This window comes from Anopheles coluzzii, chromosome 3 (genome assembly GCF_943734685.1).
Source record: "Anopheles coluzzii chromosome 3, AcolN3, whole genome shotgun sequence".
Taxonomy (NCBI): domain Eukaryota; kingdom Metazoa; phylum Arthropoda; class Insecta; order Diptera; family Culicidae; genus Anopheles; species Anopheles coluzzii.
Genome location: NC_064671.1, coordinates 24,786,969 through 24,931,147, shown reverse-complemented (window position 1 = coordinate 24,931,147; position 144,179 = coordinate 24,786,969). Strand labels below are relative to the sequence as shown.

Here is a 144,179-nt window from a genome sequence, read left to right as displayed (position 1 = left end):
TCTTGAAATCACTTCTACATGCTACAGCAAAGATAACACTGTGATGTGAATAAGCGTGATAAGCTTCGATCACGTATTGAAAGTTTTTCAGACATAGAACAACCGGTGAACTATATTTTCTAGCAGTATTGCCTGAAAGATAAAAAAAAATCACCAAAGGTTATAGCGTACAAGGACTGACAGCGCGGACCCAAAAAGGTCCACAAAGGGCCGGGAGAATAGCAGTATTCACCATCCAAAGTATTGTGACAATTTTAAGCAAGCTGTATAAAACATCGTCACGCCAAAATCTACTTCCAGGAACATCTCTGAACTTGTCTCTTCCTGTATCGGTTCCTGTAGTTTATCCAAATCGACGTTTGATGGAGAATGTTGTCGAGAGAAAAAGCACGTTCATTCCATTACGTTCAACTTTACAACATCTGCAATTCTTTGATGAACTTATAGGAAAGCTCACCCTCAAGATCAAGCTCACTGTCAAAGCAGATGTTGCACGTTGTACGGAGGGAATATAAATGGTTTCTAATACGAAACATCGTTGTCATCAGGATGGCTTTGACTGAAGTAACTTGAATCACAACATTAGTATTGGTAAATTGCAAACTTTTGTTTCGAAAATAGCATATAAGAATATGAATATTATAACGGTTTCAAAGTACAACATCAAAAGTCATTTTAAATATTTGTACAAAAGTACCTTTAATCCTAAAAATGCAATCATTTGAATAAAGTCAATAGTCCACAGGTGAAAACTTAAGCCTTATTTATCCATTATGCATAAACTCTAACACACATACCTGGCAAATCAAGATTCTACCCCGCTGTCTCACACAACCTGCAAACATTGCCACATCACATAATAGCCGGATAAATATTCCCCTGGCGAGTGATAAGTGCGGTTATTATGATTTTCCGCAATCAGAAGAGGCTGCACTGTTGTGCCTCGTTCGCACTACGCGAAACGAAACAGAACCATAACCAGAAGAAAGAGAGAGATAGAGATGAATGATTATGTTTATTGTGAGTGCCTTTCAATACGAAAAAGTGTCCGCAGTACTCCTGACATGACTGATGCCATTGCACCATAATACTGAAAAGGTACTTGGAACACTACTAAAACTCTATCCGGGGCAACAAAGGATATGCCGCAAGCCGGGACGTTCTTTCAGAATGTTTTTCCCTAGTGAATATGCAATGGCTCAGATTGGTTTCATTCATGACCGGTGATTGCGGTTCGCTGAATGGAGCTGTAGTCGATGGGAAGCTAAGCATGGGATTTTTTTCATCGTTTTGCTTGTTAACAGTAATGCCGTCCGTTGCTTAGTCTTTGCAAACTTCTAAGTTTGAAATATGATAGATGATACGGGTTAAAGTATATTTTTTAACAAAAATTGAAAATATCATGGTACACTCATATCAGTTTGAACGCAATTTACTTAAAATTTGTAATATACATACTGTACTCTATATAATTTTTATTAACAATTTCAGCAAAGAAATAGATGTACGTCTACGGGTGAGTGTGGGTGTCTTTTTTTGTACTCACCACCTATTCAACACATGATGGTTAAAATATCTTTCCATTTACATTTCTCGTCAACTCCCTTCAGCACGACTGGAAACGGTTGATAAAGCATCACAAGAACCTTATCGTAATGGTCCATATTATGCTAGACAAATTCGTATCCTTGATTGCATGCACTTGTTAAGGCACGAGAACCAACGGTGGGCTCCAAACGTAAGCATCACAGATTAACACGATTCCAGCTTACAAGTAGAAAATAGTCTACAATCAATTTACGTCTCTGAAATTCTATTCATTCTTTATCTTTTACTTGCTCGGAAAACCTTATGTGCATTCGGAAACACCTCGTTCTTTTTTAATCAACACCTGCATAAAAGAGCTCAACAATGGATTCGAAAGGAAACTAATTTTTTCGACACGAATCTCCATACAATGAATGCCTTTGATAGCACAATACTACACCGTTTCCATCCCTTAGACAACTTTCGAAGATGCCACTACCCTCAACACTCGATGCAAATTCCAAACGTGAATCGTGTCCTTTGCATGGATTGGAGCATAAACTTCGGAATTTCGATCAAACCACAAGCAAGGTGCGGACAACATAACGAAGTCACACGAGCGCAACGCTACACAAATTTGGAAATGGTTCAACCAGAAGGTTCCATGAAAGTATTTGTAAAAGGATTGTTAATAAGACAGCTGTTAAAGAGGATCAGAGTCTTGGACGCTCAGGAATGTCTATTGGTTTTCAGACCTAGTTGAGAGTTCAAATTGTTAAGAAATGCTTAATGCTTGAAATGCTTAATTTTAAGAATAAATAAAGGAAATCCAAAGAAACAAATGAAGTAAACACCATGAAATTATGTGTCTCGAACTTAGCAAATAATTCATTCACACATGTGTAACGCTTTGTTCTTTCTTCTTTCGAACGCATTAAAGTCAGCAGAATCTTGTGCATACTACATTTTGCTGTAAAAAAGCGATCAAAACTGTAGACATCTAACAACTTGATTCGTCTCATTAAAACACACATAATAAAATTGAATTTCAACATCACATCAGCCACCCAGAGTAAAAAAAAACTACCGCTCCATTAATGAATCAACACCGTCGGAAGTGCATGGCGTCAAGCGAAACAACGAGACGTTTGTTCCCGAGTTCCGTGACTTCCGTCGACATAACCTACAGGAAAGGTGAACTGCTCTTAGCACGAACAACGCACCAGCAACGAACGCAGCCATGGTTTCGTGTTTGTTTAGAATTAGGCCCAAGACAGACCCTCATTTGTTGCCCTTCTTATGGTGTCACATCTTTCTTTAACTGTTTTTCGGTCTCCATCTGGTTCTTTCTACGCATGCCGGATATGATTTATGACCCTTGGCGACAGTGAAGCGCATATGGGCTTGAATAGCTTCATCCTATCGAGTTGGTTTGCTTTTATAATTAAGCAGTTGAGATGTGGTGGTTTGTCGGACCCCCTATGCTACCCGAGCGTTGCAGTTCATCGGCAAGTTTTAAGAACATGTTAGATTGAGGAGCTCGTTATGCCCCAACATTCAATTTGAGGAATTTTTATTTCCAATTTGTTGAACCATGTGAAGGTGATTTAACACACAAGCCGAACTGAACAACCCAAAAAGAGCTACAAACCAAGAAACACATGAAAACATAAACAGGAAACAAATGCTCAGAAAAATACGATTTATTTTTCGAATTTTTTATGTGTCTGAATTCAATTTATTAGATTTATTTTTAATTATATCATCACAAGATCAGTGCAGGAAGCAACGGTTTAATTGTGGCTGCGTTTATATTTGTATCATCTATTCTTTTTTGTATAGTTCAGTGCAATTTTTGCAGGCAAATGTACCAAAAAGTAAAATCCACAACCACTACGATTGACCATTTGCATCCAGCTGATAAAATGTATGGGTACATCGTTTACGCTGAATAAATCATTAACTTTTCCAACAATGGCCCAGGGTGGACACGTTGTAATGGATAAAGATTTTTTAAATTCGCTTCTAGAATAACGTTTCTTCACATGTTTCCTCAGATATTTCTTATTCAAATAAGAAGAGAGATGCTAACCTGCAGACAAGCTTTCCTGTGGCCTATTCTTTTGCTACAGTTGTAGTTGAAGTCACTTCGTTCAGTACACACAGCGTCATGATTAAATATTAATGATACTAAAGATCAACTTTATAACCCATATGAATAAAAATCAAACCGAAAACTTGTACCTATTATACCTATTAAATCTACAAAAATTCCGTTTTAAAAAATCAAATTTATATATAATTATATTTGTTAAGAAAAAAAAACTCACCTACAACTGCATTTTGATGCTTATGTGCAGTAAACAAATCATTAAAACATAAATTACTTTTCATGGAAACGTTCACCAACATATTTTCTCAAAAACGTACTCGATGATAGCGATCTGCCTTGGCATATTTATTGGCTGTTGTACAATAAACTATACCATTAGAGAGTTTTCCAAAAGAAAAAAAACCAAAAGTCCTACTACAACACTCCTGAAAGGTACTGCAAGCTTGTGACTAACTTCTTCGGTCGTTTTTGGAAACCTGCATGAGCAAAGCACAACTTTTTGTGAACATCAGTTACGTCGATCTTTCGCTCAACGTCAACAGTGCAACAGCAATGTAGAGAAAATGTGAAAAATATGTTGCTAATTTTTCCGTTGTGGTTTCCAACAGTTTATTTTTGAATGGTTGCCATACTGGAAGGGTTTTGCTGACAAGCGCTGAAAAAAAGAAGTAAATATTTTTGTTGCCATCTTCCGGACCGGGCAAAGCTTTTGATTTTGGCCCGAACTCTTTTTTTGTGCCGGGAATTTTACCGAGTAACTGCGTCAAACGTGGTATTATCATTTTCCGTTAAGTAGCGGTGGATTAAGATTTTAGCTTTTCGGCAATATACATTATGCAAATAACTTATTATTAGTTGCTCGCGAAACCTTTATATTTTCTCGATTTTCCATTAATGTGTGCAGTTTGTGCAGTTTATTTTCATTACATTTATATGTTGCTATGACGAATCATCTCATCCATTTACGTTTGGTTTTACATACAACTTTTCTGTTTTACTTTCATTATTGGTTTAAACTATCATATTATTTGTTTGCTTTTCTGCTTCTGTAAACTTCAATCGTTGTAGTATGGTAATAAGTATGGCAAAGGATCACAACTTCAGTACGAGAGTAATCAGCATAGTAATTCGTATTAATAAAAAACATAGATGTAAAGACAAAACCTTCATATATTATTAATTAAATTAACCCTGCAACAAATATTTCACCGATATTCCATCCTATGCGAGTAAATTTCTGCTTGTCTTGAAATTCATCAAAGAATATTACTCAACTACTACCCTGCAAGTTCTCATTTACGATACACCAATCGGTAGATAGAGAAAGAGCTCCACCTAATGGTAAGGAATTTGAAATTTTGCATGTAGCTTCGATCGATAGCACTTGCCTGAAGTACTCGTGGAAGAAATCGACTGTCGAAAGCTGGTTCACGTGCCAGCTGTCAGACCACGATACGTTCGCCTCGCGTGTCTGGGCAAGTTGATAGCTTGAGAACAGTCAAGAAGAGAAGAAACAAAACCACATTCCTAAATGAAACAATCCAATCGATGAAAGTTTGACTCACTCGGGAAGATTGCGAGCGCTGGTTTACTGTCGGGTCAAAATTTATCTTCAATACGTTTAATCAGATTTCTCTCATCGATCAGAGTATTTATCCGTCCTTTTGCATCCGCCCTTTTGCAAAATTTATGTTTTTTACTGTTGGCTCAAATAATGATAAAAAGAAAAACAGGTAGAATTTATTGAATTGAATAGTATTTCAATGAATTAATAAAATAAAATCAAATCACTTTTCAGTAAAACTTCTTACAAAATTGGGATACACACGTAACATTCACGGACGGATCAAACTTCTTGCTGACAATTTCGTCTGGATTGATTGTCTCTTACGTAGGACCAAACCATTAGCGGAGTGACATGTCTAGATAAATTATGGTTGTTGCGCCTTTATTGGCAGACAGAAACAAAGAATGTGAAGCGAAAAATTCCACGCTACTGGACAGGAGTATGGTTTTCAACACAAAAAAATGTATAAAAGAAAAGTAAGTAATAAGACATCATAAAGAATCCAACCTGGTCTTGGTCTATCATCTATCAGGCAAATAATATATGGAATTGCATTACGAAAATGTTACGAAAATTTGAATTATTACTGTAAGTGTTTTAATTTATTAATTTAGTTAGGTTAGAAAAATAAACTCTACTTAAATTTCCAAATTATTAGATGCTCAACAGATACTATTTTAAATTGAACCTAATGACACGAAACCCGAAATGTTCCTCCTATTCCATGTAGCCTGCAAATCATTTTAATGACGACAATGTTCTTGATAATCTCATTACTTGGACAGAAAAACCAATGATGGAGAACATTTGCAAGATCGTCGTAATGAAGGGAAGAGGTGTTGAGGGGGTCCTTTGGAGTGCCTTTGTCGCTCCGGGCATCCTGGTAGCATCCTGGCGACTTGTCCAGCGATTAACGATGAGCACGTGCAAATTTAAATAATTCTAATGTGAAGCGAATCACTTGAGGGTACGAAATATTTTGAAAATTGTGCTTCCTGAGCTGGTTTGATGGTGCTAACGAATATTCCGTAATGAATAAAAGACCACTTCAAAGGTGTTAAATAATACTATACATAAATGCATGGATATTTTTTCGATTTGTTTGTCTTAAACAAGTTTAAATGGTTACAAGCATCTCAGCATCCTTGTAGATTTGTAAAAATAATCAGTTTTTCATTTTATACCGAGTCAAAACAGTAAGAACCGAATATTAATCTTAAAGATATAACACAAAGTTCTTCTTGCAGTTTAGCCTTTGAATCACTACTCATGACTTCTTTCAGCTTTTCTTTTGTTAAAACTCTTTGGCAATTAACTCACAGACGATAAATTTCTCTTTCCTAGATAAGACACGCTTGCTGGTACGGTGCAATGGCCAATAACCTAACTGCACCGACGACAATGTGCCCGTAATCTTATAAATTTCACACATTGACTGTAACACTGCGCTCTGGCACATGGTACGTTGTCAGTTACTTTAACGTTACAACCGATAAAACCGACTTTGTACCGACATATGAGTGCGAAAATTCACTCCGAACGAGCTGGCGTACAGTGCACAAAAGAGAACTGATGCTTATTGAATTGCTACGTCGCGGTCATTTCCGGTAAGGATAGGAAAGTCTGTTTAAGATTGGTACCCAACTTTTGATTTCAGACCACATTGTAGTGAGTAGCTAACGTTGGTGCGACATTTTACAGAAGAAATTAATGGAAGTGTTCAATATACTGCACGAAGTTCAATTTCAATTGATTTAAGTTACACACCTGTTCAGCAGATACTAACTGTTCCAGGATAAAATTTATGTTTATTCTACAATGATTCCAAAATAAAGAAAGTAAATTCAAATAAAAATATATAGTTTCCTTTTATTAATCTTTCCACTTTTAGATACATTTCATACATTTAAAGCAACCTTCAATATTGTAGAGAAAAAGCACTTGTTTTTACCCAAATTGTAGGGTAAGGATGTTAGACAAAACGGACACAAGATGTCTAGAGATCTTCGTATGCATGCAGATCTTCTTGTGGCTATAATGGTCCAAGTTTCAGCATTCCATTGTATCCAATGGTGCTTCACATCTGTTGCGGCTTTTATCAGTATTATTTAGGAGAGTTTTTTTATTGCACTTTTCATCTCGCGCATAAATGTTAACATTTACCCACCGACCACATTGTTGTGTTCAAGAATTCAGTTTAAGAGCAGGAAATTTTAGGTTATTCTTGTGCTTTCCGTTTCGTCTGTGAACGAACACAAAAAAAGATTAGAGCTTCAGGAATTCTTTGTAACAGCGCGCATCTATCGTGAAAACTTTTGGAAAAAAATTTCCAATACAAAAAACGGGTTCTTCCTCATGGATTGAGCCGAATAAGAAATAGTAAAAAAATCTGTTGTAAATTCAATTGTAACTTTCATCTTTTGGAAATCATTTCAGTCCTGTTTTAATTTTAAATACAATATTTAATAAAATAGCATAAAAAACAAAACCATCAACTCAAAACAGATGAATATTATCCTATAAAAACAAGAGTAAAATTTATAGAGAAGTGATTTAGAAACTGGCTTTTATTATATTTGCCGACTCACGGCTGACAATAGAGTGATTCACATACGTGATACGCACTTAAAAATCGTTTACATTCCATTCTGATAGGCTCTGGAATTTAGTTTTTTTAATCCAAGATTAATTTTCCCGCATGACTTTACAGCTATTAGGATGTAAGGGTCAATTGTGCAAATCCTGCCATAAGCACATATCAAGAATGATAAATGTACCAAAGATGATGCCGTATCTTGGACATTTCTAAACGAAATGTGGTCGATTCAGATGAAAAATGAATTACGTTCTTATAAAAAAAAGATCTAGTAAAATTTGAACTGCCTACAAGAAAACGTTACAATTACTGAAGAAACTGTAAACTGCTAGTCTAATGGTTAAACGCAACAGCGTTACATAGACATAACATTATTTAATTGGCATCGGAACCGCATGGTTTATATAAACTCTTCAGCTTCTGAGACACTCTACAGGAACATCTTCTGTAACTCTTTTCATGTTACAATTCTTGGATGAAATCTGAAAGTTTTGCTGAAAAGTATAAGTTTATTCACTTATATACTAAGCTCCATAAAACTAAGCTTAATTATTCTCCTCATCGTATGGTTCAACACAGTTCCTTAACTTTGTGTAGTTACAAACTTTCCCAGCATGTGTAGATATGTGAAAACGATGAATTATTTCAAACCGTGACGAAAACTTTATCATTCATCTACCGGGCGCATCCTTTGCGTTGCAAAATCGGATGAGAAGCTTATGGAAGCATTTTATTCGAAATGGCACCTGCCTTAATACATTGAGTCAAAATTGAGGCAAAATGTGGGTGAAAAGATGTAGCCCTTTACTCAATCAGAAAGTAATCCCTGTAGCAGGAATGATAGTTCAGTTGCAATTCAACCGAGTAAAGATTCTTTGAGACACTTCGTCGTACAAGAATGTTGTTTTCTTGGATTTCACTAAGCGAACTATTTACGTACTTTTATCCATAGTTGTATCGTTCTAGTTCTATTTTATCTTAACGTTGAAATAATAGTTATAACTTAGTCGTCTGTTTTTCGATTCTTGTATGGAACTATATGTAAATTCAACAAGCTTGTATAAGGCCAGCACGATCGCATATCTCTTTACTCTTTATGGTTTAGCACGTTTTTTTTGTCGTGCCAATTTTCGGCAGTACGTGAAATTGATGAATATGAAGCAACTATTGACTGTTTTAAAAGAGGCGTGTCATTAATTAAACCATGCACACGTAATTCATCGTTAGAAGTATTCAATTTTCAAGCCAACTCTCTTTCACTAGCACAAAGCAAATTTTGGATGTGAGTGTACAGTTCTTCAAACATGTGATTAAAAATTAACGCCAACTGACTGACGCTTTTGATGCTTGACGGTAAAATCCGGTACATGACAACCGCTATTTATATTGACTGTTCGGAACTAAAATGTAGAGACAGATAATTACAAGGCAGTGTGGTGTACAGCGTGTTTCCTTTTAATTATGCATGCACTGCAAAATTTAACTTCGATTAAACCAAAAGCATTTTGTTGATTGCAGACAGTTCAATCATTTTCGAATAATTTAACAGAAATACTTACCAATGAAAAATAAAATGTTTCATTTGTATTTACAACTACTAAACATAATAACATTTAAAATTTATACAGACCATTTTTAACATTGAACATAAATGCTTGTATTTTTTTTACTGAATAGGGCACAAGGTTCTAATACTCATGCATGCTAGACAATTTTAATTCTCATCACTAGGAATCTGTAGCTAATACGATTAACTTTAAAGAACAAAACGTTGAGACAGTTCACATCATTTATATAATATACAAGCTAATCGAATCCCCACTGTACCGACAAGTTCAGAATTGATGCAACCCTGTCAGCCGCGATACAGAAGATAAAACATACGTTTACCTAGCAATGCGCTGCAAACAGAGATTATGGAGTGAGAGTATGCTATTTAGCAACCGCTGTGAAAGACACCAACCCAAGTCGGAGAGGTTGCCAAAGGTCAGCTATGTTTTTATGCTTGTACGCAGCGCCCCTATGCTGCGATCTTGGTGCTCTGAAAAGCCAGGAGCAAATGTTTTGAATCCATTTCAACCAACCATCGCAACCATTGGGATGGCTAAAAATAAAAGCATTTAAGGTCGACCGACTGGATGAACTAACGCAGCCCTAGACCGAAGAACGAATGTTGAAGGAATTATGTTTACAAACGAGTTTATGAGTGCTAGTTTCTCACATGGAACTGTGCACAAACTATTTCAGTCCGTTTGGCTTGCGGTGCACATTAACCATGGGGACAGTTTCTAGTCCATGGAGAATGCGTCTCATTTGAGACAGGTTTTCTCGTGAAATGTTCAATATTTAGACCTCTACACATCCGCTCCTATCAAAACATCCTACGCTGATCGGCTCCGAATATAGTTGCGTTCTAGCATATTCAGCATGCAACAGGAGCAGCAGTATCATGTTAAGGCGATGTAAATCACATTCTTTTGGACCTGTTTCCACATAACTGCAGCGAGTTGTGATTTGTCCATTTCATTCTGACAAAATTTATTACATTACAAACCACATCCAATAAAGAACACGTGATAGTTCTGGTGACCCTTTCTAGTTTTGAAGAAATGGTGAAGCATTTCAGGAGCGTGGAAGGATGCCGCTCCAGAGACGAAAATATTTGCTTACGAAATATTGATGCTAGCTAATAATTTATGAACATTCATTATCATTGCTGAATCTATTCTTTACAATTTATGGGGTACGATTTACATCTCCCAGTTACGATTTATGTCACAACAACTTTTAGAAATAGGTTATAGAATCATTTATTTTTGTGTAAAGCCTACATTCGCACTAATTGCTAGCTTTATAATTTTTTTTTTTAATGTTTAGTCGTCAACTCGTACGACGTAACAACATGCCCGTCATGGATTCAAGTCCCGAATAGACCGTGCCCCCATACGTAGGATTGACTATTCTGCTATGGTAACAATAAGTTACTGAAAGCCAAGTTCACTTCACTAAGTGGGTACAGGCAGGCCTTGACCGATAGCGGTTGTTGTGCCAAAGAAGAAGAAGAAGAAGAAGAAGAAGAAGAAGAAGAAGAAAGAATGGTCCTTGCCTAATTGTGCTAACCGCCTGAAAGTATGCAAAATTATTTAAGGTTGGTTCAGGTATTTTCATTCATGGGAAACACGTCTTATATATATTCCCAGCGAAAGTATATTTATAAATCATATTCAGTAACACATAAATTTGTTTGAGATGTTTTTCTGACTTGCATACGACCAGAAAATCTCGAGAATCTAAAAAAACTTAAAACTGCATTAATGAATAAAAAGAATGAAAGGAGTTAGTACTCAGACAATTCCTTACCAGTTAGCGTTAAACAATAACTTTGTAGAAGCCTTCAAATAAAATGACTTTTGTCATACAAAATATAGTTGCATGTGCTCTTCTACTTAGTTTAACAACCGTCATGGTAAAACTGACATTCTGTTAGCTTACTCACTCATACTTCTTCTGTTCTGTTCGTACAATACGTATTCCACATATCTCCGTTTTATTATTGTTGACGATGTGTTTTTATGATTTGACTTCCCGAGCTATTGTGTGACGTATAGCAATATGCAAATGGCTATGATAATCAATATTTTTCTGAATAATACGAAAACCAGAGCAACTGACATCGACACCAATACATTGCGATGAGGTCCATAACCGGCATCACTTGCAAAGTGCCATTACTCCACAAACCCAACAAACCAATTCGTTCAGGCCACGCGTGACACCATTCACCACAGACAAAACAATAGCCCTGGAATATGTAAAAACAATGACGAAAATAAGTGCGAAGTACAACGTCAATAGCTAATCCATGAACTATAAAGCCGCAAATATCTTAGCAATATTGTCGTTTTTATCAGTAAAAATAGCTCCTCAAATAATAAACAAACGTTAAGCTGGGCAACTTGCTCTAAGAAAAAAAAGAAAAAAAAGGAATATAAAGTAAAGATAGACATACTATTTACAATAGAACAACGTGCACTGTGATACATTTTCACGCTGTTAAAGACTCCATGAAGATAAATCAATTCAACAACCAAACAAAGTTTCATAGCAATGCTGCATCACAAAGCAAAAAAAAAATTATAAACCAAACTTTGTTGTGTTTTTTATCTTCTTTATTGACCAAAATCTTCAATTCATTGCAATCAAAACAAATCCGTACTATTCACTCAGCTCAATCAACTTAAAACGTTAATAAATAATGCACATGCAGACTACACCGAGCTGGAGTGAAATCAACATTCAGCACACATTCAGTTCCCATCCAAAATGCAGCTGAAGCGCTTGCACTTCGGGTTTATGGTTAGATTTTTCATGCACCTCAGAGCGGGAGAAAGCAATCAACAGCTGCTTGATTTTGTTGTTCAAATAAAAGCGTCACACCTTAACCAGTGCCGAGAGATAGTGGCAGTGTTTGTGGAACCACTTCCCATAGCATCAACAGTGATTCGTCTCAACACAGCTATGGTCCCGGTGCTCACAGTCGATGGAAATTGGGATACCGTTTTGCTGGAAGCATCTTGTGGGATTGTTTTCACATCTCTCTTTAAGGAGTTGGTATGTGTAGCAAACAACGGTTGTATAAAATTGATTTACCAAATTCTCGCATCTACTTTCCAGCGTCAGCTTCAAAACGTCTTCTCGAGCAAAGCCAAACTGTTGTTCATCGTGGATGTGAAGCAACGATCAGCTCACAGTTTGGTATCAGCCAAGCTCTTTTTGACTACAAAGCTAGCAACATGGCTCTCGAACACAGTGCTAGTCTCATTCAATGAGTCTGCGGCGGCTGGTTATTATTTTGAACCAATATCTAGAAAAATTAAAGAGCTCAACAACTCTTCTCATACAATTTATCCCACAGTGCAGGCTTTGAATGACCTGCAAAAATATGAGCTTCATTTTGTATTTATCCCGAGTGTATCTGACCAAGCTGTTATAGAAACAATGGTAAGACCTTTGTCGATCGATCGAAATGGAACGCTGAAAAAACCGATAGGCTTGGAGCCGGCCGTGCTGCTCAACTTATCTACAACATACAAGTGGCATTTTACGATGCTTACCATCGGTCCACTGGAGTACGCAACATGTTTCATCGTACCACGTGCAGGTCTCGTGCCGATCTGGTACATTCTAGTGGCACCATTCGATACTGCTACATGGCTAGGCATCCTGACGACTGGGATGGTGATAGTGATTCTGTTGAAATTATATGGGAAATCATCATTACTTGGTTCTGCTATTATGTTGCTTCAAAGTGTGTTCACGTCTCCGAATCGAATCGCAAGAACGCACTTTGAACGTCGCATTTTAACGGCATGTATGCTTGGTTGTCTCGTGTTGGTTTCTTCCTATCAATCAATAATCTATTCTCTCATATCCAACCCAATCTTTTATGCTGAACTAGACACAGAGCAGCTAATAAATAGCTCCTGTGCAATCTACATGCTCAACGAACTGGAAGGAATTAACACTTTTCGGGACATGTTTGTCGATCGAGCCAAATTCAAGACCGGTGTATCGTGTCTATGCGCTTCCTGCCAGATGAAATATATAATGCGCAATCACACGGACCTATTTTGGCAGTATCGCATTTCGCGACATCGTACACACCCGTTTCCGATGTTGATAGCACTTGTTGACCGTGACTATCAGCCGCTAAATGAGCTTGTACGCTTTTACGTAAGCAGTTTCCTTGAGGCAGGGCTTACCACGAAGATGCTACGGGACGGACAGGCGAAGGATGATAAACAAGGATATACCAGCTCCAAACTGTCTCAAGAATATACAAGCCTACAGTTGCAGGTATCGGATCTGCAAATAGTGTGGCTAGTGCTAGAACTTGGATTGGCCTCTGCTTCCCTGTGCTTTATTGGTGAGCTTATTTGGAACTGTACGACAAAAACACAGAAAATGCTGTGGAAAAGAAGGACTCTGAAAGAAAATGCTCACAAAAAGTTGCGGAGAAAAAAGAGAAGCAAAAAACTAGTATTCAAATAATATACTATCCCATAGAATTTTTAGCACTACATCTATTTCTATTATTTGCCACAATGATTATTGTCAAAAATTCACTCAAAGAAATGTAGTAAACGTCAACATGCCCGCATTAAAAGCCTGTAATCCATTTTGCCATCCAAATTACCTACCTTGAATTGGTAGTGTCTGTGAGTGTGTGTAAAATGCCAATTTGCGATTGGTTGTTGCATTGCTAATCGGTTTTCAGGACATTGTTGAAGCTGGTATTATTTTAGGACAACCATAGCAACAGAAAGTATCGCAAAATAAACTTCCATTAACGGATTTGCACATTCAAACTGTAAAATTGCAGACAAAAGGGACTGACATCTGAAACGGATTTGCCGAAATTCGTGGGAATCAAAACAGCATGCCACCACCGTGCACAGTATTGAATGTTTATGGAAAAGAGAAAATTGTAAATTTTTATCCTTACCTGGAAATTCGACAATCTATCACATTTTGTGTGGAAAATAGAGAATGAAGCTTTGCTATTGAATATTGCTCTGCAATACAATTAACTTAAATTGCAATCCTATCAGTATTCACATTTCAAAACCATGGTTTAAAGTACTCTGTTTAGTAGACTTTCTTTTCACAAAACCCGTTTGCAGACTAGACAGACACAATTTAAATTTACGGTTGAGAACACTTGACATTTTGAGTGATATTTTGTAAATGTCAGTAACAATATCATTCTGTGATAGGTCAGGTATATCATTTGGGTATTAAAAAAAATCAATAAAAATTAGCTCGCTGAAGAGATTTTTAGAACCGACAGGCACAATCACTGCAATATTGTTCAATGATTTGTTTATTCCTAGTAGACATTGATGATTCTCACAATTAAAATTTTCACTTCAACAAATTTTGCGATAACAATATTTTCAAAGAAGCACAAAGAATACATGAAGAATATGGATGAATTTGGTCAAATCTCGATAAGCAAGCGAAATGATTGAAAAATCATTAAAAGCAATGGCAAAAGATTCATCCAACTACTCGTTACAGGTCAATGCTGCTGAACAAATGAGTGCCTTGCCTCTGTAGAAAATTTAAACGAAAAAAAAACACGGACAAGCGGCCAACAAAACAAAACATTTCTGGAACATAGAGCACAAAATAAAGCATAAAAAGTCATTGAAACGTAAATAAAAGAAAAATGAATTGACCAACAATGCTGAAAGCTAAACCAAACCAAATGATAAAAGTTCACCTCTCATCACTGACATGGACAAGACAGAAAACAGATAAGAACGCCAAACTTATTTCACAACAGCAAGAGCAACAACCAAACAAAAAACACCTCCACCCATTCTTTCAAAGTTTTTTGCTTGCTTCAACAAACTGTGAGATTGAAACAGTAAGGCCAATGGAAAGAGTATTGATTTTTTAATGGTTGCACAATATCATGTTTCCTTCATCGGGATTTCCTTGTCCCAAATCGTTAGTACTAGCTCATTAAGGATACCATCGTATTATTTTATCAATTACCCGATTTTATGGGTTTATGCATTAACAGTAAAGCGTTGTCAGGGATCATCGTGGCGTATCGTGTGAAGCGCTTGCAAGGGAAAAGGTTGTCATTTATGGCCAGCGTTGGCAATAATCCCTTTATCTTTCCAGTCTCCATGAACAATAAACGCGCTAGGAAAGCGTTTACGACTTTTCATGATGATAACATGTAAACCACAAAATCTCATTTCAGCTGTGCTTGCCGTGTTGTCACCATGATGTGTTGAGAATTTACTGTTGTTTCACACGATTCTCACACAATATTTTTTTTATGAAAAGGCTTTACATACTCGATACGACGCATAAAACTCCTCCTTTTGCATATTAAATCAGTCCGAAATCTACCCTTCATAAGAACAAAATGGTCTTATTGCTCTATTAATCGATCCATCAGCAATGGTTGCCGGGATGCTTATTTAAATGCTTACACGGAATAGATTTATTATGTTTACAGTATCTTATAAAACACAATAACGAACAACAATAACTAACAACTTTGCAGTGTGGTCTAAGCTTTGTATATTTTCATTAGCATTCAGGGTAATTAGTGTATTAAGTGATTTGTTCATCAGAAAATCAGAAATTCGCTAGGGACTCGGTCTATAGATGATACATCACCATTCTGTTTTGCAATAAGAGTGTTTTTTCCCGATCCCCAATGGTGATCTCTTCGCTATATCAAATGTTTTGCTATGGTTTACGCTTCGATGATTGTGCTTCAGACATGGGAAAACGTACTCACCATGATGAGGGTGACTAAAACATTGGTCGTGGGTGTCATCGTATAATCCTATTCCAAACAACGCTTTCATAAACCCACCCTTTGAATTCACGAACATTTTGGCAAGCAAATGTGGTTATTGGCATAGAATGTTATCGGTAACAGTTATACGGTAACTGTTCAGGGTAACGGATTTAGGGTAACTATAAGCTAATAAAGGACCAACTTTGAACTTCGAAGGCTCCTGTAATTAGCTTTTAAAATTGTACGTGTACTCCTATAATGATTTGGATAGCTGCAACAAACCGAATCCCACAATGTTTACGAATTCCACCATTCTAACTATTTGAAGAGAATATTTGGCATAACTTTTTTAGCGTAACAGTCTCGAACCGCGGTCATGGCGGTCTATACTGCCTTTTGAGTCTTATTTGACACCACGCAACCGGAAAGTCCGTACGAGGCTTGAACCCTCGACAGATCATGTAAAGGCGATATAACTATGTATTATTCTCCAATAGTTCTCATGTTTGTCCCCGAATGACAATAAGGCATGACTTTCATCCAAAGGTACCAATCAGTAACCAATATTTATCAACGTTTTGAACTAGCTTTGACAGGCTACGATTGATGTACAAAAAAGATGTAGTTATGCAGATATTGGTTTTGTTTCGAATATTTCGTTCGTTTTTTTTAATATGTCTTTGGGCACTGTATTCATAATCAATAATCAAAGAACCTGAACAGTGTTGGATGCTTTTTTTATTAACATTCATCACTACTTTAAATGTTGCCTTTATAGTTAACGAAATACATACGGATGATTGAAATACAATTAGTTTGATCCCGTTATGCAGCAGTCTAAATAAAATTACATCTCTCACTGCGATGCCTTTAGCCCGGGCTTATTTCCTAAACCACAAAAGTGAGGTTATGCAAAGGCAAACTACACGTGACGTATCACTTCCCTATCTTCCGATCTTTCCGGTGTCACGTGCACTAGCGATTGCATTCACTTAGTGCACTCGATTAACTTTGTCTTTCTGCTCCACTGGCAATGCCGGGTGGCATCGCTTCTTCGCTCTCTACCGAGCGAACTAAAGATGCAGTCGTTGATGTTTATCGAGTCATGCTACCGCAAAAACTCCATCCTACCGGCTTCAATAAAACGTAACCGGGATGGAAAGGGCGGGCGTTGAATCGAAAACGGAACGGAGTAGTGATGCAGAAGATATCATCTGTGTGCATCTTTCTTCCGCAAAAGTTCTCCCACTGATGGCAAAAGTTACAGAAATGCTGCTGATGTTGCAATGCACTTTATCAAAGGTAAACCGGTGCACGTAGAACTGTACAACTTACTTGGCTCGTTAGGACTCGTTCCTTTTAAGACTGATTATCTTGTATCCGTGCGAGACATGTCGCATTACGGAAAGATGTGAAGCAATTTTGCGGTCACTTACGTTGCGCCGGTGGTGTGTGTGTGTGTGCTATGTTTCTCCTTTTGTTATGTTTGTACGTTTTCAGAAGCATTGCAGGTAAAGTCAAATCTGATGGGAAACTTGTTTCCATATAAGGAAGGAATTTTTGCAATAAAAATAGAAAAAATTTAAATTAATAACATATATTTTTTTTAATCCATTCCCAAAATACTTGCTTTTCTACGCTAAACTATTTCTTCTGGAAGTAGACTCTCGGGAGGACATACCTTACTGAAACAATTTAGCTGTTGGGTTGTTGGTGAGTGGTAAAAAACTAGAATAATTCATTTCTCAAAACAAGGACAATTTGAGATTAAGAGGCCATTCTATCGAACGGAATCGTGAAACTCGTACAAAAAATAGTTTCAAAGCAATTGAAATAGAATGTAGTTCCACTGTTTGTTACTAATTATTGATTTCCCTAATGAATTTGCAATGCTTTGACCTTCCCAAAGTTTCCTATTTATATGCCATCAATCACAAAGTAAAATAGAAGTATCAATATCGTATACAAGATTGACGCCACCTTTCTCTGACCGCTCAAATCATTTTAACGATCGGCCGTAAGTAAACAGCTTTACGTGCCCTCGATAAACACTCAACGCAATCTACCAGTTCATAACGTTTCATTACTCACTGGTATAAAAGAGGGGGCAGAGAAGGGGAAGAGAAATCTTGAACCATATCGAAATGGGTTCTTAATGGACGTGTGCGGCAAATGTGCGAACATAACCCCGAAAGCGACCAGCCAATATAGCTCAATGTATTTCTATACACTCTATCAACTCGTTGTTTATTTCAAATAATACCAATCAACGCGATGCCCTCATTTTCACACTGATCAATCGATGTCATTCTTCGGGCTTATTAAAGTATCTGCTGATGATCTTCAAAAACCATCAAGAAAACACCTGATCCAGGCCTCGTCAACTCAATCATGCTAAAGTATGGGCATAGAAAGGCAAAACCAAGAATGGTTATTCAAAAAAAACATCAACAACTCCACAAATGAACGCTTCGTCACGCTCGTGAAGTTTTTGATGAGTTTTGGATGTGTGTGGGGCAAACTTTTGCTTCTTTTCGTTGGGCCCTTTGGTTCAAGAAACCTGCTCGGCGGGGGCTGTCCGAATTCTCTGACATTGATTGTCAAAACGTTGTTGCTGCTCACTTCAAACTGGTTTGCTCCATTCCGACACAGTTTTCCCTTCTGCCTACCGAAACTGTCAATTGTTGTCCAAATGGCAGTCCATCACAGACCTAGAGTTTACACTGGCATAACGGTTATCATTATGCTCAATTAAGTTAATTTAAATAAATGAATAAATTATCCGCCAGCTTTTAATAACTTCCTTTTACAGTGTGCGGCGTTAAAGAGAGCGAACGGGCATGGTACTGTGCTTTGGCAGCAGCTTTCATTCGATTGATTTGGAAGGGCGAAACAGCTTCTTCATTATTCTTGCAGGATTCGTCGCACGGGACCCACCGCAAACTACGCTCGCAATTTTGCATATTCTCTGGCACCGCTTGTATTTTATGTGTGTGTGTATCTTTGTTGGAAACGTTCTGTTTTGCTTTACGTGTCTTCGGTCTTTTTGTTGGACCATCACATTCCTGTCGAACCCGTATCTGCGAGCCGGCGTGTATGTTAATCGGCTGTTTTGGCATAATTGAAATCACCGCCAAAAGAACAAGCGCTGTTGTGTTCTGGAAGCATTTCATTCGCGATCATTCTTTCGCTTCGTCGTTCTTTGTCGGAGAAGATGATGTTTGCCGCGGGACTTAAATGAAATTGAATGGTTTATTAAGTCATTATCCAGGACGGTTGATGAATTCATGCTTCATAGTGCTTGTAAAATTATAATAATTAGGAGCAACTATCTTATGAGTGTATAGAATAAGTTATCCTTAAGGATCCACCCAAATAATAATAATTAACAACTTTATAATAACTTAACTTTTGAAGTGAAAAAATAAAAGAAGGACATATTTTCATCTGTGACGGGGACAAGTGACTAGTCGCAGAAAATACCAATACCATAATAATTTGTTAAGCCGATGCCAATAGATCTTCACAATACAAATGTTATGGATTTACACATAATATTCAAACTATGTAACTCATTTGAAGCATTATGTTATAAATTTAAAAAATACAGCATATTTGAACTAATGACATTGCCATTATTTGAGTATTGCTGTTATCCACTGGTTTGACCGATATGTTTTGCTGAGTAATGAAACTAACAGTACCACATAGCACAGTAGAGTACTCCGCATACAGCACTAAGCACTTCCAGATGATAAAAAAGTCAAACAAACAAGATATTGACCCCATTTCCAGGATCAGAAAAATGTGCAAAACACAATTAAATCTAATCTTTGGAACGTGCCATTACTTTGTTCATCGAACTTTAGCTACGATGGTCAGTTGGAAGTGCATGAAAAAGAGAAATTTTTAAAATGTTTTGCCTAAGCCCTAAGATACATCAATAAATTGAAATTATTATTTTCAACTCTGATTGCAAAATCAGTCAAACGCATTCCAACAAATTGAAGTCAACTAAAAATCCAAGAAGTTTACAACCATAGGAATATCACATTGAATGAAACATGTTTTGAATACGCTTCGTCGAATCAGTGTGTCCAGCTTAGCTTGATGATACGAATTTTATGATACTTTCTTATGGCTCTTTCCTTTTAGCTTTGCCATGTGTTTCCTGCTGAGCTTACGTTTTATTGCGAATTGTAGTAACCGCATGGATTAAACCCCATCTGTGCAGCGACACTCCTTTTCAATTTGTTTTCATCCAGCTTAAGCTCAATCTTTATCTCGTTCCTTGGTATTCTCCCGCAAAGAGTGTTCACATGTTTCAGTCGAAATAGTGCATAAATTAGCGAATCAAGCAGCGGAATCGGAATCGAAAGTCACTTACATATTCATTCAGGAGCGCGAAACATGTTTTAATGGAATCTTTCCATATAAGAAAGGCGCACTTGAAGTTGAAACGAATGTTTTAATTTCGCTGTCTGGCTTGTTGCTTGATTAAAAAAAAGAGAGAAGCAATTGGAAAACAAAATTGATAACATGCATTAAAACACAACCAATGCATTACAGGTGTATATCCAAGCAAACTCGTGAAAAAAAGGTACAATGAAAGTAGTTAATGGTACGTTACTTGCTTCGAACCATACTTAAGATATATTCATCACCCAAAGAAAATTCGACTAACAAATGTATAAGTACATTGTTAGGAAACATTCCCAACAATACCTTACAACCATCGAAAACATTACAGGAATGCTTCAGTTAAGCAAACCTTTGCAAAAAAGATCAAAATGCTCTAATAGGACACAACACTCTTCACAAAAAAACGTGTTTCTATTCAACTAAAACTGGAATAACTTGACTGTATTTGAACAAGGTCTTGATGTTTGAATCACCGCACAGTCGAATGACAGCTCTCGCGGCCTATTGATGACAGCCATAATCCTATTATCTCGATATATCTTGATTAGCATTTCAACAAGGTGCAGAAATGGATTATTTTGTCGGCGGGTTGCGAAGCTGTCTAGCTCGCGTGAACCGTCGAATGGAACTACTAGCTTGTTCCTTCTTCTTACCAAAGAGTGTAAAATAGTGACAGCAGTGACAACCAACTTCGCGAAAGCTTGATTTAAGCTACACATCGTGACCAATACTCGTAGAACATGGCTTGCTGAAAAGAAATTACCTAGGAACCCGTTGAATCAAACCTGTCTTAATCTTTCTTTGATTTCTTTGTCACTTGTGTAATTTTCCTACTAAACGCCCTTTGAGTTTTATAACAAAAAACACTGTGTTGTTATTGGATCGTGACCATTCGAGTGATCAGAAAAAAGTAACGGAAGGTGACACTGAGCATTCATCGTTTTTCGTTGCATGTTTCATTAGACACACTTATACAACAACAGTACACATCATACAGCATTTTTTGGGGATTTCAATAGCGAACATTGGCCTGAATGTTTCAAATATTTAATAACTATCACATTTTATTTGATTTTGTAGTATTCACTGTAGTATTCACAACCTAAAAACTTCACCGCTCAGTTATTTCCGTTTCTATATTTCCTTCATATACAGGTCACTCTCACCATCATTGCCAGTAACCGGTTTGCGTGAGCTGGTTGAATCTTTCCTTGACAACCATGAAGAAGCAGATTACCGTCTCATCAAAGATCATGTGCAGCCGTGCGGGTGGTCGAGCTGGGCTTAATTGCTTGGTTAATGCAAATCAGTGACAATCGTCAAAATTGTTGAGTAAAAAAATATGCATGAATTTCGATCGTTTCTCTATAATAAAATCAGATGGGTAATTATTTCACATAACTTTCATAGACAAGGAAAATTGTAAACTTCGCCTAGATCATACAATATTCGATTTCCGTCCGGAACATTCTTAAGAAACCTGGACTGATAGACGACTAACAAAGTTTCTACAAATGTTCAACTCATCAATCTGTACCAGAAAAGTAATGAAACACTTATCAGTTTTTTTTGTTTTTTTTTTGTATTTCAGACCATTAAACAAAACATTGAATGATAAAACATAACAAAAATGCAACCCCACACAGATACTTCCATAAACAGATGAAGCTAGCACTATCTTCACAATCATTAAAAAGGTTTTAATGGCCATGAAACCTTTCCATAAAGCGTCGTTTTCGAAACATGCAGGGCTTCATCGACCGTATTCATTGCAGTAAAGATTCGTTCTGAGTGCTGTACCGATGCACATCAATATGTGCTGCATTCGTATCAAGTTTGGTGTTAAGATTACACCGCCCGATCTGTGCCTATTCCCGCTCATCGCGTCGCATAGCTCTGCTTAATAGCCTTGAAATGTGAACTGTTTTCTTATATTCCGGTTTAAAACTCACACTGTCGCCTTTTCGAAGCGTCCTGCGCAGGGAAAAGGTTGTAAAGAGTTGAAATAAAATGCTGCTGCAGCACATCAAATTATCAATATAATGGCGCCGTAATCTGTAAATTGTTTTCCGACCTCAGCGTGTAGCAAGCGGATCGGGCAATGTTATGCTTGGGTCTTCAACTTTGAACGACCCAAACTGACGGAACATAAATTAAAGGATTAGACACCAGTCGTATTTGTATATGCCGTTAGGCACCAGGAAATAGAACTAGGTGAACGCTCGTTGAGTGTTTAAGTTTTACTCATGTTTTATGACCGACTCGTGTTTGTGTTTTTAGAATAAGTCCTAGGACGATCAAAGACTAACTATTAGACTTACTTATTTCGATACTATTAAAAACACAGAAGACCAACACAATTTTTGATTATCATGTTAGTTGTCATCACATTTTACACATCAAATAGCTCACAACTATAATAATACGCAAAAAGTAATCCAAAGCTGAAACTTTGCGGCCTTAGAGCTCTCAAGGAACTTTGGTAAAATTTTACAATCATTCTAATAATCTTAAATCTTTGTAGTTACCCCTTCCCTGCATAAGATTATCTTCTACGATGCGTATTTGCCTTATTGCCTTTTCCACCTAGATCACCCTTGAAGAGTGAGCATCTCCACATGATAAATCTGGTCGTCTGGTAACGTAATTATACGCACGTTTGCCACGCCTGACTTACGCTGTGCACGTGCCGCTTAGATGTCACGTCTCTTGAACGTTTGACGGCTACGTTTGAGTTGTTCTTTTGGATCACTGTGGATCGTAGTTTTCCTTTCTTTTGTTTCAAAACGATACAAATTAACTCTAAATGTTGTGGTATTGTGATAATTTATGTATTTTTTCAAATAAAACTTTATATTTCTGGTGTCACTGTCCAGCCCATTGCCACCCTCCCGTTGAATTATTTGATCTGGTTTACAAACAACAATTTCAACGCCTTTTTAAATCCAGTTCTCGTTCGTTGGCCATGCACATGCTAAGCTGAATTGTAAAAGCAATAACAAATTGATTTAACTTGTAGCCTGCAGAGAAAGACTATGAACACTAGTTAAGACAAAACGCGAAAAAACGCTCGCTAAGTTGTTTGTGCAGCACGCTAGTGGTCAACATGATAGAACAATCATAAATCAGCACCAGACGAGTAAACATTGAATAAGAACGACGCTGGGGTACTGTCTACCTTGTGCACTTCGGGGAACGTACCAAAATCGTACTGATCGGTGTTGGTCTGGTCCGCCGTCGACTTCCAACAGCGCCTTTAATGTGCGCAAAATAACCAATGGTTATTGCTTCCATTTCTCACACATGACTCCATTTAACATGTTCTAGTAATGGTATACAAGGTGACATAAATCAGGCTCCTGCTGTTAAAGTATTTTATTTCGAACGAAAGTGTTACCGGTCATGCGGAGCCATCGTCCAGTTGCTACAGAAACAGACATGCAGAGTTGAATGGAAAGCATCACAACCAAAGGCTATCTGTCAGGTTGACTGCAGTGTCTTTTTGCAAAATGAGTTACTTTTCATTCAGCGATATATAAAGCATCAGATCTTACGCGGGTAGCTTACTTATCCGGGTAGCGGGTAGCATTGTGTTGTATTTTTCATGTATTCATTCATTTTCAGCATTCTCCAAAATCTCCAAAGATTGTAAAACCACACAGGAATTATTGTAATTATTTTTATTTGGGACGTTTTTTTGGACTGATCAGTTTCCGAAAATTTGTAAAAATCACAAGTTGTGTTTATCATTATACATAGAATGACAGTTCCTGCATTAATCCACACTTCATCTTTTCTGTATGAGTAACATTTCATAGGTTAACAACTTCACGCCGCTGTAGCGCCTACCTTATTGCCTAGAAGCGCATGTTGGAAATCTTTCGAAATCAATTTTCCTTCCATTGCTACCTCCCAGTCAACCGGTATGGTGGGCAATAATAATGCGTTGGGTGGTCGATCAACCAGCTCTGAAGCCTGCAATAACGGCCGAGTAATAACAGAGCGTACTTTCAAGCCCATCTCGTTGAGAAGCGTCAACGAACCGCGGATTCCTCGGGGAGTTTTGGTGCAGCGGGAATCAATAACAGGATAAGCAGGTAACGATAGCCAAAAGACACCAATTTGCATATCATGTCTTGAGGTGTCGAAATCGCAGTGTGATCGCGAAATAATCTATCGACTGCAGCTGCCTTCCTTCAAGCTATGTTCCGTTAATAATGGTGAAGATCATAGATTGATCGAAAGCTGTGATCCGATGTAACCTAAAGCCACTTTATGATTATCTAGACATGGCACAGAGTACCTAATAGGTATGTAAGATTGTTACTGGTATATACTGACATTAAACGAGATAAGTTGTGAGACCAGTTTTGCTCTCTTGGTGCAATCTGTTCAATGAGAACATATCACGTTTTATAAATACTTTAAGCAGGGTTTTTTGTTCATTGGTGATAATCATAAGTGATTTTCAAAATTGATACATGATTTTGTTCTTACACAATTTTCATACAAAATATATTTACATAGTCATCTGTTTGCAAAACATTTAACTGTCTTTAAGAGAGATACATCGATTATACCTCTACAAACATACCTACATATGAGCAATCATATTGCTCCCTGCTGAGTCTAAGTAGTTTTATGTTATTAGCTCAATTGCAGCCTGAACTTTCTAGAATTATTATTGTTTACATGTCACGGTGTCATCGAATCAATTTGTCATAAGGCACATGCGTGTACCAGCAGAACTTCGGCATAGAATGCGGGTTGGCAATATGAGCATCAATTAAAGATAACGTCAGTAATGACGACATTCCCTGCAATCAAATTTATGATTAAATCAAATGAACTCTTTTGGTCTGATACATTTCTTACAACCTTTGGGCATATGTTGTGAATTTGTTCGATTTTACGAGCGAGCTGGCTGACTTCTAAATGATATGATAAGCCTGAAGTACCATTTGCTAGCTAGACTTTGAATTGAACCACAAAAAGACAAACATCTTCTTTTTCATAAATATTTATCCACAGGCGCACATACATTGAAAAATTGCAATCTAGGTAGTTATTTCTAAAACAATATTATACATTTTATCATTTAATTACTTACACAATATGTGAATTTTATCAAAAAGATTTCATTCAAGATTCTAACAAAAAGAAAACTACGTCCTACAAATTGCATTCGGCTACAGAACAAAAGAAAAGCATGTAGAAAAAATACCTCCAATGCAAACCCACCCCGGCGAGTTTTATGGAATCCCACCCCGGAAGGTCAGAAAGGGCATGCCTTTGGTGCAAAGTATAAATTAACCTTCCCGATGTGATGTGGATCCTTGCCGTACCGGTTCGCATTGGTGGATGCGTTCGATTCTCACGACCCATGACCGACGCTCTGGCCATTTTCATCGCAATCATTTATCTTTCTTCTCCACCGGTACACGAATGAAAGTACTCGCCGCACCTTACGATGTGAATTATGCACGCAATCGTGGTTTTATTTGCGTGAAATACCGCCCGATTTTCTGGTCAGGATAGGTTGGCCGATACCGTACCGTACCGTGGAATAACAAATGAATCAGTGGAAAAGATTATCTGTAAAGCATAAGCAGCGATAAAAGGGAGTATTGCACGGTATCCACACCACCTGTCGTGTATTTGAAATGAAATGTAAGCCGAATTATTATTATCCGAGTTTTAGCCAATTTCTCAACTTTCTCTTATATTATTGTAGATGTGTTAAGAGTAGTTATAATGATATGCCTGACAAAACAATCACTTTAATTACCTCAGAAATTTTTTTACAAATCTCACTTTTGATTAACTATATCTTTAAATGAAGTATAATATTATTGTGTTGCAAGTGTATATGAGCCAAACCAAAGATATCACATTATATTGATAAAATGAATGTTGAAAGTTTTATGATTTATACGTATCAACCTAGCCTTAATTTCAATAAATGGTTTAAATAAGACCCCACAGCCAAAAGCACATTTTAAAATCATTGCCCAAACTTCGACAGCATCTGACAAATTAAGATAAGTAGCTTTTGAAATTTGAAAACCCAGAACGGGCATCAACTTTCTCCTTGGTGATGGACGTCATGGAAAGCTGGACGCAGTTCGAATGTCCTGCCCTAAAGCGAAAAGGTGTTGAGGATGGCTAGATAAACAACCAATTAGTCAATTCTTTGAATTTCCTAATCAAACGGACTCGGTATCCTAATTAAACCTAGGGTCGATTAGGGGGTTACTTTGCATCCAGCCGTTAAACTAACAAGATAAACACATTAAAACAAATCCCGGTCTGACAGAGCTCCCTTTTCAAATTGATTTGTTTGTCAGCAAAAAGAGAATTCTAGAGGATATTCGAACAAAAGATAGCCTGCCTTCTGAAGGCACAGGTTTGACCCAAATTCATTTTATAAGAATTGCAAACGTCAGATTGGTATGAAACAACTCAAACATACAAAGTAACAGGTAGTAGGTTTTCATTTTCAATTTTTCTGTGCCAAACAAATATTTTGAATTATGTATCAAACAAGCAAATATTATTTGCATCGATGTCTACAAAGCCTCATTGGTATCATTTGTCGTCCAAACGAAACACCTGAATCTGTAAAGTTGGTTAACAATTGTTATGTGTTTTACGTACATGACTTCATTTTGTTAGCATGCGCAAGGGGGGTTGGGTGACATTTAATTCTGGCATCAATGTTCTACATTGTTTTAAAAATATATATAATCCCTTACATGTTTCATGATTCGTTTCTTTTCCTAGTAATTGCCATGTTCTAACGGATTCTTAGATTTGCGTTACACAAGGCATATTTATGTTATGCGATTGTGATGGTCTGATGCGTCTTGTATAATACGCGGGTCTCTCGTTTCTACTTCTATAATAAAGAACGACCAAATGACAACCATAGCAATGACCATCATAACAGTAGTGATGAAACGGACAACTGCCTTACGATCATTTTCTCACCCAACTCAACCGTAACGTAAATATTTTTCCGTTACTAGAATCATCATACAAACACATCATGCTGTTTGCGAGATGGTCACAATACTTCATCGCACCCTTTTGTTAAGTTTTACGATTGATTTATAGACTCTATTCTGCGATCTGCTGAACAATTTACTTTTTCCACACCTCTTGTGGGAAATAGAGCAAAGGTAATAGTCCTGCAGAGCACATTCACCAACAGAAGGTTACTCCTAATCACTTGGTCAAGATCGAGAGCCAAACTGCAAATGGTAATAAGAAAGCATGAAAAGCTTAAGCTTTTATTACTTTTTCGGCATGGTTAATTTTATGTTTACAACCTAGCAATGCACAGAAAAGATCATTATGGTGTGCTCGTAAATCTTTTAAGCGACGCTCAGCACGTGCTCCAGTACAAAACCGCAAAAGGCACACTTTTCTTATTGCGGTTAATATTCAATCTCCGTCTCAGTCTTGTGTCGAATAACATTCATATGTTTACAAATCTACGCCATTCAATAACGGTGTGATGGATGGATTGTTATTATCAATAACCTATGCATAAAAATCAAATAAATATAACAGAAAAAACAGAAAATATATGTACAGTAAATATAAAAAATGGATATTTAACAAGCACTATGGATGAGCCCTTCTTTCCAAATAATGAAAATGATTTTTGCGCCTTTGTTTATTTTAATAGATTTATGTATTTGTTAATAAAACTATTTACACAATATTGCCCCTATCAAAATCTCCTTCACAAGCTAGGTTTAAACATCACACTCAAGAATCCCTTGTCCTAAACTCTGTTAGGCAATCAAACCTAATTCTACTGCCCTGGCAAACATGACCAGAGTTGTGGAAAGTTTGTTAAACGGATTACGTAAAAAGTAGTAATCCTAGGTCGTAAATCAGTTTCAATTATCCAAATACGCTTCAAACGTTCTTATCATCGGAAATTGTTGCCTATTATTTGCATATTTATTGCATCTAATGCATCAACGTAGGAGCCGTTCGAAGACGTATAAGTAAAAGCAATACATCCTTTAAAACCTTATTTCATGAACACAGAATCGGACATAGCATTCATACAACCATACACAAGTGTTTCTTGAGAGTCTCTTACGAAACTCCTTGAATTTCTAGGGCTCTTTGGTATAAGATTGTCTCATCGATATACAACACTAAAGATAGACTAATGTATGAATGCCATGAAAGCTCCTCCATGCAATCATAAATACGATTTTTCACATCAAGTATAAACCTTGTTTTTTATATGAAGTTAATAAAAAAATGAATCAAATTTCACTACAAATAAATCAATGAGCTGAGCCATTTGTACAATACAAAATTATTAAATCATTTTTTTAAATTATTGTAACCCACACGACAAATTGTGATTTTTAATGTGAGTAATAAAAAAATTATCTTGTACCTCCAATGGCTAAAACACGCTACTAAAAGGAAGTAGTAATGACACCCATCAAAAATGTGTAAAATACACATATATTGACCGAATCAATGTATTTCTCACATCCAGAGAAGATTCATGTAAAGATAAGGATTCAAAATCATGCAATCAATGGTTCAAAGCTGGTCTACCGTTCGCTTCTCATTCAAGGTGCAACGCCAGGACAAATGGCACTTACTAATTAAGACATTTGCTGAATCAAACGTAGCATCTTCTCAGCGTTTATCTCTGCCTTTGTGTTTTGCACATGCACCTCTACACTTAGATATCGAAGACAGTTGGCAGGAATAGCTATACGGATGCGTATTCAATCGATGGTTCGAAAATTGCATTCCGATGCAAGCCAATTTGCATGTCAATCATCGTTCCGAGTGTATTTGCATACTATGAGGCCTGATAGTTTATTTCATTTGCTACAGTCCATTAGTCTTAAGGTTTCTTAATGTCTAAATGTGGGAGCATTTCGACTCAATCATGTATTATATTTAATGTAATGTTGGATACACATGAGAACAATTCGTCTTAAACTTAATTATAAAGTATGCTCCAGGAAAGACATTCCATGCTACTTTGACGGACTCAGCAAAGATCATCTTACCATCTATTCGCTTAGTAGAATGTTAATAAGCCATGAACGCATATTGCGACAACATCATTCAGCAAACAACGCATGAGTGCTAAAAATACGCAACTCTTCTGGGCATGATCAGTGCAACATAAAATAATATTTCCATGGTTTGTGTCACGAATGATTCATCTTTTCTAATTTGCATTTTTGTCCAACGTTCGTTCGAGACTGCAAATCCCATTAGCAACATCAAGATCAAATGAAATTTATAGAAAATTACAACTATTGAAAGAAATAATTTGAATTCGGGCCATATTATAATAAATTTACATGTTCTATAATGCTGCGTTTCATTTCACTTTTAATGATGGCATTTCAAAAGCCTCACTCCTATACGCAATGTGCGTGAGTTCTTCCGCGCATATGCTTTCTCACATCGTCCTCACTATGGAAAGATTCACTTTCTCATTCAATGCTCTCTTTCTTTCGGTTGCTCTCACGCATCCATCCTAAACTCTCATTCTTCGAATCGCTTCTCTCCAGAATCCACCCAACGCTCCGCTCATTTCCATGCTACAAGCGAGCAGCCCGTAGCATAAACTGTTTCCTTCCCTCTCTCGCTCAGTCTCATCGAAAACATTCGCCGGGTAGGACGTGTTTTCGTCGTCGCGACCATTCAACGACTTTCGTGCGCATTTGGTGTGAGTGTTGAGCTGTTGTATGGAAGGGTAAACGTATCGAGAGGAAGAGGGTTCAGTTGTTGTTTTCGTCCGTGCATCGTTCGTTCCTTGACAACCCAGTGCTGCGCCATGATGTGGAAGCCTCTTCTAGCACTGTCTCCTATGTGTCAAGGGTTGTTGTGATCCCAAAGCATAACTGAAAATCAACCTGCCGGTAGCACAGTCTAGAAGTGTGCATAGTTTCCATAAGAATTTAAAATTCATTCTTACGTACGTTGGTGTAAAAAGTTGAAGTGTCCTTTCAAGGACGCATGTCAACGTTCGTTAAAAATACATAAAATGAAAAAATAGTGCAACGGCATGGGCATGAGCGAATATTGAAAATAAAACCCCACCACGACTGCTCTTCAAGTGACCGTGAAACTAATGATAGTGCCCGACCGGTAGTGAGAAAGTGTGAGAAAACGCCTCTGGGAAGATGCATCCGATACTGCTGTCACAATCTGCATGATCAACGAACTCTTCTGTGGCGGCAATACAATAAAAAGTACATAAAGATGAACAATAATCTCTTTTATCGCGTATCTCAAGCTCACCAAACGACGCATTACTTCTTATTTTCATCACAAAAGCAAACACAAGAAGTATTATCAAAGGTGTTTTCTAGTGAATCATTAACTCCTGTATCAGAAACACAACACAGTGCAATTATATACGAGCTGGATTACAAATGACGTCTGATAAATCGAATTTGGATTAACAACGAATGATTTATCACCTTTGAACGTCTAAAACGTAGATAACATAATCGCATCGACCAACGCAACCATCGGAGATAGTTCCTACACGGTAAGTATACGATGTTTTTACACATCACTTCACCCGTGTATCTCTTACATCATGATGTAATGTGCGCTCGGTAAACTTCTGAAACAAAAGGCCCCCGTTCTCCATGCGTCTTCTGTCTGCGCCACGCTTCGTGCGCTATAATGAACATACTCTTCTGGACAATTGCGTGCTTTGCACAGTCCTTTGGTTCACAAATTGGATTTAGATGAGGTGGAGCCTGCCATCCAATAATTCCGAAAACACTTCACCGATATCCCTGTGGGACTTTGGAGGAAATTGTATTGCTTTCTTTCTTTCCTTTATGTCAATTCAATCACGGTTTGATTACATTCATTTTGTCAACCTTGACCGCAATACCGGCCGGCTCTCATGAACCAGACGCAAAGATTTTGCTCCAGCAATCTAACATAAACTCGTGATCTACGAACCTCTATCAAGAATGCAGGAAGCTGTGGTTACTTTTACAACAAAAATAACAGGCCAAGTGTTCCCTGAAATTCTTCCATTCCGAACAACGCTCACGAACGTCTTTCTAGCAGACGCTTTATCTGTATGGTACGAGGGTAATATTCTACTACATAAACCAGCCCAACAACCGGCAGAGGAAGGAGGACCCTTTTATGTCTGCCATATGATACGGCGTTTTGCCTCATTCGAAGGAATGCCAGAGATGGTTGGTCTTGTGCGACCGATAAGATGAGCGAAGGATGGGATCAATAACATAAATGATTATTTTCGGCCTAATTCGCTTCTGTTTCGTTTTCCGTGGTGAAGGAAAATGTATGGGAAAATATTCCCTTTCCCGTTTTGTTTATAATCTGAAGCTGACAGGTCTTACACCAGAGGTCGATAAACTTTTTCGAAATAGATGCCAAATAGATAACCTAAGAGTAAAAATGTTTAAACGTTCTATGGAATATACGTACGGCAAAGAGGCCATCTAGACAGTAAATGACATGAAAACATGAAGACTTTATGTATGTGTTTATGTTTATGTTTTAAATATAATTATAAATGTAGTATCAGAATGAGAAAATACTGATTTCAAGTAGAAAATACAGCATTACTCTAAGCTTATGAGTCACATCGAATACAATCTTTAATGTAGCAATGTTACGTTCGTTATTTTTTAGTTCAGTGAATTAAATAAACTGAAAATTATATGTTACGGTGACTAATCACTATTTTTCCTAAGGTTCAATAGAACATTGCTCTACTCAGCTTAACAATGTTTTGCGTTACTCGGCTCAATAATGTTTATACATACATCATTGCACCAATTAGTCGCAGATTGAAAAGTAAACGTATCTTTCTTTACTTGGGTCGATATCGTTTTACATTTTGATAATAGAGCAAAAATAAATTGCTGACCTATTGAATTTCTCCCATTCCAACATCAACTGAATATGATGATGCAAATCTACCCTGGGGGTATCAAGTAGATAGATTTTATGGTTAATATCACATCATTGTTAAATTTTAAAACCATATTTAAATGCTGCTTGACTGTTTATAATCTCAAAACATTGAAATCTCGTTTTTCTATCCAAAAATCAAAACAGCCTGCAAAATATTCTTAAATATTGGCAAAATATTCAACATCATAGAAAGCTTTAACACAATCAAAATGACACAAAGTTGTCATACTTGAACTGGATGTTTACATGCAGACATACATGCAGGAACAAGGAACGCAAACACAGGAATGCCCCAATTTCATTTCTCTTTTTTTAACACAGTCAATTAATGCATTGGCCTCGATTTCACCCTGATCGAGTCATGCATCTAGTTTATTGAAGTACTCCGATGTAGCCAATCGAGGAAAAAGTCATTCAAACATTTCCTCACTTCATTCCATATAAAATCAGACACAAACATTGTATCAAAAAGGCGTTGAGAAAGTTGAACAAATCGAAAAACTCCGCAAATTATCGTCACGCTCGTGAAGTTTTTGATGAGTTTTGATGTGTGGTAGCATCTCCTTCTCCCTTTCTGGGTCCATTCATTTCGAGGAGTCTTCATTCACGATGCTTTCTACGTTCTGCGCTCTGTCTGTCATAATGCAGCCGCTCATCTCAATTGCCTGCCATTTCCTCAGCTCAATCTTTACCGCGCACATCCAATTCAGTAACTGCCTATTGAAGACCGAAACGTCGTCAATCATTCACTTCAACTTTATATTGGCATAACGATTATAATTATGCTTAATTTGCTTCATTTAAATAAATGAATAAATTATTGCCGCACTTGCCATGGTTTTGCTGTAAGGCGAGATGCAAAGCAGTGCGTAAAGAAGGGATATAAACATGCTTATAAAGACTGTTCTAATTTGATGAAAGCCTTGGGATAAATACACTTTTTGATTGTTTCATTTTTTATTGAAGGCTCAGGTCATCTTGATTATAAATAATAACCTTTATTACACTTTTTCCTTTCATTATTCCATCTTCGGTTGACAGTGTTTGAATGTACACAACAACTTTTAATATGTTCGTTGACATTGAATATTAAATGTCCAAAAACTGCTAAAAATAATGCTCCCAAAGAGCGAACATAATCAGAATCAGAGTACAAGGAACGAATCCATTTACAAAAACACTCCAAGCACTGAAGTGTCTGTAGAAGTTTTACGCCATTACTACAACCCTCTGTAATAGCCGGACAACTTAAAAGAAGCCAGTTTCTATATGAAGTCATTAAGATGTCTGTGTGCTCTGTTTCTTGTCTTACTATTACCTTACGCTCGTAGGATGGTTTTTTAAATGTAGGTTTTTGTTATGGTCGCTCAAAACCTTCAACAACTAATGTGCTGCTTCCAAACGAGTATGAACGAGATAAAGATTCAGAAATTGATAATTAATGTTCTCCGTGACAAGGGCACAAAGTATCTGAAGATTTGCCCTTTAATGCGGTGCTTTTTGCTGTTGCATTGCAAGCTGATGGGCTCGACGATTTAACATATATTGCTCGATGTCATCAAAGTGAAAGCATATTATCCAATGCTGCTTTGAGTCATGTTATCTTCGTTTTGTGAATCCTGCCTCTTTTCTTTCAGATGGATGCCACGATACTGACCCTCCAAAATTGTGGCAAGTGATTTATCACCGTCACTGTCCATGATAACAACCAAAGGGTTTTTGGGATGCTTTTTCCGCAGTATTTCCTTTGTGTTCATGTTCGAGTGAGACATTGTCCCCGCAGTATCGTTTTATTTGCATAGATAGTATAAAAACCATTTTGCCCCATTCCATCCTGAATCGCTATATGTGACCTGTTTTATTCCACCTTTGGGGCTTACAGGTGATTCTCAATCAAAACTTTACCCATTGTCGAATCTTTCAAGGGAGCTTGTAAATAAATCATGGCTCTCAACGACTGAGGCTAGCGCCTTATTAAAGTTATCGTGCACACACAACATCATTTGAATTGGTTAGGCACGAAGGTTCAGATAATTTAACCTTAATTACGGGCGAAACCGGAAGGGATTTAGCTGCAAGGAAGGATTAAAATGCGTAGTCAAATTTACATTCTCTTTCTAAACTTTGTTTGGGTTTGAGATGGAAAGATAAACAAAACCTCTGAGGCTCCCAAAGCTAACCCAAAACTTGTCAACATTAATGTGTTGAACTGGTATTCAGGGCTGGGTCAAGAAGGAAACTGCAAATAATTCTATCACGGACGCACCATTAACTCAAAATAACTCACTTGATATGGACCATTTTTGAGGCGTTCTTGGGTGTTCTAATGTTGTTGTTTTTCAATAGAGGGAACAACATTAAAAAATTAGTCTCAATTATTAACAATTAAACACATTTAATATCAACCATTTTTCGAACAAATAAGATGGATACGAAATTTTACAAAGTATAAGTATTATTTATTTAACTTAAGATAATAATAAGATAATAATAAGATTTTTTTCATTTCAATCCCTTTATCCAACGACTTTAAACTTATTACCTATAACATACTTCATTCATTCTTTCATTTCCAGTTGCAATCGAGTAAGGACTTCCCCATAAAGAACATAGGTGGCTGCATTCAACAAAACAAATAAACGTCAAAAGCATAATCTTAACAAACTATATCCTAAGGACTCTAACTAGAGTAACCGAAACTTTTGGAAAATTACAATTATTCTTATGCAAAAATGATGCAAAACGGGATTTCCTTAATTCAAGACGAATGTCTTCAGCAGCTTGTCTGCTTTCATTTTGACACTCAACAACATGAAATAGAATTTTGGAATCGAGGAAACAAACGACGAGGATGGATAACAAGGTGACGTTAAGTAATTGGAAAACTTCGTTGCATAAAGTCGAGCTGCAGAAAATTGCGATCGTTTGAACATCGTTCAAATAGAGGCTTTTGGTATCAGAAATGAAGAAACCTCCAATTACCATTCCATTTCACTATAAGACCGATTCTATGTCGTATAGTGGTTAGGTAAGAAACAATAAATATTCAATATAACCAATAAATTAATTACCTGAATATAACATGGTTAGACATGCTTCTCTAATTTTGCCATGGCTATAGTTTGAAATGAATAAAATATTTAAACATTTGATTGAATTCATTTTCCATCATAGAAAGGTACCATCATAGAAATTTAACATTCCCATCCAATAATCCTTTTCATCACGAATACTCGGAACGTTAAAGAACGGACAGCACTCATTGGACTGTGAAAACCCCTACCAACAATAAAAGACGTGCAGAAGACGGTATTTTCATTGTTGCTTTTGATCGTCTTAAAGAACTTTTCATTGACCAAAATCCTTAAAGGCTTACTTCATGCTTTCATAAATTGAATACACTTTTCTATAAGACTGAAATTTCGTTGTTTTTTTTTACTCTCGTTCGTGTAGCAATAAAGATGTATAGAATGTTTACCAGCTGTATCCATGACGTTGGCAGCTTCGTTCTCACAATGGAATACAGTTGGGAATGCTTGAATAGGTCGAAAATTTGTTCTTTTTTAGTTCATATTTTATCGCATAAAAGTCGCTTATATAATTTCTAAGCTATCCAATAGTAGACTCAGGATCACGGTTGAGCTTTTAATTTAACATAACTGTATAGAATCGACAGCTATGGTATGCATTCTTTCATTTTTTCTTTTAATGATTTCTCTTCCTTTCATTATACAGGTAATCGAGGGCGAAAATATTTTCAACGAATGTTCAGAAATATCTTGGATTAAAGATGCCCAGGATACAGAAGCCAATATCATACGTTTCTGCATACAAAGGAACTATGTCGGATAATGATTCACAGCGAATGATATTCCTTCGTAAGGTAAAGTAAAGCAATAAACTTCATCCTAGTTAAGTTTAATTTTAATGCAGTTTTTAATATGTCATGTACTGAGCACATTAAGAGTATTCCCTTAACTTTTTATAAATTTTTACAAATTATTTTTGCAGCCAGGCAATGTATAAGCTTGTCAGAAAGGTTTGGATCACACAAGAAACTATGAGATTCATCAGTTCATGTGTTTCGGATGCACACAAGACGATCAGCTATCTTCCATGGATAAACTGAATTGTTTGTGATGTACAATCAACTTTTCATTTGCTGCATTGAACATACCGAACTGCGCTGCCCATTGAAAATTAAATAAATCAATGTTGTGGCTTTCTCCAGTTAATCTTAAATTCATATTGTATAGAATTGCAAACTGAACTAATCGCTTGTTCTATCTTCGATCAAGCTAATTACCCTCGTCCCTGTAGAACCAGGGGCTATCTGACAGATGTATTACCAGGTCATATCATTATAATGATAAATAAACCACATATTGCCTAAAGGACGCACACAAATGCTGATACTTGAGGAATATTACACATTGAACGGACTGAAATATTATGAAACCAATCACTTTTCGCATCGAATTTTCATCATAGATGTGAAGATTGCATCTACTTGCACAATGGTGGTACATTTCTGATAGTAATATTTTCAATCTATCATAGTAGACCAATACATTAAAAAAATAGTTTCCCATCTCTACTGTTACCTATACGATATACTGATCATATCATTTATGTTCGCCTATTTTGATACCGGTTTCCCACTTCCTCATCGATACATAGAAAACATTAAGTATGTCTGTTCGTTTGTCGTCAACCGAGTCAACGTCATAAATTGCTGAAGAAATTTGAACTCGAGCAAATTGACGATGAAATATCTTCAAAGAAGTCAAACATTCATCAACGTCACGTGCAACGAAACAAAGAAATTGCTGTGCAATGGTACACAACATACTCACAGTGATCATTTTGAAAATTATTTTATTCCTTTAATACAATTAATTGATGTGGAATATGCACCATGGGATATGCACCATTATTTGGAGCATAAGGTCATTTCAATTATTACCGTAAACTGCATACATTCAATATTCAAGGTTGATAAATGATTAAATAACTTCATATCCGAATTCCTTAAATTGGAGCAACTTACCGTTTTGGCGTTAGTTTATAACCAAAACAAAACAAGATACAAAACAATAGTAGCAGAAGATCCATAGGCCTATCAACTATTACGCATTGGGCCAACCCGAACCCTTTCAGTTTGCTATCTTCAATGACACCATTTGATATGTTCCATAAACGAAACGGCTGCAAATGCGTGTGCAATATGGAAGACCAAAGATTATCATAAAATGATAACGTTTTCATCAAACTAAACTATTCACCGCACCATTACAGTCCGCCCTTCTGTCCCCAACTTTTTGATGGTGATGCTCGCCCATTTGCTTGGCACAGATAACGGGCCGAAAGGGCGATCCACATTAACAGACCATCAAGCGGCCCAGCACGAAGATCGAAAGGACGCCAAAATACCTGATGGAGACTTATCTTATCTGCAGCCCATCACTGACAGCGAACATTGGCCGTCGAAAATGTCCAGCGAGTTGGAAGCCACCGGTTTGACAACGATTTCCCATTAGTGGTGTCAGCACAGTATGAATGTCTACTACCAAATGTCCACAATGTGCATACATGCAATGATACATGCATTGCAAGCGAAATTAACCGCTTCATCTTGCCGTTATGCTTTCACTTTTTGCCTTTTGAAAAAGATTTCTGCACTAATTTACTACAAAAAAAAAACCTCTTAGTAAAACCACCTTTCCGTCATCTAAAGTGGTTCACGGGTCTTTTTTCCGCTTTTCGTTTAATAGCCCATTAGTCAACACCTGGTTCTCCACACTCGTCATCATTAATGGTTGATGTTGGATGTGTTTTATACGCTCAAAAAGGAAGCCATAAATTATCATTGCTTTTGAAATCACATGATTCCACCCCCTATTCAAGACACTCTGACATTGACAAGCTAGAAACGCCGTCTCGATCCACGTGCTGATCCATTTTTATGTCAATCTCTTATGGTGTCCGATTCAGATGCAGTCAATTGAAGATTAAATAGGGAGGAGCAGTCGTTGATTATACTATATTGAAAACAAGTTGTTAAAATGGTATTATCAGTTTTGTGAATGGAAAATTAGATACTTGCTATTTTACACTTGTTTTTTGCCTTCTAGGACGAAATACTTCTATTTCTTACACAATGAAAGCTATATTTAGAATAAATTCGACTAGTGTTGGTTTATTTTTTAACCTCAATACTCCTAATTTGAAATGGAGTTAGTTTTTATAGGCCTAAAAAGGAATTAATTTTTATAGCGTTCCGTTTATGAGAGCAGAAATTAATGCAAACGTAGATCGCTCATTGGCATTGAAACTATCATATAATGTTGCACTGCTCCTCGCTACAATGAAATTGCATCAATCGCTATCAAATCAATCAATCAAAATTCATTTTAAGAAACCCTCAAATGGGTAAATAGCCTTAGCCAGCATAGGGTAAAGGTAAATAGTCAAATGCTTTATAGAGATGATTTATTTTGCAGCAATGTTAGGTATGTTATACCGTGTTATAACATAGACTATGCAAAGTTTTGTTGATTTACCGACATTCCTTGGTCAGTGGGCAAACATAGCTTTCAAAAGATTTATTGTTATTTCGTAGTGGACTCAAAATATTTGCTTGAAGATTCTATAATCTTCAAATCATTTATGGGACATTGTCCGCCGCTAGCAGGAAATAGAGAAGCACTCCGCCCTTTTTAAAAACAAACTTATTTGAGACAAGCACAAAGATTTATTACAAGATTAGCCAAATTTATATCTCACTCTCATATAAGAATTCTGTAACTTACAACGGAAATTATATAATAATAAAATACTATATGCCTAATGAAGTTACAAAAATCAGGGATTTTGCACTCAGTCTGTTTTGCCAAACTAACATGAAAAGAATATTTACCAATTCACGGACTTAAATTGCTATGTTCCAGAAATATATTTTTTATATTCTCTTCGTTTGGTCGAAAAAGATTTGTAGACTTACATGACATGTGCATCTTACTCCCCAACATTAAACAACATGCTGACTGGTGATGTAATTATACGCACGTCTGCCACGCTCGACTTGTTATGCGCACGTGTCGTTAGTATGTCACGTCACTTTGTCGGTTTCTCCATTTTTCTGTTAGCCTCATGATCGCTTTTGTCACTTGACAACTATATACTAGCACCAGTTTGCTTAGTCAAGAATCATTCCAATATTAATGCAAGAATTTTTATTCTTCTTTAGGGCTAATGTTTAATGCTCATTGCATAAGTTCAATTTTACATTTGCTTCCCATTTTCTCACAACATAAAATAAGACGCAACTTAACATTTACTTTATAACAATATATTCAACCCTATTATATCATTGAACAACCAAATAATAGAAGTGTCTGTATTTTGTATTCTTCACGAATAACAAATTAACTTTTACACGAAGCGATTTAACGGAGAAGTACTGTCAAATCCAGTTCAGATTTGATTTATATATCATCCCAACTCATGTTATTACAATGGTTCATTTACTATGGTTCAAATCCTTATTTAAGTTTAACAACTTCTCTATAAGTCCCTCATGTGATATGTTTCAAGTGTTTCAGCTGGGACTAAATCTACGTTGTCCGGCAAAACGCGAACGCATCATTCTCCATCCATTGAGTGGGAAGAAACTCAAACAACTGATTTATGAGCTCGTAGCACGTAAGTCGTTGAAGAGGCTTTAATGCAACGATACTGGATAGCCACACTATAGGTCCAACCGAAATAATTTAATCTCAACCGTTTAATCAATCGACACATGTATTAGCGAGACAGGTAACAGGCCAGCTATAGTTTATTACTGTTCAAACTGTCTAGCCGGGCAAAACTGCTGACATCAAATGCCAAACCACATAACAAGCATTCAAACTATACAATGTCTGAAATGACAATCCGCTGTCGTCGAGAAAATAACCACCGACATCGTGAGTGACCTTTGACAGCTCGTCAGCTCGCAAAAATACTTTCGGGAACAAGTCGTGTATTTGCTTTATAAATGGGATGTTTTTCAAGTAAAGTTTAAGAGAACTTGATTCATTTTGGATACGATATCAGATTGCAGTTCGGATATCTATAACAGTTTATCACAACATTTGCTCCTCGGTTCTCCATTGACATTATTTTGTGAAAATTAAAAACTACTAGACAACCAACTTATGGTAAAACTGAGAGTATGCGAACTGTAGTTGGTAACTGTAGTTAGTATGCGAACAATCAAAAAGTGGTTTTGGTACCCATTAAATAAATTTCAAAGCCCCTATGCCGAAAATTTCACAATCAATAAAGAGTAATGATCCGACTGGTTATGGCAACACGTCCGAACATTCAGAATTGGATGTGTCTTCCATCAGATTACAAAAACTCGCACTTTTTAAATTGATTTTTTATGGAGATGGTAAGGAAAAACTTCACAATTTCTTTCACACTTCTTTCGTTAAGTTTCAATGCGATAAGTTGTCATAGCTAAAACCGTCCATTTATGTTGTCATACTGCCGTATATTGCATCAAGAAAAGGTTTGTTTTTAATTGCCAACTAGTGATTGCACCCTACACAGTGACTGCATGGACCTTTATTTCTTTGCACATCTCCGTTTCGTTTCTATTTTTAATCCAATTGCTACCAGACACTATTCCTAAAGGAATCATAATTTCTTTTATTTCTGGAACGACCTGTTTCCGCTACGACTTCTGTTTCAGTGAGGGAAAAACATTTATTGAAGGAAACATCTCCATTCAGACAAAAACAAACTATAATTACTCAGTTACGCAAAATGAATTCAATACAACGAAGCATTGAATTGTTTTCACTGGAACACTTCAAAAATATCAACATTTTGTTGAAAAAGCAGAACATAATAATTAAAAAAAGTAACATAATAATTAATAAAACACCATTCCCTACATCGTAAAAAATTAACATAAATATTGTCCATTTTGTGTTTCATTCTAGATGCTTACGTTGGTTTTGCTTCAGGAAAATTGAAGTAATTACAAGGTATCTTAAATTAAGAGTTCTAGTCGAAAGCCAAACGAACCATAGCAAACAAATCTGGTGAGTATAGTAAGATTTTAATTTATTATATAAACTTAACATTATTTGACCAGTTATTTTGTTGAAAGGTGCGTGACAGCGTTAAACAAGTTAAAATTTAGTTTCTTGAATATATTTCAGTATCCTATCCGTGCGCTTTAACTTTAAACAATAAATTTCCTCTGCAAAAGCCCAACCATGGTAAAAAATTAAGCAGTAGATTAATTACAATCTCTTCCTTTCCTTGCAAATACTGCTCCTTAAAGAACTTGATGAGCTATCTATGCGAAATAATTACCCTTAATTACTTACTGTTGGGAATCTTTTCTTCACCATTGTTTCTCCCGTTGGTAATTAACCTTTTTGTGTGGGATCATGTACCATTAGTGCCAAATGCTTCAAGCGATCGTAGATCACTGCATAGCGAAAGATCTGAAACGTACTTCTAAACGCTGCTCGTATATGCTATAGCTTATATCTTTTGAATAAATTATTCATGTAACTGCAACAACAATCATTTGTTTTTAATACCTTTTTTCTTCATCTTTTCCAGGTTGCATATAACACATACAACAGCATGGAAAAAGCACTGTACCACAAATCATAGAATTGAATTGTACAACATCGGCTAGACATTTCCACTGTGTTGATCCAATAATACACAATATCCAACACTTCTCAAACATATTTCTTTATCATAAATCATACACAGATATAAAAATAAAAGAAATAATTAAAAAATGAACACTTTGTTTCTCAATTTCTTTCGAAATACTTATTATCTTTCACATATATTTGGTAAATATTTGAAAGAAACTTTTCTCGCAGGTTGCATCAACGTTGTATCGTGAAGGTTTGTTTGTTTTAAGATTAGATTGATTTCAGATTTTGCAGAGCGTCAAAATAAAATTATTACAATATCTTGATCCTTACCAAACACAAGTTGCAACAAGATATCTTTCGACAAATTAGTAATAAAGTCCCAGAAATTTATATCTTTGAGTTGAAGGAACATGATCGTTCAAGCTGAGGATATCACGCGAAGAAAGATGATTCATTTTAAAAATGATTTTATTTCTTGCCTTCTGAACGCCACCTCGTTAGTTGCAGCTATACTTAAGAACATTCTGAGAACTAACAAAACTGGAACGCATTTACAAGCCGCTGGATCATGGGACATTTATCATCCACGCAATCCGTGACAGAAATTAATGCGACATGTGAGTAAACTTCAAGATGCTGCAAACCTGAACGTATTTTAATTCTAAACATATGTAGCCTTAACGATTGTGTTTGTTGGATGGCCATTAATAATTACTGAATCAGTTCTCATTTATAAGACGATCTTCTTCATTTGTTTAAGACAACATTTCAGTATCATTTATAAATTGCTATTTCCTTCGTTTTTTGCAAATATATCACATAATTACACATATTTCACATAACAATTATTCGTTTTATTGGGCTTTCTTTATTTTGGCAAGTGTTGTACTAGAAGGAATCGTTGTATAGACACTAAAATGTATCAAACGTTTAACTATGCAGTGAGCATAATGTTTTTAGTAAATCTTAAGGCTGGATTTCTATAGAAGCTTTATTATCAAACAAAAAACTGGGCAGCAAATGTGGAAAAACCACAGGAAACTTATCCTCGGAAGTTCAGACAGGGCATTCTGTTGGTGCACAGTACAAATTAACCTTCGCGATACGGTGATGATCCTTTCCTTCCTGGTTTGCGTTAGTGGATGCGTTCGATTCTCACGACCCATGACCGAAGCGCTGGCCATTTTCATCGAAACCATTTATCTTTCCTTCCTTCCTGTGCACGGTTTGAAAATATTCGCCGCGCCTTACGGTTTGAATTATGCACGCAATCGTGGTTTTATTTGCGTGAAATATCGTCCGATCTCCTGGGCCAGGGTAGGAGTGGAGATTCGTGCCGTGGCATAAAAAATGAATCAGCGGAAAAGATAATCTGTTAAGCGCAATTAGCCGTAGAGTGGTGTACGGGCAAACTAGTGAGCCTTCTACAAAATGAATGAAATTTTCTCGTTCGAATATTTTTTTTTTCAGCGAATTTCATTTCAGTGTGTTGAATAATGCTTTGCACTAAGAACAGGATGCCAGAATGGATTACGTTACAATTATTTTTTATCGCGATAACATACTGTTTGCTGTGCATTTATCTTACTGTATTCCACATACAGCTTAGACATAATTGAAACAAGAATAAATTCGGATACTCATTGCCAAATGTTAACCTCTTTTTCATTAACATTATCAGCTAAAAATAGCTGACCTTTGATCGAAATGTTTTTGTAATCCTTTAAAGAAAACATTAACTCACTCTGTAACCCAAACAGTTTGGCAAGCGTAACCCTATCTCTGCTTCTCCTCTGGCTGAATGATTGCCTGGGAATGAGCTTTACATCAAACATATGTGTTTGAATACGCCTCTTGCTTTCAACTGTGCGTGGGATGAGAACGTGGGATTCACATGTGATGGATTTAATCGACAACCAAGACAAGAATCAATATTAATCTGTCAATCAAGTTTCGCTGCTTTTTTCACTTTCACTCAAGATTCTACGGTTTCGTGTTTCATTAACAGTGTGCTGTAACGTACACAGGATGCAAGATTTCGATTTTTGATTGACATCTTCATTGGCAGCGTTGATGGTTCCTTCATCACATACGTGCAGATATGCTAATGACGAAGTTAAATGATATGCATATTTCCTTTGCAAAAACCACTCAACAGTTGCAATGAAACGTGATATGTAATGTTTGTTCGGCCGGGAAATCGAAGCAAGATGCATAGAATCAATGAAAACAATAAATGCAAAGTTATCGATTTTATACAACTTATTCCTAGACCTCCACAACGAATCTATCACATCGATTACTTGTTTTGAACAACCTTAAACAAATAAACAACAAAACACATGCATAGCGAGGTGAACGTTGCCGCCTCTACACAAATGTGTTTCGTTAATCCCACTCAAAACCTCAAAAACGGATACCGCGTACAACCTATCAAACCACATAATCGTTTTCTCACACACAATTCGAAACAATTCAATTTGGTTTCGTGGGTAGAGAAACGCCCTTTCATGCGTGTAACGAAACTTGTTTCGCTGTAAAATCTGCTAAGTTCGTGTGTGGCATAAAACAGCAAAATTAATTGTTTTTCTTGAAGGCGGTGTTCATTGTCACGAGTTGAAGTTAATAAACGATATAATTTATTTTTCGCTGTGTTATTAGCAAAAGTATCGTGGATGCGATACATGTAGTGAATTATGTTACTGGATACTTTGAAATAGATAAGTACAATTCGTATAACTTAAATATTTTATAGTACATATTCATGTTTTAGTACATTACGGTAAGGGACAATCGTAAATACAAAATGATAAACTAACTCGTGAAAACATACTAAATCCAAACTATTGCAACACCCTTCCAAGCCAGGTGTGAACATTCTGTATCTTATTGTTACGATCTTACCACAGTAGTATAGCACCATAAAGCATTACACACGATCTTGATGACAACAGCCACATGCTTCTTTTGAGCACATTCATCTTAACCCACCTCTCTTGACAATGGAACCTAAGAACGAAGATATCACAATCCGAACAAAGGTATCAGTAGTGGTTGATTGGATGACAATCGTACGATCATTTCCACGTCTGGCACAACATTTTTGTACGAAGAGCACCTTTGTTGTATATTATGTCGTTTACACCTTTGTCGTCATAATTGTTATACCAGGCTCACCATTAGTCTTATTTTAGGATTGATTTATAATGTCTGAACAGACACAATAGTAGCTTTTCCAGGGTATATTCTCGTAAATAAAGGTCACAAGGTATAGTTATTACAGGCACAATTTAACATCATATTCGTCCATCATGCAAATCGCGTATGATTATCACGACTTTTTCAAACATTTATTTAAAAAAGAGAAAATATTGCACCATTTTTAATTGAAAACTAATGATTTGATTCTGTTGAAACATAAAACTGTGAAAATCAAATTAAATTTATTCTTTTTTTTTATTCAGGAGGAACGGTCCAAAAAGGCGTATTGCTTTATTCATTTTACTTGAATGGGAATTTTCCGAGGCCCAGAGTGCCATAACCTTGCTCAAGTTAATATGCATACATAAAATGCAAATGCAAAATGCTCTCCATTACTGTGCTTCCGTATAGCAATGCCGAAATTTCAACACAGCAATTTAAATCGCTACAAACACTAACTAACTAGGTAGAGAACAGCATGCACATTGGACTACACACTTCTTCCCGTCCTACAAACTATCAGTTACTGGCAAACTACTGGCATGCGCAGCTACCAATCACTCCTCGGAGTGTCCTTAAGAATAAGTTCTTGCACATTAATATTCATAGCATGTGCAAACATTTTGAACGAAATAGATTTTCCATTCGCTCTGCTTTAACCAACGAGGATCATCTTCAGAGGAAAAATAAAATCGTAACGGTTCTCCCGTAATCGAAGCAAGTACAAATCGCATTAAAGCGTAAAAGACCCTCGACAAACGTGCCATTCTGTATTCTACCTCATGACTTGGATATTATGTATTCAATTTTTTGCACTAAAAGTCAGACTATCACGAGCAGTAACATTTCCTCTGGACTATAGCGCGTGGCAGGGGTAGCAATTTTCCCACCCGGAAATGATATGCAATTTAGTTTTGTTTAGCTTTTAACACCCTTTAGCGGAATGGAGTTTTGTTTTCATTTATCCTTTATCGGTAATTAATATTCACAATGAATGAACAATATTTTAAATGTGATTGTATAACTTTTTGTTTCGCTTGTATCGATTAGGTTCAATTATCTTAATCCTCTTATGCAATTTTACAATCAACAATCAGTTTTGCTCTTGTCGTCAGAATGATCGAAACATTGTTAAACAATCGTTCATGATTGTACGTTGACATTTTCTGCCACGTTGTGTGGGATTTTGCATTTCCATAGCCATACCATACAGACAAAGGATTTCCATTTCGAAACAGCTCAGCTGATGATGCAGGAATTAACACTAATTAAATGTTTGTCGAAAGGATTATGGCACGTTACGGTCAGGCCGTTCCTCAAGAACAAATAAAAGCAAGGATTATATGGATGGCAGATCTCCCTGAACAGCTCGAAAGACATGTGCAATGTTTGCAAATGCTGCATAGATTGTTGTATGGAATTTGATCAGGCTATTATAGCTTAAATTATATGCAATTAAATATTTAGAACATTTTCTGAATTGTGGTCAGATTCGAATTGCAAATAAAATTAAAGATGAGGCTTAATAAAAAAGCTAAATATAATAAATAAAAATTAAATATTTCAAATTGCGTTTTTCATGAACTAATTTTGCCAGCCTGTACTAGGAAATATACAAAAAAAGCTACAGCTATAATGATCTCACACGCTTATACTTCTCTTGGATATATTACATGTTTCAATTATTTGTTCAACATGCTGGTAAAGCGAAGCGTAATGCACAACCATTGTTTTCTCCACATCCATCTTAAATATGCAGCACACGTTTCGAGTATCACACAGGGTGCAGTTTTATCGTAAACCATCTGCTGATACCCACACCAAAAACAAACCAAGCTGCCACCTACCTTAAAGTGGATAATCTACAGTGGAGTGACTGTAACACAATGTTTAACACTGGCCACCATTGAGCAGACGAAACATGTTGCAAGAGCAAATATTGTAGCAGTTTGTTTTCGTCTACACATATCCCAAACTGTACCTACCATTTTGTGGCGTCTTCACGGCACGAACACATTGGTTTGCATTGTTTTGTACCATGATGTTTCATAAGTTTATAATCTATACAGTAGCACAACTCCATTATTCCTAATTTTTTATTTGTGCTACACAGTTCTAACAACTATTTTTGATTTATTTCGTATAGAGCTATAATTGATTAATTTCGTATTGAAATTTCTCCAATAATATCACTAGAATAGTAAATAGAATTATTATTTTTTACTGCGACAATTTCCTATCATGCACAGTAATGCTATAAACACGCCCTTTCACATGAAAAACAATCAACAATAACGATGGTTGTGATTGGACTGGTAAAAATCCAAACTAAACATTTAAAATCGATTAATCAATTCCAATCCTCACCTTGGGAAAAGTATGACAAGCCAACAATGAGCAACAGGGATGGGAAAAGTGTTGATTTAATTAATGTGCACAGAATTTATTGCCGTACCGACAATCCATTAATAAACGCTTCGATCTGGTGTCCTGGTTCTGGTGGGTTTTGTTATGTGTATTGTCAGCTATTTTTTAAGATCCTGACAGTTTATTCACAATAAGTTTATGCTGCTTAAAGCGCATTACATTGGCATAAAATCGCATTTCAATAATGTTTTCAGCCCAGTGAATTTACACTGAAATTTTGCTCGATATTCGTGACATGATACACACAATACCTTATAGTAATATGAATACCCAATACAAGTAAATCATCAAAACGTAACAAAAAAAAATCTGTTTCCCATGCCTGCACAATTGCATCACATCCTTTCTATCAACCGTCACTTGGAATTCTTTCATAAGCCCAAGCGCTAGCTTTCATGAATGGGACCGTAACATGATACTTTCATTATTTCATCACATCCTCCCACCACCGCTCTTTCCCATAATTCATAATTAATCCTTTAAATTCACCCGCAATAAAAGAGGATGTCAGGAACCGCAATAAAGGATTCAGTGCTTCCCGCATGAAACAAGATATTTATTTCATTTCTATTTAAACTAATTCAAAAGGATCATTCTCCATGCATAACCGAGAGTAGAGCAATGACCAGCTTATATGGTGGTTCTGGCCTTTAGTCTATCCGTTTTGTCCCATCTTAATTAATTGATGTCAATTATGAATAGTAAACGGAAGTATCAAATTACCTTCTCAGCACAACAATATCGCTTGAACGAAGTATATTTCAGCAGACAAAAAAACTGTTCAGGTTCAGATGCAAAACCAACCTTTAGCTCATGGCTAGGCAGTTTTTGTGATTGTTTAAAATTGATCTCTATCTGCAAAATCAACTTATGCTAAGCTTTTATGTTGTGTGAGTTACTTCCAAGCGAAAACAAATATTCTTTTAAACAGATTGCTAATCTAACTTCTTTTGATTTACCCACTCAGTCTGATCGTAAACCACCATCATCATAATAAACATTATTTCCAACAAATGAAGCGATCGACACTTCAATGCAATAAACCTGTTCCGATTAGTACTGAGCGCTAAAGACAGCAAAAACCACTTTGCCTTGCATTGCAACGACTACATTACCCGTTTCTGTTACAAGCTATCCCCTAGATGAGGATATTGCTCTTTGAAGCAAAGCTGGTCTACCGTTCGCTTCTCATTCAAGGTGCGACGCCAGGACGGAAGGCACGTACTCATTAAGACATTTGCTGAAGCAAACGGAGCAACTTCCCAACGTTTATCTCTGCCTTTGCGTTTTGCACACACGCAGACGGGTTGGATCTGTACACTAGAGATCGAAGACAGTTGGCAGGAATAAGCGCTCCGGATGCGTATTCAATCGATGGTTCGAAAATTGCATTCCGATGCAAGCCAATTTGCATGTCAATCATCGTTCCGAGTGTATTTGCATACTATGAGGCCTGATAGTTTATTCAATTTGCAACAGTCCATTAGTCTTAAAGTTAAATTCTAAAAGGCTCAATGCAGAAGCATATTGACTCAATAACGACGTATGTTTAATGTAATGTTAGATTTATGTGAGATCATTTCGTCTTAAACTTAATTATTAAGTTTGCTCCAGGAAAGATCTTTGCGAGCTCTATAAAGACCATCCTACCATCTATTCGCTTAGAAGAATGTTAATAAGCCATGAACGCATATTGCGACAACATCATTCAGCAAACAACGTATGAGTGCTAAAAATACGCAACACTTCTCTACAGCATTAAAGGATATTTCCATGCGTTGTGTCACGGTTGTTATATCTTTTCTAAATCGCATTTTTGTACAACGCTCATCTGATGCTGCAGTTATAATAGTTTATGGACAACTTTAGCTTACAGAAAATTACATAAAATGACTTTAATAACTTACATCGGTTGTCGTAGATCACTGGTTAAGGCAATATTTTTATTAAATTACATATTCTGTTATGCCGCTATACATTTCACTTTTTGAATCGGAATTTCAAAAACCCGTCACGCTCTCTCCCATACGCAATGTGCGTGAGTTCTTCCGCGCATATGCTTTCTCACATCGTCCTCACTATGGAAAGATTCACTTTCTCATACAATGCTCTCTTTCTTTCGGTTGCTCTCACGCATCCATCCTAAACTCTCATTCTTCGAATCGCTTCTCTCCAGAATCCACCCAACGCTCCGCTCATTTCCATGCTACAAGCGAGCAGCCCGTAGCATAAACTGTTTCCTTCCCTCTCTCGCTCAGTCTCATCGAAAACATTCGCCGAGTAGGACGTGTTTTCGTCGTCGCGGCCATTCAACGACTTTCGTGCGCATTTGGTGTGAGTGTTGAGCTGTTGTATGGAAGGGTAAACGTATCGAGAGGAAGAGGGTTCAGTTGTTGTTTTCGTCCGTGCATCGTTCGTTCCTTGACAACCCAGTGCTCAGCGCCGTGGTGTGGAAGCCTCTTCTAGCACTGTCTCCTATGTGTCAAGGGTTGTTGTGATCCCAAGGTATAAGTGAAAAGCAACCGGCGGCAACTCAACACAGTCACAGGCTGTGAAAATATCGCCCAAAAATGTGCATATTATGATTGGGAATGGTAATTTTATTTTTGCATCGGTTGGTGCGAAAAGTTTGACGTGCCTCTTCAAGGTCGCCTGTCGACGTTCGCAAATGAAGTGATGTTGAAAATGCTGTCATGGAAGGAATGGTGCAACGGCATGCAAAGAGTGGATAGTGAAAACATAACCCCACCAACAACGGCTTGTCTGCAATGTGATTTGATGCAATCGTGACCGTGAAAATAATGATAGTGCCCCTACCGGGGGTGAGAAAGTGTGAGAAAAAGCCTCCGGAAAGATGCATCCGATACCGCTGCATCAGTGTGCATGATCAACGACCTCTTCCGTGGCGGCAATACAATAAAAAAGTGCAACGAGAAAAATTATAATCCTATGTGCCGCGTATCTTGAAGCATACAAAAAGGCACAAGAAGTTCTTCGTGTGATGGAAGAGGTGTTTTCTAGTGAATCGTTAACTGCTACAACGGAATACTTATCTGCTTTTGGGAACACAGTACTGTGAAATGATATACGCGCCGGATTACAAATGACGTCTGATAAATCGAATTTGGATTAACAACGAATGATTTATCACCTTTGCACGTCTAAAACGTAGATAACATAATCGCATCGACCAACGCAACCATCGGAGATAGTTCCTACACGGTAAGTTGTACAATGTTTTTACACATCACTTCACCCGTGTATCTCTTACATCATGATGTAATGTGCGCTCGGTAAACTTCTGAAACAAAAGGCCCCCGTTCCCCATGCGTCTTCTGTGTGCGCCACGCTTCGTGCGCTATAATGAACATACTCTTCTGGACAATTGCGTGCTTTGCACAGTCCTTTGGTTCACAAATTGGATTTAGATGAGGTGGAGCCTGCCATCCAATAATTCCGAAAACACTTCGCCGATATCCCTGTGGGACTTTGGAGGAAATTGTATTGCTTTCCTTCTTTTCTTTATGTCAATTCAATCACGGTTTGATTACATTCATTTTGTCAACCTTGACCGCAATACCGGCCGGCTCTCATGAACCAGACGCAATACTTCGATCCAAAGATCAAGTATATTTGCTCCAGCAATCTAACATAAGCGCGTGATCTACGAACCTCTATCCAGAATGCAGGAAGCTGTGGTTACTTTTACAACAAAAATAACAGCCCAAGTGTTCCCTGAAATTCTTCCATTCCGAACAACGCTCACGAACGTCTTTCTGGCAGACGCTTTATCTGTATGGTACGAGGGTAATATTCTACTACATAAACCAGCCCAACAACCGGCAGAAGGAGGAGGACCCTTTTATGTCTGCCATATGATACGGCGTTTTGCCCCATTCGATGGAATGCCAGAGATGGTTGGTCTTGTGCGACCGATAAGATGAGCGGAGGATGGGATCAATAATATAAATGATTATTTTCGGCCTAATTCGGTAAGAGGGCGCTTCTGTTTTGTTATCGATGCAGAAAGGGCATGTTATGTGAAATTTGCCCTTTCACTCGTCTGTTTTGGCTCCTTTCGGTCAATAACCGGAAGGAGGTTCATGTGTTTATGTAGGAATCGTATGATATTGGGATAATATACAAAACAATGTTACCGTTTGTACTAGTTCTAGCCCCGTTTTATTAGATGGAAAGTGTTCTCATACGTTGTTATTGCTTATAAATTGATTTTGGAAATGTACCAAAAGCCCGTTTACTTTTAATACATGCATAACCAATATTCTCCCTGTGAGCAAACGGAGCTTAAAGCATGTTATTGATGGAATCCATTTTTTCTTCTCAAAAAGATCGCTCGCAGGAAGGACATGCGATCGATTTCAATCACGCCATGTCATAGCAAACGTCAGTCTGCGGTTGGTCGCACTCATTCTTTTGATGTCCGGGTCCCACCGACCACCGTGTTGAAATCTTTGATCGTCGCACTTCAACGCAAACAAAACGTTCGCCACTACGGGCGATCTGTTTCAAAGCGTGTTGAGCGTTTAACACGTCATTAGTTTACAATGTTAAAGTTTTATTCACATTCCGCCGAACATTTTTCCTTTTTTTTTGTGTTCGTATCTCATTTTGCGATAGAAAAACTACTGGCAGATCTTTAAGCTTATTTAATATCTCTTGCAAAACCGATCAAACTCGCTCAAATACTTTCACTGTCAAACTACCTTTTTTTTTTCTTCTCCTTCTCTCTGTTTGATTCTCGCGCATTTTCCCCTCCCTTGACGGGAACGTGCTTTTTTGCCGATTTCTTTTCTGCTACTTACATGACCCAAATCATCAGATTAATGTTTCAATTGCGTGATTCAATATTTGCATGCTCAATCTCCATCGATCTTTCTCGTTCCCGCTCACGTCCCGCGCGGGCCGGGATGCTGCGTGACCAAGTACGGAGCAAGAAATCCTTCCAATCGGCACGCTTTATACATGGAACGGGCGTACGGTAAATAAAATCGCGCATTTTACTCTTTGATCTTGCCCCGTGTTTTGGTGGCGTGGCCGTGCAAAAGGAATAGGAATGCTTTGAAACCATGGTGGTGTCAACATATCGGGCAAGTGTCAAGTAGCGGACCAAATTGATCGCCGTTCACCGGTATTATGTGACGCTGAAGGTACGACTTGAACTTTAGTTAAATGTATGTTTTAATGTGGCTAATTGTTGAAAACAGCTTGTATTGTAAAACATATTATTGTCTCTATTTTCGATGATTTAAAACTGCAGATTGCTGTTCGATGCAATAGCATGTGATAACAAACATAGTTTAAATCAGTACCCATATAACAGTGACAAGAAATTATGCATGTTAAATAACATTAGTCATGCTTTCTCTGAACGGAAGATTGTGCAAATATGGAGGCTCACTGACGTATCAACATTGATCAATCGCAGTGATTGATGGGTCAAGTTCGAAGTCGGTATGAACAATAATTTTAAAACATACATTGGCTAGGAATGCAATTCTTGATAAGGTTGCACTTGCTGTACAAAGGATCGTAGTATGTATTCGAGATAACTTCTTTTGTTTTGTATAGGAATATTGGTTTAATCAATTTATTGAAGAGACGCTTGAACTATTCTAGCACACATTACAAAGAAAACATAAACTCTGCGTTACAGTCGTGTTATCTTTAGTGCATGTTTAATGCAGTAAATGCAATATTATTCACATTCAGAGAATATTCATTTGCTTCATCAATTAATGTTACTTATCCTCTTGCAAGTAATGCTAGCATTTCTACTACCTATCTCGAATATTTTACACTTCTCAAACTCGTTGCGTATATTTTGAACTTGCTAGTTTTATTTAATACCATCCGCTCTTTACGTACATTGCTAAACTAAGGCTATATTTTATAGCCTCGTGCCAATTCACTTCCCTCTCTGCGCCTCTCTGCCAACCTCTCTTTCTATCCTTTCTCCAAATACAAGCACCATCTGCCGTGTTGTATTGTAACCGGGGCAAGTGAAGCATGTTAAACCGCGTTCGCGGACGCATCGAAGCAAAGTCACTGTGTTCCGGTGCGATATCGGGTCAACCGCTGCAGGCGCGAAGCGGTACACAATCAGCCCGTTTGTCCAACGGTTCATCGGTTTAATTTGGATGCCTGCATGGGCCTCATTTTGGTCAAGCAGCGCGATGACGCGAGCACTTTTTTGAACACCATTCACAGAAAAGCTTCCTCTGGGGTGTAGATGTATCAGCTGCTACATTTTCTGTGTGAGTTAGTCATTTTTTTCTCTCGTTCTTCTAGTCGTACGCAATGCGGCGGCTAAACTGCAATATTCCCATATGCGTTTGTTATGGCGACAACACACAGGATGAAGTTGTCTGCTGCTGACGAAGTGACGAAAGAGGGATTTGAACAAGGCGAGCAGCGCTCTCAGCCTCTCGCTCTATTTTTCCATTCCATTTGCCGGGCAAAGGGACACAACAACGGGCGCCCTAAACATGCTTTGCATATTTGCCCACAGCCTCGACCATCCTTCACACATCCTGACACACAACCGGGAGCAATTTGTGCACGTTATCGTTCGTTAGACCGATGCCCTTGCCTGCCCTGGCCCTGTCTTCCGTACGCATCCCGTCCAGGCTTATATTCTCGAAAGTCTGTTACTGGTTCTGGTTATTGGTGCGTCTGGATTTGTTATGTTTCGATGAGCGGCGCCAGCGAAGCATAGCAGCGCCAGAACTTTCTGCAAAGGTTACTTGCTGAGCGAGCGATTGATTATGGGGTGGGTTCATTGGACACGTGTGTGGTTTTTTGTTTGGTATGTGTGTTATTTTATTATGTGCCGCTATAAACTACCAAGCACTGTTTTTAGTTCTCTTCGTTTCCATACCATTCTATAATGTGTTTTTCGTGAAATCCGAACGCCCGGTTTGGAGCACACACCTGCACGCAAACTGTTCCCGATCCGCGTTATCTACGCTACATCGCGTGAGATTGATGAACATGAGTGGTTTAGCACTACCACAAGCGATGCTCGTCGTAACGCTTGAATGCACTTTCATGCAAAGCGGTTTACAGAATTAATTTATCCACGCTTACTTGCCCCGTAACCCTACCGGGAGAGAGAAAGAGTCAATGAGCGTGGAGTTTGGAGAACTACTGATGTAATAACAAACCACTAATTGATAAACTTTGGGTCGGGTGTATGTTGTAGCAAACTTTTCGTTCAAGTAGCTCATCAGTCTCATTGGATCTGACGTTGATATTCCGTTTAATATAGATCGAAACCCAAACTGGCACAAAGTTAACCGAAACCTGTACCAATCGCTGCCGTAATTTTTATTTCACCCTAATCCACTCACATCCTTCCTGGTACGGGGGATTTTAACAATCGTTGGAGGCATCTTTTCATCGATATAATAAACGGTAAAGATTAATTCAATGGCTGATTCCACACTTCCAGCTCTTAACTGATGCGAGCGCCATAAAACCGCGCTTCTACAAATATTTGCTAAATTATTGCTGCTATATACAAAACCCGACAGAAAAATACTAGTGTAGCAGATAAATATCTATCAATAATGACTGTAGAGTTTGAATTTTGTTTAACTGTTCTGTGAGTTTTTCAGATAATATAAAATGAAATTTTGTTGTGTAACCAAAAACCAAAATTCAGTTCAATGTTGACGTGAATTCCATACAGCAGTATAAAGCGAACATCCTAAATGATCTATATCTTGTTCTTCTCTGCAGCAGTGTCACCAAAACCATCACGAAAATGAAACAATTTTGAATTTTTGATATACTTTTATACGTATCTGTCGAGATGCTAGCTCGTTTGGATTGAAACGTAGCGAAAAATCTTAATGCCTGCCACAAATGATGCCGTCTGGTACAATTTCCTGTTCTCTCCATGTTGCTTCTGATGCCATTCTTGTATACTTCATGAGGCTGTCGACTGAAAAAAGCACGTCGATCATAAGCCTGGTGCGTTGTTTTGGCAGAACGATTATGATGATGTTTAATCAGGTTAATTTAAATAAATTAATAAATTAACCTTACAGTGGCCAGAGCAGAGCAACCAATAAAGGAAGTCGGGGCACCATGCCGTTTTAACAGACTTGATTGAATCATAAGCCCGAATCTACATCATCGACAACCTTCCGTTGAGTTTGTTCAATCCCAATTCGGTTACAATGCCGAATACGAAGCAAATGTGCGTTGGCTTGCATTGCAAAGTTGATTGTAGATGATGACGAAATAAACTATTGGCACGATTTTCAACTCTTTGCTCTGAAAGCTTATGTTGTCCCCTGTATACCATGAGTTTCGTTAAGAGAATTGAGAAGTTATTAAGTTGATACGGGATGATGGAAATGCATACCAAAATCGGGTCATAACTGCATTCCACCAGATTCACGCCAATGTTCGAGAATTTCATTCATACTGCTAAAAAACTATAAAAAGAGGCCCGTTTTAGATGTTACTGTTTCTATAAAAACTACTTCAGTGGATTATCAGCTCATGAAATGATTAACAAAGACGTCTATTCAATTATACTCCCAAATACTTCCGGTCTTCATTCTTGATCCACAACAATCGCATGGACCTTTGTTGGAAAGAATTCCGATTTTTTAGAAAGTATTCCAGGCAAAAAAACTTGTTTCACAATTAATTTTTTAGATGTGTATTTTCAATGTAAACTGTGAGCGGTGCAAAAAACTCCTTTAAACACGTGCACAACAATCATTGACAACAACAGAAAAAATGAACTTTCCATAAGTGTGTCCATTGAAGAAAGGGCAGTAGTGCCGGCACGCACTAAGCCGCAATCGGCATTCGCATTGAATAAACTGTCTCGCTCTACACCATGGGCTGCATAGGCAATAAATCTTCTTATCATGCAATAAATTAACCGCTTATTCCGCACCCTTCTCTTACCACAGGCAGGAACGGGAACCGCACGGCAATCGCCAAGGCGATTGATTAGAATAATAATGATGTACACAAACCGATAATCGCATTCTACCACCATGAAGAAAGCTTGCTTCATCGTGGTTTTGTTACTTTTTTCCATTTTTTCCTGTGTTGCAAACATACTTGTTCGTATCAACCGTAACATAGTTGTGCGTGATGATTGAATCGAGTATGGCTCTCGCTCTATCAGCTTCATTCATTTGAAATATTCCTACCTAGAACCAGACTCTGCCCGACACACATGCATCGTACTCGCGCCTACTTGTGCTCGACAGCAAGCGAATGTTTTCATCGCGCTGATATGAAAACGTAGCGTTTATTAGACCATTAAGAGGCTGATGTCAGTTCAGGGTTAAAACAACCAAAAGCCACCATATCATCAGACCACCGGAGTATCAAAAAGCAAGACAAAACACGTTTTAGAATGCTTACGATTACTCATGGTTTCCTCTGTCGGAGCGTGTTTTGTTCTAGCAAACAGTACTTTTGTTACATTAGAAATATTTCTGCTGCAATTCTGCAACAGAAATTACCATCTATCTGAACAAACTGTCAGGCTGCCCATGTAATGATCATATCATCCGACGTAACGAGAATCATTATCGCTAACGATCGAAGCTTTTTTTTCTACACCGCAACCTCCTTCTACAGACAACCTTCTTTGCGACAGCCGTATCTTGAGCACGGAAAAGCACGTAATAAGAATGCAAATTAATTTGCTCAATCATAAATTGACCCGTTTGCTGCCCGCCAGCCACACGTAATAGGTGCGGCAAATGCATTGCGTCGATCGACAGCTGATAGCTGGCGTAGAGCAGACACGGTGCGGCGAACACACATACACACTATTAATCATAGTTCAAAGCCAATGCTTCTCGGATCGCGGATCGGTGTCGACAAGTTTTGCGACCGGATTGCCAATAGGTAGTCGCTACGACAGGCGATCGAAACGATCAACCCCAACCGCACGTCAACGCTGCGGCTGGCGTGACGCAGTCAAAGAATGATCGATGAGTGGTTCGGCAAACCCTAAGACACAAGACAGTGATTAGACGATAAAAATCTCATTTACCGATCGTTCGGGATGTGACTGCTTCTATTTAAACATTTCCCTTTCAGCACGGGAGAAATCAGCACTCCGGCTGGAAGCTTGATCAAACGGTTAAAGTTTTGATTCGCTAATAATTTGTTTGTGTCTGTTTCTTTCTTTTTTATTTTGTATATTTTTGCCTGAAGGCTTAAATCAGGTTATGAGGTTAAAGTATGTATCACACTTCCATCGTAGCAGTGATTTTCATTGATGGTTAGCTGTTTTTCTGTTTATATCCTTTTTGCGATTCATTAGAAAGTGGCCTTATCAACTTCTTTCAATCTTGATAGCCCACATGTATATCATCATATCGTATAAATACTGCATTTTAATGTACACCTTAATTATACTATAAACTGTTTTAAGTGAATAATTATGTACCGATGAACCGCAGCTCAAATATAAATTGAAAACCAATACGATTTTCAATTCAAGCCGTATTTTCATCCATACACTACGATTCAATGGAAGGATCCCATCTCATTGTTCCAGCAGTTGTCTGGAAAGTTTTGTTCAGATATTACATATCATATTACAACTCTAAAATGCGACGAGAACTTTCAACAAAAAGAAGCTGTAGATTCATTTCATTCAGTCACAGCTCATTAGTGAGTTTTCAGTCTACATTTTTTGTTACATGAACAATTTATCAAAACCATCCCCAAACCCAGTTTCCCACTATTTTTCCTACGTTATTACCCAAAGGAGCTAACGAACTGTACCATATTTTAACGAATGGCTTCAAAATTTTCCCCCAACACTCAAATTAAAAGAATAAACACACTTCCCATGCGACAAAGTTTATGAATCCAGAGGCATACTCGTTTTCTGCTTGCTAGTAGGGTCATCTGAATATTTATTAGACCCGTTGCAGTTTGCTATACACGACCACGATGGAAACATGAAGTCTCACGTTACAGAAATACGTATGCCTACTTATCGACGCAATGTACGTATGTGTATGTAATTTTCCAGTGCTTGGGCCCGAGCTCAATGCTCAGTGGCGTGAACATTGAAACCGTGTACCGCACTCTGTGTGTCGGTGTCCAAACCGCATTTCAATGTCATCTGGGAAGGGTTGGAATAAAAATTGAATTCTACAGTACGAACGACTTCGGGAAACCTTTTTGCGGCGCAAGGGAAGTGAAAAATGGTGGAAGTAATCTATAAAGGGAACACTTCCGGTTCGGTGCAGCCATCGTTGCTCAATGACCAATTTCGGGGTTAGAAAGGGGTTAGAAGTCATAAACTCGCACCTTTGTCTCGGGTTTTATTTCTGGCTGACATGCTCGGAACAGCTGGCGAAACCTCCTGGTGGGGAAGGTTTATTTCTATATCCAAACCCCGCATGTGTTTGACTTCAGAATTAGGGAACAATAATGCAATCATGCTGCTTGGAATATTAAAAGTGAATTCGATGGTTGAATGAAATGACTGACGCAACAACAAAAACAGTAATTTCGATCTAGCTCGCGTAAGTTTAGATGAAACCTTCTTTTCATTTAATTGCGATACGATCGTGTAAAACTGGGTAAAAAGCTAACTTTGCGATTGAAAACAATGACGGACCCGAGCGACGGACCCTTGCGAAGAAATTCGAAAGAAATTCTCAAGTATTCACTGTGTCGTGTAATTGCTTGGCCTTCCACAAAGTCTCGTTCGAAATCTAATCAACGAAATTGTAATCCCTCTTACCGACCTTGTACGGAAACAGTGGGTGTTAGAACAGTCTCGCTTTCTATTTAAAACGATGGTTTGGGTTCGGATGAGAAACGTCCGCCCGTGTAACAGCTGCAGCGCCTCCCATGTCAAAGAAAAGACACGGAAACAACCTGTTTCTCAAATTCCAGATCGCTAAGCATAATTGCCTTCGTATCATTCGGAGGATGTTGCTGCAGGTGACCGACCATATAAGAGCTTTAAAAGCTAATGTCACAGAGCGGCAACTGCTGTACAGTAAATCCTGATTTATGGTACTTTTATTGCCCTCAGGTAGGGCTAGATGCGTTTTTTTTTTCGCTCTCACTGCCTCTTTATGCTGTCTGGAATTGGTTCAACGTACCGACCGGCGCACATAGCCTGGGCAGCGGCTGCCTTAAGAACATCAGGTTTTGGTGAACAACCATAAACGATTATTTAACTTCTGCCGGTTTTTATGAGCACTAGAGAGAAAAGGTGAGATTTCTTTCGGCCCGTTGGTAGCTTGAGCTTGTAATCAGCTTGAAAATATTAGTAAAACGAAGCGAGCAGCCTCCTTCACTTGGATGTGTATGGCCGTAAATCTTTTTCCATCATCCGCATTAGATGGTGGCTAGAAAAAGGAGCCGAAACTAGAACGTTCCCTAAGCTACAAGCATTAAAAACATGTAATTGGTTGAATACAAATCTACATTTTACTTATTTATGTACCTAGATAAATAAGAATGTTTCCACATGTCATCAACAATATGATATAATTGTTTTCGTATTCAAATATTGTTTCATCAAGAAGCTGATTTGTGAAAGTAGGTAACAACTGTAATGGATACTCTGGTCGTTTGTCAGTTGGCTGTTGAGCGTTTTGCGCGATCACATTCAAACCGGTTTATGTTGGTAGCTGGAATTGTTTTTTTTTTTTTTTTTTTTCGTTCACAAACTATGATATCTTATGCTTTGGGAAGAGCTTCCTGTATGAATTACACCTTTGGCACCTTTGGAGGGTTAGACAAAACGTATCAATTTCAAGCAGCATTCTCTTCCTTTGCTGGTTATTTATTTTACATGTTGGTATTTTTCATATCAATATTTATCATCATTGTTTAGTGCATTTTTAAAACAATTTATTTTTATTTCCAAAACTCATTTATAATAAAAACCTCAACAACGTTCATGTAATAGAATAGTTCATACTACATCAAACATTATGAAGTGAGATGGGTATTCCTCTGCTATCTATAACGTTGCTTTGTTTCGCTTTATTTATTTTTATTGCGGGGGATAATTTTGTTTGTTTTCAATATTGATTTTCATACAAAGAAAATAGACATTTGGTAGTGTTTTCCTTTCTAGCCATAGTGCTCCCAAACCATCACTGTCAACCCGGTATTTAAAATGGAGCAAAGTATCACGAAATTTGATATTCCAAATAAGAGCTCTTCAAATTTCCCTCTGTCCTTCATCAAAGAGATTTTATCGGAAAATGCTTTCCTAGCTAATGTTCAATATTTCACATGATATAGCATGTTATTGAAATGAAGCTTCTGCCAGCACATCTGCAACAGTCAATTTACCATCATCCTGCGCTTGATTAGGAGTGTGAAATTTCGATAGAAAAGGGTGTTTGGCTCTGAAGCGATACAAAATAGCGTCGCATCCGTATCCTAAGCCGTACACCCTGACAACTGATACGTTCCAACGTACAGCAATGGACTGGAGAGGTATCTTAAATTAATAAAAACGAATCGATCAACCCTTGTCACAGGCACGGCAGATCCATGTCATTGGGAGTTTTTTGCTTTGTTTAAGCGTTAGAATGCTCCAGAGGTTGTGAGCTGTGATTTATTTCCCCTGCCAGAAAAAGTCACGAGCGAACTCTCTAGGTGCCGTGATTTCAGCCCAGGATAATGGTATTTATGTGTGGCTTACGCTGAAGGGGGCACTCGAAAGATTGTCATTCCCAAACACTCACCGCTGTCGTATGTATTTCACTTGTAAATATGTCGTCCCGTGAAGTACTCTCAACGCCACTCTAGTGCCTTTTTTCCATTGCACTGTTGCCGATGAATCATACACGAATCTCAAACACGCCGTGGTAATGATTGATGGGAAGCCACGATGATGGGATTGCTTTTATCTTCCTTCCCTTAGGAATTTCAGTTACGTAAGAAAAGGACAATTCTTTGCCTCAACTGTGTGTTATTTGTGCGCTTAGGAAACACTCCCATAACCCAAAATTTCGACCTTCAAGTTTTTGTGCATCTTACACTTCCTTCCTTCTGAACGCTGTGTGGAAAGTGAAGACTGTACACTCTTCTCTCCGAAACTGCTGATCCCTTCGGTTTTCAACCCTGGCGCCAGCATTCTTCCATCCGCTCGCTTTGCACCATTGCGCATACCCACAAAACGGGGACAAAAAAGAAACCTAGCACTACGTTGGGCCTAGGCTCGAAACAAAAAATTGTCGTTTATTTTGCTTCGTCGGTTCTTTTCTCGGCATCATCCCAGCGAAACACGACACATGTTCGTAATTCGATGCCGCTCAAGATGAACAACACAACAAGAAACTTTGTTGCAAGAAACAAGCGAACAAGAACATCGTCTTGCACTTTTGGGGTTCAGCTGGAATCAGCAGGAAGAGTAATATTGCATATTTGAAGAAGAAAAAGCACTAATCCAAATTCTTCATTTTTTTCGTGTTTGCTATTGCTACCATAATCAGCGTTACACCAAAAACAAACTTGTTCTCTTCGGTATTCAACTTAAATTTTCTAGTTTTTTCTCTACCAAAATACATATTACTCAGATAACTATTAGTAGCTTAACTATGTCTTACTTGTATACAAGTACACACAAATTACACAGTAAACAATTGATTGCTAATAGTTGCTTCCGACAGTTTCCGTACATCTATCGTTTTCCCTTCACGTACAACATAATCCTGTAATCTCAGCTCACGCTCGAGAGTCTCTCGAGAACCCTCCAAAACAAATCAATCACAATTTAATGGCTACACCTATAATTTAACGTACAATTCCCATTACTATTCTGTTTTTCCTTACCACAAGGGCGTATCAATCTGGAAATCAATACTACTTAGAACTGAACTGTTTCAGCTGTAACCCTTGTTTGGTTGATTTTTTTTTTATGCAGCCCAGAAAAGGCTTCCCACGGACACAATTGATCTATAGCACTGGTAACCTAGGATTGAGATTAATCATTGTTATTTACTGTGTTATTTAATTTGAGGTTCCGTAAAATCCCAATCGAACCGTGTGGTTTGAAAACGCAACCACTATGCCGTACATTGTCAGTATTTAAATAAAGTTTTTTTAAGCCTTGTTATTACAATATTGGTATAAAAAACCCTTAATGAAGGCCGGTCAATACACCGCAGGGTTTAAAAATCATACCTTCTGTTCGGTCGCACACACTCAGCCTATTGTGTTTTAATGTCGATAGAATCATCGAACACAGCCGTTCTGGGACTGAATTTTAAAGAGTGTTCTCCCGGTGCGATGGGTATCACCACCAGTTCCAGCGCTATTGTGTGAGAGTGTTATGGCTCATATAACTTGCACAGCTATAAGCTAACACGGTAGCATATCCCTGCGGGCAGAATAGGTACGGCGACCCTGCGTTTTTCGCTCGATATCGATAGCGCATGGGATTGGAGGGAAAATTGTACACCCAAACTAAGGATGTGCACCGGGAGTCGAATCAAAGGTGTGTGTGTGTGTGTGTGTGTGTGTGTGTGTGTGTGTGTGTGTGTGTGTGTGAGCTGTGAACCTGGTGGCTCTCACACTCACGTGCTGGTTTTGTTCCCCTTGTTAGAGTGCGATTTAAATTGCAGGCAATCGGGGGGTGTACACAACCGTGCTAGCTGTAGTTGGTATGCAAGGCGAAGAAAGCAAGAATACAGCGCCGAGTCGAAGAAACCCGTTGTGACGAGTTCATTTTGCATAATTCATTGCAACGCCGTACACCTTGTGAATGTTACATCGGGCAACCTTGCTGACGGAATCGGACGAGGGATCGACGTACCGCTCTCGTTCAGTTCCTTGACGGCAGCAGACGATACGGTCTTGCCCTCCTGTGTCTGGCAGGTTTGCCGACTGTCGGGAGCCACCGTTATTTATAGTTGTCATTAAATAATGTGTGCGGTAAATTTCTTTTTCTGCCCTTCAAATCACCCGTTCGCAAATAGGCCTCTCCCGTACGACTCTGCATTTTTTTTCACCACTCAACATTCCATACCTAACTGGTTTAGAGTACTGTTCCGTCTTCACCTTTCATTCATGAAATTTTAAAATGCTTCATTGATTGCTAAGTGTAGGGGCAGGGAATGCAATTTTTTGCAGCTACACGCACTCTGTAATACAATGATGGTGCTAATTTTTAGTTTGTGCATTTTTTTGCCTTCAGGATCCAGAAGTAGTGTATCCAGCCGTGTTAAAATTTGCAAATATATCGATTGATGCATAAAAACAGAGGCTAGATCGATATCGCCTTGCAGTTGAATTACATTTGATTGGCTTCAGCTTAACATTCACATCGTACTGGCAGCAGATACCCGATACTGGTGCATGTTAATATTTGCTCATTTGCCTGCTACCCAGCATGTTGAATTTACCATAAATGCATCTAAAGTAGCAAATGTCACACGGTGAAACCAGATACATTACAACAGTCAAAGTCTGTCCCTGGCGGTGTGAGAGCGTTCTCAAGAAGGATCTGTGGATTTTTGCTGCCTCTCGTTTTCATCGACCCTGTCGGGACGGTAAACGAGTTTCTATCGTGTGCAATTTCTGCTCAGCATGAAGAAAGAGCACGCAAGAGAGTGAAAGACAGATTTTTCATTCTTGTGGGAACATCGACATCGAAAAATGTCTTCATTATCTGGAAGATGTTATCGGGCCGTTTCATCGACATCAGGCTTGAATTCAATTTATTAAGTTTGTGGAGCCGTGGCACCGTTTTTGGAGGTATCAGTTTTCTGTTTTCATAGCGGCCACAATCAACAGAGCTGTGACGATTAAATCTAGCATCGCTTTTGCCAGATTGAATTGTTTCCGATGTGAATCAAATCATTTGCTTACTACACAATATTTAAATAAGCAGCGTGCAATATTTCTTAAAGCGTGCATATTTGTAAAGCAGATGAAATATGAGGTAGTTTATACAAATATCTCACCCTGCAGCTGATCTGAATAATTGAAACCAAAATTTGACTTGTAGTAACAACCGTGTGCATCTAATTGTCATATTCTTGACGCTTACTTTCCCTGATTGGTTTCCTTGTTACAACTTCACTGCCGAACTTTCCACTATCACGCTACCAAATTCAATTATACCTTCGCCTCACGCCCCACACAAAAACCATAAACGAAACCAATCACTAACAAACACTTTATTCAATTTACCAATTACAGGTATCACCTGGCTTGACAAGCAGTTACTCTTGGCAACAATAACCTGCAACCGTGTAGTGTCATCCACCTGGCAGGAGAGAAAAATGCTCCTTCCATCCTTCAGCAAACCAGCGCCAACGTCACCGAACCAGACGGAACGAAGAACAAATTAGCGAGCAGCAGCAACAAAAAATAACGCATCCCATCTTGCTACACGGCTAGCGAACCTCATCCCTGATCCTTTCGGGCCACACGGCACAGTGAAACGTTTGCAGTGTGATACATTCGGGAGTGAAATCGTGGAATGAACGACGTGGTGTTACCGTACTGTCTCGTTTCGATCGCTCGTGGTGTCGTTAAGCCAGCTTGTTGCAAAGCGAGTACATACTAGACACAAAGTATAACATTGAAAAAAAAAATGACACGAGCCATAAAGTCGTAGCTGTCGCAGGGTTTACTGTGGTTGTGTAATGTCTTTTTCAGAAAATGTTTGGTTTTTCCAGCAGGTGTTTCTTAAATACGTGAATATAACATTCGTGTAGTGTATCCCAGGATTACTATCTGGTTATCAATTAGTATTTCTTTAAAATTGTTTACAATCGAAAGGATCGTATAGTATTTCCAATACATCCACACGTTTAATATTTTGGCATTTCGGCCTCAACCTCAAGTTTGGCGTTGGCGTAATTAATGGTTTGTGTTTTCAATTATAGATTTTTTTTTCTCTGCGAAACGGAAGTGATATGTGAAAGCACCAGATAGCTTGTGAAATATTGTGTAGGAGTTGCTGATAACAAAAAAGAATCGCCCGAAAGAAAATCCAACAACCCTTTCGGGGTGGATTTGCTGAACCTGAGAAAAGCACCGTTCGGCGAAAGTGGACACAAGTGAAATAAAAATAAACCCCACCTCCTCCCTCACCCGCGCCTGGCCAATGTCGCTGAAAGTGACTAACGGGTGGCCTAATGTGTAGCGTTGTGCCGTTCCCACCGAAGGGACACTGCCCAGCCAGCACACATACGCCCCGCCGCACGCCGCACTCAAGCTAACAACGGCTACTGCACCCGGGGATCGTAAACATGGGGATATCAGAAGCGACATTGTTTCCATTATTTATCGGCCTGCTCGCCTGCTTGGCGGTGAATGTAATTGCTCTGAAAGTGAATAAGGATCCGCAGCAGCAGCACCAGCAACGGTCACACTCAGGTGGTCCGCTCGACCGAACCGGTCGGGCAGGAGGTGGTGGTTACACGTCGGCAAACGACGATTTTGGCTACATTTCCGATGCCATGCTGCCGGATGTGCACGGCGACGGTGCGGGCTCGCCGCTCGGTGCAGCGGTGTCAAAGGGCGCCGGCAGTGCCAGCGGTGTACCACCGTTCAAGTCGGATGTGTCCACCAGCCTGCCCGCTTTCTCTGGCACGGTCACCAACGCGAAAGCGCCGTTCGGGGCGGATGATCCGGACGAGGAGGAACCGGACGATGACGAGGACGATGGGTACGAGGATGGGGGCGAGCTGTTGGGAAACTTCGATGAGGACAGCCGAGCGACGGAAGACCGAGGACCGAGCGGCCACAAGCACGACTCGCTGGATTACACCGATAACTTCGAGGTAGCGGCAATCGATCAGATCGAGAGCTTCGGGGCGGGGAACGATGGGACACCGCTGCCGGTGTTTCTGGTAGAGCCGAAAGGTGCTTATGTCATGAAGAATCGACCCGCCAAGCTATACTGCAAAGCATCCCATGCACTGCAGGTAAGAAATATTGAGCTTTTTTTTTGGTTTGTTTTTCCTTTTACCGTTTTACCAAAAAGCCACCAAATTGAAATCGCTTCAAAAGTGAGTTATTGTGGCTCACATCCGCACAGCAAATAAACGTTCAGCTCGTTCGATTGTACGAAAGGCGAGAAAGAAAAAAAGAGCGCGAAAGGTTTGATATTTTTCGACATTTTTGCGCTCTCCGCTATCTGCAGATCTCGTTTAAGTGCAGCGGCAGCACAAAACCTCCACCGACGGAGAAAGAACACCACACCGATCCGCACAGTGGCGTCCAGCTGCAGGAAGCGACGGCCACCATCACCCGCGAGCTGGTCGACGAGTTCTTCGGCAAGGGCCCATTCAAATGCGAATGCCGAGCATACTCATCCCGTGGCCACGTCAAGACACAACCGGTTACGATCCAAGTGGCAAGTAAGTGTTAATTACCGACTAGTTACCATTTCTCCCGTGCACAAGGGGAAGTTAGCGCGTACGTTGAGCACGGCCCCGGGGTTGGTTATTTATGCACTTGATGTTCATTATTTGCTCTTTCCCGAACCCGTACGATGCTTCGGCAAGAATGCCATAATGAACGGGATGATCATGGGCAAGAGGAGGCTGTGAAATGTTGTAAAAGACGGACATAATAAAGCAGACATTCGGGAAAAGGAGTTAGTAGAAGGAATGATGCTTTACGTTAATGAATCAGCAGCAAAAGTAATTTTACAAGTTGGTTCAATAATTTAATATTTTTTATCGTTTGTTTCAAATCCATCCAACATACGTTATTGTGATGTAAAATTTAATTACAGATGTCATTTCAAAGAAATATTTGCCTATAGGCTATAGCCTATGGAAATATTCGTGTGTTTCTTCATTTGAATACTTTTTAACGGATACAAACAATTATTAAGAGCTAATGGAAGGTGCTGTGTGAACAAGCTACAGATTAATACCATCAATTATTTCAAAAGCTTCTATTGTTCAGTTTTGTTTCCGCGTGTAATCATTGCTTATGAGGCAGTTCTGTTGGCAATTCTTCGACGTAATTTGAAATTTAAATTAGCATTTCGAGTTGTCCACCTTCGAGTTTTACTGATGATTATTTCAGCTGATCATTCCCAACATTTAGGACGTGTAAAAATTTTCAATAGAAGAACCAATACTTAAACAGACTTTTCAAACTCTTCGCTAGCCAAATCATTCCTGTATTTAACGATCAAAGTTTAACTCACTGCTTACACTGTAAATAATAGCCATTCATTAATTTTTAAGCCTTAGTCGATATACCTTAGTTTATGAGTAAAACAAAGATGAAATATTCGATTTAAATGACTGTAACTGGAGCTTCATTATTGAAAACAACAACTCATAACTTTGTCTATTTTATGCGTCTTCTGTACGCAACCCCGTACAATTTACTTACAATAAATCTACAATGGTTTGAATGTAGGTAAAAAATAATTTATTAACTTCACTCATATTTACCGCTCCGGTTTTTTTTTTCCTTTGTAAGGGTTGAATCGGTTAGACCCTTCTTCTGGGTAGGGTACCAGAAAGCGCGAGATTTATGAGTTCCGCCTTCGAGGGTCTGAAAATTAAAAACAAATGTCTGGCCCCAAAACCATACAGGCAGCGCAGAAAGAAGGCAGCAGAAACCGTAGCATAAGGCTATTCTGGCAACATTTCCTTTCCCCCGAAAACAGAAGAAACCATTCTGGCACATTCCTCAAGATGAAAAGGAAATAACTAACAACAAAGCGGCAATCGTTTGGCAATCGGGTTGAGTAGATTGGCGAATTTTACCACTAAACGTCGCTAAAATTACAGTATTCAATATTTTTCATGAATCAGCAAGATATCTTAGGGCGAAATAGCTGCGAACATGTTTTAAAAAGTTTAAATTTTATGCTATATAAATAGGCGTTAAATTTAGTTATGAATAGAAACACTGTCCAATGTTTTTACTAACATCATACAAGGTTTGTAACAGTATATCGATGAACGCTGTATTTGCCTTCATTTGAACCACCTCGACCTAACAACGTTAGGAGGAGAATGTTACAGCTGTTGTAAATATTGGAACTTAGGCCACAACATTTCCCGTACCGTGAGAATAGTGGATGAAAAATATCCATGAAAGACAACCGTTGTTTAAAAGCCGATTCTTACACCCACCATCAATCAGGCTGGCAGGGAAGAACAATCAGAACGCGCGCGGCCCTTGTCGTCAAATTAGTTTTGGAAAGTATCATTTTTTAATGTCTTACATTCTTCTACGCCGAACAAACCAGCAAACAAGCGCTGTGCCGTTTAAGAACGATGGTTTGACATGAAAATCGAATGGTACCTAATAAATATTCGAAAAACATCGTAGAAAAACAAGATCTCGCTTGACTGAGGGCAGTGAACAGAGCAGAGGAACTGTGAGAAACCCCACCACGGGCCGTGTCTTGGGTTTTGGGCGTCCCAAGACCACCGCCGGGTTGGAGTTCAGCACCGGAAACGTCATCGACAGCGATGATCCGTTACGTATCGGGACGCATACGACAACCCCGCGCGAGAGAATTCATTTTCAAGCGAATGTGTTTTCATTTTCTTTTCCGAACCCTCGAAACGCATCAAATTATGCTGACAGTTTACATAATTGAAATAGAAATAGCCGTTTACCACATTCATCACCTCGGTGAGAGTGTGTGCAACCTCCGATGACCTACGGTTTTTGTGCCCGATGACAACAACCTATCAAGCTAACCGATTCGAATGCAAATTAGCCGCATCAATGCTGCTCGAATGCTGCTTTGTGTTGGAGTCAGTGGTCGAGTGTTGCAACGCGCACATCATGTTATTTAAATGAAGAAGAAGGTAAATTCGAAATGCGAACGATTTGGTATACCAAAGAGCAGGAATAATCGACAACATCACAGTTCAGATCAAAGGTGAATGGCTGCACCAAGCCAAGTTTTCGTTACATCAAGACAACCGAAATGTATGACTATAGAGAAAAATGACTCATATTAAAGCATTTTTTGGAAATAACGACAACAAAACATCGTTAAGAATGTTAAAGATAGGGTAGAGAAATATAACTAACAAGTAGAGAAATGTGCTCTTTCGCACTCTTTCTCCTACAAGTACACTTTATGCAAAATCGCAAAACAATTTCATGGTTAACAAGACTTCTACCACCAAACACAACCCTTGACCTCATTGAACTGCAGCATAATACGGCTTATTATTTACACACTCGTTCGCAACTACACGCATCGTTGACAGTCTGTTTGTGCAACCAATGTTTCCCATGGTAAATGCTACCACAAACAATCTTAACTGACCAGCTTCAAGAGCAAGTAAATGTCTTCAGGTAATTGTTAAGTCTACCTCTTAACCTCCCCGGAGCGTGTTCGCTCTCCTCCTTTTACTACTTCAACCGTACTTCACCACCTTGCGTTATAAGCATGCCCCAAAACAGATCGCGTATCGGCCTGACCGCTGCCAGTGACACATGATATGAACACCTTCCGTTGAATGTGACACATGATATTTGAATGATTCGATGGGCTGATGTACGGCAAAGTATCAAAGAGGTGCGACCCAACAATAACGTATTCAACATTAAGCTTATTATTCTTGGAGTAAATAAACTTCAACGTGTGTCACGAAGGTCGTTGTCAACCATCTCAAAATATACTACATCGACGGGCAGTTGGTCATGTCTAGCTATTATTTGCTTCATTCGGGCTCATTCCATTGGAATTAAATTTGCTTCACATGAACAACTGAAGCAAAGAACATCTTATACTTATAGCTGTGTCTGAATTTTGTTGAATATTGCCATACCTAACGTTGGGTCATTCCAGAGGTGCAGTCTTGTAGTGTTCTATCGAATGGAAGACAGAAAAAAGGAAGTTAATGTTGAAGTTAAAAGTTATTTTTACGGGTACAAATGTTAATAAAGGAGCATCAATTTCGCTGTACAAAAACCACCAAACAAGTGCGTGTCAGATACAAAGTAACCTAAAAGAAAGCAAATAAATATAACCATATTGATAGACAGCAAGGGGATGATAGCAGATGAAAACACAACACAAACCAAAATACAAGCATTCATTAATTTTTACAGGGTGCATCTCATAAAACTACCGCTTCCTTCTAACCACTCAAACGTTCATTGCTCAATTCCGCGTGCCCGTTTTCGCATCTTTTTGCTTAACCACATTATTCCACATTCGTTAACGTTGCTGCTTCTTTTCTTTTCCCCGCACTTCTTTTTTTTTGTTGCAGCCATTAAGAAACAAATTAGCATCTCACCGAAGATCGTGCGCGTCGCCACGGGTGGTCGGGCCGAGCTGAACTGCATCGCGAATGCAACACCGGCGGCCAAAGTCGTGTGGCTGAAGAACAGTGTGCCGGTCCACGCCAACCCACCTTTTGTACTGCTGACCGAGAACGCGCTGCTGATTGCTCGAGTCGAAATACAGGTAAGGTTTCCCTCGATTGGTCTCACCAACTTCACGGTGCATATGCTGGCAGGCAGAGCAGAAATTGAAGCTTCCTCGTAGAATGTTTTTCACCGTCTTTACTTACTTTTCAACAACGCAACCTGATGCCACGGCGGTTAGCCGTCATAAGTTCGAGAACCAAGCGAAGCATATGCTGGTATGAAAGCATCCTTTCAATGCGATAGGATTGTGGGCTGGAACGCAGATCTTTCTTTCGTTTCACTATTGTTATTTCATCCGCTTCCTTCCTCCGTCTGGCGTTGCGTGAAAGGCTGAGAAACGATCTATATTTCTGAGCTCATATCCTTTTTTATTATTATCTTACCAAGATGAAATCGGTATCGGATATTGTGTGCATTTGGGATCAAAATAGTACGAGAGAAAAAAAATGAAGGGATATGATAAAAATCCCTTGGAGGAAAAAAAGCACACCAAAAGGATTCGATTAAAACTCGTCGAAAGACGAACTTTTATCCATCAGAGATATGGATTTCCTGCAGCTTTGATCGTCTTTTTGCCGTCCTTCCGTGGAAGCCGAAACAGAACAGCGTTCCTTTGACCGAAACCTAACGATTTCTCGTGAAAAAAAAACCTCCCGACAGAGAACATTGTTTGTGGTCTAGCGGCACAACGAAACGAACAGCATTCACAACGATACAACCGATCTTTTTGTTACATCATATTGGAGTGAGCGTTTTTTTATGATTCGAGAATTTCTTTTCTTGTAAGAAATAGAAAACCCACGCCGACTGATTGCGAAGGAGGGAGAGGGCGGGCCAGCTGGCATTATTCTTATTTTTGTACTCAAATTTCGCTTCATTGTTATTTCTCAACCCATATCAAAGACAACAATACAATATAAGGCTGTTGCGCCGTTGGGCATTCAACTCTGCTTGCCGTATCCATCTCATAGCCGTAGCCTGCTCTCATCCTGGCTGACTGTTCATCTGTTTCGTCTGCTCTTACCTTTCGCAGGACATGGCCAATTATACATGTGTTGCGGAGAACATCGCCGGCAAGCGCGTATCAGACCCAGTTCCAATCACCGTGTACGGTAAGTGTCCGGAATCACTTGGTTGCTCATCCATCCCACAGATTTGTCATCTGGTCATTTGTGTTACAACCGAAAAGCACTGCAGTGGAAAGACTATTCCCAGCAGGACCCTTAAAAACCTCAAGGATGCTCAGCATTGAAACATCATAGCCGTGAAACAGGTCAACCGTTCTGTTCGGGGTTCGGTTCAGTGTAGCCTTACCCCCGTGGTCTTAAGGAGGCTGTGCTTGTCAATTCTAACTTCATTTACTTTTCTTGTGTTCGAAAAATTATGCACCCCTACAATTTGCTCACAACTGCTCTTTAAAGCGTCCCCTAATGGACAGGCGTCACTCAAGCTGACAGGGCGAGAATTCTTCTGGGAATATTCTCTTAAAATTCCACGACTAAATTATGGTACTCCATTTACGCCAGGGCGACACCACACCCGGTGCTCGAACGGCTCTCGAAGAATCTTTCGAAAAAACCGTCTACACGAGGTCGATGACAATCACTTTCCCCTCACTTGCGCAGGAATAGATAAGCATAAAAATGTGGGTTATTTGTATGTGCTGATGATTGATCTGCATAAATTTCTTCCTGCAGAGCGGGGCGAGAGCCTCGACTACCGAAAATAATGCGAGCGTGGAAAGCCTTCCCACGGTGCGCCGGTAGCGAAGGATGGGTTTGAGACCGTTTGAGACGGTTGACATCAAACATGTCATTTTTCCATCATCAGAATGTCATTGTTTTCAGCATTTCCCTCCACCTCGTTGCGGGAGGATGAAATTGTGTAAACTCATTTACATTTCAACTACAAACTGTTATGTACGCCTCTGCTTGCCTTAATGCATGAGGGTGAACTAATGGTATTTTGATGAAATAGAATTGCATTAGAAATAGAAGTTCAGAAGACATAGCTATGGTAAACTATTTTCTTCTGAATACTTTGAATACGAGCTCATAGATAAAGCTTTTATTTTAGGAATTGTAAAACAGTTGACTAGAGTTTAAATATTTTACCGACTATTTCCTTATGTGTTATAACAATGTTTACCATATTTATTCATACACATTTCACAGTTGATGGAGGATGGAGTTCATGGGGTCCCTGGACGGACTGCAAATGTCCCGGCCATGGCAAGCAGGGCCAAAAACGTACCCGTGTGTGCAACAGTCCAGTTCCGATGAATAATGGTGCACCTTGTAAAGGTGCTAGCACAGAGTCCACGCCCGACTGTCTGCCTTGCTCTGGTAAGCAAACTTAGTTTTAACTTTATTGTATTATCCCAAATTAGTTTCAGCATTAGATTGAATTCATTTTCCATTTGTATTAATCCAATTTATACACGAGTATCCTAGTAAATACTCATTAATTCATACTATCATCATTGATCCATATTTACCGTCCATCTACCATTATCAAGTAGACGATGTCCAGATTGTGAATCCTAATGGATATCAATTAAGCGGTAAGGTTTCATGCATTCATTCACATTTTGTACCTGTATTTTCTTATTATTTCAAACTCTTGCATGCATGCTTTAAGTCTTGTGACTTTGAAATAATAGTACACACCACTCCAACTTTTTTCAAATAATTTTGGTCCAAATATGTTATTTGCAATTTTTATTTAGTAAGACGTCTCTTCAAAACTCCAAATTCATTTAAATTGCATGACTGTCATCAACTATGCATGACCATCACCATTTATGAAATAAAATCACATTGAACCTTTTTGGTGGAAATACTCTACCTTTGGAATGTCGACTTGTGTAACGTCTTCGTCAATATTTAACGTCAACTCTAACGCTCTTTGCCTTTTCGTATAAAATCCAATTGCAGCCGGACGATGGTCCAGTTGGTCCGAGTGGAGTGAGTGTGGCCCAGACTGCACCCAGATTCGACAGCGCTCCTGTGTCGGTAGCTCGTCGGCCACTCAACTAGGGTCCGTACCGGTGGCTTCGGCTGCCTTGGTAGCTAACAGTTCCTCAGCCCAAGCTTTTGCGATCGATAGTGGAACTATCGTCAATTGTGCCGGAAAGAGTCAACAGTCCATCAAATGTACCGGGGGGCTATGTAACTACACAGCGCAAGGTAAGTTATAGTGCATACAATATGTATATTTTCTAAGTATATTGACACTTTCGAAATACCAAAATAATTCCTTACTTATGATGCCTAAAATTTGTGTACTGAGAACTAAGCAGAGGATGTGGACATACTTTTCAGACCAAGCTTTTCTAAAAAAACTAAACATCTTACGTTATTAACACAATGTTTATAAAAAAAATCATCTTCGTTTTGTTTACGGGTTTTTCTCAGAACATGCTGACCTTCCAACTGATAATTGAATATGAACTGTTCATTATTCATTAACAAGATTTTCATGATGGGATGCCACCATTCAGCAATGTGGCTCTATTCCCTAACAAGAGGCGAATCTAGTGCCGTATCGAGCAAAATATGCTAAAACAGCAAAGAAGCTAAAATTTCCAACAACGTACAATCGTACGTACCTTCTTCGCTCGTATACTCTTATCATTCGAAAAGTCACGTGCTTACCCTTACCATTTGGAAATCTGGACTTAAACAGCAACGAAAAAAACACACACACAACGATCAAAACGCTGTAAAAAAGACATCCACAAGACGTTTTACTCCTCCTGGTCGGTCATCCCAGCACATCTACAACCTTTTTGGATTCGCTAATGAGATTATCAAATACATTGTCCTCCCAGGGAATGATTGGATGACAAGACAGAAAAGCAGGAAAATGTCACGATCGTTAGGATTGAGATGACATCTACAAAATCCAGCAGGACAGGGCAGACTTTAAGGATTCCAGGGTTCGTTGCGTTCTCTATTTAATGGAACCTTTAAAAAACAAGCGCTCATCCGATGGGTATAAACAATTTTCAAGTGGCTGTTGGCACTGGTGTAACACCGGAAGGGAGAATTCGCCTCTTCGCACATTTTTGCTGCCAAGTACACAAAAACCAAAAGTCACCTCAAGTAGCCGGGTGGGTAAGGTGCTTTCAATTATATTTAAAGAACGCAGCGGGAAACTTTCGCCCGCGGTTTTGGGTGGTTCTTTTTGCTGCATTTGGCACTTCTGGGCAACATAAATCTTGGAAAAGGTACGACATAAATCACATTAACCCAGGTCTATAATAATTCAATTTTCTTGCTCAGCATGAAGTCTAGGTCGTGTGAAACATAAAGAAAAAATCGATTCCGATCAACCGTTGGGCAAAGTAAATAGGAGATAGCAGGGAGTGCAAATCGCGTTGGTAAAAACTATAGCAAGCACAGATAATTGATTTTTAAAACAGCTTAATTTAATAATTCGTCTCCATGAAATCCATGAATATTGAAATATTTTCACGCATAAAACAGAACTCTAAATTCCAACACATAACAAGAATAGATGGGAAAAAAAGAAATGTACATACATTTCTTAGCACTTTACAGCGTGAGTACTATCATCCAGATGGGCTTGACTTAAAAGCGTATTTATTTAAAGATTTACCACAAGAATTTTTCCCCCACATTCCTCTTTAGCGCATTCGTTTCTAAAGATACCGCGTTGGATTTCCGTTCGTGATTCATTATGCCGAATTAACAGCCCATCATCTTCAACGGAAAAGTCCTCAGGAAAATAACGCCACTGGCATTGAGGGTGAAATATAATTAATGATGCGAACAGGAGCAGCTTCGCTACGCTACTTCCGTCAGCCCGGTGTCGAACTTTGTCCTCCACCATGCTGATGATAAAAGGATAGATCAGCGTGCTGTACCGGTGCGTGGATGATGGTAATTTTTTATCGGTAATGGAATCATAAATTTGGTTAACATATTTGCGAAAGAACGTTAACCAAACATAAATAAGCAAAAGCAGCAAGGACTATAAAACCGAAGGAATAAAACAAATCATTCAGGATGGCCAAATTGCCGCCGTTATTCTGCATCATTTTGGAGGTGTTCCTAGTGATAAATTGTATGTGCTTTGGGCTCATCCAACGTGTACAGTGTATTTGGCCCAGGACAGTAGCACAGATGAACATATTCTCACTTCATGTAGCAACAAACGAATGGTATCTGAGCGTAAACAAGGAAGACACTGGTCGTGCGCCAACGTAAGATGATTTTTTTTCTCATATTCGTATGGAGTTTTACTTGTCCAAGGATTATCATACTTGATATTTATGCTACTAAGCACAACCAAGTTGAAAATGTGTACAGTGATGTGAAACGTAGGCAAAAAACGTTAGAAAAGTTCATTAGTTTTAGTGATTTCAACTTATAAGTTGCTTTAACTTTTTATAAAAATTTAAAATTACCTAACAGTTCTTTGAAGTATGCATACAAAACCATTTAAAATGATTTAGTCGTCTAAAAGTGTATCACCATTGAGTTCCTGCTCCCTATCCCTAGCTCCTACTGAGACAAAATTCTTTGCCATAGTTCTGTTGCCTTCAAATTTCATATCGGCCGTTTTTATTACCATGTTCGATTGAGCAGATGGTTACTACCAATATGATGTGCAAACGAGTTCATTTATTGTCAAGCGAATGTACCAAGCACCATTTTGATCGCTTCGAAAATTTGATTCTCTTGACTAACTGTGCATCAATTTATGAAGTGCTTCCCTTTGCCGAAAGAAGGGAAACTTTGTTTCAAAGCACTTCATGTCGCTCGCACCAGTTATAGCTCTCCTTTATACTTTCGGTGGCGCCATATACCTCGTATCCACTTGCATATTGCAGCATAATGTTGGTACTCTGTTGTGTCTGGTCTGCATCAATGTCCGAGGCAGCGGCTCATAATAGGGAACAACCGATCTCATTCCCCCCCCCCCCCCCCCCCACTTTGATGTTGCCGATGGACAATGCTTTAGGGTTGCTAGTAAACTCCAGATGCTTGAGCCACTCGTAAGTGCATTACTTGGCTGGCATCAGATGGTTTAGGATATAAATTTAATTTCAGGAGTTTTTGGAACACATATGCTCCTACACTCGAACGAAGGGAGCAAACTGGATCGGTTGAGAAAGAAAATCCACAACAAGCTGGAACCAACTCTTCCCCAAGATGAAAATAGTAGCATAGACTCACGAATCGTAACTTTCCTCAATGTGTCCGAACGTTTTGTTCATATTTAACTTCTTAAATTAGCCTTTTTTTGGGATGAACACAGTTTTTGCTTAAATTTAACATGCACGTATAAAGATAAACAGTATGCATTAACTAAAATGTATACATATATAGTCTTCTTCGTTAATGACTCAGTTCCAAGGCCAGTAGTAAGCACAACTTTGTAGAGTCAAAGTTTATTGAAACTAATCGGTTAGTAAGTTAACATCAACATCATCCATGACTGATGGATGGAGTGTTGCATCCACACTCAAAACATACACAAAGTGGGAATAACAAACAAACACACCCAACAAGAAGCAGTTGTTCCGACTGACGAGTTTACAAGACACATGCTGAGCAATCAACGCCGTTCCGGCAAGAAAACATTGCTACCTAGAAAATAGTATCTAAGCTGCAGTCATGGCGAGGCAAAGCAAGGGAAAACCCTCAACTCATCACAAGAAATTGGAGAAGCATCATTTCAGTCATTGCATCGGAAGTGTTGCTGTCACTGCACTGCACCTTTACGACCTCATCAAATAACAGTATGCTTCTTCCCCGAGACAACGGCAACGAGAAAGACTGAAACACAAAAAAAAAGTTAGACATGAGAAATGTTGGAGGTGAACGTTGAGTAATACCCAACATCGCACTAACTAGCCGTTCATTCTCGCTAGATATTAAGAGAAATCGAAAACTCTTCAAACCAAAAATATTCAACGAACATTAATTGTTGTTGATTTACACAAACCCATCCGAGCTAGCCTATTTTGAGAATTCGTTTTCCACTTCATCATCGCTACGCGGCGGAGACACTCTGGAAGATGTCGACTTCTCTTGTTCGTCTGTCGTCAACCGCGACGACATCATTAATTATCGGTGAAATTTCGACGCGAGGAAATTGATGATGAAGTGTCTCCGTAGAAGTCAAACGTTCATCAATGTCACAAACATGCCAGTGCAACGAGACAAAGAAATGGCTTGCACTGTGGCATATAGCATGCACGAGGGGCTCGCCACGAATAGTTTCTTATGCGCCTATCTTATATTTTCTTTATTCAAAGGCAAACCGTCTACAGCACTATATTCTTCATGGTAAACAAATTCTCACTTTATGACTCGAATCTTCAAATGCCGTAGTAACTGTAATATTATTTGCAATGTTTAGACATTTAATCAGTTATTTAGAAGCATATTTAGCTTCTCAGTATCAACCATGAACGGCCGATAAATTAATTTTTAATTTATGTTACCTTGTACTTCTCTACAAACAAATTCCTGAAATTCCTACTACTTTTCACAGAGGCGTTTGTTACCAGCCACAGTATATCTATACGCCCATAAACTAATACACGTTCGTCCGTCCAAGACCCTTTCAGTTTGCTATCTTCAATGACACCATTTGATATGTTCCATAAACGAAACGGCTGCAAATGCGTGTGCAATATGGAAGACCAACGATTATCATAAAATGATAACGTTTTCATCAAACTAAACTATTCACCGCACCATTACAGTCTGCCCTGCTGTCCCCAACTTTTTGATGGTGATGCTCGCCCATTTGCTTGGCACAGATAACGGGCCGAAAGGGCGATCCACATTAACAGACCATCAAGCGGGCCAGCACGAAGATCGAAAGGACGCCAAAATACCAGATGGAGACTTATCTTATCTGCAGCCCATCACTGACAGCGAACATTGGCCGTCGAAAATGTCCAGCCACGAGTTGGAAGCCACGGGTTCGACAACGATTTCCCATTAGTGGTGTCAGCACAGTCTGAATGTCTACTACCAAATGTCCACAATGTGCATACATGCAATGATACATGCAATGCAAGCGAATTGAACCACTTCATCTTGCCGTTTTGCATTCACTTTTTATCTCTTGAATAAGACTTCTTCACTCAAAAAACAACCTCAGTAAAATCATCTTTCCGTCATCTAAAGTGGTCCGCGGGTCTTCTTTCTGCTTTTCATTTAATAGCCCATTAGTCAACACCTGGCTCTCCACACTCGTCATCATTAATGGTTGATGTTGGATGTGTTTTATACGTCCAAACAGGAAGCCATAAATTATCATTGCTTTTGAAATCTGATGGTTCCACGTGTGATGCCACCTCATTTCCAAGACACACTGGCATCGGCTGCCCTCCAACGCAATCTCCGATCATTCCGCACGCACGCGCCCGTTTTTATGTCACTCCCGCGTACGTTGTCCGATCCCGATCCGGTCAATCGGGTATGAAATCGGGCGGTGCAGTCACTGATTACACTCGGCTGAAAACACGCTACCGTGATGGAGGTGATGGTTTGGTTTGATTCCCTTTTGAATCGTACCACTGTGCGCTGGACTGCAACGGAATCGACAGGCGCGATCGTCATAGCGAATCAGCAGGTCTATCTGCTGCTGCTGCTGCTGCTGCGGTACCAAAGATGTTGCTCCTCGAGGAAATGAGAATAAATTTCCATAATTTTAATTAACCTAATCCTCTACAACCGATACGCCCACTATCCTCCAATTACGAATGACACCGGTTTCAATCCGGTTGCTTACAAAAAGGCTGATTGGATTGTACGTGGGCAGCTGAACTATTTTCCCTATCGCGAGCTTCATCCAACGGCTTAAGGTACACTAAGGTTCATTTGCAGCTAATCAGAAAGATGCTGTGAACATTTTCCATTGGACGTTGGAATTTCTAGCCTGAACGACTGGAATGTAAAGTGTCATGAATTCGTTCGTTTAATTACAGATAGATTAAATTTGTTAAATTAAAATGCATCAATAGAGCTAGATAATGAACTTTCACTCAACACTAACTATTACTTCCTGCTTTTTCAATGGATTCGTGTTAAAATAGTGTGTTTATGGATGTCTACAAAATAAAACAATTTACTAACACTGTGTCCCATTGGCTTTACACAAACTATAAAACACTTTATACGACTCTTTCAAATCACAATCACGGATTATAACAAAACAGTGGGCGCTTGCCACTCACTATAAACAATCCACTACCAACAGTGATGTAATCCGATATGTTCTTTGATAGCAAGCAAAACACTACAGTTAGCGAAGCTTACTTGAACAAATGATTAATTATACGTTTCGTCCGGTGCCCGGTATCGCGTGCTTACCACACCATTTCCGAATCCACTGTCCGCGCCATTTCGTCCGGTTCGCGGCTGGTTTGCTTAGGAGAGTTTATTCCTTTTTTCGACAGAAATTTACGTCTAGTCTACTTTACTGCTCAAGCTCATGCCCACACTCGCGCATAAAACGTTGCTTTATTGATGTTTATGCTCACGCATCAATACGGAATATCAACGCATGTATCGAATTTTAAGATACTGCATAACTTAACGCAAACAATGGGTGGGTGGGTCGGATTTGGATTTTTAATGCTGCTGGTAAGAAATGTCAGACGACTTTCTACTTTGTAACCGTTTACATAAAACAACTCGTATGGCACTCCATAAAAATTACGATTATCCCAAACGCCTGTAAACCGAGTTTCGAGTTTATGCTGCTGATAAGCTGTGCCATATCGAATAACGCGAAGCTGTTATGCTGACCAAACGCTGGTGTGCTGCTTTAAGCATGAGAACCTGTGTCGAACCGGGGCATGAAAGCCATGTTTAGTGGCATTTGTTTGATAATCTTTTTTGTGGGTTTAAGAGTTACACATGATGTTTAAAAAGATATAAATTAAAACATATATTTACTGTGTCCATTCACTTCAAAGCTTACATGAAATGTAACGTAACATGTTTTTTTATTACTTACAATTGTGTACACACCAAAAAAGACTGTAATCCCTAATCGACCCCAGCGAAAGCCACTGCGAACAGCAAAAGCAAAAACCGCGAGCTAAGAACGGTTAATTTATACTGTCGTTGTAATTATTTCGCCACACTCTGATTGCATTCTCCCAAAACCTCAAGGGAAGCCGCATTTTTGTTTCATGTTCGCTTCCTGTTCGGTTGCTCTTGTATAATGGTGGCTGGTGGAGGAATTATACCGGCCTGCCACGGTCGACTTGTGCTGCGCACGTGTCGCTTCGATGTCACGGCACTTATGTGCGTGTGTGGCATTCCTTTGATTTTTATTAGCCTCATCACACTCGTTCCCGTCACCGGTGGATTTATTTCAAGTTAGCCTGTCACGACTCGGTGCATGTCCCAGAGCATGAATGTGCATTTGCATCGATTACATGTTGGTTACATTTTTCAAGCCTAATTAAAAGGGAAAGATATGCTTGACGCTTGCAATGTGTTATGTTGCTTAGCTGACTAATTTATGGACACTAAACTCATTTCACAAAATTCATCTTCATATCACATTAAAATTGTACACAAAATATATTATTCTTCAACACACGCTGCTCTCTACACATTGTCAAGATTGATAAATACAGTTTTGGGATACATGTTAACCCGTAGCTCTACTGCAGAGCGCTCTCGATGATGCATTCGTCACCTGTCATCATCGTTTATCGAATGGATCATCAATATCAATAATGTTATTATGTTTGCTGGAGTGTTCATGATTACATTTTCCAATGCGTGTGGAAAACAAGCCCACCCAGTGCGTCATATTTACCACATGCGACCCAATGCCACCACCAACGCTTGTACTGTGACAGCGATACATGTTCAGCCGATGATCGTGCTACCCTCCTGCCCTGCTGTCTCCCACTCTCCTTCGTGCGAAGTGAGCGACCTCTTGTCCTAATTTATCAACGAGGATGCGTAGGTTCATCGGCCTCGTCCTTGCAATAAAATGCACTAAAAAGCGTAAATGAGTCCAGTGCAGAAGGATGTGATGCCAATATTGACAAACCGTAATTGAGTTGAATGTAAAATCACCCACGGACATGGCACGATCCTGGACCCAACACCCATTCTCATCACACGCACAATGTACAGCATTTATGGCACTGCCAATATATGTTCCAAGCATCGATGCACCCTCATCATTTGACAATAATTGCGTTATCAGAGTCAGAAATGGTTGTGCTTTCGTGCCATCGTACATCGTACCGGTCCGGGCTGGTGTTTGCGACCACGCCCGGATGGGGTTCAGAGCAATCTACTCGCAGCACAATGTATGGTGTGTGCTAATAAAATTTAGCGAGTATACGAATGACCAATGACCCCTGGAACCTACGCAAAGCGTAGAGTTTAGCTAACCGAATATTGGGCGTAATTAAACCGAACCAATTCCAACCGACGGTCCATAATTGTGCGTACAAACGAATCACTTGCCCTGAATTTTGAACAGCAACGGAGCCGGAGTTTGTGAAGCTACCAATTATTTGGCTACAACAATTGGTTGCAATCAGAATATGTTTTAAGCTCATCATTTCATCGTAATGCGCTTAGCAATAGCCATTTCAAAACGCTGTAAAACGCTGTCAATGAAAAAACATGTTTGTTCAGTTCATCTGCATCCGGTTATCACCAAGCTTAAAGTTTATTCAACACATTTTCGAGACAATACATCTTTCTGCTCACAGTGTGATCTTGTTAATCAGCTTGTAATGGCCCGTAAATGCTTCAAAGGTTTCCCAATTTGCTCGAATGACCCGCGAACGTGGTCGTTTGGTTAAAGCATTCAAAGTTCATCCAACTTTTCGGCGGTTCACGGTTGAATGTTTTCAGCGGCCGACAAAGAAAAAGAGGAAAAAACACACACAAACAACACAAACTAACAGCCCAAACTAAGCGCAACCCGATTGAAAGAGCCTATTATTAATCCACATTCATCATTGACTAGTCTGAATCGATTAGGGCTTCGCCGTAAGGTCTTCGCTGGCGCTCCCGCCGAAAATCCGCTCCATGGTTGCAGCATTAGCCGCAGGTCCGCGATGCTGTCGTGCCCCGTTTTTATGTCTCAAGACGTCCAGCTGGGACTAAATTACCTCCATCGGTTTTGGTCAACAAAATGCGAACACATCATTCTCCATCCCCCTGTTGGCGTGAAGAAACACAGCTGATTTACGAGCCGATGGAGCTTCAGCGTGGCTCGGGCTCGACTGGTTGAGCCAAGGCAACAACGTAAAAACAAACGGTACTCGATGGGCTGTGGCAACGGCCGCGCAAGCTTACGTACCCCAACCTTGCAGCGAAATAATTTAATCTCAACCATTTAATCAATCGACACAGGTATTAACGAGACAGGTAACAGTCTATTATTGTTTATTACCGTTGAAAATTGTCTAGCTGAGCACGCTGGACCGATCGGCCGACCGACCGGCGAATTGCTAATAGCGCATGGCGTGTTTCAGAAAACCGTGCGGCATCTTGAATGCCAAGCCTTCACGAATGACTGCGGCGTACCGATAGAAAACTGATGGGCCACACCGTGAGCGACCTTTCACAACTTGTGCGCACACCACTCGCCACTGTTGGATGATTTAAGAATGAGATAAAAAAAACCCGTGGGGTTAAACATTTGGGAAAGAACATTTCCCTACGAATGGGTTACGTACGGCGGACGGTGCTTTGACGGGTGACGTGGCATCCCGTTGTTTCTCAATTGATTATTTGACACACGAACGAAGACACCCCTCGTTCTGCCCTTTGTTCATAATGGAGAAAACACAGGTGAAAAAGGCTTTAAAATATGTTATATTATAACATTAGTTAAAACCAGGCTTCGTTTGTAGAAAGTAAATCTTCAGTTAACGTAACATTATCTCCGTACTTGGTAGTGCGTTTTTTAAAACAACCCAATTATTTTGTTACACTTCAATGTGTACCATTTAATGGTCTTGAACTCATTCATCAGTTTCCAAAAGATAAGGCTTTAAATACTCTTTTATTTGGAGTTCGCGAAAGATTGCACTTCCGTTTTCACTAATTAATGCTCTCCATGCACACTTAGCAAAAGTGGGTTATTAGCGAACGAATAATCTAAAACCCAATATTTCTGTCATTTTCACGACACTTGCAGCTGGCCTGCTCGGTAAATTCTCCGTGTCATGGAGCATTTAGCTTCGCCTTGCGTGCGCCACGGAACATTAAATCCTATCAAAATCACACAGTTTGTAGACGTAACACAGACCCACAGATGTCAACATGTTTGTGTGCGGTAATCTAATAAAAACCATGTTATCAAAACACCATTTTTTGTTGGTTTTGTGTACTTCTTTTTGGAATTGTTTTGCTTGATTGATAAGAAGAGTTAGGATGAGTTTACATAGCAGATGGTTTATAAGGTGTCGATTTAATCAATTTTCAACCATTTGTTTCCATTTGGTTCTCGCAGTCTACGCATTACTGCTCACTGCGTCTTAATATGATCCAAGCATTTCAAATCCGTACATGTTGCTTGATACATAAAAAAAACAGAGATTTATAGGTAGCAGACACATCACCACTTCCTGCCACAACCTATTTCCTATGTTTATGGCGGTGCAATAACGATGCCACATTCCTGCTGCCGTTGTTGCTAGTGATTGAACCAAATGTTAGTTCCTCTTACCTAAGGCTCCGTTTTAATTGCCAACGTACGATAGCGCTATAAAAACACAGCAACAATCACATGGGCAGTTATTTCTTTCCTTTCTCCCGTTTTTATGCCATTTTTGACACAACTCTCTGCATACAGATTTCAACAGAACGAGTTTTTTTCTCTGGAGATTCCCATATTCCCGGTGCAATTTCTACTGCTGTCGGTGTTTACGAAAAGGAAGCATTTTTATGAGAGGAAACGGTTGTATCCGAAAAAAAAACACAAAACTAACGAACAATAATTGTTTCAAAGTATAAACTATGACAGTTTAGACAGTTTCTCATGAATGAAACAAATTCTATGACAGTAACAATTAAAGTTTTTTATCTCATTTCTTGGAATCAACAATCCTAATTCCCTTTGAAATATGAATTTCAAGAAAATAGATCATACAATTGCACTATAAATTTAAAAAAACACAGTAAAGTTTTATTAACCAGCTCTCCATTCTTTCCCTCATTTCGTTGCAGATTCCAACTGGTCCGTCTACCTGTGGGTTACCTTGGTTGCTGCTTTCTGCCTAGGAGTTGTATTTGCCGTGTCCAAATTCCTACGAAGAAAGAAAACCATTCCAGCTTATAATTTGGCTCGTTCAGGTAAGTTCAATCAGATGACATGAGCTCAGCAATAATTTCGTTTGCTCCATCCATCTCCCATCTTGTCCACCCTGGCCGGCATGAAACATTAACCCGCGAGGAGTGCAAATCATCGATGGCAAAAGCGATCGTTCAATTTGACGAGAATGCCATTTACCCTGATCGGTGAAAGTGTGCACTTTCAAATGGCATTCAAATTGATACAGCCTGTGCATGAATTGTACGCCCACCCGGTCCAATAAGATGCTCTCGTTTTCGGCTTTTGTAGAAAATTACAAACAATCATCACAACGGGCTCGGTCATAAAGCAGAGTTAGCCTAAGGCAGACACCGTTCTACTGTACGCACACATTAATCAATCATGATGTGAACGGAGAGTTTGGTTTTTGCTAATTGGAAAACGGGTGAAGCGCCAAGTGAAAGGTCTGCAAAATATCGCTCCATGAGAGCGCAGTTCCGGAAAAATGTACAGGAAAAGTGGACAAAGTAATGCACGCTGGTTTATGTCATTGGTTTGCAGCTACATGGAAGAAGAGAAGATATATGCCTTCTCAACACAACAGTACATAAAACAGCTGGACATGGCAGCATGTCGGCAAAGGCGTACAAGACTTACGGTATCACTCACTGCAAATCAATCGTTTTCAGCGGTCAGCAAATCAGGCGATTGAGAAATGTTCATTGCTAAGCTTCTTGGCGAAAGAAAGAGCTGGGTGTAGTGTTTGAGGATAAAAAGAACCCGGTTAAAAATGTTGTTTATGTTAGCTGCTCAGGCGGGTTGCTTTACTGTCTTGCTGAAACGCTTAGCAGATACACAATTTCGGCAATAGCACCAGTAATTGAGTGATGACATATTGAAATGGAATAATGGATTCATGTCCAATTCTCAACTTGCGAGTAATTTGATAGTGAAAGCTGTCTTATTTTTAGCGGAACGTATTAACATCTCTTTTTTGCTTCGGAATGTGCCCACATAGAGAATTTGTGGTTTGATGTACATGCCTCAAGCAACAGCATAGAACACATGAAAAAATGAAACGAAAAACCGTTTTAACTTCTGTCTGCAAATGCATCTTCACAAATACCCAGTCCGGTCGTATTCGTGTGGCAACGTTTATTGCTACCTGAAATGGGCCAAACACACCCGCAAGAATTCAGAAACCCGAAGGCACACTTCGCTGAAAAATAAAAGGCTAACGCTCATAAACTCGTTTGTAAACATAATTCCTTCAACACTCCGTAAACCATCCACTGCCATTTCGTTTGTTTCCTCACACTCGGCACGGGCGCTAAATGGTTTCTTTTTTTAGCCGGTCCCAAAAGGTTGCAATAGTTGGGCCAGCCAACTATCCACACGATTGCTTGATGCTTCTAAGCACTTCGGGTGGTTTGGGGGGTGCGGATACTGTGCCGGTTGCGGATACTGTGAATGCACTGCAAGCTCATAAGGTTGCCCTCTGGAGGTCTAATCCGAGTGTGGTGAGTGATTTTTCTGAACGATTACCCAACAGCATACTCGGTTGGTTGTTCGCAGTGAATACATGTTTTGGAAAAGGGGAGTGTGTATGTTATCTGAACAGGACTGGTTTTGCAGATATTCTCAACGGCAACATCACACTTCAAAGGCAAGACGTTTAGTTTGAAAACGTACAACTATTTAAATCAAACAAAATCTTCGTGTACAGCAGGCAAGTATAAAGTAAGGCGTAATAAAAATATAAAGGCAATATTTATGTAAAAGTTCAGCACAGCTGACAATAAACAACCATCGGGTATTCGCATTGAAATGGTTTTTAAGATTGCTTTTTAACGAAGTACCTTTCAATGTGATGCCACATCCGTCTTCTTAGTTTAAAGCCGTTTGAAAAAAGTAATAATAATCGATCGAGCAGCATATACATTGAAATCAATAAAAGACACCTCGCATTTATCATGATTTTCAACAGAGACGTGGTTTATAATTCCAATTCAAGGTAACCACGGTGCTTGGGAGCAAGTCTCAATGAGTAGACGCTACAAATTCTCCCTATGAATATGTAATGATGTTCTCCAGATAATAGACATCCACAACCCAGGCACAAGCACAAACCGTACAGTACTTACTTCCAGTTTCGTTCATTTGCATTTGTTGAATTGAAATCGAAATCACATTTCAATTAAATAAGATTATCCAACAAACAGGTTTCGTGTGCAGCAAGCAGAAACACTTTTTCTTGCTTTGTGAATTTGCATTTTTACATATTTCTGCATATTTTATATTTTTGAAGTGAGATAAATAGACACATGTCGAATGCTAGAACTGGTATCATATATTATCTAAGGATTAACGGTGCTGTTGTCAGACCTATCAACCTTTGCAAGTTTATTTATAATATTAGGAAAAAAAATAAATATTTAAAGCATATCATCAGCAATACAGTCGAACTACATCAGCAAAACAACCGATAATGCTTAGCAATTACCTACCGCAATACAAAACATAGTGTCTATCACAAATGTTTGGTCACATTGTTACACTTTCTATAAGCAACAATCAATTCTCATTTGCACATTCCAAACGAAATGAATAGCAAGTGGACAGCGTAAAACTAAGATAAATAAAATCAACAGAAATTAACATAACACTGATAAGAGTCCATTAGCGGTAGCGTTTTGTTCCCTGCCAACATTAGCGTATTTACGGCTTGTTTTACATATTCCTAATTTGTTTAAAAGCTTTCGTACAGGCTTACATTTAATCTGCCCTGCTGCCCTATTGCAAACAAAAAGCGATGAGAGTCTCTGTTTTTCTTCAAACGTATGAACCGATTGTCTCAATTTCAATATCGAAACATTCTTCACTCACTGTATAGCTTTTTGACCTTTTGTTTCTGGCTCATTAGTTGTTTCACGCCTACCAGAAACGAGGTCTTCACGCCTGTAGCGATCTTACACTCCCTTTGCAAAGTGAGCACGAAATGAAGAAATTAACTGTAAACCAATGCCCTCTTGACTTTCTGACATCTAATCGAAGACTGTTTGTCGTGCTTATGCTGTGTCTTTTGTCACGGTGACGGGGGATTGAATGGTACCCCCTTGTGGAAAACAATTATTAAAACCTAGGTTAGCAGCATGCGTGACATGTATGCAGATGTAAAGCATAACGAAATAGTTAAGAATCTACGAACCAGAACTCCCACCGAATCGATGTTGAGTCAATGTCTTTAACACCTCCGACATCTCCAACTACTGGTTCGTACGGGAAACGAGCAAATTGATTGATGATGGTTTGTAAGTTGTCAAAACTTCTCGCAAGCTAGCCAACTAATGCTTAAAAAACAGCCTACGCAATAATAATCCCGCGGTGCGAGCTAGTTGCTCTCAGTATGTGAGATTAAAATGGCTTTTCTCGACATTATTAGGGTTTTCAGGACCAGGGATTGGTTACTGGATTATTAATGACGTGTTTTGAGATGTTTGAATTTGCGTAGGTTATTTTTTAGTTCTTTTACTTCATTCACGGTTGTATAATTATTTTTGCGATGTGAGTTAACCTTTATGCTTTATGATGTTATGAAATAGAATATAATTGTTGTTTCATTTCTAACATTTAAATTATATTTTTCGGTTATGTATAAATATCTGATTTCAATAAGTTCAAAGAGAAAGTTAATAAAATTACCATTTTACTACAAGCTATCAGAATGCACAACGTTCGTACATTTTATGCCGAATATTTTATTCCGTGAATTAAGGGAATATTTAATTCCCGAGGGACAACCAAGAACGGATTATGAATTATTGTAGCTTTAAATTTAACGCTGTTTTGTATTCTCACAGCAAAGCTTAGGGAGTGCTCATATATCTTTAAAATCCTCATGTAAAAGAATTGTTCTATAAAAAATAACACACTTTTCCCACTGGGGAAATCAACTCACAGCTTCCCTGCAACTAGAACATCAGTCTGCAAAATCCGATTATGAAATCTCTGATTGCGGATTAAAATCCACAATTTGGGACTTATTCGATAGGTTCTTGGTAGCAGTTCTAAAGTGAGAAATTTCATTGTTTGTGTTTTGTACCGTTGCTCTAAATTTACATTAAGTTACATTTTGCACATTTCGTTTAAAAAATGTATGCTAGATTCATCCTCCTTTTTTCAGAAAGATATGCAAGGCGCCATTTAAAGACATTTATTAGGAGAAATTTGCTGCTAAAGGTTTGATTGATGGCACAGCTGAACGTTTGACAAACAACAAGACCGAACTCTATTCGTCCTCGTTCCAATGTATTTATTATTTCATCGCTCAAAACCTGCTGACGTTAAGTGCTTGACATTCCGTCTGCAAATGATTTATGGTGAATTTATGTTTCGCAGTAGCGGAGACAGCGGAAGTTTATGTTTGATACTGACGTAACAGTCCCACGGCACCGTGATATCTGTCGACGATATATATTTACACTTTTGGGGTAGATATCGGTGTCACAGCCATACACTTTGGTGTCTGGTTGAAAGTAAAATGAAGGGTAAGTAGGGTTTGCTTGCCTTTGCTGCACGGCCAGACACAGCTGTTAATGCGTTGCTTATCTTCGCTAATCCTTCTTTGACGGATTCGGAGAGGCCAAAATCACAGCAACTTCAATTGAATTGACGTGTTTGTTAGTGAAACATTAAAGGCAAGGATTACAAAAGTGGGATCTAGGTAAAAGAAAATATTCGCCATAAAATGTTTCGTGAGTGCAAAAAAAAACTGTAAACATGTCTCCTCGCCATAAGTTTTATCGGCCATAGCAAATACTAACTGATAAGTTTGGTGCAATCATATATCGTAAACTAAAAATAACACAGCCGGACATGACATTCGTGGGGAGTAGTTAGAGTTTGGTAATACTTTTCTAGATAGAATTGCTGTCTGTTTTGGTTCCACCGTCTTCAGACATTGAAAACGCTTGCTAAGTTTCTTTCGGTTTGTTGATTCTTGCTGTCCATGTATCGTTTGTACTGCAAGAAAATGTCTTCAGTTGGCTGCAGTTACCATCTAACATCTGTCTATTTCTCTCGTTTCGCGATTTACCACAAACAATTGTATTGATAATCCATTGATTCCAACTACTGCCACGTTTTTGAGATATCTTCAATTGCCAAACAAATACTAGTTTCATCGATAGATCTGATACCTGTTTTACGCCTTGAATACTTAAAGCAACTATACGATTATGCGTTCCAAATGGTTTAAAATTCTGTCCAACGGCACTATGCTAATTACTTCACTTTCCTTCATCTAGTCCGTTACCGGTATAGACTTTTGTTCATTTCATTTTCATTGAAAGTTTCATAATTGTACCATTTCAACCTAAAACAATTACTTTCCCAACATGGTATTCGAAATTGCAACAAAGTCGTAAAGAGGAAATGAGTCCTTAACCAGAAACTACGCCCGTGACGCTAGTAAAGCTAGTAAAAAACGGTAGTCTGCAGCGTACACCATTAATGATGTCAGGACCTGAGACAGTTACAAGAGTTTGCTGACAGGATATGAGGTTGCTGATACCATCTACTGGAGCTAGTCTACGGTGGTTAATGATCTGCCTGGGATCATCCAGCACTGCCGGGACGAAACTTCTCCACCAGTACGTTTCGCTTTAATTAAGAGTTTCGGGGCGAGTTGAACAGCACTAAAACTCGTTGTATTTGAGATAATGAAACAGCAATCTGTTCAGCACACTTGACTGGCGTTAGAACGTTCTAAGGATCGAGTACTCCAACAAGAATAAAAAGAACGTTATTTTGGGACTGTAGCCAATAACACAAATGGCGCTACAGTTTCCATTCGCTTTCTAGTGAACTGATAAGGAATGATAAATTGCTTTCTAGCGTAATAGCACATTGGAGCTCTAGTTTGACCAACTGTGAACTCAAACGAATGACTTTGAAATATAGAGTTGGCCATTCTTATCACATTTGCACACAATTAAAACGTGATTTGAAATGTATGACTTGACGGCTCGATCGAATGATCGATCGCAGTAATGAAATGTACTCTTGAATTCAATTATAATTGTTCGAGAAATATGAAGAAAGATGTTTCCGTATCGTTGTTGTCGGCCAGCTGCGCAACAAAACGCACACTTTAGAAGATTGAATGTTCATTTTGATTGGCGTGTTTTGTTTTAATAGCATGAATATTACGTTAAAAGCGTATCCTATAATTAAAATGCTTCCCATTTCAAATTGCACCAGTGGGTCAAAAGAGTCATTTTCAAGTTTAGCCCGATTTGATATGGCTTTTTTTTATTTCTTCTCTGCTCTTTCAATTCCTTTAAACTCCTTGCGCTGCAGATGCTGTAGCAAACTTCCTTCCAGAATCATTAAGAGCTTGAAATAATCACCCTAAATTGCCTCCATTTCGGGGGTAATTTCTGTTCGCTTTCATCTTGCGCTCGGGCAATTAACCTATTCGCACCCGTTCAGATTCCATCAACGGCAGATGGTATGCGGAAAGCTACACCGATTCATTGTTGGCTCTACCGCTAAGGCTTGAAGTGATGCTGTGCGCGGAGGGTGCGCGCACGTTGCCTGATGCTTTCCGGAACTCATTATAAACTTTTCAAGCGATCGTATTAAACGCACAGCAATGCTTAGAATCTATTGATCCATTTTAGATAGTGTTTTTTTTTTCTTTTCTATTATATCTTCTTCGAGTAACCCCCATTCACCACTGGCAAAATGGACCTTCATCAAAGCTTATCAGCAAAACGAAGCGCTCCACATCTGTGGCTTCTATTTTACGTGCAATAAAACCCAATAGTCTCACATTTGATTTAACGAAAGCCATTTTTCTCGTTCTGTTTCTTTCTCCCACCCGGCTGCCTCCTGCCTCGCCAGAAATGCCGACCGAATATTTCGCCAACGAGAGCAAAAAGCTGACCCATTTCCAGCCAGATCTGACGCAGAACACGGGCCCCATCAATTACGAGTACCCGATGACAGCGTCCCTCCAGCCCCATCTGGCCGGCCATCACCCGCACCACCACCACCTACAGCAGCAGCATCATCATCATCTGTCTTCGCTGCACCACCAGCACGGCAGCAGCCTGCTCGGGCCGGTAGCCACCGGACACGGACAGCTTCATCCCCAGTGCCAATCGCAGCAAGCGCCAACCCTTCCGATCGGGGGCCTCAAATCGTCATTGCCTTTGCCACGGTCCAATTCCGAGCACCATTACGACGTGCCCCATTTGTGCAATAAGTAAGTAAAAGCACAGCACCCACGCCCTCGATCCCTCTCCCCTTCCCATCAGAATCATTTCCCATCTCCATGGCGGTGGTCAGCCCATTTCGTGTTCGATCCATCTTCGGTGGAAAAAAGAAAATCCGACCGAATTCCGAAGAAATTTGCCAAAAGGACGTGTGATTAATTTCCACAATCAACAATAAATGGTCCAGTGGGTGATGGGTTTGGGTGGCGTTAGGAGTGGGACAAGTAAGAACGAGCCTCCTCGGCCCCAGGGTTTCGGTTTCAATTACGTGCCCAAACGGTTTCTGTCCTTGCCATCAATTAAATAGCGTGAGATTCCAGTTTTCTTTTGCGACACGACAAATACGTACTAATTACCCGGGGGGGTGAGCAGGGGAGGGGAAGTGGGTAGCAGGGGATTGACCTTTTCCCTGATTCTTGCCAGCGCGTCAGCGATGGCAACAGACACAGCCAAGAAGGAAAAGTTTTCGCAAAATCTTCTCATCGGTTTGCCCGAAAGCGTTTGTCATGCTTCGTGGGGAAAAGTCGTTTGGAGGAATTTAGATCAATTTATATGCGCTTTACCACAATTACACAGATACATGCACACTCACACACAGAGGTTTCAAATTCCCAATGCTCGAAACGTGGACGTGCCACAGCTAGAGTCTGCTTGTCATTAATTTAATTATTGCATTTCATTCAATCCCCAAGACTTTATCAACCGCAGCGGGATGTTCTGAAGTTCAAGTTGAAGCAGTTCAATTTTGCAAAACCGCTTGTCCACTTGTCACTGACGCAAGCGGAACTATTCCGCTGCATTTGCGTGCACTTTCAGTGCAGTGAGTTATCGCATCATATTGACCGGCCCATGGTGTGGTACTGCCGTGTTTCCTTTTGATCCCCGAGCCCTTTAAAACCAGGAAGGCGCCATCCACACTGGATCACTGCACAATTGTTTAATTACCCTACAGTGCAGCGAGAGAAACGCGCAGTTCTCGCCGTGGTTGGCCGTCAAACTCGACATTATTATTCAATTGAATGCCATTCGGTTGCAATTTTGCTACTCATTGCACAACTGCATCGCTCCCACCCCCCTGCGCTGTTGGATTGCGTTTAGTGGCTTTGATAAATGGCGTTCAATTACTAGCGCTGCCGTAACTCATCGGCTCAAACGTTCTGACACATACGCTCCACAGGCAAAACGAAGACAACACAGGCCAGACAACAAGCGATATAATAATAAACAGTAGCGATACGTCGCGATTCGTTCTGACAGTACCGAGTAAACTAGGCCAACTGCTGGGCAACTGCTTGTTTGTCTTCCTTTTTTTCCCCCCTTCCGTTAATATTCGCACGTGTCCCGCAAGACCGTGAGAAACTTAGATCTCGATAGTGCACAGTCTAACCCATTCGCAGTGCGCATGCTAATCTTCAATACGCGGTGATCTGATTCAATTAATAATAATTTACGGTTGTAATTGCGACATTTGTCATGCGGAGCCGGTGCATTAATCTATCCCAGACTGTCCCGTGGGTCCTCGTGGGCTTGGTGGTGTAGTACACCGGTCTGCTGGTGCAAAACTGCAGCAGCTGCATACAAACTGCACAACCTGACCTGAGGCGCACCACCGCTGACGACGGGAAGAAGAAAGCCAAGAGCGAAGAAGTAGAAATAAAAACAAATTAACCGTCTTTCAGCTACGGTCAAGCTTGTTTTTGCGCTCTATCCGTTCCACTAACAGCGCAGCCTATTGACCGTGAAGGAGAAGAGACGCCATCATGTCCCCACCGGGTCCTGGTTGTTGTCTTTTTGTTTTTTTGCGTACAACGCACCACCAACTCGCAACAGGGATAGTTTGAGCTTGTCTTAATCTTACGCCCCGCGTTCACTTACAATCAACAGCCCCGCCGTGCCCGGGCGAGGGATTGCATGTTAACTTGAATAAATAGATACTTTAATTAGATACCACCGCGCGCGCGCGCACACTGGCAACACCCGCCGGGCTCTCCGCGCTATAGTGCGCGCCTTGGAGTAACCGAGGTACCGCCGTCTTAGAAAATAGGCCACCAGGGTGTCGGTGCGAAATTCCGTGACCGGTGCGCCGGTGCTGCCATGTAACGCCAACTGCCCCCGCTGGCATATTTGATTTCTGTTTCTCCTGGCCTAGGCCAGGAAACTGCACCGACAGCAATAAATGAGTCGTAGGCTTGGAAATGTCCGCTCGCTCGCTTGCTTGCTTTGAATTTAAATTAAAACGGCCGATTGTACCGGATCGTACCCCCTCTTGCTGCCTCCAGCCACCGGGGTAGGGCTGTGAAATTGGTTTCGCCCTATCGGGCATCCCCATCGAATATCCCCCCCTTTCTTTGCGGTCCCCTTTCCATGAGGCAGCAAGCCAGTGTACGCGGGTCAGCCCGAAAGGAAATCTAATTGCCATGTTCGATTAACCTGAGCCTTTCGAGTGGGACCTCGGGTTGGCTGGTGGCGGAGCTGGTAATGTCGTAAATTCGTGTAGTGTGTTTTTTTTTCGTACTTCTTACGCAAAGCCTCCACTCGCGCGCGTCTCGTACAGAGCAGCGCCTCGAGGCTATTTACTGTTTAACTTCTGACACCGGTTTACGTTACTTAAGGCACATTTTCTTATTAACAGTATGTCACTAATAGTTTAATCACTACCGAGGAAAATAAAGGGCGGTACAAGTAATTGAAGACATACACTCCCCCCCCCCCCCCCCCCAAGCTACACACATCACAACCGTCCCCGGGGGAGGGATTTGACTTTTTAGTGGAACTTATAAGCGCCTGGCTTGATTGGCCGCTGTAAACGGGGGAAAGAAATCCCCATTATTCCAAGAGAAACCACACACATTGAGGCAAGAAAGGGGCCATAAGCAAGTGACATCTCAATTACAACCGTAGTTCCTCAACGGTGCAGATCATTCCGCCCGAGACCGTTTGAGCCACTAAAAAGGCGAACCTATAAACATCTAATAAATTAAATTATGTTCCATCCGAGGGCCCCCAACACCCGTCCCGTCAATATGAAGTCACCGGGCGCGCGCGATGTTTTGAAAGTGCATCCGCCGCCGCCCTAACAAGAAAAAGAGCCAAAACGCAAGCGCGCGTTACCCCGTTCAGCTCAGCATTATCAGCCGCCAACCAGAGCTGCCGGCCAACAATCAACAATCGCTCCCCGTAGTACCGCCAGCCAGCCCCAGCTCTAACGACGGCAACGACCACGCTGCTGCTTGCTCGTTCGCGGAAATTTATAAACCTAATAACCGCATAAAATAACACCGCCATCATCCGCCACTGCCAGTTCCCCTGCCCGAAGCTCCCGATAGAAGACGCTGCACCGCCGCACCGATGACTGATGTTTCTGTAAATAACCACATCCAATTACGCTGAGCGCGAATGCGCTTTCTCGCTCGAAGTTGATGTGCTGCTGCGTGTGGCTGCGGCGGTGTCTATCACTCCGCAATAACCTTACAGCACACACACACACATGCAGGGTGGTCATAAAACTCACCATCGACGTAGGTCGCGGCCAGCGAGAAGATAGGGCCCAACGCGCAAATAAGATCGATGCGCGCTTTTGCCTGCCGCGTGTTACAAGATCGGACACAGAGAGATGGGTGCACATACGTGGTCCAAGGTCTGTTTGTCTTCCCATGCCCTTGCTGCCCAGAACATCTAAGACCTGGCGGCGGGCCATCTGCACTGGGTCACTCGCCCGCTAACTAGCCTGTGCGGAAAGGTGATAAAACTCGTTGCGGTGTAATTACAACGCAACCTGCCGATCAAACGCATTCGCGCTTCCAATGCCCGCTTGATGCTGCCGTCCACCACCACCATCTCCCGGCCTCGGGGACGTACTAATTGAGTAATCAGAGCCATCCGTCATCAGCCAGGCCCGGTGCGAGGGAAGATAAATGCCGGGGCATATCAACACACCAGTTGAAGATGACGGCGACCCGCAACGCCTGGCATCAAAGTGAGTGTGTCCCCTTCGCAGCTGTATACAACAAGGCAGCAGCACTCGGCGGCACTTGCTCTTTTTTGTGTGTGGTGCGTACCAGACGCTGCTCACGGTAGGCTTTTTATGGCTCATTCATTTTAATCACGCCCTCTTCGCCCCCGGGTAGAAGAAGCCGGTGGACATTCGTTTTGATTACGGCGGAAGTCAAATTCCGGGCACTTAGGGGCGCGCGCGCGAGACGCCGCACAAACCCACACTAATGAATTCCGCCGGCCAAAGAGCCATTTCAATGCGTCCGGGACTTGAGGAGAGCTTCCACTTTGATCAGTCCTTTATGGGCCCGGGGGTCTACAAACCGGCATTCCGCGGTCATTCAGCTTGTTCTAAATTCAACGCCTAACGCCGTGCGCCTCCCATGTGTGTGTGTAGGCAGGAAGCAGCTGTTGCTGCCGACCCAAATACAACCGTCCTGTTCGACGGACTTGCCAAACACGGCTAATGCGCCATCAATGAGGTGTCAAAAATGTGAATATCTCTGTGCGTCAAAAAACCCCCGTTGCAAAACGCTCGCCACATATGGGAGAGCGTGCGAGATGTGCGAATTTGACCAAAAAACCTGGTCCGACCGAGAACGGCGCAAAGTCGCGCTCGGGTGATTAATCAATAAATTTCGCGCCCTCGTCGCGCCAATTACCCGCGTTCCCGAGCCAGCCACGCTTGTCCGAATGGCGTAACCGTAAGGCCGGTGCGCGTATGTGGGCCTCGCGCTGAACGTGACTGAAATGTCTGAATTCCTGGCCCTGCACACTGACCAGTCTTCGTGTCTACAATGGGAAGGGAGAGGGGGGGAGAGAGGTGTCTTAATTTCATCCTTTTATGACGCGGTCATATTTCTCGCGCGAAATGTCCAAAACGGCAGTCACCCCGAAGCCGGTGTCTCGTTAACACGCGAAACACGCTCTAAAGTGGCGATTAAAATTATTGATCGCCCCGGCGCAACGCGAATGGCAAGGGGCAGTAGTGGCCATGTCTTTAACGAGGCGGGGAGAAGGAGAAAAAGAAGGAGGAGAAGATGGAATGGCGCAAAAAATACCCATATTGGTGTGATGTGTTCCCATCGATCTCGCGCTCCGAACGCGCGTGAACACAGCTTTGTCCCTTGTTGTGTTGCGGGATTGGAGCTGGTGGGGGAGAAAAAGGCAACCTACTATATCACCCACCGGTTACGCGGCCCGAGACAGCCCGAGCCAGAGTACCCCGGGCTCAGATTTCAGCTTTTCAGACTCTTCGGTAATTTGACCTCGGAACTGGAATTCCATCCGTCGTCCGGAGCGGCCACAACCGACCGTCGGAGTGTAGTTACGGAGTCAGCTCGTTAGATGGTCACGAGTTACCAGGATTTATGCAAATTTGCTTTTTACCTCACAAAACCCACCCACGCACGCGCATCCAGCACCCGGGCTGCCGGGTGTTCCAATGGCCTCATCCCATCCCACCACAACCTTTCGGTCGTCCGATTGTATCAATCCAATTCCAAAACTTCAAAAAAAACCTCCGCGAACCTCCCAACCTAGGGCCGTGGAGGAGTCGTGATTATATCCTAGGACAGACGGACGGACGCAGACACACACATTCGGTGTCATTTGAACCACACACACACATATGGGTGCGGAAGGGCACCGCGCGGGAAAGCGAACTAATCTATGTCACATAATTCAACTATACTGACACCTCATTACCATTAACTCGTTTGTTTACCGCCATGTTTAACATCAGTCTTCCAGTGTACCAAATGGTTGCGTCGCTGTGGTCACACTTTCAATAGTGAGAGTGAGAGAGAGCGCGTAGAAGAAGGGGGAAAAAAGGCAAACACCACCAAACCATTCTACAGACTGACCACTCCATTCGTCTTTTTTTTTTTGTTCGTTCGGTCGGTTTGGTTGTTTGGCTGCCGCCGCCATGTGACAACTCCAGCGCGTTCTAATGCCACGAGCGGGACTGGAGTGTAATTTATGGGCTCCATCCATCGCAGTTCCGAAACGCTCGGGTCGCCTCCCGCACGGGGGGCCTACCTGACTGACTGGTCCCCGAAATTGACCCATCACCCGGACCAGACGCGGGCAGCAAAAACAACAAAAAAAGGAGATCGTGCACAAAACGGTTCTCGTTCACGTGCCCCCGCCTTGTTTGCTGACCACCAAACTGATCCTCCCGAGCGGCCGAGTTCTGTAGTTCGCGATGTCTACCTACCTTCCCCCCCATATCCCGACCGTTTTGAAAACCTGTCAGCCCATAAATGGACTTTTGTGCACCGCTGCGTCCTGCATCCCGTGCATTCATTTTCCTTCACTTCTTTCCCGCAGCTACATCTACCCGCTGGACAAAGTCAGCATCAATGAATCATACTCGTCGTCCACCTATTCGAAGCGCGTGTGCAGCGTGGAGTCGCTCGAGACATCGACCAACACATGTAAGTAGTAGTCAGTGCCAGTGCGTGGCCAGGTCGAGGCGCCGGTCTCGGTGAACGATTGATTCGTTGCTCCTAAAGCCTTGTCCTCCGACTTGCACTACTACCCCTCGACGTGTACCCCCCACTCAATCGATCGTGATCAATTTGCCAGCACAGAACGCTTGTCTCAATTTGACATCCGATTGATTGACGTGGTCGAGAGGCAGTAGAACCTTTTACCTGTACCCCATTTACCCCATACTACCCGGAACTCGGAGTAGTAGCGCGAATGAGTGTAACCTGTCACAATTGTGTCACACAACACGGGTGACAGCTACACGGGTTGTGATACTAATTACTAACGGCAACATTTTGTACACTCTCGGCACGCTTTGACACCTTGGCTTTTCTCCAACTCCTACACACAACAAAAAACAACAGCGGCCGATTCCACCTACGACCAAGCGCCGATGCTCCCGCCCAGCAGCTCGCCCGCCATCCGCCCGACCACGCTGGTGGAGGAGCCGTTCCGCGGCGCGGAGGTGACGCACGCGACCCTAACGCCCGCCGGCGCCCTGCTCCGGCTCGCCACCTACTCGACCGCGCTGCTAATCCCCGAGGGCGCCATCCCGAAGCACCAGCGGCACAGCGTGGCGCTGTCGATCGTGCGCGACGACAAGCACCACGTGCCGGTGCCGACCGGGCCGCGCTCGACCTACCTCAGCCCGGTCGTGTTCTGCGGCCCGGTCGACACGAAGGTAAACAAACCGATCGTCATGCAGGTGCCCCACTGCGCGGAGAACCTGTCCGACTGGGCGTTCTCGCTGTACAGCGCGCCGGACAATGTAACGCCCTGGTGCAAGGTCGTGACGATCGGCGAGGAGACGCTCAACACGCCCGCCCTGGTGCAGATCGACAAGCGGTACGCGTACGTGCTGACGGAAGCGTTCGGCAAGTACGTGCTGGTGGGCGAATCGGCCACCGACATCCAGGAGCGGGTGGCGTGCAAAAGGCTGCGCCTGTTCATCTGCGGCCCGTCGACCGTGCCCGAGTTTTCCGACGTCAGCCTGCGGGTGTACATCGTGGAGGATAACCCGGGGGCGGAGGAGCGCTGCCGGCACTGCGAGCAGGAGATCGGCGGTGTCCTGCTCGGCCGCAGCACGGCGCTGCACTTTGCGGACGTCGGCCAGGCCGGGCTGAACATCGACCTGCAGTGCGTCGGTGGCTGGCGGGCGAAAAGCTCGAGCGAGCGGCAAACGATACCGTTCTCGCACGTGTGGAACAGCGCCTGTACGGCACTGCACTGCAGCTTTACCCTGTGCCGGACCGAGCACGACAAGTGTGACTTTAAGATCGTGGTGCAGGCGTCGCAGGATGTCCCCCAAGGGTTAGACGAGCGGCTGACAGCGATCGGTGTGCCGGCCACGCTCAGCATCTCTTCCTTTGTGCCGATGGCAAAGGATGGGCGCCACTGTCAGCACTCCTCCAGCTCGTTCGAAACGATGACGATCTGTAGCGTTGGGTCGGGCGACCACAACACCAACCTGCTCGCGACCGATCGCTTCCGGCTGTCGAAGGACGTCAAGCGGAAGCTGTGCCGGTGTCTCGATCCGCCGACCCAGAAGCGCAACGATTGGCGCATGCTCGCCGCACACCTGAACGTGGACCGGTACCTGACGTACTTCGCGACCCGGCCCTCACCCACCGACCAGATCCTCGACCTGTGGGAGTGTCGCAATCGCGACCTGAACGCGCTGCAGCAGCTGATCGAGATCTGCCGCACGATGGAGCGACCGGATGCGGTGGCGATACTGGAGCAGATCCAGCCGGCGGCCCCGTGGGTGTAGGAAGTCCTGCTGCACGGGGAAGCCCAGAACTAACGAATAACCAAGCGATGGCTGCGATAGTAGGTCAAGTCACTCTTTATAAATATTTATAATTCATTATCAACCAAACGGACACCGCACCGCCTTGTCAGTGTGTTGCGCCAGCCGAAGAAGGGTGCGGAGAAATTGACTGACAGCCACACGGGCTCTGTTCTGCGGAACGGTTTGTCCGTCCTGTTACGTCCCTGTTTTTTCCCTCCCTGACTCTTCTTCGCTCTTTCTCCCCCGATCCGGGACCGGACTGGACAATCCTATCGGACAATCTGTTATTAACTCCGGCACTCTCGCGCAGACGAACTAGCCAGCGAACCCGTCTGCCAGTCGGGTAGTTGTCGGTTGTCACTCCACCCCTGACACTGACACGGCAACGGATGCGAGGCGTCATTGTACTGATTGCAATTGCACCGATGCCCGATGCTGTCCGTTTCGGAAAGAGCCCTTTCGAAGCCAGTTCAGGGGCCGAAAGAGTTCAGCTCGGAAAGGTCAGTGGTTGTGTTGGTGCTCGTCCGGCGGGATGCATACGTTACACACTGGCTCAGAGCGCTAGTAGCAACGAGACTCCAGCGGAAGGAGAAGACGCGTGGACGCTGAGACGACTGACATAAGGTGATTTTGTGTTTTCGTTTTCCGTTTCACTCTGTACAATGTAATGTAGCTGCTTAAGATGCTCTCACACACACAGAGATGCGCACAGTAAATCTCAACTACGTAGCCTACGAAGCTATTGCTCAAATCAAGCAAAAGTTCATCCAGTAGTACCACGCGGAAGAAGAATTGGAACAAACCAGCATTTTTGTACGAAACATTGCCGTCTATCAAGCTATCGAACGACACACCAAACTCATATCAGTTGCGGTGCTAATGATACTACAACTTTCTTTCTTATCAATCTTCTCCAATTGGATACCGTAATCGATACAGTGCGTAACACAGCTAAGTTCAGTATCATTGTTTTCCTTCGTTGCATGGCGTTTGTCATAAACCAATAGCGATTTTGTTTACTAAATTTGTAAATTACGTTGCTTATTTTATTGGAATATATTCAAAAATTGTACCGAACTGTTCATCTAGCTGTGTTACGCACTGTAATAGTATTTTATTTTATTTCGCATCATTACTATAACATCAATATCTTCCTTCCTTTTCCAAACAAAAGAACACAGCATCCCTTTCAGACGAAAAGAAAAACAAGAGTGAATATTAAAAAAAACCCAATAGAATTAATTAATAAGACTGATACAAAACTGTATAAAGAAAAGCGGGCGAAGCGAAATAAGATAATTACGCGCAGTTCAAACCTGCATCTTGCGTGCACTACTGTTAGGCTCTGTTGAAAAACGTAAAATACCAAAAGATAAACATCGAACCACATGCGCATTGTATCAGAGAGGATTCAGATCTTGCCGATCCTTTAGGTGGTGTGTGTGGCGAATGGAATGGCATCTACACTAAGTACTACTATTCGATATAAGTTCGTACCAGTAGCGAGATGTAAGGCTTAATATGTTGTGCAACACTGACAGAGCCAGTGTCGCTTTCAGTGTCCTTCCCAAGAAAACAAAAATACGATTGAGTTTATGTACTGTATAAAGTTTAAGTGAAAGTAAGTGAAAAATCATACCGTTAGAGTACGTTTCTCGTCCAGTGTTGTGAACTATGTTAGAGATGATTTTATCATACTTTTTTTTTTTGGGCGGAGGGTATCGAGAAACACCGCCACCGCAAGATGTAATCATTCAGCACTAATGTTTCCTTAGTAATTAAAGTCTTTGGTATCATGCTAGACTGTTGCTGCCATAGATAGACGTGCACCTGGAAGTCAAAATCGGTGTACCATACTTTAGCAGTGAACGTTAAAACAGACGACAGGAAAAGAGGTGATAAAATATTCAAAATATTTTATGTTCGATTACTCTCCTTCAAAGCCCTTATTCTACTATCAACGCTCTGCCCACTGCGGCTGAAATTATTAGTTGTCTAGTGTGTAGTGCACCAAGCAAAAACGAATTCTACCCTATCGAACTTAACCGGAATTGCCTTTGTTCTAGTTTCTATGATTATTCTTAACAATGCTTTTAAATTTAACGCTATCGAGTTTACGTACGTACGTTCGCAGTTCATGTTTTAGATGTACTATTTCAAACTATAGTCTTCTACCTCATTACAGGGTGTGGTGGGAAGAGATGCGTAAATCTTTCAATTTATATGTCCAAATTTAATGAATCCTTTGACCAGTGTATTCTTATTATAACCCAACAGATCAATTTGGATTACCAAACTAGGTTGTTTGCAATAAAATCTTTACAATATGGTTTTTGATATGAAAATTAATTTTCAATTCAATCATCCATTTTCAAATATGAAAATAGAGCCTTCAATTTGACTTCAATTCAATTCAATTCTTCCTGACTGCTTAACTCTGTGTTTAAAACAACACACCTAGGTGTATATAGTTATTTTGGAGAACCAAGTATTGTTCTTGGAGTTGGGCAGTGTCTATGAGGATCAAAACGTTGTCCCAAAGTGGGATAAGTTCCCATCTAGTGAGTTATCTTCAAAGGACTTAATAAACATAAGAACATGCCAAAAAGTTGGGAAAAGTATTTGCACAAAATGATAACAATTTTCGCATTCCTTTCCACCACACTCTGTAGTAGAATGATTTACCAAGACGCAACATGTTCCGTATGTTACAAATTTTAGGTTTAGGCACTGGAATATGATGCATAAAACAGAGTGGATCTTACTATAGGGACGAAAAAATCGTAGGTAATGTGTATAAAGTATGTCCACGTACACCTGTGTGTGTATTTGTTCAAAGAACCTTACGATAAAAATGAGAAACATGCGCCAGGAAGAAAAAAAAGGAAAGAGAATACCTTGTATTACACTGTATAAGAGCAATGCTGCTAAATACTTCACAAATGCCAAGTGCCAAGAGAAAATACTTGTTTCTCATACATATTGTGCTCTTCCTCTTCTTCTTCTGTCACTAGTACTCACTCTCACTCTCCCCCCCTTTCCCAGGAATGGTCACCCCATAACTAACGAACCCTCACACACAGAGTTTGAGGTTCGTTTAGAATTGTCCTTTCATGCATGGTGCGGCTAGTGGCCGCCCATCCCCCTGGGTTGAGCGCATATTTGTCAAGGACAGCACACACACACACACACACACCGAAAAGGGACACGAAAGAATACAACCGTCCCCGCATTGTATTCTGCTCAAACATCATATTTCGCTCCCAATCCCCTCTACTTCCGGCGGGTAGCCACCGCCTGGCGTGGCTTCCTTTCGGGACACGTGCTACAAATCAACCAGCATCTCGCTCGCTTGCACACCCCCCCGTGTCCCCGCCATTCACCGACACTCACTTCCGGTCTGCTCGTCCGCCCGCCCGCCCGGTGGCAATTAACTCAGCTGGAAACGAAATTAATTGTAAAACCGCACCGCGCGCGCATCGGCTGCACCGCAACCGCATTGTGCACACAATGCACACACAAACACACACATGCACAAAAACACAATGCACAACAATGAGTAAAACAAAGAAGCATCCCGACGACAGAAATATGAGCATAAATTGTCAATAAATTGTGGAATGCATGCACACACACACATTCTACGCCTTTTTGCTCTGTAGCCTTTTGCCCGGGCGCAGTTCCAGGAGATGGCTGGGAGTCATTTCTGCCATGGGGAAAGGATACAATTTTAAAATTGTTTCTGCTTTTTAGTTTGATTTCTGTTTTTTTTTTTGTGTGCTGTTTGTTCCCCCCAGTTGTGTAGATTCGGCATAGAGCACAAATGGTTGCCATCAGTAGGGGATGATAATGGTGTGTGCGTATCGAAAAAAAGGCCTGATTTTCCTTTTTTTGCCTAGGCCTAGGTCGAAAAAGAGCAAAAGCGACAAAAAAGCGCAACTATTTCGCAATGCATTTGCATACATTGATGCTAGGCGCTACCATTGCTAAAATGTATTCAATTAGAGCACATTTTCGAACAATGGGCCCGTGCCTATGACAGCGCCAGCCCGACCGGAAGACCGGACCGGAAGCCGCACGTTCGGCCTCAGTGGCTCTATCGGTGCTTTTCTCCCGGCGCAGTCATTAGCTTAAAACCTTTTCACCCATCCCCCTTTGCTCTGGTGGGGGGACCATTTGTATGATGGGAATTGATTTATGGACGATTTTCCATAATCGATGACAGTATCGGGCAGGATAATATTTTCAAATTAAATATCTGTCCCAAACCGACCTTCCCCTCCCTCCCTAGTGGTTCAAATGCTGGAGCGCAAATGGAGTGCTGGCAGGCATAACCCGCTGGAGTTCCCGCGGTAGGATGAGAGAACCAATAGCAAGGATTAAGACCGATACACAAACAAACTCAAAAAAGTGGTCCACACGGTAGCGCAGGCCGGTTCGAATGCGCGAATATGCGGGCTTCGTTGGGCTCGCGAATCCACGACTAATGCACAAAATAGTGCAAATATCCTAATGGAAGCGTTCCGGAAAAGGGAAAGGGAGCCAGTGGAGGCAGAATGGACAGGGCAGATTGGGCAAATGTTTCCCGTCTCGGTGTGTGACAGTTGATGCGTAACGAACATGGCACTCGACACACGATGAGCATAATTAAATCGACATCGGTAGTGAACCGGAACACGGATGGTCAGGATACCGGCCTAAGGTCGCTAGGGCCAAGTGCATCGGGAGGAGAGGTTGGAGTGAGTGCCTGCGTGACAAGTGTGTGGCGCCTCGATGCGTAAACACATGTTGGTCAGCTGGAGAGAGAGAGAGAGAGAGAGAGAGATGGAAGGAGAAGTGGCAGAACAATTGGCTCGGGCAGTTTTGTAAATCCGGAGGTTGTCTTTTGCGTAGGAGCGAACAGATCACTCGGCAGGCGTGAGCGTTTGGGTAGATATACACTCGAATTCTTGTGTAAGTAGTTTCCAATTGTAATGTGTAATCGATAGTAAGGCATACGGCTACCATCACGGTTGATATACATATACATCTACTATACTGCCCGTGGAGGCAAACACATTTATATATATATATTTGTTATAAAATATAATCGAAAACTATACAGCATATTCGTGTTGATTTTTGGCGTTCTTTCTTAAGCATCCGTAAAGCGATTGTGGATTTAGAGGTAAGTATTGTAAAAATGATTAAATTTGGATTATTGTGGACGTTACTGTTGCTCTTCAATAAACGTTGGTTGTGATTTGGGCCTAGCCATGCCCCATTGAAAAATAAAGGATTGGATTCCTCTCACTATGTAAAACTTATTTTGAACCCATCGAAAATGAATGATATGGAACCTTCTCTATTTATTCGTACAGATTATGCAGCATTAAGGTACGATTTTCGCTATCATGCTTCGTTCGTTCTAGTTGTAACATCGCATACAGTTTTAACATCGAATGAGAGGAATTTAAATACATATTTAGTATGTTATACCAATGCTCCCCAGGGCCTCGTGCTGTCACTGTCCAACAATTTATTGATGGGACATGTGTCCGGGATCCTCATTCTTCGCCACCTACGATGGAAACCAGGAGTTATGATTGGAAGCTCACACGTGCAATATCATTTAAGATACTTCATGTCTGATGGACGCAAGACCTCATCTAACAAGATTCGGGTGCTTCGAGGGGAACTTCAGGAGGCTTTTTTCTTACTAAACATCAGTTTTAGTCTACTGCTGAAGTGTCCGAAACCATTTCGACCGAAACCAAGTCCAATGATGCCAATGATGTCAGACGCGTAGAAGCCATCTAGTCACTTAAATGTGGCTCCATCGGGCGTTATCTAACCTTGTGTATTAAAATCATTTTGGGGCTAGTTTGTCTGGTGTCGTACGTATGTCAGACCAGCTGAATGAAAACTCGTGATTATAGCGACACCTTAATTGTCTTTTCACACATCGTCGCAGGTTTTGATCTTCTACTTCTACTTCTCTTTGGCGCAACGTCCTACGCGGACATGGCGGCCTAGTCGTCAATCCTTGCTACGGGAGGACTGTCCATTCTAGCCTTGAACCCATGACGGGCATGTTATTGAGTCGTTCGGGTCTGTACGACTGTACCATGGGACCGCCCCTTTTGATCTATGTCATGCTAATTTCTGAACCAATGTTCTCTGCAACCAGAACTGGGCCAAACTGAAGTAGCAAAATGACGTGGAAACATCCACCGGGGTAAGGCTGGGCTATCCTGTTCAATACCTAGCTAGACTTCAGGGAATATATGAGAGCAGCTGACCAATGCTGTACAATCAACACATTCCAAGATCTGGTACAGCTTAAAAAAGTCGATTTCAGAAGTATCCATCTTTGAACCTTGGATGGCTCTCTATAACGACATGTTGAACAGCACACCGATATCCCCATGCTCTTGACGCAGTACGTTTATAAGCAACAAAGTTTGGGCCCTTTGTTTCAATCCATCTTCACCTGACACTTGACGTTGGTCATGGTTTTTTTGTAACAGTAAAGCCAGAATCCAGGATACAGATTCAGTTACGGTACCATACGGTTCGTATAGAATTCCGCAAAGAAATCGCGCATACAACAAAATTAAATCAAAACACAATCACATACGTTATAATAGTTGCACTACCACTACAAATAGGTCCACGTATTGTCTAAATAGTTGACTAAAATTGTTGTGGGCAGCCGTGCGTGCCGACCCCTGGTTTTGCCGCGGCAGTTGCGCTGCCACCGGTCAACGTCTAGGGGGACAACTGTGTGTACACGCACACTGTCGCACACACTAAGCGTGCAAGGCTTAGTGTGTGCCGAGCGCCGAGGAGAGTGTGCACGAAGGTCGATCGAGCAGGAGCTCTCGGCAGGGGCGCTCGGTGCGGCTGGTGCGCGGCCACCGCAATTGTACGTTTTAAAGTGTTGTACGTTCTATTATTATTTATTATGTAAAGTTGTAATATGTATAAATAAAATAATAAGTGCAAAGAGCAGTTCATAACAAAAATAGCCTAAATGTATGACTAATACTTACAGCAGAGAAAAACACACAGGATACAGAAGCCATCTTTTAATCACGCACAACACTACTAAAACACTGTCTACTGCTTGCCATCCAGTCACTGAAGCAAAGTACACTTCACACACCACCGGAGCAAGTTCTTTAGCGTCCGTTGCCTAGCAACGCGCCAACGGGCTTCACAGAGCAAGTGGATTGCCATTGTGCAACTGTCACTACTTGCGACCAATAGGTGTTTTGGGTAATTTACATTTTTATCGACATTTTAATTATTTGTTTTTAATTGTTTACAACTTTTGGGTAGTTTTTCAAATGAAATCCTTTATTTCTCCCAGATTAGATATTCCAATTAAACCATGGCGCAACCAGCTTCACCAAAAACACACCAAAGTCCCACCGAACAGGCACGACCTTCAAAGCAACCGGTAGAAACGCTCACACTGAACGATCTCGATCCGTCGATACGGGACGCGTTTCCCAAACTAAAAGCATTCAACAATGTACAGCGCGCCGTCGCCAATACCGTCCTGCAAACAGACAATTCAATAGTGGTCAACGCTCCCACCGGCTCAGGCAAAACGGTGATCCTCGAGCTCGCAATGCTGAAACTCTCCACACAGGCAAAGGACGCCCCGTATCGTATCGTTTACCTCGCACCAACGCGTTCACTGTGTGCGGAAAAGTTTCAAGACTGGAAGGGGCGCTTCGCACCGCACGGGCTCAGCTGCATCCAGTTCGATGGGGACAATCTGGTCGAGGATGTGGCCCAGCTCAGCCACCATCGGCTCATCCTGAGCACGCCGGAAAAGTGGGAAGTGTTTACGCGCCACTGGGACGACCAGAGCGTGGCCTGCGTGCTGCGACCGATCCGGCTGTGCCTGATTGACGAGATTCAAATCATGAACGATAGCGATCGGGGCGCCAACCTGGAGCTCGTCATCTCACGCATGAAGTATATCGATTCGAGGCTGCGGAGAGTGGACGCGCCCGGTGGAGAGATGCTGCAGTCGATTCGGTTCATTGCCGTGTCCGCCTGCATTCCCAATGTGGATGATTTTGCCCGCTGGCTTGCGAGCGAGGGAAGAACTGTGGTTCCGTACACGTTCGACGAGACGAACCGCACGACCCGGATCGAACGGCACGTGCTGTCCTTCCCGAGCGCTTCGAATCCGTACAAGTTCGAGCTGAACCTCAACTACAAGCTGCCGGCAATCATCGAGCAATACTCGGCCCACAAACCGACGCTCGTCTTCTGCACTTCGCGCAGGAGCGTCGAGTCAACGGCTAAATTTCTTGCCAACCGATCACCGATAAAACGGGCCGGTCCACCGGCCGGCTCGGTACTGGCCGAGCTGGCCGGCAATTTGGCCAACCGTACGCTGCAGGAGTGTGTGGCGAAGGGTGTCGCCTACCATCATGCCGGTTTGCTGCACAACGATCGCCATCAGATCGAAGCGCACTTCCGGGCCGGCCATCTGGCGGTCCTGTGCTGTACCAGCACCCTCTGCATGGGTGTCAACCTGCCCGCCTACCTGGTCGTGGTCAAGTCCACGTGCAACCACACCGGCAAAGAGTACACCGACAACTACGTGCTGCAGATGGTTGGCCGGGCAGGGCGGGCCGAATTCAGCGAGGACGGTATCGCCGTCATACTAACCACCGATGGGAATGCGTCCCGCTACCAGCGGGTCGTCACCGAGACGGCCCCCATCGAGTCGCAGCTCCGCCGCAAGCTGCCGGAACTGCTCAACTCGGAGATAGCGCACGGCATCATCTACGACCAGCCGGCCGTGATGGAGTGGATCCGGTCGACGTTTTTCTACGTTCGCGCCCAGACGAACCCCTCGCACTATCAACTGGCCGGCGGCCGGCTCCTCGACGAGCAGATCGAGAAGCTGTGCTGCGACACGATCGAATCACTCGAAGCGAACGAACTGGTAGTGAGGCAGCGCCCGAATGCGCTCGTTCCGTCCGCTTGCGGCCGGCTGATGGCCCGCAATCAGCTCTCCTTCCCCACGCTGCAGCTGCTCCAGCAGGGCCTTAAAGGCCGGGAAACGTTGGACGAAATGCTCGTCCTGATCACGCGTGCCCACGAGTTCGGAGAGTTTACCTGCCGCCAGGGGGAGAAAAAGATCCTCAACACACTGAATGGACCCACCATTTCGGCGTCGTTCTGTGACGGAGGGGACGATGTGACCGGTGGCGTACGGTTCCGCTGGCCAAGGCGCATCTGTACGACGGGCACAAAGGTGTACTGTCTGGTGCAGGCTGTGTTCGGTAATTTACCCATCAACGATCACGGGCTGCATCAGGAGGCGGCCAAGATGGTAACCGTCGGTGGCCGCATTGCGCGGTTCGTGATCGGTCTACTAACCGCCAAAAGGGATCACCCGCTCGAGGGTGGATGCTTCCGGGCACTGGTCAGTGCGGCCACACTGCTGCAGTGCTTTCAGACGAAGCTTTGGGAGGACAGCCCGTACGTGGCGAAGCAGCTGGGCCAGATTGGCCCACGGCTTGCCCGCCACCTGGCGGAGCGGGGCAAAGGAACGTTCGCGGCCATCCGCCACTCGGACCCACGGGAAATTGAATGCATCGTAAAAAAGCCGCCACCGGTCGGCAATGATATCGTCAACTTTGTCACCGGTTTGCCGGAGTTTACGATCAAACTGTGCAAAGTGGAGGGAGCTGCTAGCGGACAGCCGAGCTTTACCTGCACCGTGGCACAAAACAACACGCACTACGATCCGGAGATAGCGGTAAGCTTCTGTGTGCTGGTGGGCGATTCGTCCAACCGCGTGCTGCTGCACGTGGACAACTGTACGGTGGAAAGCATTCCGGTGATGGGCTGTACGTGGCCCTTGCCGGTAAGGGACGACAGCGGCGCCCCGATCGAATCGCTCTCCGCTCACCTGATCTGCCACGAGTGGTGTGGGCTGGACTGTTCCCATACGCTGTGGCTGGTGGAACAGCCACCGAGCGTGGTGAAGCACCGCCAGACGGCCATAACAAACTTCTTCCCCAACACGTCGCTGAACGAGTCAGCGATTGGCGGGGAAAAGATCGCCTTACCTTCTGCGCTGGAGCTATCGCGCTTGCGTTGGAATAAGACGAACGCGCACGAGGTGTCCGTAGACTTGCCGAACAAGCTTCCCTTACCAGGAGCAGCATCCCGGATTCCACTGAACACGAGCTGGTGGAGCGAAAGCTGCAATGAAAGTGTCGCGTTTCGGACCTCTGTCGGCAATACTACATTGATTTCAAACAATTCCACTAAACTAGCCGATACAAGCAACGACATTTCCACAATGCTCGATAGCCGCATGCTGCTAAAGCCTCTTCGTTCCATCCTGAAACCCTTTTCCACGGTACCGCCCATGAAACCGCATGCTTTCGCACCGCTAAACATATCCCACTCCTCGCTGATGGGAAACAGTAAGCAGAACCACTTCCAACAGGCAGCGAAGCGTATCGTTACACCTGTAGCGATTCGACCGGATGAGCTGGAGTACATTTTTCAACCGGACAGATGCACCCTTAACTTTACACTGTGCAGCCCGGTAGATGATATAGTCGATTGCTTGCAAAGGTACACCATTTTTCGGGCCGATTGCTGTACGCCTCCGGACGTGCTGGTAGACGTTCAGGTTGAGCCGGCTGTTAGGGTGGAGGAGCGCAAAAGGAAGAACTTTGACCTGGGGAAGGCAGCGGATGTGTTTGTCTCGGATGAAGAGTGACCAATTGGCACTGTTAGTAGCACTTTCCACCCGTTCTTAGTGGAATGCTTTTACCTACTTACTGTAACAACACAGTAGCTCACATTGAATAGTATCAAAACTTTGCAATTTATTGATAATACACGTTGCACGGCAATGAACACACGTGAACTAAACACTACGGTCAAAATATGAAATCCAAAGCCTGGTTTTTTTAAGGATTTACTCTGTTGCCTTATTCCTGTTGTGGATGCAACAAAAGAAGACGTTATTTTCAACCCTGTAAGACAAGCGATATGCTAGTGCAAAAAAAAGAACTATCTCTATCGATCTTTCCTACGATCACTACCGTTTCGTTTCCTCTTTCTTCCTACGCCCTTTTCAGTCGAAATCATTACAATTCCTTTTACAGCCTTACAACAACTCAAAAACGGGAAAACAATATCAAACTAAGTAAGTTTACTCCCCCCAAAAACTCACACAAAATCGTACACTATCAGTAGCGTACTTGTACTTTTGTCTTTTGTCGCGTGGACAGACGCCACGTGGTGTAAGAAAATGGAAAGAAAATGCACTCTGCTACTTTAGGAATACAGCTACTCCGGCTAATAGAATAGAATAAAAAGGAAGAGCTTCTATACAGCTATATAGGTATGTAGTAGCTTCTCTATCACACGCACACAAAAATATCGTCGTTGCACGATCAAAATCTAACCCTTTTTAGTTCCTGCATTGTTGGTTGCTCTTGTAGTTTTGCAGCAAAAGCCCTTTAGTGGTCCTTTTGGTTTGCTTCGGCTCCTGCTGCTGCTCATCCTGCATCGTTATTGTTGTGGGGAAGGTACGTAATACAACTATTTATCGTATGTATGCGTTCACCGAGGTAATTTCAACCAATAACCTCTTCCAATAAGCTCTCTAAATGCGTAACTCCCTGTTCTACTAATATAATAATGCTGGGATATGCTTCACCGATAAAGCTGATTATCATACAGCGAAGGTTGAAATACAGGTTGGTAGTGGCATGAGTTACGGCCCTCGATTATTGCTTTCACTTTCTTCTGGCATTTAGTTTGTCTTTCTTGTTTTTTTGGCAAATTCATTTCTAATTCGCTCAACTGGGGCCAACTGTACCGTCGTTGCAATGCGTGTATATGTGTGTGTGTGTGTGTAGGTGTGTTTGTGTCTTTTGTAAAGTGCTTCCGGTAAACGCGCTTATCGCAGCTTCTCCCTCAGCCAGTCCTCGGTCATATCGTCCAGCTCGCGGATTTCGTAGTAGCGCGTCAGGTCGGCCTCGCGCTGCAGCGCCATGCGCGTTTTCGCGTACAGCATGCACAGCTCCATCTGGCTGTCGCGCGGCGTGTAGAAGATGAAGCACATCGGGTAAGATATTCGCGAATCGTCGTGCACCATCTTGTAGCTGTAGATGATGTAGCGCGGCTGGTGGCTGGGCAGCTGTTCCTGCAGCTCCTCGATCGCTACGTCATCCAGCAGCTCGTCCACGGTAACCAGCTGCTTCTCGCGGTCGATTTTCACTGCAAAACACGGCGCCCACAGTTTCGTTAGAATAAAGCATGCACAGTTCCCCCCCTTCCGGCACCGTTACGTAGTGAAGATGATGATTCATCTGCAACGCGCGACAGCGCGAGATAACAGCACCGTGTGGCGTGGCGTGGCGGAGCGTACTTACGAATCAATGCCGTATTGGTTGCGTTGCGGCGGAAGCGAAACTTGCTGATCTCCTCCTTTGCCTCCGGGCTAATATCACAGATCTGCGCTTCGGTCTAGTCAAGCGGAAACGGATGATTAGGTACAATTATCTTGCCCACCAAGTGGGGTTTGAAAACGCGAACCAGCCGCTCCTACATTCAATGCGAACGTAAACTTACCATCGTGTTTTCGGTTCCTTTCGAGCACTCACAAACACAGCACAAACCCAATAGCGATATGTTTCGTTGCGAGAAATTTGAACAAATCAAGTGCGGAATTATGCTGCCGAAGAGTGTACGACGAAAGGGCGGCGATGTTTGAATGCGCCTCGCCTAGATTCTTTGTTTGTGTTTTGTTCGGTGCCGTTTTGTATTGGTTGTCTTCTTGTTCTTGGACCCGTTGGACAAGGCGAGGGTTTTTGACGTTTAAAAATAGCTGCATCTCGCTCATTTTCTCTAGCCGTCCTTTACTCGCTTACAGTGCTCGTCTCAAGGTGAGTTTCTCTGCCCCCTGCTCACACTTTGCTCCAAACACTTCTTCCACTTTGTCGTACCGTCTCTTTCGCGCACATGGACGCGTGACAAATGTAAACAACTTGGTGGCTGATGCGAAATAGAAGTGCTCAATGTTGTTGATTATTTTGAATGAAATTCAACAGAAAATGAATACACGTAATGTTTTATTAATACCTGAAAGGTTTTAAATTACTCGCACGCCCGCAGCAGAGCGAGATGTGGCATGAGGCAAAACATCTGGCGACAGGTAAGTTTGTTAAAAAATGCTTGATTTTAAGCATTAGATGAACAAGACGTGCTCTTCTTAACCTTGCAGATTAACAACAGGAGATGCTGTGTCACAAGTGCGTGAAGTTGCAGTGGGTAATTTGGAAGAGGCAGATGATATGATGTGACCGTTCGGTAATGCTACAGATTGAGTTAATCTTGTTGTATGATTTTCTGTTTTGTAAACAACCAACGGTATGGATAGGAGTGTGGCAATAGAAAACGGGACTGCGACACTATAAAAGAATGCACGCATGTGCCCACGTCCTCATGCGCCGATATACAGATCAACGGAAAGCAACTAAGCTACCGATCAGGGAAGAACCATGGCCAATACGTCCCGTAAGTTTTGTTGTGTGTGCTGCTCGGTGTAAACTTATGCAGAAGTGTGCATTAGTTTAATTACATGTTCGCCTCATATTCTTTTTAGGACTGCTCCCGGTTAATCACGTCGTGTTGGCATGGTCAGAATGCCAATAATTGTCCAGGTCATTCGGCCCAGGCATGTCTTCCTTCATCCTCATCTGTTCCTGATCTGCGATAGGTGCTGCTCCACCTGCTCCAGCCCTCACCTGCTTGCTGGGCGATCCTGTGCGTAGTGCCGTACGACATATCGTTAGCTCTCAAGCACCTTCTTGGCGTGACATACGGTCACTGTTCAATATGTGCCGGTTATTTCAACCTAGTGGTTTTACACAGCTCAGTAAGATGATCCGGAGGAAGCCTGGCTCGCATGAAATCCAAAGTGCTTAAGAGCGACGTTGTTACTGCCTGTTAGCGAATGGCCTCGTCAGAACCGACACGGAATAAATACATTAATAAAAGTACCGTTAAAAGATCAATACCGGCTTTTCCCGATTCCCTCAACATCACTCGCCATAGAAACAGTACATAGAAAGCCACCACCGAATCAGCTGATGCAAGAGCGGAACATGTATGAGCAAGTGAGACGGCGGAGCGCAGATGCTAATATGGCACACACATGAAATGTAGGACCCCTTGAAGTCGATGAGGGGGGGGGGTGGCGGAGTGTATTTATTTTTTTGGCCAATTAATTTTGCCCACCAACACAATCGCACACCAGCGCGAGCTTTTTTGGGGGCAATCTTGAACCCTCCAAAACCCTCGCTCGAAACGTCAAAAACCCTCACAACGACTTACAAAAAGCATCGCCAGCGAGGGAAAATCGCACCGATTTCGAGCGTTGGCGAAGCTCACAAAAACCGGTTTTCGGACTGAGGGGTACTCTGTGAGCGTGCTCCAGCTTGTTTACGTCATCTGCCTGACAACAAACAACAACAACAAACCACATCGCCTCGAAAAGGTGGGAGCAATTGATCGATCCGTGGGGCGTGCTTTCGTGTTCACTTTTCCCCTAAAACGTTATCAACCCTGCACGATGGATCTCGAGCAGATTCATCAGGAAGCGCGCCAGGCGGCCCTGAACGAGGTGAAGAACATGTTTCAGCGCTCCAACCAGATGGAGAAGGTGGACCAGTATCGACGGCGCATCTATCGCAAGAACCTATCCATGGACGCACAGCTGAAATCGTGCATGCAGAACCAAACGGACGATGTGAAGATAGGCGTAAAGAAGCTGCAGACCGCCCTGGATCAGATACAGGAGATCGGCGACCGGATGAAAAACGCGTTCGCGATGCTCACCGACGTGCCGGCCGTGTACGATACGCTCGAGAGCGTGCGGGACGAAAATGCCAAACATTCCCAGTACATGACGGCGATGGAAAACCTGAAGCACATCTTCACCGTCCAGTCCAGCGTGGACAAGGCGATGCAGTGGATCGAGGAGGATAAGCTGCTGCACGCCCACCAGTGTCTGTCCGATCTGGAGAACTCGCGCGACGATCTGCTGTACGAGCTGCACAAGCTGCCGAAACAGAACGCCCACGATAAGATTACGCTCAAGCGGTACTTCGAAAAGGTGGAGACGGTTTCGGTGACGCTGGAGAAGAAAATAAGGCTCGTGCTGCAGCGTACGCTCAACACGGTGCGCAAGGAGCCGACCGTGATCGTTACGGCGCTGCGCATAATCGAGCGCGAGGAGAAGGCCGATGCGTTCGCGCTGCAGCAGCAGAAAAATACGGGCTTCATAGCGCCCGGGCGACCGAAACGCTGGCGCCAAAAGGCACTGGATGTGCTGAACGAGGCGGTGGTGCAGCGCATCGAAGGATCGAAGCTGGAGGAACGGTCCGACAACAAGATGTGGCTGGTGCGGGATCTCGAGCTGACCAGGCAGTTCCTGCTGGAGGATTTGCGCGTGGTAAAGTCGCTCTGCGTGCCTTGCTTTCCTCCGCACTACAACATACTGAACGAGTACGTGAAAATGTACCACAACGCAATGTCCAAATATGTAAGTACGGTTGCGGCATGACAGCGCTCCTGCTCGGCGGCTCGAACATTCACTTTTTCTTTGTATTTTAGCTCGAAGAACTCATACAAACAGGGCTGGAGGGTAACGAGTACGTGACGATACTGTCCTGGATTATGAACACCTACCCCGGCCGGGAGTTGATGCAACATCCCGACCTCCTGATTGACCTGTCCGACGTTGGGCCGCTGGTAAGCAAGCAGCGCCTGCACGAGATGGAAACGGCCTACCTGCGCACGATGGAACGGAACTACCAGGAGTGGATGACCAAGACGCTGGAAACGGAGAAGGCGGACTGGATCAACGGTGTCGAGATGGAAACGAGCGACCAGTACTACCACACGTCCGCCCCGATGATCATCTACCAGATGATTGATCAAAATCTGCAGGTCACCAACACGACCCACTCGGACCTGACGTTCAACGCGCTCATACTAAGCATCCAGCAGATGACCAAGTACGGTCACATCTACCGCACCGCCGTGATCGAGTACAAGGAGCGCCATTTCCGGGACCGCAGCCAAGCGCCCTTCTTCACCCAGCACATCATCACGATCGTGAACAACTGTCAGCAGATGATTGAAATTGCCCAGCAGCTGAAGCAACTCTACTGGCCGAAATCGAAAACGCAACACTACGAAGAGTTTGAAAAGCTCGTCAAAACGTACCAAACGCTGCGGGACGAAACGGGCCTTGTGCTGCTAGAGGAAGCGTTCCTCGATCTGGAAGGACACTTCAACGAGCTGTTCACCGCCAAGTGGACCACCTCGTCCGTGTCGGTCGATACGATCTGCGTCACGCTGGAGGACTACTTCCAGGACTACAACCATTTGCGCACCGCCAACTTTGAGTACGTGATCGGCGAGGCGCAGAAAATGGTCGCCAAGCGGTACATCAGGGCGATGCTTTCGAAGCGGCTGAACAAAAACCGGGCCGAGTGTGAGGTGCTGGCGAAGAAAATCGCCAAGGAGGCGAAGCAGATCAAGGTGTTCTTCGAAAAGGTGGCCCCGAACGTGGCGAAGGGTGACTCACCGATTGATGTTATTTCCAATCTGGCCGGGCTGCTGAACTGTGACGCGGAGATGCTGGTGCTCGATCTGCACTCGGTGCTGTCGTCATACCCGTCGATTACGGAAGACCATCTTGTACGGTTGTTCTATCTGCGGAATGATTTTAAGAGCAGCGAGCTGAAGGAGAAGGTGCAGGATGCGTTGGTTTCGCGCAAGTCGACCATCAGCCACGACAAGCAGGACGCAATTTTCAAGGAGATTGTGTTTTCCGATAAGCTGTGGTAGGGGCGAACATGGATATTAGATGTTATCGTATTATTTCTTATGTTATTAAGCGTAATGTTATCAATATACACATTCTACCTAACATTATTCACGGTGACGTGTCTGACGATGGGAAGAACATGGAGGGATGTTCGAGATAAATTATGGGTTTTTTAGATGCGGAACAGGTTGAGAATAGTGGTGGGAGCTTAGAATCGAACCTGCTCGATTTCGATTCCGTGTTTGGAATCAATTCCGGAGCCTATTCCGATGCTCTCCCGATGAATTCCCAATTCCGGAGTCGATTTCGTAGCCAATTCCGGAGTTTACTTTGAAGTCAATTCCAGAGTCGGCCCTGGAATCAATTTCGGAATCGATTTTGTAATCGAAAGTCACATCGGATTCGTCCTGGAAATAGCAATGAGCTCCGATAACGGAATCAGGATCCAGAAATGGAATTCGCTCCGGAACGAGAATCAGTTCTTGAATTGAAATAAAAAGTTTCAAAAGCGAAATCAGTTCGAGAATCAGGAGAATGGATCGTTAACAGGTAATTTTTGGTTCTTTGCGGATATCAATACTTAGCATCATTGGATCCAAACGGATCACACAAGAGATGAGGATGTCGAAACTGACTCCGATTTCGAAGCCAATTCTGATGCCGGAGCCAATCTGGAATCGATTTGGGAACTGATTCCGAAGCCGATTCCGGAACCAATTCCGAATTCAGAATCGATGCTGGAGCCGGTTCTGATTCCAATTTCGGAACCAATTCTGAAGTCACAATCGATTCCGGAGCCAACTCCGATTACGGAGCTGGTTCTGATTTCGATACCAGAATCGATTCCACAAACTGATTCCGGACCTATATCCGGAATCGATTCCCGAAAACTTTGGAGATGATTCAATTCCAACGACATCTTCATTTTTCTCATGATTAGTTCAGAATGAGTTCAAAGTGAGATTCGGCTTTATATTATGAAGGGATTTGGACTGTACCAAAGCCGAAATAAAATTAGGTTGAGCCACACGACCGGAATAGGCTCCACGAGATTCTGGACCCGGATTGTGCTCGGGACAAGTTCTCAGATCGAAATGGGTTCACGAACATTAGCAAAGCCGGAATGGCTTCTAGAAAAATACTTACACTGGAGTAAATTCTTGTTTCACTTCTGAAACATAATTTAACATACAATCTAAAAAAGATTCTAGTTATATTCCAGGAAATTTTGCGATTTTTCCCTCCTTTTAATTTTATGGCACAAATTATGGCAACCAGCACCGCCGCTTCCTTGAAAGCAAGAAAATCGCTCGCCGCCATCCCTGTCAAACTGTGTCAGCTGAGCTGTCAAACGCCCGATAGCTGGTGCTGCCCAGTTCAATCACGCACGTCGTCGTCGTCAACAAATCGAAACGGAGGAGAAAAAGTGTCTGTTTGCATCATCCGTTCGCCAGCGTGCCAGGGCCCCTTGCTGTCGCTGTACACATCGCCTCCCCAGAAAGCCCACGGCACACAACAACACAAAAAACGCGGAGACCACACAGTCGTCAACAAACAAACGCACAGGAAAACAGGAACCATCGCTTCTAGCGAGGCAAGCGTGGTGTGGTGTGTGGCAGCAATCCTGTGTGTTACGCTCTCGAACGTCGGTCCAAGTGAGTCCCGTCCTCGGCCACGCGAAAGATCCCCGCGGCCGTCGTCATCCTACCAATTTCTGCCGTGGCACACTTGGGGAGGGCTGCAACCGCCGTGTTGTAAGCGCTCGGAATCGATTTGGATGGAAGCATGAACCAAGAGCCTTTCACATACGCCTTATCGCAGATCGCTCAATTAGTGTCGAACGTGAACAAGAAAAACTCCCCGGCCACAGCACGTCAGCTAGCGCAGGTAGGTGGAAAACCCCCATTTGGGTGGGATGAGATCAACGTCCCCCGCGTGAGCAGCACAGCAAAAGAAAGTGCGGACTGCGAGAGGTTGTGAACAGCCAGACCCGTGGCCAGACCCGTGGCAAAAACATAAGCAATCGCTCGGGAGAAAGTCGAAACAGGGCAACCTCTCGGCGCAGTAGGGCGGGGGCGCGCGCATTGTTGTGGAATGTTTATAAAATACGTAAAGCTCGGGCAGAGGAGCTACTCGGTGGCATGGAATGGAACAGTGTCGTAGCCTGCTCAGAATCTTGCCTGCAATTCTGCTCGCGATTCTACGCTGCGGAGTGGTCTCGAGTGCGGTTGTGTGGTTGAGGAAGCAAAAAGCTATTTATAGGATGTTCGTAATAGAGGAACGAATGATTTGACGGCCAGACGAGCTGTGCTAGGTATTACGGGGGACGAGCTATTGCTCGGCAGGTGCTTCTCTATTGTATCAACCGTTCATTGCACAAATATTACGACAATTGATATGTTGCGAGCGCGCTGATTGTGTTGGTAATGTCACCCTGTCACCCAACGATTGAATTTCCAGCCAATGAACGGCACTGAATGTAGAGAATGATTCATTTGTTTGCACTTCGAGTGTGTAGGAGGGACTTGTATTTAAATGAGCAGCCTTGTGGATATTGCCGCTCAAAGCCATGCTAGGTGCATATGGTTTTTTAAATCCTATTTTGCCTTTCTTCCTGGCCCTGCTGGAACACGTTACCGTGCTGCACATGCAGAGGAATGTCAATGTACGTAATATTCCACATAAAAGCTGCTCAAAATGTTTGTGAATTCAGTGTCAAAATCCGCTAAAAGTAAAGCTCTCTAGAAAAAGGAATTGCTTGTCTTTAAATTCTCCACCATTTAATGCAAATTTATCCAATCCCCAAAACGGGCAGCTATAAAAATGGCAAATTGATATATGCTTCCGTGAGTTGTTTGTGTTTCGTAAGCGCCTGCTGCTCCCTTTCGCCCAGGGCAACCGATGTGACGTTTGCCGTTTTCTTCTTCCTTCCCGTCTTCTTCCCGAGCTGCTGCGGCTGCGGCTGCTGCTACAGCACCGCACTGACAGCTGCCCGTCCAGCACCAGCACCGATGGCGGCGTTGCTGTTGAGCGTAGCCGATGCTGCCAGCAGTCATTCCATGCTCCGCCATGTTGTTTGATCGGAAGTGAAAGAGAAGCGACTTTGGATCTGGAGAGTGCAGTACACGGGGCTTTCTTCTGTTGCCTACAAGGGTGCACACGGGTTTTACGGTGAAATAAGCCAAGGAAAAAGGAATAGGAAAAACGCATAAAACGATGGAAAATTCTCCGGGCAAGCCGTTTTTGCTGGAGTTGTGACCAAACAAAAAAGGGGACCAAGGAGTGAAGTAGTTACACGGCACGGGTAGGAATAATCGTCTCACCAATACTTCTGTTCGGTTCCATTCTTCTGCTGCGGCGGGGGTCCGTCTTTCCCCGAAAAACGCGCAGCGGCAGCCAGGCAGGGCGACAGCCTCGGTCGTTCACGGTGTGAAGAAAGGTTTGCAAGAACTTTTGTGTGTTACTTCTTTTCTTGTTTTCCCCCTCCGTGTCACGGTCATTTTTATCGAAAGTGTTCCAGTTGCTTCGGCCGCGCACGCCGCCGCCTCTCTGTGGTAGCGTTCTTTTGTCTGGAAGGGGGCAAATCTTAACACAAAAAACTGTGATAATCTTATTTCGATACGTTTTCTTCCTTTTCTTTCTTTTTTTTTTGTCTCTCGGTGAATGCGTCCTGCTTCTTCTCCATCGGTTCCGGCGGGTGGTCGTCTTCATCTTACCCTCCCGGGTAACACTTTCGGGCCTGCTGTGTTACGTGCCTGGGAATTTTCTCGCCTTCCCGAAACCCCCCCCACTGGTGTTGTAGCTGGTGAAGGACTTCGGACTAGAGGCCGACCGTCACTTGCTGCGTTGTCTGTTCTCCTCGATCGACTTCGGGGACGCCACACATTCCGCCGCCAGGGGTTATTGCCAGGCTCGCTTACTGGCCACGGAACTCGCGAGCCTGACAAATAAACCGCAGCTGGTCGCCAACGTTTGCTTCGCCGTCGACAATCCGTTCCCGCAGCAAAAGGTAAGTGCCCGGTGGTAATGGTTGCGGGGAGCAAAATGGAGGTGGTCGCGCCTACTGTGTGTGCCCGAATGCGTTTAGCTGTGACATATTGAACCATAATAATTTTTTTTTACTCTTTCTCTCTCATTGGCGCTCCCTCTCGCTGTGCCTCTGTCTCTCTCGTGCGCTCTTGCGGATGCGTTGTTCTGCATGGCTGGCTTTGTGACCGATTGTTGCTACCTATACACGCGCAGTCCCTGAAGCCGACGTCGAACCTGCTGGCACAGATCTCGAAAACGCTCTCCTGTACACCGATCCAGGAAACGGCGCTTTCGATCGCTTTGCTGCACTCGGAACAGCCGGAGATAGTGCGGTTTGCGGAAGCGCACCTTAAGAACTGTCTCACCGAGCTAATCGAGAGCTACATCGACTCTGGTGAGTGAAAAGGCACTGTTTCCTATTGAAAGCAAAACATGCTTCATTTTTGTGCAGATGTTCGTGCTTTCCTTTTTCAAACTAAACTTACATTTCTTCCCATTTCCGATTCGCTTTCGCGCCAGACTCGGGCAGCAACAACGTAGAGGGCAGCCTTAACGACGTATCGCCCGAGTTTCTGCAGCAGATACTGTCGCTCATCTCGTACGGCCGGCACACCGCCCTCGGGCTTACCGACCAAACGTACGAGCGCTTCCGGAGCCAGCTGTGCCGCGACTTTCCGCGCGACCGCGTGCCGCTCATCCTAGCGCCGCTGCTGTACGCGGAGAGTTCGGAAATTTCGGCCGAAATATTGAAGCTCAACACGCACAGCATCCTGCAATCGTCGATCATGAAAACGTCCTGGACCAATCTGGTCGTGGAGGTGGGCTACTCGTTCACCGCGACGCTCGACGACTGCCGGAACCATCTGCTGAAGGTGGGCGGGCGCGACATCACACCGCAGGATGTGGCGAAGATTGTGTCGTCCATGTGCTTGACGCACGAGTCGCTGTCCGAGAGTAGCATTAATCTGCCGACGCCGAGCGCCTTCTGGCCGCAGGGCAGTGGCGATCCGTCCGGCCAGAAGGGCAAGGATGGCAATGGGGGGTCGTCCGCGTCGGAAGTCACCACCTGGAAGCCGGAGGTGCTGGTGCAGGCGCTGAAGGAGGTAGTGCCTGCCCTTAACTGGAAGGAGGTGTGCGTAGCGCTGGACCATCCGGAGTTTCTGCTGAAGGACCGGGCCGGGCTGTCGCTGCTGCTGACGATCGTGAAGATGGGCATGCAGGCGAGCAACATGGGCCAAACCTTCCCGGTGGAGTGTCTGTATCAGCGGTGGACGAACGTCGAGGGTCAGCTGTCGATCATTTCGCTGATACTGAAAAACTCCGACCTGTACTCGTTCGCCGACCACATCTACACGAGCGTGTCGCTCGATCTGCTGAAGACGCCGCCGGAGACGGACAGCAAGGAGGTGGCCTGCTGGATGTCGCTCCACCTGGTGGACGTGCTGCTGTACATCGCGGACCATGCGAACCTGAGCGAGAAGGTGATGAAGATTTTCAAGGTGCCCGGTTCGCTCTGCCCGGACGTGCTGTTTCTCGCGCTGCTGCAGATCAACCCGCCGATGACGACGGCCCGGCAGGAGCTGTTCACCAATCTGGTGCCGATCTTCCTCGGCAACCATCCGAACGCGGGCACGATACTGCACCACGCCTGGAACCATTCCACGTTCAACGTGACGCTGCGCCCGATCATCCTGCACGCCATGTCCGACTGGTACATGGTCGGGGAGGGCGACCAGTCGCGGCTGTCCCGCATCCTCGATGTGGCGCAGGACCTGAAGGCGCTGTCCAATCTGCTCAACATTCGCACGTACATGTTCATCATCGATCTGGCCTGTCTGGCGTCGCGCCGCGAATACCTCAAGCTGGAGAAGTGGCTGGCGGACAAGATACGCGACCACGGCGAACCGTTCGTGAAGACGATACTGAAGTTTCTGCAGCGCCGCTGCCCGCAAATCCTGGGCGGCAAGTACAGCGAGGAGCAGATCCCGAAGTCGTCCCAGCTGCCGCCCGAAACGCTCATCACCATACTGAACTGTTTGCAGGCGTGCATCGCGAGCTGTACGCCGGAGGTGGCGGACATGATCCACAGCATGATGCAGTACGGTATGCTGCTCAATTCGAAGTCGCGCGCCCAACAGCAACAGCAGCAGCAGCAGGCGCCCCAGCAACAGCAGCAGCCGCCGCCGCCCGGCGTGCTCCGGTCGCACCGCGGTCTGGAAGCGTTCGGTGCCAATGCGATGGGCAGCCAGCTGCTACCCCCGATGGTGGACTCGCTCAACAGCCTGACCGCGAACATTGGCGGCCTTAGCATCGGTGGCCCCGGCGGCGGCAACAGCGCGTTCAGCTTCAACAACATCATTGCGACGCCACCGTCGCCCTCGCGCCTGCTGCCCTCGAGCAGCCCGTTCCCGATGATGCCGCTGCCGCCCGGTGCGGCCGCCGCTGCCCAGGCCGGCACGCTCAGCCGGCTGCAGCAAGCGCCGAACGATAAGCTCGGGGCGGCGGCGGCCGCCGGCGCCGCCGGCATTCCCACCCAGGCGCTCGCCCCGTTCACGGCCGACGCACCGCTGCCCGTCTCGAAGGAGGTGGAGGACGAGGCGAACAGCTACTTCCAGCGCATCTACAACCTGCCGCCGCATCCGACGCTGTCGATCGACGAGGTGCTGGACATGCTGCAGCGCTACAAGGACTCGCCGAACCGGCACGAGAACGACGTGTACCAGTGCATGCTGCGCAACCTGTTCGAGGAGTACAAGTTTTTCCCCCAGTACCCGGACAAGGAGCTGCAGACGACGGCCCAGCTGTTCGGCGGCATGGTGGAGCGCAATCTCGTCACCACGTACGTGGCGCTTGGGCTGGCGCTGCGCTGCGTGCTCGATGCGCTGAAAAAGCCGGAGGGCTCGAAGATGTACTATTTCGGCATTACCGCGCTGGACCGGTTCAAGAACAAGCTGCACCTGTACCCGAAGTACTGCGAGTATGTGCACTCGATCGCGCACTTTAGTGAGTTCCCGGCGCACCTGATCGAGTACATCGAGTACGGGTCGCAGGGCCAGGAGCCGCCGAACAAAACGCTCGGCCCGGGCCCGCTGCCACCGTCGATTTTGCAGTTCATGCCGAGCGGCGCGGCCGGTCGGGGTGGACCGGTGGGCAATCCGCTCTATCGGAGCAACTCCGTCACCGGCACGAGCAATCTTACGCTGGCCGGTGTGTCATCGTCCGCTTCGGCTGCGGCGGCAGCCGCAGCAGCCGCAGCCGCCGCCGCTGCTGCTGCCGGTGGTGCCGGTGCGGGTACGCCTGGAAAGATCAATCTTTCCGCTCAGCTAATCCCTCCCGGTGCTGCCGGCGGTGGAGCGGCAGGTGCTAGTGGTGGCGGTGGGGCGGGTGCAGGTGTTGCCGGCTCAAGCGGTAACAGTGGTGGCGCTGGTGGAAGCAGCAGTGGCGGACAACCGCCGCGCGTCAAATCGATTGCAAACGCAACCAACATCGACACGCTGCTGGTGGCGACGCAGGACCGGGAGGAGAAGATCATTGCGCCGCCGGACGCCATCCAGGACAAGACGGCGTTCATCTTCAACAACCTGAGCCAGATCAATCTGCAGCAGAAGTGTGAGGAGATCAAGGAGATACTGCAGAAGGATTACTACACCTGGCTGGCGCAGTATCTCGTGCTGAAGCGTGCCTCGATCGAGGTGAACTTCCACGTGCTGTACTCGAACTTTCTCGATGCGCTCAAGATACCGGAAATCAACCGGCTGGTGACGAAGGAAACGTTCCGCAACATCCGCGTGCTGCTGCGGTCGGACAAGGGCATTGCGAACTTTTCCGACCGCTCGCTGCTGAAGAATCTCGGCCACTGGCTGGGCATGATGACGCTCGGGCGCAACAAGCCGATCCTGCACCTGGACATCGACGTGAAGTCGCTGCTGGTGGAGGCGTACAACAAGGGCCAGCAGGAGCTGCTGTACGTCGTGCCGTTCGTGGCGAAGGTGCTGGAATCGTGCGCGAAGAGCAAGGTGTTCAAGCCACCGAACCCGTGGACGATGTCGATCATGAACGTGCTGGCGGAGCTGCACCAGGAGCCGGACCTGAAGCTGAACCTGAAGTTCGAGATCGAGGTGCTGTGCAAGAACCTCAACATTGACGTCAGCGACCTAAAGCCGGCCATCTACCTGAAAGACCCGGAGCGGGCGCAAAACATCGAGTATCAGCTGTCGCAACCGAAGCCACCGAAGGAGACGCCCGCCGCGGCGGTGATGGGTGGTGCGGGCGTGGCCGGACTCGGTGTCGGGGGTAATGTGGGCGGCGGTGGTGGAGGTGGTGGTGGCGGCGGTGTTGTTGCCGTCGTGCCGCAGCTTCCTCCCGGGGCCGGCCCGGACGATATGGGCTCGAGTGGACCGTCCAGCTCGCCGGCAAACGTGGCGATGGATCCGGCGCTGGCAGCGACCGGTCCGCCGGAGCCACGCTTCCACTACTCCGACATTAACATTGCGAACCCGAGCCTGAACGCGCAGCACATCGTGTACCATCCGACGGTGGCGATCCTGCACACCCAAACGCACCTGAAGGTGATCGTGAAGAGCTGCCTGGAGCGCACCATCTCCGAGTGGATCTCGCTGATCGTGGACCGCAGCGTGAAGATTGCGTCCAAAACGACCGAACAGATCGTGCGCAAGGATTTTGCGCTCGACTCGGACGAGACGCGGATGCGCCGGTCGGCCCACAATATGGCGCGCAGTCTGGTGGCGGGCATGGCGATGATCACGTGCCGCGACCAGATGGTGCAGACGATTCAGAACAACATCAAGGTGGCGTTCGCGGCCGCGGTCGGTAGCGCGCAGAAGGAAGCGATCATTGAGCACGCCGCCCAGCAGCTGGCGATGGACAACATTGAGCTGGTGACCGCGTTCATCCAGAAGACGGCCATCGAGAAGGTGGCGATCGAGATGGACAAGATACTGGCGGAGGACTTCCAGCTGCGCAAGCTGGCGCGGCAGGAGGGCCGGCGCTACTGGGACGCGGCCGTACTGTCGTACCATGCGGAACGGATGCCCGAGCGCATCAAGCTGAATGTGGGCGGCGTGTCGCCGAGTCAGCTGGCCGTGTACGAGGAGTTTTCGCGCAACATTCCCGGCTTCCTGCCGATTACGGAGCGCGATGCGGCCCAGTTTGCCCCCAAGATGGCGGTAAGTGGTGAATCAGAGGGAGAAGGAAAGAGAGAGAGAGTAGGTGAAAAGAAACTAATTGAGTGTTGGTTGTCGATTTTAGGAGATGCTGCCATTCGTTGCTACGCCGGACGAGATCGGTGCGATCTACGATGAGCTGGCGAGCAAGATGGATACGTTCATCAAAACGACACGTCTCGTGCCGATATTGCAGGTAGGTGTTCGAGATATGGGCTACATACTGCCCGTAGCAAGTATCTAATCTAGTGGTGGGATCTCGGAATCGGACCTACTCTTTTCCGATTCCGTGTTCGGTATCAATTCCGGAGTCCGATTCCAAAGCCGATTCCGGAGCCGATTCCAGAGTCGACTCCGCAGTTGACTTCGGAATCAGAATCGGCTCCGGAATTCTATTCGATCTGGAAATCGCAATTTTCTCCGGAAACGGAATCAGAATTGACTCAAAAATTGGAATTAGCTCCGGAATGAGAAACAGTTCGTGAATTGAAAAAGAAGTTTCAGAAGTGAAATCAGTCCAGGAAGCTCAATGAGACTGGGTCATTTACAAGCATATTTTGATTCCTTGCGGATATCAATACGTAGCATCATTGGATACAAACTAATGGTGGGAGCTCGGAATCAGACCTACCCGTATTCGGAATCAATTCCGGAGTCGATTCCGATGCTGGAATCAACTCCGGAGTCGATTCCGATTCCAATTCCGGATCCGATTCCGAAGACGTATTTATTTATTTCACTCCATGAGAACAAGTGAACTTTGATTCTTTGGGGCTATCAATACGTAGGATCATTGGATCCAAACACCTATTCTTATGAGGATCGACTTCGATTTCGAAGCCAATTCCGATTCTGGAGCCGATTTCGATTCTGGAACCGATTCCGATTCCGGAACTGGTTCCGATTTCGGAACCGATCCTGGAACCATTTCCGGAGCCGTTTCCGGATCCAGAATTGGAATCGGTTCTGGAATCAGAATCGGAATCGACTCCGGAGTTGATTCCAGCATCGGAATCCAACCAATTTCGGAATCGATTCCGGAAACTGATTCCGGACCTACTATCCGGAATAGATTCCAGAAAACTTCGGATCTAGCCGGAATCAATTCCGATGAAAACTTCATTTTTCCCATCACTAAATCTAATCTATTGGTTTGCATCCACCATTAGCTTCACACCAACAACATGGAGCAGCTGCTGGAGTGTTTGATTCACGCGCACCGTTCGCTCGACAATCTGACCGGCTGCACGCTGCTGAACAAGGCGGTCGAGGGCCTGCTGGAGGGTTTGATCAACATCCCGGACCAGATCGAGCACGTCAAGCTGTACAGGGACATCCATCTGCGCGTGATGCGCCTGATGCAGGACCATCGGCTGTTCGGTCCGATGTGGACGAACAAAGCGATCACGCGCTACATGCTGGAGTGCCGGGAGGAGCTGCGCTACAACGTGGAAGCGGTCGATCTGCTGATTACATCCAACTTTGTTAACATGCAGCAGTTCGACATGATGCTGGTGCAGCTGATGGACAATGGGAACAACTACGTGGCGGTCGTGTTCGCCATGCAGCTGCTGCAGACGTTCTTCATCGACGAGCGGCACAATTCGGCCATCACCGAGAACGATCTGGCCGGCACGATCGAGATGCTGCACCGGCTGACGGCGCACCCGCGCGCACCGGAAGGTTTGACGCACCTGATCGAGATGCTGCGCGCCAATCACGATCCGAACTCGTTCCTGATGGATCGTGCCATCGTTGGGCCGACCTCGTACATCCACGCGGGTGTAGCCCAAGCACGGGTAAGTGTTGTTAAATTTATGCTTGTGTTTAGCAGGCTTTCTATAAAGATTTTTTTCTCTCCCCGCTTTTCCCAGTCGGACATTGACGATTCGCCCGGTTTTCTCGAGCGGGCCGAGTTCCTGCTCAAGGACTGGGTCACGATTGCACTGTCGCCCAACACGTGCCGCGATCCGCTCAAGGGTTTCAGCGTGTTTGTGGGCAAGATGAACGCGCACGGCATACTGAAGGGTGATGAGCCGCTGACGCGCTTCTTCCGCTTCGCCACGCAGTACTGCATCGATCTGACGTATCGCAACATGAACGAGCCGAACGCGAAAACGAAAATCTTCCAGTTTATCGACGCGTACGTTCGGCTGATTGCGCTGCTGGTAAAGCACTCCGGCGAGAGTGGCAGCACCAACACGAAGCTGAATCTGCTGAATAAGGTATCGAGAGATCGCAATTGTGCTGCTTAAATGTTTAAATTTATCATATTTTAACCTTTCTTCCTCCCTTTGCACTTTTTTTAGATTCTCGGTATCATCATCGGCATACTGCTGCACGATCAGGAGGTCCACACGACCGCGTTCCAGCAGGTCGGCTACCATCGCATCTTCGCCATGCTCTTCCTCGAGCTGACCACGCACGATCCTATCCTGGAGAACATCAGCATCAGCGTGATCACGGCGTTCTGCCACACGTTCCACATACTGCGCCCGTCCGCGGCGCCCGGCTTCTGCTACTCCTGGCTCGAGCTGATCGCGCACCGCGTCTTCATCGGGCGCGTGCTCGCCCAGATCCCGCAGCAGAAGGGCTGGCACATGTACTCGCAGCTCCTGATCGACCTGTTCAAGTATCTGGCCCCGTTCCTGCGCAATGCCGAGCTAGCCAAGCCGGTGCAGCATCTGTACAAGGGTACGCTGCGCGTGCTGCTCGTGCTGCTGCACGATTTTCCCGAGTTTTTGTGCGACTACCATTTCGCGTTCTGCGACGTCATCCCGTCAAACTGCATCCAGATGCGCAACCTGATCCTGTCGCCGTACCCGCGCAACATGCGCCTGCCCGATCCGTTCACGCCGAACCTGAAGGTAGAGTAGAGTGGTTATCAATCAGTGTTGCAACATGTCATGAGCATCACGAGATGTTCACCAACGATAACAATCAACATATCCGTGGTAGCTTGAAACTCATTGCTGATACTCAATGAAAGTGCGCCATGACATGCCGAACAAGACATGCGAGTGCTTGAGTCAAGCGCGATACTCTGACTGACAAGCTGAGCTTAATGTCGTCGCAAGCATAATCATAATTTTTCTGGCTGTGAACAGTGCTGCCTAATGCCACTGTTTCAGTCACCAACACTTATGACTGAAACGGAGATGATCAGCGGTAAGACTCAAACATTTAATGGATCAATCACATCCTTGGTGACAATTTTTTAAGCACCCAACTCCTTGTCACTCACTTGGTCACGACATTTTCCGTCGATGACAATCACGACATTCTTGGAATACACTTGGCGTGTGTGGTGCAACAAAATGAGCATTCTTGCTAGCTCTGCCTGCTTTGATTGTCTGTTGGGTCAATCTGAGCGAGAAAGCATGCTCATTTGGTATCTTGGAACCACTCGCAAGCACTCCATATCTCCCATGGCTATCGTGATGATTACCGACAGAAAATGTCGCGACCAAGTGACTGACCAAGAGTTGACCGCACAAAATGTCACCAGGCATGTGATTTTCGCACCAACTATTTGAGTATCTCCTCTAATCATCACAGTAGAGCTCGTGACGCTGACATGATTTTGTATCAGCCGAAATTTGTCATGACTATGTTGTCTGTGACATTTTGCAGAACTGATCACAGTAAAAAAAAGGTCATGACATAGTGACTGACCAAGCGGTGGTCGCAAAATTAATCGTCACGAAGCATGTATTGGTCACAACAATCGTTTTGATTATCATCTCTGATCATCACAAATGAGTATGTGACGCTGACATGAACTTTGTTTCAGTCAGGGTTTTTTCATGACATTGACAGTGACATTTTGCAGCACTGGTTGTCAAGGGATCTAGAAATGGATGAATTTAATTGTTAAAATAACTTGATTTTTCCTTCAGGTCGATATGCTGAATGATATTGGAGGATCGCCACGGATTTCCATCAACTACGCGTCCTCCATTCAGCCGGTAAGCTTCAAGAAGGATCTCGACTCGTACCTGAAGGCCCGCGCACCGGTCACCTTCCTGTCGGAGTTGCGCTCCAATCTGCAGATCTCGAACGAGGTCGGCTCGCGCTACAATATTCCGCTGATGAACGCGCTGGTGCTGTACGTTGGCACCCAAGCAATTGCTCACATTCGGTAAGAAATCATAAAAAAGAGAAAAAGGTTTTGTTGTTTCTACTTGCTTGCCGTACTAATAACAATCCGTTTTGTTCGTGTTTTTAGATCGAAAAATTTGGGCCCAACAATGTCCACGATCATACACAGCGCGCACATGGATATCTTCCAAAACCTGGCGGTCGATCTGGACACGGAGGGACGCTACCTGTTCCTGAACGCGATCGCCAACCAGCTGCGCTATCCGAACAGCCACACGCACTACTTCAGCTGCTGCATACTGTACCTGTTCGCAGAGGCAAATTCGGAAGCCATTCAGGTAGGTGTTGTGGGGTGTAAGATGTGGTTTGGAATAGTGGTGGGAGCTTCTAATCGGGCCTAATCGATATCGATGCTGGAATCAATTCCAGAGCTGATTCCGATTCCAGAGTCGATTCCGGAGCCGGTTCCGGAGTTGACTCCGAAGTCGATTCCGGAGTCTATATCTGAGTTGACTTCGTAGCCGATTCCGGTGTCGATTCATGAGCCGATTCCGGAGTTGACTCCTGAATCTATTTCGGGATCGGAATCGACCTGGGAATCGCAATTTGGTAATCTGACCCTAGTAACGGAATCAGGATTGACTCCAAAAATGGAATTAAGGATGAAAATCAGTTCTTTAATAAAAATAAGAAATTTCAGAAGCGTAATCAGTCTGTGAATCTCCAAAAAAATGGATCGTTAACAAGTAAACTTTGATTCTTTGCGAATATCAATACGTAGCATCATTGAACCCAAACGCTTATTCTAATGGAGATTCCGAAACCGACTCCGTTTCGAAGCCGATGCTGATTTCGGAGTCAATTCCGATTACGGATCCGATTTTGATTCCGTAACCGATTCCGGAGCCTATTACGGATCCGAATCCGATTCCGGAACCGATTCCGATTCCGAAGCTGATTCCAATTCTGGAACCGATTTCAATTCTGGAACCGATTTCAATTCTATAACCGATTTCAATTCCGGAGCCGATTCCAAAAACTGATTCCGGATCTACCATCCGGAATCGATTCGGAGCTAGCTGGAATCGTTTCCGACGAAAACTTCATTTTTCCCCTCACTAGTTTGGAAGCAATACAATATTCTTTCTCTGTTGCAGGAACAAATCACGCGCGTTTTGCTCGAGCGCCTGATCGTCAATCGTCCGCATCCGTGGGGTCTGCTGATCACGTTCATCGAGCTGATCAAAAATCCGATCTACAAGTTCTGGGATCACGATTTCGTGCACTGTGCGCCAGAAATTGAACGGTGAGTAGGGGTAGTGTTGGGAGCGCAAATTACGATTGTGAACAGTTGTGAAGCACATTATACTAACTCATTGCGCATTGTATTTTTGTAGACTTTTCGAATCGGTGGCAAAATCGTGCATGGTCACGAGCAAGAGCCAGCAGCAAATTCAAAACGTTGAGCCGGATATCACCGAGTGCAGCTAAATATATGGTTGCCAACATCAGGCTCCAGCTTTGCGGCAACACAGCATCGATAATATCAAACACCCGAAACGTCAGCCCGAAGAAAAAGAATTACAAAAAAAAACCCGTTGGTGGTCGGTTGACGATAAAACTGAACAGAATTAGGCAAACACACACCATCTGTACATACGCGATACCATTGTCACAACAAGTCAGAGCGCACGTCCTCTTTAATGTAGGGAAATTGATGGATTAGATGGAGAACAGCCAAGCATCAAACGTTAAACGCGAAACTATCTTAGTTCATTTGAGCCGAACTGTACATTTTGCGAGCGAGAACAGGTTTAGGAAAACGTGTGTAAGTAATCGAAAACCGAAACGATTCGTCCCCAGCTACGGTTACAATTTTCTCCCGTTACCTTTGGAGTGGCCGCTAAAGGTGACGGGAGATTGCCGTTTCCTCCCAAGGTACAGCTTAACGTTGCTTTTGGTCGGTGTGCGAATCTACACGTCTTTTTTGGGTTGTTGTGAGTAATAATGTAAGTAGCGATGTACAGAGTTGCAAAATAGTACTGTAAAAGGATGTTCTAGATCGGTGCGATACATTTTACTCGATGCACTAGATATAGATATAAAATTGTTCGTAATAAGTGTAATAAATAAGGGATTCGAATTTGAAATCTAACGAACGTGGTGTGTCTCATGGGTGTCACGTTGTTTTAACAGACCGGGTCTCTGTGCAAAGCCTGAGATTTGTTTGCACATACCCAATACAACTTTTCTCTTTGTTGTGATATGCTTCTTTACATATTGTCTGTCGACAATCAGTTAAAAATAGCAAATATTAGAAGAGGAAACGTATCACATAAAGACGATTTGTAGTCAAAAGTATTCCAGAGAGAGAGAGAGAGAACGTGCCGGTAAAACTCACCCAAAACCATAATCTAATCGCGCGGCCACATACCTTTGGCCGTTAGCTCGCGCGTTGTTTGCTTTTTCTCTTCCATTCTCATATGGGTTTGTGTAAATTGATCTTTTCCCCGAAACGCTACCAAGATACCAAGCGCCCGATAAGAGTAGCTGCTGGTTTGTCGTTCGTTATCATGTCAATTGGCTCGATTGGTCGGATAAGCGACAGGGGAGTGAATTTTGCGAGTGAACTTCAAGACAAAGTGGAACACAAATTGATAAGAAAGGTGTGAGGGTCGCGCTTGGTGTGCCACCACTCTGCCGTTGCATAATCGTGAAGCAAAGGGCAGATGAAGTGAAGCAGTGTGACAGTCAACATGTCGTCCGAAAGTGAAGCTGCCTGTCGTCCAGATGCCGCTGCCGAAAAGCAATTACCGGCCTTCCTGGACGCATCCCTGCTGCAGTACATTCTGGACGAAAATCTCCCCGATGACCCGATCGAAGTGGACAGTTTCACCGCAGCGATTGCCACCAAACCGGGCGACAACTACAGCAGCGACGTGTACAGGATCGTCGTCCACTACAATGGGTCGAAGGTAATCCCGCTCGTGGCGAAAATCATGTCGGAGGATCCGACGGTCAAGGAGTTTGGCCAACGAATCGGTGCGTTCATGAAGGAGGTGTACACGTGCCGCAACCTGTTGCCCATCTTCAGCCAGATCGTTTCGCGCGGATCAACAAGGATCAAGTTTGGTGCGCACTGCGTGTACGCAACGCGCGATCCGGCCGACACGGTTGTGTTTCAGGATCTGAATGCGCTCGGCTACCGGATGCCGGATCGTACCCGGGGCGGGCTGGACCTTGCCCACTGCGAGCTGATCATGCGCAAGATTGGTCTGTTCCATGCCGCCTCCATGGTGTACGTGGCGAGGGGACCGTTGGAGCGGCAGCTCTTCACCTACCAGTACTCGCACGGAATGGTCCAGCCTGGGGACAATGTAAGCAACAACCCGGGACTGAAAATGTTTGCCAACGGGCTGGACACGTTTCTGGAAGTGTCGGCCGGCTGGCCGGAGCTGAAGCGTGAAATTTGGACGAAGCTGAAAGCGCTCCGATTGACGTACGCGAAGCGGTGCGCACAGTGCCTGCTGACGGAGCGGCACGACCAGCCGGAGGTCACGTTCCGTGTGCTGAATCACGGTGACCTTTGGACGAACAATATGATGTTCCGGTACGAGGATGCAGCGGACGAGGGGACGGTGAGTGACGTGCTGTTTGTCGACTATCAGCTGGGCAGCTACGGCAGTCCCGGGCTCGATCTGGTGTACTGTCTGCACAACTGTCCGCAGTTTGAGGTGCGGGAAAGCAGTACCGATCGGCTGCTCCGCCTGTACCACGAGTCGCTGTGTGAGGGACTGTCGAATGGAGGCTACAAGCAGTCCTTCCCTACCTTTGAGGACGTGCTGAAGGAGTACGAGCGGCATGAGTTTATTGGTATGTTAGCGTGTGGAAATTGTTACTGTTTGCTATTAAATTATTGTTATTATTTGCAGGGCTTGTCAGTGGACTGTCGATGTTGCCGATCATCTTAATGGAGCGCACGGACGAGGTGGAACTCACGATGGGGAATCTCGTCGGTGGGGAACAGGCGGTAAAGATACGCAACATTCAGTACCAGGGCAAGCAGTACCGCCAATCGGTCATTCCCATTTTGGAGCGCTTCCATGCCAAGGGCCTACTGGATTAAACCACATTAAGGGGAATTGTTATGAATTTTAGGTTTTAATTGCTATTAATGCCCCGAAAAAGCATCAAATAATACCATAACAATAGCGCGCACACTGGACAGCTTTGTTTGCAGTTTGAATAGATACGCGTCTATTTACAGAGAGAGTTTGCGTGCCTCTAGGTTTATTATCGGTTGCTTTTTGTTTAAAAAAAATCATGCAAATCATTCTTTGCTAAATTGGCTTCCGCTGCCAGTTCTCTTTATTCTGTCCAGTTAATGCTTCCCAGTACAATTGAATTCCTAATATCACATACGTGAACTACACACTAATAAGTATTTATGGCACGACGAGAGAAGACCAAACGCGGCCAATGCGAACGGCTATTCTAACTATTTGTTTGCCAATCCGCATTGCACGCATTCCCGCCCACATGTAACTCATGGGCAAATATTTGCCCTTTTAAAGGCCTGCTGGGGTTCGTGCTGTGTTTCTTAATGCTGCTGCTGCTGCTGCTGGACCATTGTAATGGCTTTTTTACCCCACTCTCTCTCTCTAAGCGCTCGTGTAATTAAACGTTGCGAAGCTTTGGCGCTTCTCGGCAAATCCTAAACCCCCCTGATGATGATGATGATATGCCTCGGCACAATATCACTGTGTCACCGTGGCTAAAGAAGAAAACAAAAAGCTGCTTATCATGCCGCTTGATGTGTGGCGCACGATTTGCGTAAATCACTTGCGCGGGACAGTTAAATCCGCCCTTACCGACGAATCGTATGCTCTTCGGCGATCGCACACCGAACGCTCCGCACAGTACTTCCGCGATGTCCACCACGGCAGGAGCACCGAAGCAGCAGCAGCAGCACCAGCTACCCAGCTACCTCACGGAATCGCTGATCCAGCGCTCCCTCGAGCACGATCTGCAGCGCCCGGTAACGATCGATCGGTTCACGGCGGGTCCTGCAACAGCCGCCGGCGATAACTACCTGAGCGATGTGTTCTGGATCCGGGTCGAGTACGATGGCGGAGCGTCCGAGAAGCGCCTGCTAGCGAAGTGCATGCCGGACATTGGTGACCGCGGCGCGACGCTCGACGTGCTGGACGCATTCTGCAAGGAGTCGGAAACGTTCCAACACCTGCTGCCCGAGTTCACCCGCCTGGTCGGTGGGGGGGAACAGTTTGGGGCGAAGTGTTACTACGCCACCACCGAACCGGTGCGCACGATCGTGTTCGAGGATCTGAAAGCGCTCGGCTTTCGCATGTGCGACCGGACGAAGGGTGGCCTGGACTACGACCACATGACGCTGGTGATGCGCAAGATTGCCCGCTTCCATGCCGCCTCGATGCTGTACGCGAAGCAAAGCGCAGAGCATCAGCGCCGTCTCGCCAGCCGGTACGCGTACGGGCTGCACAATCCGCAGGAGCAGCCGGAAGACTCGCGCATACTGCAGGCGCTACAGAAGGGGCTGGAGAAGTTCATTTCCGTTGCGGGCGGATGGCCCGAGCTGGAGGGGGGTGTGTTGCGCCAGCTGGAAGCATTGCTGCCCGTGTTTAAGGAGCGCATTGCTGGGTGTGTGAAGCCACGGCAACCGGGGGCCCGTTACGAGGTGCTGAACCATGGCGATCTGTGGAGCAACAACATGATGTTCCGGTACGGGCCGGACGATAAGACGGTGGAGGAAATCATCTTCGTGGACTACCAAATCTCCAACTATGGCAGTCCGGGCCTGGACCTTGTCTACACGCTGTACAACTGTCCGCACCGGGACGTGCGTATTGCGAGGCGTGCGGAGCTGCTGCAAGAGTACCATCGCGTGTTGGCTGACGCATTGCGCAAAAATGGGTACGACAGGGTACCGACGATGGACGATGTGAGGGAGGAGTTTACTCGCAATGAGTTTTTCGGTAAGTTGCAATGGGGAGAGTTGCATTATTTGTACAAACTGACGCTTAAAATGGCGCTCGTTTCTTGTGTTTTTGTAGGACTCGTCTGTGCGATCACCTTTCTGCCGATCATGACGATGGAACGGACCAAGGATCTGGACCTTAGTTTCGATGCGTTCTTCAAGGAGGGCCACGGGGAGATCCTGCGGGACAGGCAGTACAATGGGGCGGTGTTCCGGCAAGCCGTCGTGCCGATCCTACACGATCTGCACGCACGTGGCTATGTTCGGTAGGAAGGGAAGCGGAAGTTTACGCTGCACGTTCAAAATAAAGTACAATAACTAAAGTTAGTGGGTAGTGTAGGAAAATGTAGATAAGCCATAGCCAGGCAAAGGAACCAAAATTGAACAAAATTTACTTTTTTCAAATGTAACGAAATTATGATCGTGTCTCTTACTCTTTACTATCTGGATAACACATCTTATTTATCATCCTGTTTAACAATTGTTTATCTTTTTTGTAACATGTTTGCCAAAATGCTATGTTTTATCATGCACGCGTGTCATAAATATGCTGCCAAAGCGCGAGGCGCGTGCCGGTCCGTATGTCACTGTAAATTGTGTAACGATAACGTTGAGTTGGATTAGTGTTGTTTCGTTAGAAATGGCCAGAAATATCCATAAAAAACACAAATAAGCAATTTAGCTGGTACGTTTGCGTTACTAATTGCTATCCTAAAAGGTGCAGAAACGTCCGTAGAAGTGAAGAAGCGTCCTTACTTCATTACACATGTCTTAAACTATTCATGCTATATGGACTGTCCAAATTAGTGATGTGCTTTTTGGAGGGCTCCCACGAGTCCGATCCGACTCCGGCAATTGTTAGTCCGATTCCAACTCCTCCAAAATCTGAACCACTAGTTCCGCCCGAAATCTGAGTTATCCGGAGTAGTGATGAGTAAAGTTGGCAAAAATCCGGAGTCGACTCCGATCTGACTCTGATAAATTCGGAAACGGAGAGGTCCGCGCTGCAATAACCGGAATCGTTCGGAATCTTCCAAAATCGCCCGGAATTGTTCGGAATCGTCCGAAATCGCCAAGAGTAGTCCGGAAGCGCCCGGAGTCGCTCGGAGTCATCCGGAGTCGTCCGGAGTCGGCTGGAGTCGTCTGGAGTCGTTCTGAGTCGTCCGTAGTCGCCCGGAGTCGGAGTCGTCTGGAGTCGCCCGGAGTCGTTCGGAGTCGTTCGGAATCGTACGGAGTCGTTTGGAGTCATCCAGAATCGGCTGCAGACGGAGTCATCCGGAGTCATCTGGAGTCGGCCGAGATCGGCTTGTATAGGAAGTGCACGCGCAAAGCGAAAGACAAAAAACACAACGAAAGGAAATGTCTTATCATAAGCACATTAAACCACACGGCTCCTGTTGACTCCGACCAACTCCAATTCCGAACGACTCCGGACGACTCCGATTCCGGGCGACTCCGAACGACTCCGAACGACTCCGGGCGACTCCGAACGACTCCGGACGACTCAGACTCCGGGCGGATCTAGTGGTTCCATTTTGCCGGAGTCGGAATCGGACTAATAATAATCGGAGTCGAATCGGAGTCGTGGGAGCGTTCCATACAGCTCATCACTAAACCGGAGCCCTTAGTCTGGAGTCGTACGGAGTCGTCCGGTGTCGTTAGAAATTATTCGGAGTCATCCGGAGTCACCGGGAGTCGTCGGGAGTCGGCCAGTGTCGGCCTTCGAAACAAAGGACTCCGAACGACTCCGGACGACTCCCGGCGACTCCCGGCGACTCCGACTCCGGGCGATTTCTGACAATTCCAAACGACTCCGGATAATACTGGATGGACCTACCTTCCGAAGTAGATTCCGGAGTAGAAATTATTGGAGTTGGATCGGAGCTAACTACGGATTTTATCAGTTTTACTCATTACTAGTTCAAATGCTGGGTTTTCAATGTTGTTTTATATTTCTCAATGAGTTTTGGATTCGTCTATGACTTTAAGTGTTTTTCAAATAAAAAAAATAACATCATTTATATAAAAAAAACATTAAAACAACTTATTAAAACATGTAAAACAATCAATATCAATATAAAATCGTGCGTCAAACACTTAACATTTCGGAAATGAAACAATAAATTGAGAGACAAAGAAATAATCTCGAAATAAAATAAAAGTTGAGAAATTCCTGTAAAAGGAAGATGGATAAATAAAGTTTTTATTGTAGAATTTTACTGAATACGAAAGGAGCTTTCGGCCGCCTGGTTAATATTGAATGTGCAAATTTACAAATGTATGTACAAATAGTGCCAACTTTCTCGCAATAATTAGAAAAGAAGGAAGTAAATCAGGAAATATAATCTTAAATGTATGTAAAGACCATAAAGGAACAATTATCGTCCATATAGCAAGAATTTACTAGAGCACTCTTACACAACCTCTTTAAACCATCTTTCATTCACAATCACATTGGTAAAAGATTCGGGAAAGAGAACCTTTTTTGTGTGGCATTTAATATTTAGGCGCGAAAATTCCTTTCTTTATTTATAACTTTATTTTTAAGCCTAGCGCAAGGCGCAAGAACGATGGAATTTCAGTCAAATATTTACGCCCCAAATGATGATTTCCAAACAAAAAAAAAAAAAAACAAAAAATAACTCCCAACACCAGGCGGCTCCATCGAAATCTCCGCAATGCCATGCCACACACTGTATGCTAAAAAGTTTCCTTTCCTTCGCCAAACCTTCTTCTTTTGCGTATGAATAAGGACAAAAGAAGGAGGACTCTTCCTTGCATGTATGCGTGTGCGTATGTGTGTGTACAAACTGCCTAAACCTCAACCATCCCCCACTACTACCGGCTGTGGGGGGGTTTCTTTTCTCGCCCTGCACTGAAGCGAACCGCACCTACTTCGATCGATCGGGGGCTGGATGGATACGGTTGTGTGATACCAAGTGGTGGTGGTGCGTGCACAAAGGTAGGCCCGAAAAAAATGGTGAAAGCTTTGTCGCAAGGTAAATGGAGCTCTGTTTCACTTCATTTGGGCCAAAATTTTGAAATATTTTTATTTATTTTTATTTTTTAGGTATGTACGTAACGAAATAAGAAGGTGCGTTTACGTCGAGTACAACTGTTTCAGGTATTTATAACAATCTACAAATTTAACTTGTACAAAAAAGGCAATTTACGCTCTCACACTGTTTAAAAAATATAAAACATCCAATTTATCGTTATCATATAGGCTAAGGTCATATAAAAATTGAATTCTTATGATTATGATTGTAATTGGTTAAATTAATATTAATAACCAAAAATGGAGCATTTTAACGGTTTCAATTTTGAAAAATACTTCATATACTGTTCATTAAAAAAGTCCTTTCCTCCACACTAAACTCGCGAATTCCATCCAATTCCTTATGCCTTGCGGAAACCACCGTTCCACCAAAGCGCAGCGAGTGGAAGGGGCGCACAAGTCTTCCGCAGCACGAGCGCCGCACGCCTCAAAGTAACACAGCGGAGGTACACACGCAACCCGTGATGATCCGTAGCATACCGTTGCGTTACCAGGGAAACAAGAAAAACCAACCCATCCTTACCCGCCGCGTCCGCCCATATCATCCCCCCTCCTTACCGAGAGCATCCCCGAGGCGGCCTATTTTTGGAAAGGATTTATCGATTTTTACTTCGCCGCCTCTTCTGGTCTTGCGCGGCAGGACCTTTTTGTCGTGCACTGGATGTACCTGGTGGTGCCTGGGTGTGCCGGGGAGAAGCTTTTGCAGGACGGCCAGCGCGCGAGATTGCTGTTGCGACATCCGACGACCAGCGGTGCGCAGCTTTACTGCTTCACTTACTTACTTACTTACCGCAAAACCGTTATTCGTGACCGCCGTTTTGTTTTGCAGTAAAACGGCGGTAGTGGTTTTGCGCAAAACTGCTGCAGCTATACAAGCAGCCTGGTATTGATCGTTATGCGTGTGCGTGGTTTGTAATGTACCAATGCATTGGTTTTACTGGTTTATAGTTTAACTGCCAACTAACTGTTGGTACGTATTTTTGACGAGCTTTAATTTTGGTAAGCTCACCTTTTTACGTACAACGCGCGCGCTCTCGCGGCAACGTCTCGGTGGCATAAATATTCATGCATGTCGCATGAATATTTATATCGCGCAAAACGGAGTTTCTTTTCAGCAGCTGGGTGAAAACGCAACTTGAAAGCACAACACAGAGAGAGAGAGAAGGAGAGAGAGAGACAAGAGGGCAGCAACGCGTGTGCTAAAATTTGCTTCATATTACTTAAATGAAAATTTATGCTTTTCTGTCCGGTGCTGGTGACCAAGCCACAACAATACAAAGGAAAACACCCTTTAGCTTTTTGGGCGGTTTTGGCTGGCAGGCAGGTGTTTCGTTTGTGTAAAAAAATATCATAAAATGTGGCACCACTGTAATAACGCGGGCGGGGATCCTCGGTAGCTAAGTTCCACTTTATGTTCTTTTATTTCGTTCTTACAGGGGTTTTCGGGTCAGTTTAAAAGCATTATTAACAACTCGCAAGATGCTTTGCAACATATTTTATTTCAATTGCGATGATTATTTAGTTGTTCCACATGATGATTTTTAACACGTCAGGTTGAATTTTTTTTATATTACTTTGTCGTTTGACGATTGCGCTATATTTTTGCTTGCCAATTTACGCAAATAATGTTTTGTTTATATTGCTTCACTGGGTTTGCCAATATTATTCAACGCTCGCAAAAAAATTTCAGCAACTGTCACATATTTTGTTCATTTATTTTATTTTTGATCACAATAATTTTTCAATTCTTCAACACACTTTTTAATATGTCGTAAATTTCTGTCAAACTCCTACACGAATGATCGACGGTGTACCTTGAATGATTTAATTAATTTTATTAAAATCTTAAATATCTGAAAACTACTATTTTTCTGTATTCAATTTTGAGTACAGGGTCCACTCTCAATGTGAACAGCTTAATTCACTGCTTGCAAGATGTTTTTCAACAGCTATCACGTGTTGTATTTGCATTACAATCATATTTGAATTATTTCACATGATTTTCAACACATCACAAAGTACTGTCAAACTCAGTCCAGCTTGTGGTGTGGTGAAAAAATTGAAAATTGTGAGTGATACAAATAAAATATTTGACAGCGATTGAAAAACATTTCGCAACCAATGCAAAATGTTGTTGACATTGGAAATTGACTCGCTAAATCTTGTATGCTTAAATCAGTAAGAATATATCTATATTTTTCTTACGATTAAACTTTATACAGGAATTCCCCGATATACGTCATACTCGATATACGCGTTTTTTTTATAAATTTTACAGTTTTTCGAGCAAATTGTTCTGATTTCACACATCAAGTGTCAAAGGTAGAATAATTTCCTACTTTTAGTTGAATTTCAAAAACCATTATAAAAGGTACAAAATTGTAATATTCGATTGAAATAAGATCAAATGACTAATTTAGTTACTAAAACATAGAACTTCAAGCGAATACACACGAAAATTCGCTATAATTTCATTTAAAACTTTGAAATTCGATGTATGGGAATATTCGAGATACGCGATTGGCTCCGGTCGCAGCGCATATTGTAGAATAACTGTAGTACGGTTCATATTTGAAATTGACCGCGAAACCCTGTAATACTGTTCTATTTTATTCTTACGCCAAGAATATCCCTGGGAGTAAAATTTATTTTTCACATAGATTTTATTTTTATTCGTCTTTCTGTAGCACACGAAATGTTTCAAATAAAAGCTCTTTTTAATCAACGTTTATGTACAAAATAATAGCTGTGAGTTTTAGAAATAGAAGTCAATCTTTTTACTTCTTTTCTTATGTTGATGCACCATCATAATGAAACAAATGAAACCATCTGCGGCACCAAAAAGGGAACAATTTTAACTAACCCCAAACATTTCACACGTTCACACGAAGGTTAATTGGAGAAACACTCAACTCAACACGAAGCGGGGAGCTTTGTCAACAGTTTTTTGGGCAATGCGGTCAATTCAACCCAAATGCGGGATGACAATGGTTGCAGTTTTAATTCCACCCCCGAAATGCAACCAACCGTTGCAACACACACACCACCCCAAAATCGGCGATTGCATCGGTGCCAGATAACTGTTCTGGTACGTGTTTTGTGTCGAGGGCACAGCACTGCGGGGAAGGTGGCCGCGTTATGTCGTGCCGTGACCGTAGAATATGTTCTGCCCGTCAGACAGAGGGTCACGTAAGTTTAAGTCTTATTACGCACAGTCGTTGCTGGTTCTAAGGCATCAATTTTTGACAGTGCACATCAGTTTTTGCCTGTAAGGCATCAAGTTTTGACAGTGCGTAACAATTTTTGACCTATTTTTGTCTGTAAGTCGTCAATTTTTGACTCTTGTATGAATCATGATATTATTTACACCTAGTATTTGAGCAGATTTTTGACAACTTTAATTTTACATCTCATGAACATTACAAAAACTGTAATTTGATTGTTTTATGAAAAAAAAAGATTGTTGAAATTGTAAAATCATTGTTTACACCTGAAAATACATTACAATTTTTTTCACTCCATTCAAACTTCCAATGTTGGGAAAACGATTGTTGTATTTTAAATTCTATTAATGATATTATTTACTGCTAAACTTAATTTTAATAATATCGGAACACACAGTTTCAGAAATTCTGTCAAATTTTGTAAATAAAGCGATTGATTCACAGTCAACAATTGATTCCTTCCTGAGACTAATATTGATGCACACTGTCAAAAATCGATGCCTTCGAGACAAAAATTGTGACACGCTGTCAAAAATTGGTGCCTCTAAGACAAAAATAGGTGAGTTAAAGTTTAACGCTAAATTTAACGCTAATGACTGTGAGTTTT

The 144,179-nt window shown here is 42.8% G+C and overlaps 7 protein-coding genes across 12 annotated transcripts; 6 read left to right on the top strand and 1 right to left on the bottom strand.

Moving 5' to 3' along the window:
* Nucleotides 1-30,215: 30,215 nt before the first annotated feature.
* LOC120956546 (netrin receptor UNC5C) lies at nucleotides 30,216-106,187 on the top strand. 6 transcript variants are annotated; one of them, XM_049608266.1, is made up of 11 exons: nucleotides 30,216-30,287; nucleotides 65,759-66,776; nucleotides 66,995-67,211; nucleotides 71,064-71,260; nucleotides 72,257-72,335; nucleotides 73,398-73,568; nucleotides 74,160-74,411; nucleotides 85,437-85,562; nucleotides 92,428-92,791; nucleotides 99,126-99,232; nucleotides 99,653-106,187. In XM_049608266.1, the coding sequence occupies exons 2-11, from the start codon at nucleotides 66,099-66,101 to the stop codon at nucleotides 101,056-101,058; spliced, it is 3,597 nt and encodes a 1,198-aa protein (XP_049464223.1). In that variant the 5' UTR covers nucleotides 30,216-30,287; nucleotides 65,759-66,098; the 3' UTR covers nucleotides 101,059-106,187. The 6 variants fall into 6 exon arrangements, with proteins under 6 accessions (XP_049464223.1, XP_049464222.1, XP_049464220.1 ...); XM_049608265.1 differs by having other exon boundaries at nucleotides 65,733-66,776; XM_049608263.1 differs by lacking the exon at nucleotides 30,216-30,287 and adding an exon at nucleotides 50,080-50,343.
* A 1,932-nt stretch (nucleotides 106,188-108,119) lies between these two features.
* On the top strand, nucleotides 108,120-112,223 carry LOC120954664 (probable ATP-dependent DNA helicase HFM1). The gene has a single exon (XM_040374768.2). The coding sequence runs from the start codon at nucleotides 108,455-108,457 to the stop codon at nucleotides 111,830-111,832; it is 3,378 nt and encodes a 1,125-aa protein (XP_040230702.2). The 5' UTR covers nucleotides 108,120-108,454; the 3' UTR covers nucleotides 111,833-112,223.
* On the bottom strand, nucleotides 111,917-113,911 carry LOC120958186 (glia maturation factor gamma). Its single transcript, XM_040380812.2, has 3 exons — nucleotides 113,698-113,911; nucleotides 113,499-113,592; nucleotides 111,917-113,343 (listed from the first exon to the last, which is right to left on the bottom strand). The coding sequence occupies exons 1-3, from the start codon at nucleotides 113,698-113,700 to the stop codon at nucleotides 113,024-113,026; spliced, it is 417 nt and encodes a 138-aa protein (XP_040236746.1). The 5' UTR covers nucleotides 113,701-113,911; the 3' UTR covers nucleotides 111,917-113,023.
* Nucleotides 113,912-115,591: 1,680 nt separating this feature from the next.
* Nucleotides 115,592-118,071, top strand: LOC120958100 (exocyst complex component 3). Its single transcript, XM_040380667.2, has 2 exons — nucleotides 115,592-116,671; nucleotides 116,743-118,071. The coding sequence occupies exons 1-2, from the start codon at nucleotides 115,700-115,702 to the stop codon at nucleotides 117,982-117,984; spliced, it is 2,214 nt and encodes a 737-aa protein (XP_040236601.2). The 5' UTR covers nucleotides 115,592-115,699; the 3' UTR covers nucleotides 117,985-118,071.
* A 1,247-nt stretch (nucleotides 118,072-119,318) lies between these two features.
* On the top strand, nucleotides 119,319-133,432 carry LOC120958962 (CCR4-NOT transcription complex subunit 1). Its single transcript, XM_040382058.2, has 12 exons — nucleotides 119,319-119,851; nucleotides 121,767-121,973; nucleotides 122,207-122,387; nucleotides 122,513-127,179; nucleotides 127,262-127,372; nucleotides 128,346-128,975; nucleotides 129,051-129,401; nucleotides 129,486-130,043; nucleotides 131,076-131,317; nucleotides 131,405-131,615; nucleotides 132,435-132,583; nucleotides 132,675-133,432. Exons 1-12 carry the CDS (start codon nucleotides 119,750-119,752, stop codon nucleotides 132,766-132,768), a joined length of 7,503 nt encoding a protein of 2,500 aa, XP_040237992.2. The 5' UTR covers nucleotides 119,319-119,749; the 3' UTR covers nucleotides 132,769-133,432.
* Nucleotides 133,433-133,750: 318 nt separating this feature from the next.
* Nucleotides 133,751-135,648, top strand: LOC120958965 (uncharacterized). The gene is made up of 2 exons (XM_040382060.2): nucleotides 133,751-135,150; nucleotides 135,210-135,648. The coding sequence occupies exons 1-2, from the start codon at nucleotides 134,034-134,036 to the stop codon at nucleotides 135,401-135,403; spliced, it is 1,311 nt and encodes a 436-aa protein (XP_040237994.2). The 5' UTR covers nucleotides 133,751-134,033; the 3' UTR covers nucleotides 135,404-135,648.
* Nucleotides 135,649-136,120: 472 nt separating this feature from the next.
* On the top strand, nucleotides 136,121-137,609 carry LOC120958963 (uncharacterized). The gene is made up of 2 exons (XM_040382059.2): nucleotides 136,121-137,288; nucleotides 137,367-137,609. The coding sequence occupies exons 1-2, from the start codon at nucleotides 136,160-136,162 to the stop codon at nucleotides 137,558-137,560; spliced, it is 1,323 nt and encodes a 440-aa protein (XP_040237993.2). The 5' UTR covers nucleotides 136,121-136,159; the 3' UTR covers nucleotides 137,561-137,609.
* The last annotated feature ends 6,570 nt before the right edge of the window (nucleotides 137,610-144,179 follow it).

Bases quoted from the DNA above. Each gene is read 5' to 3' on its own strand.
- LOC120956546 (XM_049608266.1), top strand. From the start codon at position 66,099: ATGGGGATATCAGAAGCGACATTGTTTCCATTATTTATCGGCCTGCTC. The intron at 67,212-71,063 runs GTAAGTGTTAAT...TTTTTGTTGCAG, and splicing joins GGTTACGATCCAAGTGGCAA to CCATTAAGAAACAAATTAGC. The intron at 85,563-92,427 runs GTAAGTTCAATC...CTGCCTCGCCAG, and splicing joins TTATAATTTGGCTCGTTCAG to AAATGCCGACCGAATATTTC.
- LOC120954664 (XM_040374768.2), top strand. From the start codon at position 108,455: ATGGCGCAACCAGCTTCACCAAAAACACACCAAAGTCCCACCGAACAG.
- LOC120958186 (XM_040380812.2), bottom strand. The intron at 113,344-113,498 runs GTAAGTACGCTC...CGTGTTTTGCAG, and splicing joins AACCAATACGGCATTGATTC to TGAAAATCGACCGCGAGAAG.
- LOC120958100 (XM_040380667.2), top strand. From the start codon at position 115,700: ATGGATCTCGAGCAGATTCATCAGGAAGCGCGCCAGGCGGCCCTGAAC. The intron at 116,672-116,742 runs GTAAGTACGGTT...TTTGTATTTTAG, and splicing joins ACAACGCAATGTCCAAATAT to CTCGAAGAACTCATACAAAC.
- LOC120958962 (XM_040382058.2), top strand. From the start codon at position 119,750: ATGAACCAAGAGCCTTTCACATACGCCTTATCGCAGATCGCTCAATTA. The intron at 129,402-129,485 runs GTATCGAGAGAT...CACTTTTTTTAG, and splicing joins AGCTGAATCTGCTGAATAAG to ATTCTCGGTATCATCATCGG. The intron at 131,616-132,434 runs GTAGGTGTTGTG...TCTCTGTTGCAG, and splicing joins CAAATTCGGAAGCCATTCAG to GAACAAATCACGCGCGTTTT.
- LOC120958965 (XM_040382060.2), top strand. From the start codon at position 134,034: ATGTCGTCCGAAAGTGAAGCTGCCTGTCGTCCAGATGCCGCTGCCGAA. The intron at 135,151-135,209 runs GTATGTTAGCGT...TATTATTTGCAG, and splicing joins CGAGCGGCATGAGTTTATTG to GGCTTGTCAGTGGACTGTCG.
- LOC120958963 (XM_040382059.2), top strand. From the start codon at position 136,160: ATGCTCTTCGGCGATCGCACACCGAACGCTCCGCACAGTACTTCCGCG. The intron at 137,289-137,366 runs GTAAGTTGCAAT...GTGTTTTTGTAG, and splicing joins TACTCGCAATGAGTTTTTCG to GACTCGTCTGTGCGATCACC.